This window comes from Rhinatrema bivittatum, chromosome 2 (genome assembly GCF_901001135.1).
Source record: "Rhinatrema bivittatum chromosome 2, aRhiBiv1.1, whole genome shotgun sequence".
In the NCBI taxonomy this organism is placed as follows: Eukaryota; Metazoa; Chordata; class Amphibia; order Gymnophiona; family Rhinatrematidae; genus Rhinatrema; species Rhinatrema bivittatum.
In genome coordinates this window covers 169,572,565-169,687,561 of record NC_042616.1, presented here as the reverse complement: position 1 = coordinate 169,687,561, position 114,997 = coordinate 169,572,565, and the positions used below count along the sequence as shown (strand labels likewise).

The following is a 114,997-nucleotide window of genomic DNA, read 5'->3' as shown; positions in this document are numbered from 1 at the left end:
GCTTTTGAACGACGTCGCCTGAGGCGCAAGGGTTATAAGGAGGAGGTCATCTCCACCCTGCTGCGAGCCCGGAAGCAGTCGACTTCTCTGGTCTATGTGCGCATCTGGAAAGTTTTTGAGTCTGCGTGTGCGGAGTCTGGTGTTCCGGAACGCTCCGCCTCGATTCCTCTGGTTCTTTCTTTTCTTCAGAAGGATCTCTCTAAGGGCCTCTTCTTCAGTTCTCTACGCGTTCAAGTCTCTGTGCTTAGCTCTCTCCTGGGTCGGGTGGACGGTGATTCCTTAGCTGCTCACCCGGACGTGATTCGTTTCCTGAGGGGTGCTAGGCACCTTCTTCCCCCCTCTCGTGCCACGTGTCCGTCGTGGAGTCTCAACCTAGTCCTTCGTGCTCTCTGTACGGCTCCCTTTGAGCCTCTTCGCCACGCTACACTCAAGGATCTAACACTCAAAACTGTCTTTCTGGTCTCTATCTCCTCTGCTCGCCGGATTTCCGAGCTCCAGGCGCTGTCCTGTCAGGAGCCCTTCTTGCGTTTTTCTGATTCCGGGGTTTCTCTCAGGACGGTTCCTTCCTTCTTGCCTAAGGTTGTCTCTGCTTTTCATGTCAACCAGTCAGTAGAACTGCCCGCGTTCTCTCCGGAGGAGATTGCGGGTACGGCTGGTGGCGACCTTCGTCGGCTAGATCTCAAACGAGTCTTGCTTCGCTATCTCCAGGTCACCAATGACTTCCGCGTATCGGACCATCTCTTCGTCCTTTGGAGTGGTCCCAACCAGGGTACACAGGCTTCTAAGACCACGATTGCGCGGTGGTTGAAAGAAGCCATTTCCTTGGCATATCTTTGTCAAGGTCGTCGCTTCCTGAGGGTCTCAAGACCCATTCTCTGCGTTCTCAGGCTACTTCGTGGGCGGAGAGTCAATCTGTTTCCCCGCAGGAGATTTGCAGGGCCGCCACTTGGACGTCTCTGCACACTTTTGCTCGGCACTATCGTCTGGATGTGCACGCTCCGGTTTTTGGTTCCTTTGGGCGGCAAGTGCTTCGAGCGGGACTGTCTCGTCCCACCCAGTTTAGGGAAGCTTTGGTACATCCCACTGTCTGGACTGATCCGGATACATACAGGAAAGGAAAATTTAGTTCTTACCTGTTAATTTTCGTTCCTGTAGTACCACGGATCAGTCCAGACGCCCTTCCCTGTCTGTCTTTCTGTCCTCTCGAAGCTTGTTTTCTTGCAGGTTTGCAGATTTTCATATTTCACTTTGTGCAAGATTACTGAGCAATTACACCGGAAGCCTTGGTCGTTTTTATACCAAGTTTATACAAGAGCGTATGGTTATACCATGTTTCTACTTTTTTCTATAGTTGCTCCTTTGAGCTTTATGGTTACTTGCTTGACCCTATTCTTGGGTTTGTTGTTTTTTTCTGCTTTGACATACATTATACTGAAGGGTTAGAGGATAGGCTCTGTCCTGATATAGGGCATCCTTCAAGTTTTAGTCTGTCTCCACCTGCTGGCAAGGAGGCTCAACCCACTGTCTGGACTGATCCGTGGTACTACAGGAATGAAAATTAACAGGTAAGTACTAATTTTCCTTAAGTACCCGGATAAGTCCAGACTGCTGGGTTTTGCCTCCCTTCCAGCAGATGGAGACAGAGAAAAACTTTGAGGGCAGCCCTCTTAAGCCAGAGAGCACATTTTTTGTTTTATACATTGCTACATCCCAATTAATAGGAAAAGATGGAAAATTTTACAAGACTCAATTAGAGATTTAGATAAAAGAAGAAAGTAACCCTTTCCTTTATAAATAAATGAACTACCATCCCCTTGCTGGTCAAAGTAACAAAATATACAAAATCTATATATTTTTTTCTTAAACTTTTTATTTAACCAACAGCATGTGTGTATATATATATATATATATATACATATATATACTTTTGGTTAAAATCCCATTTTGGGCATAACACCCAGAAAAGAGGTGTAGTTATTTCCAGCGTTAAATCGTGCGATACCTTGCGTTATGCTAATGCACGCAATGTTAAACACCCCTCATTTTCATAAACTCTGCCCAAACTCCTCCCTTTTGACTACATTTTTTAAACTTTCATACGCATCTCATGTTGGGTTATTTATCACATGCATTACGGCCTAATCACAGGCATTAGGGCACTAATGCCCGCGATAATGCCCTAACATGATTTGATGAATGACCCCCTGAGTACAGAGAATGTATATACTTAAAGGGTATAAATATGCTGCTTTTACCAAATGCTTGAAAACATTTTTTAAGAAACAAAGCTGAATTCAATATTCATATCAAATGGAGGAGAAGACCTCAGAACCCAAGCATGTCTAGTTAATGAAACTTAAGAACATGGAGGGGTAGATTTTTAAAAAATGCGCGTTCGCGTACTTTTGTTGGCGCACCAGTCGCAAACAAAAGTACGCTAGATTTTAGTAGATAACGCGCGTAGCAAGGCTGCCGATTTTGGGCAGCTGGCGCGCACCAAGCCGCGCAGCCTGCCTCCGTTCCCTCTGAGGCCGCTCCGAAATCGGAGCGGCCTTGGAGGGAACTCTCTTTTGCCCTCCCCTCACCTTCCCCCCCCCTCCTCTCCCTAACCCCCCCCCCCCCCCCGGCCCTATCTAAACCCCCCCCCCTACCTTTGTCCACGGATTTACGCCTCCCGGAGGGAGATGTAAATCCACGCGCGCCAGCGGGCTGCTGGCGCGCCGAGACGCGACCCGGGGGCGGTTCCAGAGGGTGCGGCCACGCTCCCAGACTGCCCCGGGCCGAAACCACGCCCCCGGGCCCGCCCCCGAAACGCTGCGTCCGCCCCCAAAACGCCGCGTCGATCAGCCCCGCCCCTGACACGCCCCCGACAAAAAACCCCGGGACTTACGCGAGTCCCGGGACTCTGCGCGCGCCGGCAGGCCTATGGAAAATAGGCGTGCCGGCGCGCAAGGCCCTGCTTGCGTAAATCCGGGCGGATTTACGCGAGCAGGGCTTTTAAAATCCGCCCCACTATGTATCATAGAATCTTCTATCATAAAAACCTCCAACCTTCCTTAGTTCATTGTCCATTGTGCTTCTCAAATTATAATTGCATGCCGCCACCGCCATTGGCCAAGCCTTTTGCCACAAGGCTGTTTCAGGGCGTCTGTCTAAAACACAAATTCTTTGTTAGAACACTTATGTCCTTAATTTTGAAGCACATTTAAATGTTAAAAGTCAACATTTTACTCATATTCCTTGTAAATTCAGCATCATTTACTCACAGAGCTAAATGCTGTCCCTTGGCTTGTTTGGCAAAAGACTCTGTGCATGTGCAATCCATTTAAATATATCAAACACTGAAGACGTGCATAAGACCATCTTATTGCAACTAATTGTTTTGCAAAAAGCACGTGGCCTTTTTTAATTAACCATTTCTTCAATCTCGACTAATTTTTCAATGTCCATCTTCCAAATCATTTTTGAGAAACTATATAATTGGTCTAGTGCATTAAGCTCTGTTGATCAATTGATGTTTATCATACACTCTTAGAGGCAGATTTTTAAAGGCCTCCATGCGGCAAAAAGGGGAGATTCGCCTGTGGATTTTAACAGACCTGCAGCCACGCGCAGGCCTTAGAAGAAAGGGGCAGGGCCTGGGCGGGATATGGGCAGGCCAGGACAGCGCCATTAAGGCACAGTCCCACTGAAGCGCGCACCAGGAATGACGGACTCGCTTAACCTGATGCTGCTATGGACCGTGGGTAAGTATTAAAAAAAAAATTCTAGGTTAGTGGGGTTTTAGGGGTCGGGGCGGATAGGGTAAAAGGGAGGCAGGTAAGGTAGGTGGTTTAGGAAGTCTGCTCCTTTACTTATTTCTTAAAGAGTTCATTGCTTCTGTTTTTGCAATTAAACCGGCAAATACACATTGAAAAACTTACCAGCCATCATTTATAAAATAACAAAAACAACCCACAACTGGCAAATCCATGTGGGGAAAATTCATCAGCCACCATTTATGAAAAAAGAACTCCATTCGATGGCAGCATTTAAACCATTGGGTTCCAACCATTGTAATCTAGGAATTCATCGCTGTTGCAACAGTACTATTAACTTTGCTCAATCCCCTCCCCTAATATGTTTCTTCTCTTGATCAATCGCAAAGCATCTCAGACTGTGAAAATCATGATTATGCTCCAAACAAGAGTTGTAATTGGTGCCTCCATTTTTAGCCTTTTCAAACAATTCTTGTGTTCTGCTAAATGAACCTTGAGAGTCCTTATGGTCTTCCCAATATATAAAAATGGGCACGGACAATGAATTGCATAAATCACGTATTCAGATGCGCACGTAGTGAAATGTTTTAAAACATTCGATCATATGGATTGCAGAATTCTTTAACTTGCAAAGTAATATCACACATGGAGCATTTAACACACTTATAATGCCAGTAGAGTACGGATCCAATGACAGTTTTTATTGCACAATTCTCTGGCATCTGCAATAGAGCTGGTCACAAATATTCTTTCAAATTTTTTGAGCGGGTATAAGAAGTTCTGATTTTGTATTCTCTTAAACACTGGTGTACATCCAAGACATTTTGATGTTTATAATTTTAACGATACAGGGCATTGCTGTAGAATATCGTTTAATGAATGTTAAGGTCCCTTCATTGGAATGTTCTGAATTGGTTCTTAATAATAAATCCCTATTGAAAAACAATGCTCATTTATATGCTCTTTTCACATTTTTAAATGGATATCCTCTCTTTAATAATTTCTCTTAAATGTCTTGAATGATCTTTAAATTCAACAATGTCTGTACAACTCCTGCAAATTCTCAAAAATTGTGAAAAAGGTAAACTGTCTTTAAATGATTTGGATGGAAGCTGGAATATTCTAAAAATCTATTGTGAGCTGTAGATTTAGAAAAAAAGAGTTGTAACAAGATTCCCTTCTTCATCTTTAACAAGCACATCCAAAAATGAGATACTCTGAGTCAAAATTGTAGAATGATTTCAATTCATCTGTTGAACCTGACCAAATTAGGGTCTAGATTCATCATTTTAATATAAAATTGTGAAAAATAGCACTTGCGATAAAAAAAAAAAAGAGGGGTGGTTAGAGTAATTTTACTGATACCAAATATCTATTTTACTACAGTGTGATTACATTTATCACACTTGTGATATTTTCACGTTGCAAGCTGAGAAGTACCCAGACAGGCTTTTATTGCATTTTGGGCTGCTGCTGGCTAGAGAGAGAGAGAGAGAGAGAGAGACTCTTTATAAGGCTCTCATAAAAGTAAACTATTTATACCACTGTAAGAGGAGCAACTAGTAACTTAGGGTAGGTTCTGGTGGTGGCCTTGGACTGGGGGAGCAGTTTTACATGCACAGAGGTACGAACAGCACAGTAGACATCAGTGAAGATTTGATGTGATTTGGAGTGATGAAAGGTACACAAAGATGAGATTTGTACATTGTACACTCGACCTAGCTTGATAACAGCTAGGTAGAGAGTGCATCAAGCTAGGTTGAGAGAACAGTGGACCCTTGAATTACGACCGGCTTGACTTACAAACAACATGGGTTACGACCAAGTTGTCTGGTTTTGAGTTACGACCAGATTTCGAGTTACGACCCGAATGCTGCTCGTTCCGCGCGCGTGTTGTTGTTGTTTGTTTTTTTTTGGGGGGGGGGGGTTCGCAGATTACTTGTAATTGGTCCTTTGTTACTGCCAATCGCAATTTTTTGGTCTTGGTGTGCGATAGCGTGCATTACGCTATCGCACACAATGTTAAGCACCCCTCATTTTCATAAGCTCCTCTCATTTGACTGAATTTTTAAAATTTGCCTACACAAGTCACGATACGTTATTTATCACATGTATTATGGCATTATCACAATAAGGCCCTAACGTGATTTTATGAATGACCCCTTTGTTTAGAATTTTCAAAAACTTTTTTGATTTTTTAGGGTATTTTTTATGAATAAATCTCTGGAACAGCAATGGGTGCCACAATGGTCCATCTCTGGCTAATCTGTATATGGAAAGATTTGAAAAAGAATGGGGGTTGAGAGCTCGCCATTTAGAAGTAAGGTAAAATTGTGGAGGGGATTCATAGACGATGTCTTTTTCATGATTTTCACAGTCTGCGATGCGTTGTGATTGATCACGTGAAGAAACATATTAGCGGAGAATATCAAGAGAAGTTATTAGAACAGTTAGAACAGCGATGGATACATAGATTGCAATGTTTGGAACTCAATGGTTTAAATACTGCCACTGAATGGAGTTCTTTTTTATAAATAGTGGCTGAGGAATTTCCCCCACGTGGATTTGCCGGTGGAATTTTTTTTTATAAATGGTAGCTGATAAGTTTTTCCATGTGTATTTGCCAGTTTTATTGCAAAAACCGTAGCAATTAATTCTTTAAGAAACAAAGTGTTTTTGATAATGGAGGTGTTGATATATGGTATTCAATAGAAGCCAAAACAAAAGAGCACTCAGCAATAAGAAAGAGACATTCAAATAATCACTTATGACCTGTAAGTCACAGTGTTGCCTGAATGCTGCCTGAGAAAGGGAAGTAACTTTCCAGTTTTTACTTGGAAAACTTAAAATTCTAAAAAAAGAGAATTAAGGGGTAGATTTTAAAAAAGAGCGCGATCGCGTACTTTTGTTCGCGCAGCAGGCGCACAAAAGTACGCTGGATTTTATAAGATACGCGCATAGCCGCGCATATCTTATAAAATCCTGGATCGGCGCGCGCAAGGCTGCCGATTTTGGGCAGCCTGCCTCCGTTCCCTCTGAGGCCGCTCCGAAATCAGAGCAGCCTCGGAGGGAACTTTCTTTCGCCCTCCCCTCACCTTCCCCTCCCCTCACCTTCCCCTCCGGACCAGCCCCTGGGTCGGATGATGGCGCGCCAGCAGTCCGCTGGTGCGCGTAGATTGACATCTGCTTCTAGCAGGCGTAAATCGAGGGACAAAGGTAAGGGGGGGGGGGTTTAGATAGGGCCGGGGGGGTGGGTTAGGTAGGGGAAGGGAGGGAACGGAGGGAACGGAGGCAGGCTGCGCGGCTCGGCGCGTGCAGGCTGCCAAAATCGGCAGCCTTGCGTGCGCCGATCCAGGATTTTATAAGATACGCACGGCTATGCGCGTATCTTATAAAATCCAGCGTACTTTTGTTTGCGCCTGCTGCGCGAAACAAAAGTACGCGATCGCGCTCTTTTTTAAAATCTACCCCTTTGCGTTCAAATTTGACTCCAGTTTTTTTGTGTGAGTTACATGGTATTCAATAACAGTGTTTGATAAACATCAATTGATCAACTGAGCTTAAGTGCACTAGCCCAATTATATATAACTTCTCAAAAATGATTTGGACGATGGACATTGAAAAATTAGTTGAGATTCAATAAATGGTTAATTAAAACAAGCAACGGGCTTTATGCAAAATAATTAATTGCAATATGATGGTCTTATGTGCCTTTCTTTAGTGTTTGACGTATTTAAATGGACTGCACTTGTGCCGGCATCTTTTGTCAAACAAGCCAAGGGAGAGCGTTTAGCTCCGTGAGTAAATGGTGCTGAACTTGCAAGGAATGTGAATAAAAAGTTGATTTTTAATATTTAAATGTGCCTCAAAATTAAGAAAATAAGTTATATAAAAAAGGAATTTGGGTTTTAGACAGACACCCTGCAGCAGCCTTGTCGGCAAAATATTTGGCCAATGGCAGTGGCATGCAATTATAATTTGAGAAGCACAATAGAAAATGAACTAAGTTTGAGTAGCTGTAAGGAGAGATGAAGGGGACAGTCCAAAGAAACATGTAGATTGAAGGTTGAATGGATTGTTACCGGAAGAATGTGTTTAAAAGCTTTACACTGCAAAGCAGAATAGCGTGAGATATCTTTGCTACAAACTACCAGAGTTCAGCTTTGTGGCTGCTGTCACAGCAGTGGTTAGAAGCAGTTGTTTTCATGAAAGACAAAACTGAAGATTGACGAGAGTGGATACAGAATCTGACCTTGCACTACAAGCAATTGGAACTCCATAGAAGATCATTGGTGGTTCTATTACAGTGTTCATGTAGCCGATGTGATGAAGAGATCATCTAAGGTTTAAACATCATATATTCCCCTGATGAAGCCACTTGGCGAAACAAGGGCCCAGTTGGGATTAATAAAATCATAAGGTTAAAGGAGCAGAACTACATGAAGACTGGGATGAGAAAAATATAGCATTTGATTGATTGATAAATGCACATTTAAATTTGTTAGCAATTGAAAGATGTTGTGTAGTGATTGTTTTTAGAAATATATGTATGCATTCTTTGCACAAACAATTTATTGGTAATAAATGAAAGGATAGATATGAATGGGTATGTTTGAGGATGAATGAATGAGTGTTGGTTTTGTATTACAAATAAATGAATAATGTAATTTGAAGAGATATAGAATATAACGGTCTTTATAAAAGACTAATATATAGAGAACTGTTTATTTTGTGAGAATTTTCTATGTATTCAATAAAAAATTAAATTTGAATGCAATAATTGTGCTTGTATATCGCTCCGAAGGGAGTGTTTTTCTGTTCATGGTAGTGTTGAAAAAGCACAAAGAGAGGTGGAATATTGCCTAAACATTGAATTGTCACATGGTAGGAACACAAGATGGCACCGGCCATCCAGTGCTCCTGCCATGTGACAGGATCCGGCCAATGGCACGGATACCCTGTCACATGGTAAGGGCAAAGGGCCATCGGCGCCATTTTGATTAGTGGCAGCCGACGGCCCGGGAGCGGGAGATCACTCCTGGTACCCCCACTGGACCACCAGGTACCTGTAAAAAGTTTTTTGGGGGGGTCGGGAGGGTGGGGGAAGCTAAGGGTGTTAGTTTTAAAGGGTCGGGGTAGGTTTAGGGGTTATTTTTGTGTGCCGTTTTTCCCGCCCTCCCCCAAAATGATAAGAGAACCCTCACGATCAATATCGTGGGGTTTTCCTATCGTTTTGGGGGAGCCCCCGATTTCTGACGATTTTGAAAATATCATCCGATATTTTCAACTGTCCGAAGCCCGATTCACATCCCTAATAACTGGATGTCTGGTGGGTGTGAGGATCACTTAGTAACTTGCCTGCCTGGTGCAAAGGTGGCAGACCTCACATGTCACCTAGATAGGATTTTACGTAGCACTGGAGAGGATCTGGCTGTTGTGGTATATGTGGGTAACTCCAACATAGGAAGGTACGGGAGAGAGGTTCTGGAAGCCAAATTTAGGCTTTTAGAGGGTTATTTTCCAACTTGCATTAAGGCATTTTCACATGTGAAAAATGCCTTAACGCATGCGAAAAGCACCATAACGCATGGTGCGATGCTAATTTTTAAATGGGAAGGAGTTGGGGCGGGATGTTTGTAAAAGTGGGCTGGCTTCGCGAAGCCATAACGCATGATATCGCACAGTTTTAACGCCGAAAATAACTACACCTTTTTCATTGGCGTTAAGCAGTGCAATATGCCCATAACGCAAATTGCAATTTTTTCGCAAATTGTGATCTGGGCATTTTTAAGCTGGGGAGGATTGGGGGAAGGACCTGAGATAGGGGGGAGGATTGGGAGAAGGGCCTGAGATGGGGGAGGGGAGGGGGAGGGAGAGAGAGAGCCTCTGGGGGTGTCACTATAGTAAGCAGCTATTTATGCTACTATAGGAGGCCCACCTAGTAACTCGAGGTGAGGTTTAGGTAATGTAGGGGTTAGGGGCCACTTTTACATGCAGAGTGAGATGTACAAACAGAACAGTGCTCTCTTGTGAAGATTTGCTGTCCTTTGGAGTAAGGAAACTCACACAATGATGAGATTTGTACAAAGTTCTCTCAACCTAGGTTGATGAGTCCATCATCGTTCTGTTCGTACGTCTCACTCTGCATGTTAAAGTGGCCCCTAACTCCTACACTACTACCTAAACCTCCAGTTACTAGGTGGGCCTCCTATAGAGATATAAATAGCTAACTACTACAAGGGCCTCTCTTTCTCTCTTCCCCTCAATGGTTGTAGGTAGGAAATGCAATAATTGTGGTATTATCGCAAAGTGTGAAAGGTTAACGCACTTTGCATAAAACTTATGTGAAATGCTAAGATAACACACATTGCGATAAATAGGCTATTACCATAAAACACGCCCCTCTTCCTATCGCATGCGATAGTTTGATGAAACTAGCCCTTACGTAGAAAGTTGAAATCTAGGACCTCAAGAGTAGCATTTTCAGAAATGCTCCCTGTTCACCATGCAGAGCCACAAAGCCAAACAGAGCTCCAGAGTCTCAAAGCATGGATAAGGTGATGGTGCAGGAAAGAGGACTTTAGATTTGTTAGGACCTGGGCAACATTTGGGGGAAGGGGAAGCCTGTTCTGAAAGGATGGGCTTCACCTTTAATCAGAGTGAAACTATGCTGCTGGCATTAACATTTAAAAAGGAGATAGAGCAGCTTTTAAATTAGATCATCGGGGAAAACCAACAGTCGCTCAGAAGCACATGATACTAGCATAATGGGAAAATTAGAATATCCCAATAAAGAAGTTATGATAAAGGAAGAAGTTGCCTAGGTACATTTAAATATGGTGTACAAAGTGAAATTATGCTAAACTGACCATTTTGAATGCTAGGCAAATTATGAATACAATTACATAAACATTCATTGAATTGTCTGAATAAATAACAGAAGTCCAAAAACTAAGGGCCTTATTTTCTAAACGGATCGCACGCGATACCAAAATGGGGGCGGAATTGGCCCCGGAAGAGGAGGAGTCAGGGCGTCAGCGGGGCCGATTCCGTGAAGACGCCGCAGACGACGAAAAGGTAAGGCCCTTTTCAGGTCCGAGTTCGCGCCCAATAGCGCCACCTTCTATGGTGGCGCTATTGGGTGCGAAACCGGCGGCGATCGCACCGCGTCGGTGCGATAGTTGGCATCACAGCAGTATATGTAAATATAATGTAACTGATATTTTTACCTAAGAATACTGTACTTTGATATTTTTCATGTAAAATATAAATGCATAACTCTTAACTCTGTGTATAGAATGAGGCAGGGGCATCGTGCAAGGCTATAAAGTTTGCTTAGGACACCTAATACCCTTGCACCAGCCATAGGTTCGGGGAGGGGGATGGTGTCAGTTTTTAAAACGTTTGTATCACCAAAGGGAACTGGGTGTTTTCTTTGGTGGGCCTGGGACAGAGAATGAATGAATGGCGAGGGGGGGGGGAGCACAGTAATTGTTTGTACAGGGCAGCAAAAAGCTAGCACTGGCCCTGGGCCCTTGAAAATGTTGATCTCCATCAAATAAGTGTGACGATATTCAGATTTTGCTCTTTGACTTGTAGTAATGTTCAATATTGAATTTTCTAACCAACCCAATACAAGCTTTTTAAATAAATAAAAGAAGTTCACATAATATATAATACGGGAAGCATATAGAATATTACAGATTACCAGGGCCAGTGCAAGGGTATTAGGCGCCCTAGGCGAAACGTCAGCTATGCCGCCCCCCCCGCCTCCACACACAATTAACTTACATTGTGCATTAATGAAAATAACGAAGTCTGTATTTATAACAGAACACTTATTTGACATTTTTATGCCATGTAAACCATTGAGATGATTTGTCTTATTGACGGTATAGAAACTCTTTTATAAATAAATAAATATAAATAAATAAAATAAACATAAACCAAAGCTATACTTGTTGCTCAAACAAAAAAAGCAGACACATCACATAATATTAAATAATTAAAATGACAGTCAATCAAGAAAAATAAACTTAAAAAGCCATCTTTACTTACCCCCTCCAGCAGCTCTCTTACTCCTCTTCCATGCAGGCTGTAGCACACACCAGAAGCAGCAGTAGTGGCTAAGCTCTATACTCATGGTCCTCTTCCTTAGGGCCCATGTCTCTCACACACACACCATATCAGTCATGCCCCCATGACCAGTTTCTGTCTCTCACACACCAATCACCTCCCAAACAGTCTTTGACAAACACACCAGTCACCTTCCTGAACATTTTCTCTCATGCCATACACACACACACACAGGCTTCCCACTCCCGTGTTCCACTTACATATATGGGCTTCTCACTCTCATAATCACTTTCTCTTTCTCACACACACTCACCAGTCTCTCACTCCCATGCTTGTTCTCTCCACATGCACAGGCTTCTCACTCTCATAATCACTTTCTCTTTCTCACACACATACCCAGAGTTCTCACTTCCATGCTTTTTTTCTCTTTCACACACACACACACATCAGTCACATCCCTGACTGTCTCACACATCAGTCATCTCCTTGAGCAGTCACTTTCATTGTCTCTCACATATACACATACATCAGCTCTCTGACCAGTTTCTCTCAATCACACACACATGCTCTCGATCAAATACATTCTCTCACTTACACACAGGCTCTCAATCACACACAGGCAGTCTAGCTGGCTGGCTGGCTGCTTCTCTCGCTTTCTCTCACTCACTCCCCCCCCCCAGCACAAACGGTAGCTGCTCCTCCTCCTCCTCCAGCCCCCGCAAGCCAAGAAGGAAGAATCCCATCGGCTGCAGGAGGCTCGTGCTGCTGACTCCTCTCCCGATTACCGGCTGCTTCAGTTGCTCGGGGGCCGATGCTGCTGTCGCCGCTATTTTTTTCATGCGGCACGGCTCTTTCTCCTTCCCGCGCATCACTTCCTGTTCCGGGTCACGGGGGGGGGGGGGCGGGAAGAAGAAAAGGCCAGCCGCGGATTCAACAGCTTTTTTTTTTTGCACAGCTGCCGTTCCCGCTGGGCTTGATCGTGCTGATAGCCCGGCAGGAACGGCAGCAGGGAAGAAAGAGCAGCGGGAGGGACCGGGAGCCACGCGAACCGCTGGGGGAGGTCAGATGGGTCTTTTGGGGCGGGCTGCCGGCAGCGGCTCTTTTATTTTTATCGGGGGGGCGGTGGCTTAATGCAGCACTTTTATTTTTACCGGGGCAGGCTACGGCTCTCTTAATTTTACCGGGGCAGTGCCGCCCCCGGGAAGCTGGCGCCCTAGGCGACCGCCTAGTTCGCCTAGTGCTTCTGCCGGCCCTGCAGATTACATTAAGAAAGCATAAATAAGAATTTTATGTACTGGCTGAGTTCCGAGCATTTTTTTTTGGGAGCGGGGAAACAAAGCTTACCTCCCATGCCCTCCACAAACTACACCTATATCCACGACGTCTGAACTTGTAGATTTTCTGCTCTTTTGCCTTCTCTGTGGGTTTAATTCTCGAGTCGCCTTTGCTGTATCCCAATAATAGCACTTATCCATTACATATTTACATTTTTGGACTAAACGACATGCACATTTTATTATGGTCACACCCTCTGTTAAAAAACTCTCTCTTCTCGAGTGGCTATAGTCATGATCTGGTGAAAAGCCTGCAGAGGGTCTGTAGAGCAGGGAGATCCTTTCACCCAGCAGTTCTTGCATAAGTCTGTCACTTCTGGTCCAGTTCAAATCTTTTTCTCTCAAGAGTTGCCTATGTGGAAGGGTTTTGCATGCAGTAAATGCTAAAATTAACGAATTCACACCTGTCGCTATATGGACGTCATCTTTTCCCTACACTATAAGACCGTTTCATACCGTATCAATGCATGTCCACTGACGTGGTGAAAAGTCATCTTTTTTGCTTTAAAAAAATAAATTCCCTAAATCACCCTTGTGTGGAGCCGGTTGGAAGATCTGCCTAATGGCCAAGCAATTCCAACTTTCCCAGGGTTAAAATCCCCTTCATGTGGGTGAAACACATCAGCAAACCAGGTCAGGCTCAAGCTCTCAACCTTTAGCCCATATTCCTCATAAAATGCTCACCTTGCAGCATCCTAGCCAGGTACAGCACTCATTGCATTGTAAAACTGCCAGCCTTTAATGGTTACGTGTGGCTCGGTTTTGATTGCGTGATCTGACTAATGGGGAGTTTTGATCAATCAATTGAAGGACACATCTATGCAGCATTAATCAGCACTTTCTTATCCACTCAGATGAGAATACAGGCACAGCAATGTCATAAGAGCTGTGCTTCTACAAAGGGCCTCAGTATTCCCAGCCCAGTGCCAGAAGGATTGCATGAACTTAGCTGCTCCCCAAAAGATTATCTAGATCTACATTCTAACCACAGCTGTATAATCTTACCCTCAGAAGAGGAAAATACCTTATCAAAATTTGTTTTCCCCATTTTTCCTTCTTTCATAGACTTTTCTGTCCCCTAACCAAGGCGGCATGTCTGGGTGACACATCTCTCCGATTTATCTTCAATGCTGTGCCCTTGGACAGCAGGGGTCAGCAGAACATAAATATGTTCTTCAAAATGTGGTGCTTGCTGCTTGGTACCATCTCTGGTGGCATTTAAAGCCCCTACAGAGCCTATCCGAGTTTCAGCCCTCTTGCTTTGGTTTCCTCACAGGTCCAGCAAAGGAAGAGGGGGCAGCACCCATGAAGCCAGACTCTGTATACAGTGCAATACTGGAAAAATACTAGACTCATACACATTTCCTCTACTACCGAACAAAATACGAAGACATCAGAGAGGAATATTCCAATCTCTAAACTGAAAATAAATGATTTTCCTACCTTATGTTTAAGCATTTTATTTTTCTAATCACCCCTCCTTCTCTCTCATTTCACCCTCCAGTCCTCAATGACCCTACCGGCTTTCCATCTCCTGCTCTTACTTCCTCAGACCCCATCTCCTGACTCTCTTGTCCCCTCTCCTCAGCCCTTCCATTCCATCCAAGAAATTGTCGGTATGTAATCCTATGAATAAGCACCAGAGATATTTGCATGTATATATGGAGACTATGCTTTGTTTGTGGCTGAGAGACTAATGGGATGCTTGTGTTTTTTAATAGAAATGTTTTAATGGAACACAGTAAATAAGTCTCAAAGGTCCCCCTGAAGAACAATTTTTAAATAATGTGTTTTGTTTATTGGTGTTATATTTTATGGGTTGGGAATTGCCCTGGTCAGTTTGCTGTATGTGCGGTATAGAAAAATTGAGAAATTAAATATAAATAAATAAATACATTTCTAATTCAAAACACGGTTCCATGTTGGGATTGAAGAGAGAAAACGCAAGGAAACGTATTATTTGGACACTTTTATTTGCAAGACAAAAGGTTCTAAAAAAAAGACTATAAAAGGCTAAAAAAATCTTTTTGGTAGATATAATAGGACCCATGATTATACGTAGGACTCACTCAGGTTTTAACAAAAAAAGACCTAGCAGAGCCAGTATGAAGGTCCGTTTTCTACACTATATTAACTTTGTGAAGCATTAACAGAGGATCTTATTGGTTTTGTTATTTAACAAGGACTCCCTGAGGTATGGACTTTTCTTGTGAGTAGTTTAAACAGGGAATGTCGTTCTATTGAGAGGGGAAATAGATTGATGCAGAATAAATGATGATTATTGTTTTTTCACTGATGCTGTGCTGTTTTCGCTGCTTCTGCTTTTCCTGTTTTCTCCTTGATATTGTTTGTATTTGTAATCTCCATTGGCTTAATAAAAATGAAGTTAAAAAAATAAATACAGTTTCGAGGGGTAGGTAACAAATCTCTCTATACCCAGCCAATGATCTCTGGAGGAAGGCATCTGCCATTGTTCGATGTATTTTAACTGGGCACAGTAAAATGACTTAGCTGAAGCCGGGACTGCCAAACCATATTGGGAGCACGTGAACTCTGCATGTAAACTCTGTCCAAGGGACAACACAGGAATCACAATGAACAGATTAATAAATCTGAGGAGATTATTCTTAATACGACCAGGAAGTGAGTTGGCAGGGCTTGTCATCTCTCCAGGCCTGATAAGATCTATTAATGACACGTTTCAGGGATTTGAACACCTTGTACCATTTGTTTATCAAGGCAATGCTATGGCAACAGAGCAAAGTACAGTTCCTCAAAGCTCATTGGTCTGTCATTATGGTTTCGCTTAGTAAAACATTAACTTCAAGATTGTACATCGATCAGAAGAGAATTATACAAGTGAAACTGGGGTGAGATTTTTAAACTAAATTAAACCATAAAACTCATTGAACTGCAAACTATTTGTATTTTCCTAAAAAAATAGCTAGATAAAATGGTGGCTGGATTTTGTTCAGGGCAGTATATAGGCTGGGATTTAAGTATGATTTCCTTGGTCAGGGTGAAAGGAGAATAGAAAATGGATGGGTTGCAGGCTGCTTTGTGCTGTTTTTCTGAACGGCTTCTAGGTGCAGTGTATCTGATCACAGGTGGCAGCTGCATGAGTGCTTACTCCGATGTATTGCTAAACAGGGGAGATAAGCCCAACAGAAGGGCAATTTAGAAGCCATGGTACTTGATATTCTAGAATCACGTTTTCAGGTGAATCCTGGCTTCTAGAACAGAGGCAAAGAAGGCTAATTATGGACTAGAAGCTGGTACATTACTTGTTTCTGCCAACAAGTGGCTGCATAAGAGCTGCACACAAGATTTACACCCTCAGTACTACTCCTGCGCAGTCACATTTACAAAACTAACCCCTGGCTTGTTGAGTCAGTTGTGCATTTTTTATTGTTCCTTTTCTGTGCTGTCTGAGATGCCTTCTGTTTTGTTGGTGTAAATGCTTTAGGACGAGAGATTGGGAAAACAACAAAAACAGTACTGATTCCTGGTGCCCTTATGACCTGGAGGGACTCCTTCCGCCCTCCCCTCTATGCTTCTGCTCCTAGGTTACAGACGATGGGCTTGAACTGATGACTTCTGCATCACAATGCATTGCATAACCCCGATGTGATACAAAGCAAGAATTATACAAAGATGCTGTTGTACGTGACCGTGTAGGCAGCTTTACCTAATGGGTAGTGGCCATCATTTTCCTCCCCTCCCCCCCCCCCCCCCCCTTCTTTGTACAGGATTCTGGCTCTCCAGAGTCAGGTTTCTCTCACCTAAGGCTGTTCAAGACCCTGCAGCCATCTGACCTCAGACCTCATATTGCAGTAGCAGCAGCAGCAGCACTGTCTTTATGAGCAAATACTTCTCACAACTCCATCCACAAGACAGGACGGACTGATTCTTGTTGCAGTCAGTGTTTAAAATGTTATAATCTAGTCTCATACTTTGTTTTTATAAAAAACTGAAAAAAGCAAGTTAATTCTCAGCTCTTCTAAATATATGCAGAACTTAGCAACACTTTCATATACATACAGCACTAAACCTTTTTGTTGGGACTCTGTGTCATCTCCATAGCTGAGCCTTCAGTGACACTGGAACCTGCTCCAGCTCCATTCACTAGTTTTTCTGACAGGGGTAAGAGGTGTCAAGAATTCAATGTCCAGGTGATCAGCTTTTCCTTCCCATGAGAGGTGTAATGCCAGGCATGACAATAATAAAGACGCTTTAATTTTGCATCAGGTTGGTTAATTGGTTGCTGGACCCACCACTGGATGGGAGATTAAATTGTTTAGTTACTGTTGTAACCAGACACTAGAAAGTATGTCTAATTCCTTGCCCAAAGTTGGTCGGACCATGACCCATATGGCCCACCCCATTCCATGGCCTATGTGAATAGTACAGCACACTATACATGGGTTTTCTCTGTGTTACATTAGCAGTTTTCCTCCCGTTCTAATTCAGTTGGAACCAAGCATGTTCTGGTGCCATGAATCCTCAGTCAGAACTACCTCGCAATTTTTCCCTTATTTTAAATCCCCTCCAAACTTACTATAGTCCAGCCATTTCAGTGACAATCCTCAGTGGAGGACTGTAGGGATAGACCAGTCACCCTAAAAGAAGTATGCAATCGAAACAAACTGAGTGCAGGCCTGAGCAAACACAAGATGGAAGTTCAGCCACATGATGGATTCTGCAGTTTTAATATGAATTCCTGTAAGAATTATACTGAGGAGAAGAAGCTGCTATTGTTCTCCATAATCGCATAATCTGTCTTCACCTTACAATTTAGCTGGTATCGGCAAACATAAACTTGCTGAGCTTGTGGCCTTGACAAAATTTGTATCCAGTTATGAGGCCCAGTATTGGTCACCAGATGCCTTCTAACTGACGTTATCTATGTGAGAATCCGATACACATACTAGCTAAGAAGTCACATCGGATACCCACCAAGCAATGGATCGTGCTAATCTCTGACCAATCAATATTGACTTTTGCATCATATGCATATGCATATTCATAAAGCCCTGATGAAGAAAAAGACTTTGGATTTACAGATTCTGGACCATCTTCTCATATATATACATGAGACTTTTCATGAGACTTTTAATGACACTCAAGCCTAAGCTTTGAGACTAAGATCTGCTCAGCACAGCCCTGCTCTATTAAGTTTGGAGTACTTGCTGATCTCATACTTGCACAAGGCTTTGCAAGCCAAGCCAATCTTCGCTTCTGCCTGCATAACTTACAGGGCCTTCTATAAGCACAGGGTCCGCTGCCCTAGGATTGTGGTGGTAACCTGTTGCCTGCCAGCTGACTGTCCTCCATGCCACAAGACAGGACTCTGACCAGACTCTTTGAGAAGGATGACCCGAGGGCAGTGAAGAGCAAGAGAACTTGAGACCTTCGCTGAGATGTCTTCATGAACTCCTAATCAATGTAAGATTGAGTAAATTATTACTTTAAGTGTGGTAGGTAATTGCCAATGTGTTTAGAGTTGTGCAACTTAACTTTGGGCTAGACATAAGATCTTTTCATAAGCTTTTCAACAAGAGTGATTTACCCTGTTAAACCAAGTATAAAAAAAATATTTATCATTTATATTATTTCAATAAATGTATATTCCACACATTCTGTTAAATCAAGGAGGATTACGATTAAAAAAATGTAAATATATAAAATAAAAAAATGACATATCACATAAAATCAAATATGATATCAAAGAAAAAATACTAAAACAAGTAAAAGATTGCTCACTTAAAATGACACCATAAAAAAATAAAATCTTCTGCCAAAAGAAAACACCATAGATCAGTAACCTGTCCAAAAAATTCATCCTTCTAAAAATGCAAAAATAATACTAAATTAAAACCCAAATATGCACATAAAACCATTGTACATTTTATGTTGCTATAATAAAAAAATATTATTCTTAACCTCAAAAAGGTGTAGAAATTCTGTTCTCTTTATATGAACTTGGACCTTATTTTATATGATTTAAATGTCAGATAAATCATGTAAGACTAATTATTCCTTACAGGGCTCCTTCATGACCCCTATAATCATGGGTGCTGAATCTGGCCACTGGGTGTCACTGCAATGAGTGGGACTCCTTCCCACCTCCAGGGACTGTGAACTCTATCTCTGTAGCACTGCTGACCAACCTGCAGAGCAGAAGACCTGACATGGGACCTGAACACATATTCTCCACATACGCAATGCTATCACTGAGCCTTCTGGCCAGCCCCATTTTTGAGGGTTTTGTTTAAAAAAAAACTTTAATAAGACACTTTTTAAATAAAAAAGGTTTAAACATACAAAAAAAACCCGACACTTTTTTAAAAGTTTGAATAGACCTTAAACTGTTAGGCTGTCATATTGATAAAGAAAGAGAATGGGGCCGATTTTAAATCCTATGCGCACGGGGTATATTTGTGCGAGCTACCCGGCGTGCACAAATGTATACCCAATTTTATAACATGCGTGCGCTGCCGCGAGCATGTTAGAAAATCCGGGGTCGGCGCACGCAAGGGGGTGCACGCCGAGCCCAAGGGGAGCCCCGATGGCTTTCCCCGTTCCCTCCAAGGCCGCTCCGAAATTGGAGCGGCCTTGGAGGGAACTTTCCTTCCGCTCCCCACCACCTTCTCCTCCCTTCCCCTATCTAACCCACCCCCCAGCCCTACCTAAATCCCCCCCCCCTACCTTATTTCACCGAGTTACACCTGCCTCTGGCTATATGGATGTCATCTTTTCCCTACACTATAAGACCGTTTCATACCGTATCAATGCATGTCCACTGACGTGGTGAAAAGTCATCTTTTTTGCTTTAAAAAAATAAATTCCCTAAATCACCCTTGTGTGGAGCCGGTTGGAAGATCTGCCTAATGGCCAAGCGATTCCAACTTTCCCAGGGCTAAAATCCCCTTCATGTGGGTGAAACACATCAGCAAACCAGGTCAGGCTCAAGCTCTCAACCTTTAGCCCATATTCCTCATAAAATGCTCACCTTGCAGCATCCTAGCCAGGTACAGCACTCATTGCATTGTAAAACTGCCAGCCTTTAATGGTTACGTGTGGCTCGGTTTTTATTGCGTGATCTGACTAATGGGGAGTTTTGATCAATCAATTGAAGGACACATCTATGCAGCATTAGTCAGCACTTTCTTATCCATTCAGATGAGAATACAGGCACAGCAATGTCATAAGAGCTGTGCTTCTACAAAGGGCCTCAGTATTCCCAGCCCAGTGCCAGAAGGATTGCATGAACTTAGCTGCTCCCCAAAAGATTATCTAGATCTACATTCTAACCTCAGCTGTATAATCACCCTCAGAAGAGGAAAATAACTTATCAAAATGTGTTTTCCCCATTTTTCCTTTTTTCATAGACTTAGGTATAGCATGCCAGGGTGACACATCTCTCCGATTTATCTTCAATGCTGTGCCCTTGGACAGCAGGGGTCACCAGAACATAAATATGTTCTTCAAAATGTGATGCTTGCCACCATTTCCGGTGACTATTTTTTAATTAAAATTTGTATTAAAATGTTTACATTAAATATTACAGGATTGCCAGATTAGCTCATATTTACAATTCAACAGTTACAATATCATAAATAACATAGCACAAGAACTCTTACCTTTCTTCCATCATATTATAATTCTCATATTACTCTTTTTAAAGTCTAACTCACTGTCAAGTACACATTGACACAGACTTAGCTGAAGGCACATATTTAATAATCACCATAAACAAATTAGATATGAGCCTGAGTCCTTACCCAGACCACATTAAATTCTGTTAGTTCAGATATTAATAAATGTATTCAATGCATTTCCTTAAGGAACAGGTCTACCTTAAGCAAAATGGGTTCCCAGATTTTTGGTACATTCAAATAGAAATCCCATAATTGGAAAGTAATAGATTCCATCTTGTATACCCTTCACAATAGACATATCCATTCTGCCAGAGGGGGAACCAAAGAAGATTTTCAGTGGCATGCTATATTCCTTCTCACTGCCACCAACACGTCTAATTAGGCTGATGTTGCGGAAGTGGACCCTTAGGTTGAGGAGGGGTTGGCGCAGTCTGCAGGGAGGAGCCCTGCAGGTCTCCACCATCGGCAGGCAGAGCTTGACGGAGCAACTGGAGCTTGCCAGAGTAACTGGAGCTTCACCAATACTAGCCCTCGTTACGCTCAGGTTGAGCCCTCTGGTGCCGGGGCCAGCTGGACTTAGGCGTGGGCATCTGTGGAGGTGAAGATCCGAAGTTTGGAGGATGAGGCAGGCCAGCACAGCAGGGAACGCAGATGGGTCAGGCCACAGTCTGGAAAGGTGACTGGCAGCGGAGTCTGGACAAGGCAGAGGTTGGAGGCAGGCAAAGTTCAATTGAAGATGAGGTACAGGCTGTGGTCAGTGGCAGGCAGAGGTCAAGCAGTGTCGGGATGCACTCCAAGATCAAAGCCAGAAAATCAATCCGAAGAGGATGAAAAAGAGGAGGAAGATGAGGGACCACAGGAACACAAGGAGACGCTGAAGACAGATGGGAGAAAGACTGACTACAGACGAAGAGATACAGAGACAAACCAGAAGCAGGAACCAAAGGCAGAAGACACGGACCTAGGAACACCACACTAGAGACAGGAAGCAGGATGCAGCATTAGGAACGCTAGCAAAGCACTTTTCCAGGGGGAGTCAATCTATTGCCGAGAAACTGGAGGATCATTTGGAACAGCCTTATATGGGGGCCAGCCTGTGATGTCATCACAGGGTGCCCCTGACCTTCCCGCCACTGGCCCTTTAAATGTTGGGGAATCGGTCGTGCGCATGCCTAGGGAAACAGAAGAGGAAACTCCCCGGAAGGCAGTTCAGGCCCTGATGTTCCCGTGTCATCCTCTGCACCGGAGAGAGGCCAGCTGGAGCAATGCAGTGTGTCTGCCTGCCAAGTTCAGAGGAGGGCGCCATCTAGGGGCTGCCATGAGCAGCAAGAGAGACGTGGCATCAGGAAGCCAGCAGCTGGGCCCGACCTGTAGGTAAGGGCGGCGGGCCACTGGATGGGGCCATGGACTACCATTTAAAAAGAAAGTCTTAAGCATATACTACAGCTATCAGGCAGACCGTGAGTAAACTTTGCGATCAGCGTACAGAGCTGACCATTTCTAAGCGTCATATGGGCTAGTTAAAACATACTTTTAACAGCATAAGACTATGCTTTCCTGAAGCTCCCTGAAGAAGGAGTTTTCACTCCGAAACCCTGCAGCGTTAGAGGATCACCTTCAGGACCAGCCATCCTCAGCACACTCGAAGCCATCGGCTTTACCCAAGTTATCACCTCCCCCATGCACAAAGCAGGGCACACTCTGGACCTCCTCTTTGTCAACTCCAGGATTAGCCTACCCTCTAAACCACACTGTACCCCTGTCCCATGGTCTGATCACGCTATTGTCAAATCCTCCATCTCTATAAAGATACCCAAACCATCCAAATCCCCCTCCACCACATCTTTTGCCTACAGAAAATCCTGCCCCAGTGAGGACCTTACTTCAGCCTTTGCCAGCTCTTCTCTGAAACTCAACTGCTCAACTCCAAACACAGCCCTAGACTCTTGAAGCCACATCACCTTAGATATTGCAAACAAACTGTGCCCTATCACCACACATAAAACTAAACTATCTGCAAAAAAACAAAACCCATGGTACTCCCCAGACCTCAAACTAATGAAACATGAGCTCAGGCAGAAAGAACGCACATGGCGTAAAGACCCATCCCCGCAAAAAGCATCCATATTCAAATCCTCACTACATCTCTACAGGCTAGCCACCCTTAAAGCCAAACGAGACTACTACATCCTAAGAATCCACGATTACAAATATAACCCCAAAGCCCTCTTCACCTATGTTTCTTCCCTTACCAAACACACATCCCCCCCATTCCTGACAGCGAAGCCAGCAGCAAATGTGAAGAACTGGGACGCTACTTTCATGACAAAATCGCAACCATCCTTCTCCGATTTCCCTCTACTCCCTCCTCGCTCCCAGCTGCTGCAGGCACTGACCCACCCTCGTCCTCCTTTAACGACCTTGAACTCGTTTCTTCCACTGAAATCACATCTATCCTCAAAAAGATGAAACCTGCGACTCATCCATCAGACACTATCCCCACCAAAGCCCTCCTCACCATACCTGACATCATTTCCAAACACATTGCAGATGTTATCAATTGCTCCCTCTCTTCAGGCATTGTCCCTGACCCACTCAAGCATGCTGTGGTCAAACCATTGCTCAAAAAACCTGCACTTGACCCCAAGGACCCCGCCAACTTTCGTCCTATCTCCAATCTCCCTTTCATCTCAAAAATCATGGAGAAGGTCGTCAACTCGCAACTTACAGAATTCCTTGAAACTCACAATCTTCTCCACCCCTCTCAATTTGGCTTCCGTAAACACCTCAACACTGAGACCCTCTTACTTTCCTTGACTGACTACTTACTCAGGGGAATGGATCAAGGTCACAGCTACCTTCTTGCTCTACTGGACATTTCAGCAGCTTTTGACACCATAAATCACACCCACCTCCTTGCCCGCCTAACCGACATTGGCCTTTCCGGCACAGCCCTTAAGTGGTTCTCATCCTACCTCGACAATAGGAAATTCACCGTGAAAATAGGCAATGCTGAGTCCTCCCACTACGCCCTCGCCCAAGGAGTCCCCCAAGGCTCCTCCCTCTCTTCTACCCTCTTTAACATTTACCTCACCCCCTTGTGCAAACTCTTATCAGAACTTGGCCTCAAATTCTTTCTCTATGCTGATGATGTGCAAATCATCATACCCATTCAAGGCTCCCTATCTGACACCCTTGAATCCTGGGGAAACCATCTCGTTGCCATCAACTCCTTACTTACCAACCTCCACCTTGCTCTAAACACTGCCAAAACTGAACTCCTCCTCATATCCCATCACCCCCCTACTAATCCCGCACTCTCAACTGACTCTGCTATCAAGATTCCTCATGCACAGCTCTGCACAAGGAACCTGGGGGTCCTAATCGACCAACAACTGAACTTCAAAAAACATATCAGTGCCATACTCAAAGAGGGTTTCTTCAAACTTAAAGTCTTAAAAAACCTGAAACCTCTCCTTCACGCTAGTGACTTCCGCACTGTCGTCCAGGCTACACTGGCATCCAAGATGGATTACTGTAACTCCCTCTTTCTTGGCCTACCCTACTCCTCCTTAAAGCCCCTCCAAATGCTACAGAACACTGTAGCCAGAACCCTCTCCAACGCTCACAAATACGACCATATTTCCCCTATACTGAAGGACCTACACTGGCTCCCTATTCCCTCCCGCATCCTCTTTAAATCCCTGACCATTATACATAAAGCCTTATATTCCCATCACTCCAACTGGCTGGCAGATCCCCTCCAATTTACCTGCTCGAATCGACCGACAAGGACCACCAACAAAGGGTCCCTCCATGTGCCATCCCTAAAGAAAGCACACCTCACAGCTACAAGGGATCGGGCGCTCTCCATTGCTGGACCTATGCACTGGAACTCACTCCCAACCCACCTCAGACTTGAACCTTGCATCACCAAATTCAGAGCCCAGCTCAAAACCTGGCTATTCAAACAAGCCTTTCCCCAACACCCTTGATGAATATTGAATTGTGATGGATCATGACCTGAATTTGACTATGACCTTGTTCTTATGACATTATAGTTCACTTGTTGTTTGTTCCTATGCTTCTCTGCTCTCCTTATGGTTTTTTGTACCCCTTACCCTTCCCCTGTTACTTGTAATTTCCATTGCTTTTGTTCCATGTAAACCGAGGTGATGTTTCGACTAACATCGGTATAGAAGACTTTTAAATAAATAAATAAATAAGTGCACGTAACATATACTACAATTGTGCACACTCTGTAATGAAAAACTGATTATCGTAGCCTACCGCAGCCATGACAGTGATACAATGACCAATGATTAAACAAACTGAAGTGCGTTTAGGCTATATTAATAAGCCATTTGCACTGAAATATATTAAGTTCTCTAACTTTTAAGACTTCAATAAAAAAGAGATACTATATGAGGTCACTGTATCCAAATTAAGGGATATGGTTAGAGCTATTATTTGAGCAGAATATATATTTCTGTGTTAAATTCTTGATTTCTGCCTGCCTTTGGGTATCATTATTCTTACAGTTTTGGAGGCAGCACAACAGTAGTAGGACCACAGTGATTGATACTCCTTGCTCTTTCTGTCTACACGAGCCCGAAAGACGAAGTTGTGATATGTTGGCCTGCACAAGTAGGAAAAAGGCAGTGAAACTGCAGCAGTCAGAAGGAGCAGGAGAAGCATTGGCTGACACTGCAGGAGGAAATAAAAAGAATTCCATCAGCCACATGGGCTGAATGTGGAGACTGCTCCTACTTGTGCATTCCAGAGTGAGGGAGGGGGAGTACGAATGTGTGAGTGTATCTGTGTAAGCATGTGTGTGAGAGAGAGAGAGAGTGTGTGTATGTGTGTGTGTGTGTGTATGAGAGAGAGTGTATGTTACAGTCCAATAATGGCACACGTATGTAATATTAACTATACAAATTAACTCATATTGTTATTTGTGCCTTTTTGTAAACCGTTATGATGGTTATCTAACTTAATGATGGTACAGAAAAGTTTTTAAATAAATAAATAAATGTGTATGTGAGAGAGTGTGTGCTTCATTTTCAGTTTAAACCAATTTTCACCCATAAATTCATTGAATTTTCCAAAGCTGACAATCAATTTAACCCGATTTTCATCATGATTTTAGGATAATTAAAGAAGCAGCTCCAGAGGTGCAGTTGCAGAGTTTCAAGGACTCCAGCTACTGAAGGCTAAAGCTCATACTGTTTCAAGTCCCAATCCCAACCAGTGTAAGCACTCAACCTCCAGAGTCACTGATGCAGTGTTTCAAGCCCTGCCTCCTCACCCATCAAGCAGCCAAAGGTCTTACTGTTCGGTGCCGCCAATGCAGCATTTGAAGTGGGCCCTGCCTACCAGAAGCACTTCCCAAGAGGATCCCTGGCCCCCGCACAAACGCTGCAGTGTGAGGGACCATCAGAGATGCTGCCAAAAGAGTTAGGAGAAGCCGGATATCTTGGGAACCGAACAAAGGGCAGATAGGAGCAGGGCTACTTATTCAATTATCTTAACTGGACACGTGCCAATATTCGGACTTATCTAGTTAAGTTAACGTATCCGGCTAAGTAATGATTTCTTACGAGATATTCAGTAGCATAGTTGTGCTGCTGAATTCCCATGTAAATTAGCTGGATAAGTCTTATCCGGCTAACTTACTTAGATGGCCAGCTTTGAATATCGAGGCCAGTATGACTTGTTATGGTTTCTACTTCAGTTTTTGTCTGCACATTTCTATTTATACATTATGTTACTTTATTCTGTATTTTTTGAGGGTCTTCTGATGACTGCATTTGTGACCAAGCTGAGATATTCTACTAGGATGCATTTTCTATGTAGAGATCCATAGCAGCTTGGGTTGTTCAGTTTTCCTAATAGGAGATGCATTGATATTTGAGGGCCTGGATTAATATTTACAGTGTTGATTTTTCATAGGTAAGGTTGTTGCTATTTGAGTGCTGGCAGTTAGTGCTGTTTTGGCATGGGAGGTTTACTATATTGTAATTGTTATTACATTTACTCATGGCTCTCTGAGGGTCAAACCCACACCCAGTGAAGTGTCTTTTTAACAGAGTTTTCTGGTTGGCACCATAGCATTGTATGTAAATATAATATACATGTAAATGTAAGAGATTTTTTATCTCAGGAGTCTATACTTTGAATGTTCTTTTTCATGTAAAATTACCATTTTGGGATCGGGGAAGCAGTTAATAAGAAATTTTAAAATAAACGCATAATTTTGAATTGTGTGTGGAGAAGGCCAAGGGCAGAGGGTAAATGCAAGGCTGAAAGATTCAATCAGAGCACTTAATACTTGTTAGCAATCGAGTGGGACACTGTTTACCTGCAGCAATGACAGTCGGCGGCGGCTGCCTCACAGACAGAGGGGGAGAAAAGCAAACATAAGTGAGCATGACTGAATGTATGAAGCAGTGAGGATGTGTATGTCAGCATGTGTGAGCGTTAGAGTGCAAGTCTGTTAGTGAGCATGTGAGCAAGGGAGAGAATGACAGCATGTGTGAGAGTGCATACGTCTGAGCATGTGTATGAGCGTGACTGGACGGATGAGTCAGAGTTTGTGTGCCAGTGACCAGGTTTGAGTGTGACAGTGCATGTGAGTCAGTGCAAGTGTGTGAGGGAGAGTGAATGAGTCAGCATGTGTGTGAAAGCATGCATAAGGCCGTGAGTGAGAGCATGTGTATCAGTAAGCATCTGTGTCAGAGCAAGCAAGCACATCAGTGAGAGAGGGAGACTGTGTATGCATGAGTGAGCATATGAGGGTGATGTGTGCTAGAGAACAACTAATTCATGAACATCTCAAAGTAACTGGAATTAAAAGTTCCCAGGTATGGAGAACAGGAAATTTTTTTCTATCCTTATTAGTTTTAATTATTGAATATTATTTGATGTCTGCTGTTTTTGAAATATTTTATTGGTGTTAGGGAAATTTTCAAAAATTTGTATACGAGTTAAATTACTGGAGGTTCTATTCATCAGCAATTTTGAAATATATATTTTTAGTATGATTTTCCTATTGTGATGTTTTATAGTTCTTGATTTTATTGTTTGATGTTTTATGAGGAATGATGGTATTTTCTGTTTTTCCATTGCTGCATTACATACAGTCTAACTTGTTGTGATTTTCAATTCAGTTTGTCTGTGCATTTCTGTGTATATTTTATGGTCCCTTTATTCTGTATTTGGTGACTCACCAAATTGTATGTGCAATTGGGTACCCATGGGCCAGTATGGAGAAAAATCCCTCTGGCCACTATTTTCCCACAATCCGCCCCTGTCTGGGAACCCTGACACCTGCCTTCCCCAACCCAGCATTTTAAATCACTGAAAGGAGCAGACTCCAAGTGGGAGCTCCCCACTTGGCCACCTCAGTGATTTGATCTGCGCCATGCTTTTGGAGGTAGGGGTGCGATCTCATCCCTTTCCTCAGGCAGCAGACTGCCTTGAGCTGCCCCTGACTGCCTATATTGTACATGCTCTAAACTTTTGGCCAAAAAGGGACTATCCTGAGCTCATGATGCAGTCCTTGCATTTGATCTTAGCCAAAAAAAGCTGAGAATCAATTAATTGTTTGCACATCCATAACCGCACTAGAACTATGAACCGTTTTACAATTGTGAGAAACCACAAGCTGTATTGTTGTACCTGAGATTTTAGCATCAAAGTGACTCTGAGCAATCATAAATACAATTTTGAGAATTTGAAATGAAACCGAAACCCTTGCAAAGCTTCCTCCTTTATATATTAAAAAAAAAAAAAAAAATTGCAGTTAGCTTCCTGATTTACCTTTGATGTGTGCACTATTGCGAAACACGGAAGCCCGTTATCATCTGCTCTTGTGTAAACTAAACTTTCCACCTCTGTGGGCTTGGGGAGGAAGGTAAAGACATCAGGCATAAGGAAACCTCCCCAGTCTCAGGGTGCCCTCGCCCAGGCAGGAGGAAACCTCAGCGAGGTGAAGTCAGACTGAGGTGCCCAGGGCCTCCCGCCCTCTCTTTACTGAGCAGCTGATCCTGTTGTCACGCCCAGCACCCAAGCACTGACCGCCTCAGATTCAGGTAGTGTCTTCTGAAAAGAGGGTTCAACTTGTGGTTTCTGCAGTCAGCGCAGCCTTATAGGGAGGCTGCTTCCCCCCCCCCCGAGGGCAGCTTCAGTGGCAGATCCTGTGTTACTATGCTGGTCACAGTGTCAGTGCTAGATGCAGGCAGTGATCCCCGAGTGCGGTGCTTGTTCCATGCAGACACTGTTTATTAATTCCTGAAAGTGGGTGAATGATGATTACTGCTAACGCTTCTCGTCTGACTTTTCTGTAGGTGAGGAGTAAGGTTGCCCAGAGCAGCGGCCACCAGAGATGGAGAGCGACAGTGGTGCACCTCCAAGTTATTACGCTGGGGCCCAGCCGTATCAGCCCCCTCCACTGGGGAGCCATGAACCAGCTTACCCAGACAAAACCTCTGCATTCAGCCCACCGCAGCAGGAAGCGGGGGCAGCGCCTGCCTACAGCGTCTACCCAGCCCCGGCCTGGTCACCACCATCCTTCAAGGAAGGAGGAGTCCCCACTGTGGAGCAGTCAGGCTTAGAGGATCCAGCACCCGAATACTGCAGCCCTATGGAAGACTCCAGTCAGTTCTCCGAGAAAGTCCTCCGCAGAGGTAAGACGTGGGAAGCAGGGAAGCTGCATACTCACCTGGCTCGGAGGATGGGGGCTCCCTCTCCTCCAGTGCTGTTTTTCTACAAAGTCATGCTAGGTCGCCAACCTGAAACCTTTCTCAGTTGGGGCAAATTGTTTCCTTTTTCCCCACTACAGCCAGACTGGAAGGTGGTGGATGCCACTGACCTCAGCTTGGTACTTGTTTTTAGAAAATCACCATTGGAGCCCCAGATTGCTCTGTCTGTGCAAGAAGTTGCTTAATATTTCTTCCAGGTCAGTTTCTTTACTGGCCAAAAGGGGCTGGCTTGGGCTCCATTCCTGGGCTTCACTTATGACTGAATACTAGTTTAAGGAAAAAAACATTTTGGATCAGCTTGGTGGCTCAATGGCAGTGCTGTGTGCCGCCATGCAGAGGTCTTGGCTTTGACTCACAGGTCGAGTCTTCTGCTCCTTAGGCTAGCTGTGGCTGGAGATGCTGCAGAGACAGCATTCACAGGCCCTGAGGGAGAGAGTCCCAACCATTGCCCAACAGCGACGCCTAGTCACCAGACTTCCAGCAGTGTCTGTGGGGCTCCAGAAAGGAGCTCTGGTGCTTGGCTCCAGCTGAGGACTGTTGCTGCAGTGAGGCTAAGTGAGTTGGGAAGAGATATACAATAAAGGCAAAATCCCCAGGAATTGCAAATAAAGGCTCATTGTGCTGGAGTCTAAAGGAGAAGGAGAAAAATCCCACTTTTCCTGTAACAACCGTGTTTTTCAGTAATGATGCTTCAATTCAAGAGTGGACATGAACTAGAGCAAATATACTATAATTTAGTACACTTGTTACTCATAACAGTAGAGGATAAATACACTTGGCCCTTGAACCCTCAAAAAAAAAAGGATGAGGGTGCAATATTTTTCCGCAAATAAATTTAACATTTTTATTATGTTTATAGTGTATGTTGTCAGTTCCTGTAAAATGTGTTTCTAGTTGTTCTGTGTAAGCAGCAAAGATATGAGAGTTGAACTGTAAGCGGAGGTGTACATGCCATGAAATAAGAGTGTAAATTATTCATGTATGCAGCAGCTTGTGTAATAGACATATGGAGATATATAGTAGTAGTGCAAGCTAGCACTGAGTGAAAATACAGTGCAACATTATTGAATACTGTATATATATTCCCAAAGTTTTTGGAGTGGTTGAAAACATGGATGATCCCCAGTAAATCTGTAGAATGGTACTGGTTTTCTGACGTGCGATATTACTCATGATCTCATTAATTATGGGTCTTTGTGCAACTGTATTAGTTGGCCTGTTGCTAATGCCTATTTTGGTTTTAATATGTTATGGATTAATTGCTGTGTGTATTACAATGTGTTCATGCTTTAATTTGTGTACTTGTAAGATGCTCTGAGCAGTATTTTTGGTGGGGCACCCGATAAATGTAAGTAGCTGGGTTTTAATGCCAAGAAGTGCAGAGTCATGCATCTGGGGTGCAGTAATCCAAAAGAGCTGAATGTGATGGGAGGTGAAAGATTATTGAGCACGGATCAAGAGACAGACCTTAGGATGATAGTGTCTGACGATCTGAAGATTGAGAAGCAATGTGACAAGGCAATAGCTAAAGCCAGAAGAATGCTGGGCTGCAGAGAGAGAGGAATAAGGAGTAAGAAAAAGGAGGTGATAGTCCTTTGCTGAGGCCTCACCTGGAGTACTGTGTTCAGTTCTGTAGATCATATCTCAAAAAAAATAATGACAGGATGGAGGCGGATGGGGGGTCTCCATCAAATGACTTATAAGGAGAGTCTGAAGGATTTAGATATGTGTATCCTGGAAGAGATGTGGTGCAGCAGGGAAGATATGATACAGACCTTCAGATACCTGAAAGGTTTTAATGGTGCACAAACTTCAAACCTTTTCCATTGGAAAGGAAACAGTAGAACTAGAGGTCGCAAAATGAAGCATCAGAGGGATGATTCAGAACTAATATCAGGAAATATTTCTTCACGGAGAGCCCTTCCAGAGGAGGTGGTGAAGACAAAAACAATCAAAGAATTCAAAGGGGCATGGGATAAACACTTGGGCCCCTAAAGGCTAGAGGATGGAAATGAGGAAAAGGGTGCATGGAGATAACCTGCTCGGTGTGACAGGGGATTACTGCCCTCAACCAATAAGCCTTGATATTTTGACGCAACATCACTCTCCGCTTTGAAGGTAGCGGGATGGGAATTGGATTCAGACAGCAACCAACCCAGACCCCGACTTTTACAGTCTAGGGTACTGATATGCAGATATAAGGGAAAAAACATAGGACTGCTTTTACGGCCAAGTCTAAAAGCAAAGCAAGTCAGCATTGCCTGAATTTTCAAGAAGGCTCCTCACCCAGTAAAAATGTTGCTAGAATTAATTTTTTATGGGTTTGACAATTGCATAGTTTTTGATAGTAAATATTACTACCCTTATCATAAGGCTTAGGGGTAACTGAATGGACTACCCGTAAGAAAAACTTATCAGTGACCTGCATAGCATGGCAGATATTACCATAAGAAGCTTGCTTGGCAGACTGGATGGACCATTTGGTTCTTTTCTTCCGTCATTACTATGTTACTATGTGTTATGGGAGTCTCAGTTTTAGTGGACCCTTGGGCCGACCTGCTGGAGACTGGGACAGATGGACAATGTCTCTAGTGTATAGCAGGCCGGGAGGCAGATGTTCAGGCTGGACGTAGATGCTCTTCACCCTGGAAGCTGGCACTCCCCCGGGAGGAGCCCGTAGGAGCCCAACCGCAGGGACTTAGATGGCTTCACCCTTGGAAGCCGAAGCCCCCCCGAGAGGAGCCAGTAGGGGCCCAGCCGCTGGGACTTAGGTGGGTTGTGGAACAGGACAGGTAACTGGAACCAGACTAGGACAGTAGAGTCACTGTAACTGGGTACGGGTTCTGGAGCCAGGCAGGAACTGTAGCAAGACTCAGGTACTGGAACCAGGCAGGAACTGTAGCAGGACTTGGGTACTGGAACCAGGCAGGAACTGTAGCAGGTAAACAGGGACCAAGCAGACTCTGAGGCAGGCAAGCAGGAACCAAGCAGGTACTGTAGCAGGAACGGAGCGACAAAGCAAGGCGAGTCACTCCGGGGCACAGCGCAAGCGGGAACCAGGAGGTAAACCCGTTGCAAGGCAAAGGCTGGGTGGCCGCAGCCGGCTTATCAAGGCCGCGGCGTCTGACGTCAGGAATTGGGCGGAGTCACCACTGGCGGGAAACGGCCTAGAAAAACGCCCAAGTGGCGTACACGCAGGCCTAGAAGCAGGGCGTCCATGGGAGACCTCGCAGCGGCGCAGCCCCACCGGGGACACCGCCGCACAGGCCGCAGATTAGGCCTTCGAAAGCGGGAGCAGGTCCAGGAGCCCGGAGGTAAGGGCCTGGCCAGAACCGCAACAACTATGTATGTTATTTTGGACAAATTCCATCTTCTACCCCTTTTGAATTTAAAGAAGATCTTAAGTGAAGTCCAACCAACTAATTCTCACCTGGACCCCTGTCCCTCTTATATTGTAAAACTTTACAGTAATGATGTATTACGTTGGTTGCAAGAGATGATAAATGCTTCTTCACCTCAGGGTCGTTTATTACTTCTCTGAAAAAGTAAATAATTTTACCATTCTTAAAGAAAGCTAATGTGGATCCAGATCTTTGCTGTAATTACTTTCCCTACCTTGCTAAAATTATTGAAAAGGTAGTTACTCTCTAGGTTACTACTTTTCTGTAAGAGCAAAGGAGAAGAGAAGGATAAGCAAGGGGGAAGATGGGTGAGATCAAGAAAGGGATAGCGAAGGGAAGGGATAGAAAAGGGAGAGCAGGGGGACATGTGTGAGCGAGCCTGCTGGGCGAGAGGTGTGAAAAAGGGGTGAGGAAAGAGCAAAGGAAGGATAAGAATATAAGATTTGCCATACTGGGTTAGACCTAAGGTCCATCAAGCCCAGCATCCTGTTTCCAACAGTGGCCAATTCAGGTCACAAGTACCTGGCAGGAATTTGTAAGTTCAATAGATTCTAGGCTGCTTATTCCAGGGACAAGCAGGGGATTTCCACAAGTCCAACTTAATAATGGTTTAGAGACTTTTCTTCCAGGAACTTGTCCAGACCATTTTAAACCCAGCCACACTAACAGCTTTTACCACATTCTCCAGCCACGAATTCCAGATTTAATTATGCATTGAATATAAAAGTATTTTCTCCTAATTTGCCTTAAATGTATCACCTAGTAACTTCATTGCATGTCCTCTAGTCTTTGTGTTTTTTGAAGGTGTAAACAACCAATTCGCACATACCCGTTCCACTCCACTCATTATTTTATAGACCTCTATGTCTCCCCTTAGCCATCTCTTTTCGAGGCTGAAGAGTCTTAACCTCTTCAGCTTTTCCTCATATGGGAATCATTCCATCCCCTTTATCATTTGGGTCGCCCTTCTCTATACCTTTTCTAATTCTGCTTTATCTTTTTTGAGATTCGGTGACCAGATCTGCACACAATATTCAAGGTGGAGTTGCACCATGGAGCGATACAGAGGCATTATGACATTCTCTGTTTTATTTTCTATTCCTTTCCTAATAATTCCTAGTATTCTATTTGCTTTCTTGGCCACCGCCACACATTGGGCAGTGGATTTCAATATATTATTCACGATGATACGTAGATCCTTGCATCGTGTAGCTTTAATTTGGATTCTTCTTCCTTATATACATCTTTTTGAACTTGTCCACATTAAATGCCATTTGCCCTTTGCATGCCCAGTCTCGCAGTCTTGCAAAGTCCTCTTACAATTTCTCGCAGTGCTCTTGTTATTTGACAACTTTAAATAATTTTGTATCACTAGCAAATTTGATCTCACTCAGTATTCCCATTTCTGGACATGTCAGCAGTTGTATGGCCTTCCTTCCATCTTTTTTAATGCACAGGGATAGTGCTATACCAGGGTACAAATTATATCAAAATGACAGAGAGGAGCATCTTGGTGACGGGGTGGCACTTTATGTCCTGGATGGCATAGAGTATAACAGGATAAAGATCCTGCAGGATCTTTATGGGTAGAAAAACCTTGTGTGTTGGGGAAGATTACAGTGATAGGATTATACTACCATCCACCTGGCCAAAATGGTGAGATGGCCAGTGAAATGCTAAGAGAAATTAGGGAAGCTAACCAAATTGGTAGTGCAGTAATAACAGGAGATTTCAATTACCCCAATATTGTCTGGGTAAATGTAACATCAGGACATGCTAGAGATATAAAGTTCCTGGATGGAATAAATGACAGTTTTATGGAGCAATTGGTTCAGGAACTGATGAGAGAAGGATCAATTTTAGATCTAATTCTCAGTGGAGCACAGGACTTGGTGAGAGAGGTAATGGTGGTGGGGCCGCTTTGCAATAGTGATCATAATATGATCAGATTTGACTGGAAGGGGGACAGTAAGTAAATCCACAGCTCTAACATTAAACTCTCAAAATGGAAACTTTGAGAAAATGAGAAAACATAGTTTAAAAAAAACCTGAACTTTTTACAAAGGCAAAAAATGTGCAATAGCCGTGGACATTGTTAAAAAATACCATCCTAGAAGCCCAGTCCAGATGTATTTGCAGCATTAAGAAACTGGAAGGAAGATCAAATGATTGCCAGCATGGCTAAAACGTGAAGTGAAAGAGGCTATTTTAGCCAAAAGATCTTCATTCAAAAATTGGAAGAAGGATCCATCAGAAGGAAATAGGATAAAGCATAAGCTTTGGCAAGTTAAATGTAAGACATTGATAAGACAGGCTAAGAGAGAATTTGAAAAGAAGTTGGCCGTAGAGGCAAAAACTCACAATAAAATTTTTAAAAATATATCTGAAGCAGAAAGCCTGTGAGGGAGTCGGTTGGACCATTAGATGATTGAGGGGATAAAGGGGCACTTAGGGAAGATAAGACCATTGCAGAAAGATTAAACAAATTCTTTGCTTCGATGTTTACTGAAGAGGATGTTGGGCAGATACCCATTCTAGAGATGGTTTTCAAGGGTAATGTTTCAGATGAATTGAAACAAATCACGGTGAACCTGGAAGATGTGGTAGCCCAGACTGACAAACTGAAGAGTAGTAAATCACCTGGACCGGATGGTATACACCCCAGGGTTCTTAAAGAACTAAAAAATGAAATTTCAGACCTATTTCAATTAATTTGTAACCTATCATTAAAATAATCTGTTATAACTGAAGACTGGAAGATGGCCAATGTAACCCCGATATTTAAAAAGGGCTCCATGGATGATCCTGGAAACTATAGACCGGTGAGCCTGACTTCAGTGCCGGGAAAAATCGTGGAAACTGTTATAAAGAATAAAATCACAAAACATTTAAATAGACATGGTTTAATAGGACACAGGCAGCATGGATTTACCCAAGGGAAGACTTGTCTTACAAATCTCCTACATTTTTTTGAAGGGATGAATAAACATTTGGACAAAGGTGAACCAGTAGATGTGGTATATTTGGATTTTCAGAAGGCTTGTGACAAAGTTCTGCATGAGAGGCTTCTATGAAAACTAAAACTTCATGGAATAGGAGGCGATGTCTTTTTGTGGATTGCAAGCTGGTTAAAAAACAGGAAACAGAGTAGGATTAAATGGTCAGTTTTCACAGTGGATAAAGGTAAACAGTAGAGTGCCTCAGGGATCTGTACTTGGATCGGTGCTTTTTAATATATTTATAAATGATCTGGAAAAGGATATGACGAGTGAGGTGATTAAATTTGTGGATGACATAAAATTATGCAGAGTAGTTAAATCTCAAGCAGATTGTGATAAATTGCAGGAGGACCTTGCAAGACTGGAAGATTGGGCTTCCAAATGGCAGATGAAATTTAACATTGACAATTGCAAAGTGATGCATATAGGGAAAAAATAACCCTTGCTGTAGTCACACAATGTTAGGTTCTATCTTAGGAGTTACCACCCAGGAAAGAGATCTAGGTGTCATAGTGGATAATACATTGAAATCGTCAGCTCAGTGTGTTAGGAATTATTAGGAAGGGAATGGCAAATAAAACAGTGGATGTCATAATGCCTCTGTATCACTCTATGGTGAGACCTCACTTTGAATTCTATTTGCAATTCTGGTAGCCACATCTCAAAAAAGATATAGTTGCACAGGAGAAAGTGCAGAGAAGGGCGACCAAAATGATAAGGGGCATGGAACGGCTGCCTTATGAGTAAAGGCTAAGGAAGTTAGGGCTGTTCAGTTTGGAGAAGATGACAGAGAGGGGATATGGTAGAGATCTACAAAATCATGAAAGGACTTGAAAAAGTTAATGTAAATTGGTTATTTACTCTCTCAGATAATAGGACTAGGGGGCACTCCATGAAGTTAGCAAGTAGCTCATATAAAACAAATTGAATAACATTCTTTTTCACTCAGCTCATAGCTAAACTCTGGAATTCATTGCCACAGGATGTGGTTACAGCAGTTAGTGTAACTGGGTTTAAAAATGTTTGGATAAGTTCCTAGAGGAAAAATCCATAAACTGCTATTAATTAAGAAGCAATAGTAGCTTGAGATTTATTAAATGTTTGGGTACTTGCCGGGTACTAGTGACTTGGATTGGCCACTGTTGGAAACAGGATCCTGGGCTTGATGGACCCTTGGTCTGACCCAGTGTGGCATGTTCTTATGTTCTTATGATCTTATAAATACATCTGTGCTGAGCTTCCAAGATGGTATTCTTGAACAGAATCCATAGAGAAATAAAGGTGTGTGGAGTCCAGTTTCCATTACTCTGCAGACAGGAATGCCTTAACCAAAACAATGTTTATTTTTAATTTGTTAAGTAGGCAATCAAAGGCTTTCAGAAGCAAAGCTTCAAAATGTATTTATTACTGCAGCATCGGTCCTCCAACATGGGCCGTGTTTCTCAAGAGGCTGCATTGGGAGGGACAACAATTAATGTAATCTTACAGGCAGTAACAGTCAAAACACTTATAGGCTGCCAAACGTTGGCTCCTGCAGGAAAAGTTGATATACCATTATTAGCCAGATAGGTTTGGGAAAGCATTCGCTTATCCCTGGGAGTGTTTTGACTGTTAATGCCTGTAAAATACAGAATGTGTGAGTCAACTGTTCAGTCTTTAAATGTTTCAGAGAAACAAATAAAGATATTCAAAAGCACTGGCTGTTTATTTAGAAATAATTCATACCAGTGCACTGTGGACTGTACTGACAGAGTTTCTCTGAAACATTTAAAGACTGAACAGTTTATAATATTGACTCACACATTCTGTTGCTTAGTGAATATTATCTGATCTGTGATCTCTTACTCCACCTATGCTCAATGCCTTTAAAATAACATTAAGGAAAAGATTTTAATACATGTACACGAGCGTCCATGTGCCAATTTTATAATATACACGCGGTGCACGCAAGGGGGGGGGAATTTTGCAAGTTTTGCGTGGCGACGCATCCCGGCCTTCCCCAGTTCCCTTCCAGTCCCCCCCATTAAGGAGCGGACTGGGAGGGAACTTCCCTACCCCCTACCCTAACCTCCCTTCTCCTTCCCCTCTCCTCCCCACCCCCTAAAACCTTTCCCTTACCTTTTGTTTTTCTTATTTTGTTGCTTACTGCTCCATCGCGCCAGGATTCCCTTCCCCAGTACAGCGGCAAATGGCCGCTGTATCAGACGCCTCCAGCCCTTCCCCTCCCCGCCCCTCAGACCGCCCCTTTGAAGAGACTTGGCTCTTGTGCGCGTAACGGGGGTTACACGCGCGGCCAGGTCCCTTCTAAAATGCGCGCGGCGCGTGCAACGCCCGGCGTATCGGTTTTCACGGAGCGCAACTTTTTTAAAATCAACCCGCACTTGTTTAAGACCTGAAGCAAGGTGGTTCCTGGAGGAAAAGTTCATATACCATTATATGCCATATAGACTTGGGAAAGCATTTGCTTATCCCTGGGAGTGAGTAACCAGGAATGGATCTAGTTTTTTTGGAATCTAGATTGGTTGCCACATGATGTTGGGCTTGATAGACCTTGGTCTGATTCAGCATGACACATCTTATATTCTTGTTATAAAATATTTATTTAGATTTATCTCACGTCTTTTCATTGGTAGCTTAATTGTATACATGTTAACCTTTAGTTGTGGTCCACTTTAATAAAATTCTCTGAATTCTGAACATATTATTCATTGCTGAAAAATATTTGGTATTTTATATTGAGCATATGGGTAGGTCAGTGTAACTTCAGTGCCAGGGCTGAATTTTAGTCTCAGACCATCTGTTGTGCCTGTCAGTCACAGACGGCTGCGACCTCTTTTTGCCCTGCAGCTCCGACTCTGGGAAAGATGGCCGCCTCTGCCTCTGCACGCTGACCTCCCTGGCGTTCCCGGGACGGCGTGGGCGATCCCTGTTGCCATCTTGCTGGTGTGACTTAGGGCACGCGCACACACCTGCCTCCCTCCGCATGACGTCACCTGCCTACGTGTATTTAAACTTACCGGACCTTCTGACCTACAAGTCAGTAAGGATTTCCATCTTGCTCAATTCCGCCTCACTGAGAGGTTCGCCTTGCTGTTCCTGCATTCCAGACTGAGTGACTCAGGTACCCGCTCCTCGGAGAGCCTTCTCTGCGAGTCTCACATTCTCCAGCCTAGTGAGTACCTCTCACTGCTACTATGGACGAACCCTCCATTGCTCCCGTGCCTCGGGTCTTCACTGTGACTACGACAGTAGCTTTGCTGCTATACTTTGGAGTGAGTACAAAATTTGCTCTACTCTCCTCCGCTCTTCATGCTGTATGGATTCTTGGGTTATCCCGCTCTGTGGACCACTACTGGATCCATGCTGTCTTGTGCCTACTTCTATCACCAGGTTCCGGCCTACCCCGCACTGCGGACCACTACCGGAGACACCTTGCACAAGAACTGCCAGGAGGAAGTATTCCCCGGATTATTCTGTGGGCCACTACTGGAGAATCCAGGTTGAGAACCTTCTACTCTGGACTGTGTCTATTAACCCGCTCCTCGGGTTACCTTGCTGTATAATAAAGACCTCTTGCCTTTCGTGTCCATCACTGCTGAGAACCCGCCTGTCTTGGTGAGTCCCCACAGGGCTCCTCCCTGTGGGTGGAGTCAGCTCTCACTATGACCCAAGGGCCCAGTACCAAGTTGAAACATAACAGATTGCTATCTCCATGGACCCGGCTCAGCTCTCAGCCTTACAGGCCATTCCTGGCCTGGCCCAACGGATCTCGGAGCAACAGAAGTCTCTAGATACTTTGGCTACCGCCTTTAATCAGCTGAACTCCAAACTGAGTACTTCTCCTATTCCTGATGAAAATGCATCACCCCTGGTGGTTACCGGGCGTACTGTTCCTTTACCAGCCCCCATTCATTTCTCAGGAGACTCCCTATTGTGTAGGGGCTTTCTAAATCAGTGCTGTATGCACTTCTCCTTACAACCGGCGTACTTTCCTACTGCCGTTACCAAGACGACATATATCCTGTTCTTGTTGGATGGAAAAGCCCTGGCCTGGGCTTCACCTCTTTGGGAACGCAATGACCCAGTCCTTAATGACTTGCCTGGGTTTCTGGCTATTGTGATGGCTCACCGTCCGTGAGGCCTCGGGCACCGCCCTTCCGTCGTCCGTCCTGTGCCGCCACCCGCGGCCAAGGTTCCTGGAGTTCGCCAGGCTCGAGTAAATCACGGGGTCCGGGCCTCCGCTGGCCCTGGTTTGACTGGGCTCCTAAGTTCACTTCAAGCAGGGTTGGGGGTAAGCAAGCCCCCGATCCCCCCCCCAAAGACAACACAGAGAGAGAGAGAGTGCTAGTTCCTTCAAAGCAGTTTATCAAGTACCACCTGGAAACATTACATGAGGGTTGTCCCATCCCCCTCCAGCCCTCCGGTTCTCTTACAAGCAGTGCTATTACAGAGTAACCCTCTTACTTCTTATGCTTAGCTCTATCACAGGAGCTAACCCACAGGCCCCTTTAGAGCCCTCCTCCCGGGCTTCCCCTTTAGGCTAAGGAGTATCCTTTACCCCGCACAGCTTACTCGGTATCCATATATGAACTGGAGGACTCCTCTCCCCCTCAACCTACCTCCATCTCTTCCTCCTCTGACTCCGAAGAGCTGGGTTTTTGTGGCCAGTTCCACCAAGGGGGCACGCCCTCTTTCTCCACCTCCATGGGCTCATCTGTGTCTGCCTCATTAAGGTCTATGCCTGCCACCTGTTCGCCTTCAGGCTTTCCTCCCTTGTCTGGTGGTGTTTCAGGGAAGCTGGGATTCGTAGTCCTTCTCTTCCCCTGCGCCCCCTGCTGTCTGGCTCTGGTATTCTTGCTGCTCTTATAGTAGCTTGTCAGCTCCTGCCTGCGGCTGGGCTGCGCTACATCACACTATCTTCAAGTCAGTATTTGATGACCCTGCTCGCCAGTCTATCGCTTGTTCTGCACTTCTAAACCTTCAACAAGGAACCAAGCCACTCCTGGACTACGTGATCGAATTCAAGACCCTGTCTTCTGAACTATGGGATTCAGGTTGCTTAAGAGCTATATTCCTAGAAGGCCTCAACTCGGGTATAAAAGTTGAACTTGCTGCACATGAGTTGCCTGACACTTTAAGCTCGCTTATTGACCTTGCTGGACATATTGATCGCCGTATACGAGAGCACTCTGTTGAGGTAAAACCTCTCAAGAAGCACTCTTCCAGAGGAACCCGCTCTTGCTCCCTGCCTTCAGCTCTGGTCCAGCCTTTACCTAATCCCGAAGAAGAAGATGAACCTATGCAATTAGGCCGAAGTCACTTAACTGCCAAGGACAGGCGCTATCGCAAAAAATGGGCCTCTGCATATATTGCGGGAAAACCGGCCATGCAGTCCAAACCTGTCCTGTCTGTCTGGGAAACATGCAGACCTAGGATCCGTAGGAGGACTCATCCTAGGTCTGACTGCTCCATCTCCTCCACTGTCTCTCCCTGTCTCCATCATCTCTGGGCCTCTTGAATTGGCTACACAAGCACTAGTCGACTCTGGTACAGGTGGGACTTTTATTCTGAAGAGATTGGTAGAGCACCTACGACTTCCCACTGAACCAGTACCCACATCGCTGCTTCTCTCTTCCATTCACGGCGAGCCACTGCCAGGAGAGGTCTCGCTCACCACACAACCTATTTGCCTACGCACTGGATCCCTGCATACCGAGACCATCACATTCCTGGTCCTCGAGAAAGCTATTCACCCCATAGTACTTGGCATACCATGGTTACAAGACCATTCTCCCCAGTTCAATTGGTCTTCAATGGAGTTATCACAATGGGGACCGAGCTGCCATGACAGATGCTTAAAAAAAATAACCCCATTGCCATGTATGGTTACCACTACCGCCCCTCCTGGTCTACCGCCACAGTACACATTTCAAGATGTATTTTCCAAACAAGCAGATGATGTGTTTCCATCACATAGATCATTTGACTGTGCAATCAATCTAAAACCTGACACAGAGCCACCCAGAGGAAGAGTTTATCCACTCTCCTTATCAGAGACTGAGGCCATGTCGGCCTACATTCAAGAAAATCTACAGAAAGGATTCATTAGACCCTCTAAGTCACCGGTGGGGGCTGGATTCTTTTTTGTCGGCAAGAAGGATGGATCCCTTCACCCTAACATTGACTACAGAGGTCTGAATGAAATTACCATCAAAGATCGGTATCCTTTACCATTAATTTCGGACTTTTATTTATTTTATTTTATTTATTTAAAAGTATTTCTATACTGCTTTTACAAATAAAATTTCGTTGTTTGATCAGCTCCAAGGTGCAAAGATCTTCACTAAGTTGGATCTAAAGGGCACTTACAATCTCGTCCACATCCGTCAAAGGGACAACTGGAAAATGGCTTTTAATACTTGCGATGGCCACTTTGAGTATTTAGTTATGCCTTTTGGCCTGTGCAACACCCCGACCGTATTTCAAAATATGATGAATGACATCTTGCGAGATTTGTTATACCAATGTGTGGTCGTATACCTAGACGATATCCTCATCTTTTCCAGCGATGTGCAAACCCACCAAGCAGATGTCATCAAAGTCTTGCAGAGACTGCGGGATAATCATCTATACGCTAAGCTCGAGAAGTGTGCTTTTCACCAAGAGTCTGTTCCCTTCTTAGGATACATTGTGTCCAGCAAAGGTTTCCAAATGGACCCACAGAAGACAAGAAGCATACAAGACTGGACTCAGCCTACCGGTATTAAAGTCCTCCGTCGCTTCCTTGGCTTTATGAATTATTATCGCACATTCATCAAAAATTACTCAACCTTGACAGCGCCACTTACTGCCATGACTAAGAAAGGAACTAACTCTTCACACTGGTCTCCAGAAGCCATTGCTGCTTTTCAAGTACTTAAGGAAGCCTTCCTCAAGAAACTTGTTTACACCATCCCGACCCTCATCGGCCATTCATTGTCGAGGTGGACGCCTCTGATGTCGGCATAGGGGCCGTGCTCAGTCAGCACAGTGATATACATATTCTTCACCCCTGCTCATTTTTCTCCAGACGTTTTTCTCCAGCCAAGAGAAATTATGGCATCGGCGACAAAGAGTTGCTCGCTATCAAGCTTGCATTCGAGAAGTAGCGTCCCTGGCTACTGTCAACCCTCCCGCCGCTCCCACTGCTGCTCCTCTCTCCTGTACTGTGCCACCTTAGGCAGGAACAACAGTACCTAATACTGACTCCTTAATTTAATAGTAGGCTATTTCTGAGTCCCTAGTTTTAGTCAAGCAGCTGTAAAGATAGTTTTTCATTGCTCATTCCCAACAGGAAGTAGCATATCAGTATGGCACGTTGATCAGAGATATAGTGGGTCAGTGAAGCACAGGAGAAAGAAAATACACAAAGAGAAGATTATAATAATGCCATATTTCAGGGCTTTTTTCCAAGGGGTATGTGCCAGTACCCTGTAGTCCCCTCGCCCCCCCCCCCAAAAAAAAATACATACATCCAGTGCTGCCTACGGTCCCCCTCTTGTCCTCTCTTCTGCATGGAGAAGGGACTTGGGAAAGAGAGACTGCTGCCTGGGCAGGGAAGAGAGGGATAGAAGAGGACTGATATTGTGTACCTGGGGAAAGAGACAGGGGATTCAGCCTGCCTCCTGGGAGATGGGAAGCAAGATACAGACATCATGCGGGGGGGGGGGGGGGGGGTAAGGGGGAAGAGGGAGAGGGAAAAGTAGCTTGAGGAAGTTGGGAAGTGTTATGATAGGGCTACCCAGCCTGTTCTGTATGTGTGTCTGTATGTGGGCGGAATGTCTTATACTGGGGCTACTCAGCCCCCATCATCATCCATTTGTGTTTCTGATGGGGGAGATCTTATGTTGGAGTTGCTGAGCATCTGTTTTTGTTGAGAGGGAAAAATAAAAGCCTTGAGAGGGAAAAATAAAAGCCTTTCCTTTTGGTTTAGCGATTTGAATATGTCAGCTTTGGGAAAATGAATGTGCAACAGCTTTGATTGTATTTTACACAGTACAGAAAAATGTATTTCTGTTTCTATTTCTCAGTGTTGTACTGCATGCAGTATCTAGCTTCTTGGGGTTTCCAATTCAGTTTTCGTCTGGATATTTCTATTTATAATTTATGCCCACTTATTCTGTATTTGGTGAAGGTTATCCATGTTCTGTCTGTGTGATCAAAGTGTGGTATTCTATTAATCTATTGTTTCTGTGTAGTGATCTGTAGCAGTCCAGCTTGTTCTGTTTTCCACATAGGAAGTGTATTGGTCTTCTAGGGTTGGGTGTAAGCTTTTCAATGCTATCATTTCATTGGCTCTGTGGCAAGGGGTAGCAGGGCCCTGGGTGGTGTCCCCTTTCTATTTCACCACAAGAAAGACCCTGCGTGTGAGTACCTGCACTTTTTTTTCCATTAAAAACAATGCACTGCAATGTTTCAATTCACACATTTGGTCCATAGCTCATCAATCTGGGAGGATCTAACCTCCCCTCCCCACACACACACACACACACACACACACACACACACACACGCACACACTTATCATTCTATCAATTTCACTGCTCATCGATCCACACAATTTTCTACTTTATAGGATCTTTATGTACTTTATGGGATCTGCCAGGTACTTGTAACCTGGATTGGCCATTATTGGAGACAGGGTGCTAGGTTTGATGAATCTTGGTCCCACCTTGCATAGCATTTCTTATGTTCTTATATATTCTTAAGGTAGTTTGCCAGCTCCTGATGTACAAATGGCTGAGATCCACTGTCCTGGAGATCCCATTAGTGGATGGTCCAAATGTTACCTTAGATACATAACATCTGAAAAGTATGTTGCTGCTCATAGAGTTAGATGGATATAAAAGCTGTTTTTTAACCCTTACACTTGAGTAATACAGCTCTACTCCTCTCTCTACTACATCCTGTAGTCAACTCCTATACATGACTGTCTCCGTCACTTTTTCTCTTTTGGCCTATCCCATGTGTTGATGTACCCCAGGAGTATAATGGACTGTACCATTCCTCTCTTGGGTTAAGGTAAGTGTTAAGTGAATATTAAGAATCTGTGAGGCTACGGGCCTTACAGAGGGAGCAGGAGAGAGGAGAAAGCAACAGAGGAGAAGAAAAGGGGAAGGAAAAGTAGCAGAGGAGAGGAAATGAGAGGGTACAGGAGAGAGGAAGGGAGAGTAGCAGCGAGGAGGATGTAGGAAAGGGAAGCACAGTGAAGTGGGAAGCAATAGTGGAATGGTGGAGAGAGCAAGAGAAGGGAAGAAGAATGGAGGAAGAATAGGAGTAAGAAAGAGCGGAGAACAAAGAGGAGGAATCACCCAGACAGGGAAGGCAATTGAAGTAAGAGATAGCAGCAGAATGTAGAAAAAAGAATGGAAGAGAGCAGAATGAGAAATAATAGAGGGAAGAGTGAAGAGCGCAGTAAGCCCATGCCCTGGGGCACTCCAGCATAGTCTGACTGTTGCATAGGCAGTTCCACTGAAAGCAAAAAATGAATTATGAATCTGTGTGCACTAACAGACCTTGAGATAGCCCTGCCCCTTTCTCCAGCATGGATCTCCTGACACCTAGGAAACCTGTGCAAGGAATGGGGAAAGTCCCCCAAAGCCCCAGAGGGTTTTAATTCAGTCCTGAAGAGGTGAGGGAATAGAGAGAAGAAGGAATCTGCCAAGGCCCTGCTCTCCCCCTCTCCCACACAATACCCATCCAGTCTCTGAATGCCCTCTCTCCGCACACATCCCTGAGTCTCCACGTTCTCCTCCACACCCAACTTCCATTCCTCTTCTCCCCTGCCTCCAATCTGGGAGTCGCTGCCCTGTCTTCCTCCCTTCCTCCTCTCCTACCAAATCGGGATGTCCTCTCTTCTCCTCCCAAATCCTGATTCTCTATGCTCCCCCTCCCCCAAGTCCCACTCTCTCCCCCTCCCTCTCCGACAGCCAAATCTGGGAGCTCCCCCTCTTTCCCTGAGGCAGTGCTCCCCGAGTCCCCATTTCCTCTTGTAACGCTAAGCTGGGTTTATTTTAGGACTGCCCCTGCCTTTTTTTTTTCTTCCCCTCACCTCCCTCCTTCATGCCCTCTCTGCCACTTGCATCTGAGCAGGAACTGCTGGTCCCCAGCGCCAGTGCCCTTCAGTGACAACTTGTGCCTGAACTATGCTGGCACCGAGAAGGAGAAGCAGCTCCTGCTCCGCTACAAGCAGCAGGCGGAGCAGGAAGGAGGGAGGTGAAAGGAAGAATAAAAGGCAGGGGCAGCCACACACACACAAAAAAGAAAAGGCAGCTTAGAGTTCTGGGGGTGAAGCGGGCACCCGGGGGGGCACTGATGGAGAGACTCAGAGCACGGGTCCTATGTGCCCATGGCTAACGGCGCCCCTGTCATTACTTTACAGTGTACAGGGATGATGCTGAGGGGAGACCATGAAACTGACAGCTCGTCCTGTGCTCCGAAATCCCTTGCTACGGCCCGGGGCAAAAATGCATGGCAATGCCACAGAAAGGAGCATGCAGAAAAGGCGGGGGGGGGGGGGGGGGGGGGGGGGGGGGGGGGGGGGGGGGGGGGGGGGGGATGCCATTGGGGGGGGGGGGGTGTAACGTGTGGAAATGTCATTTTAAGTTGCCCACCTCCCCCCTTTCTCGCTCCTAAATGTTTCTGTCGAGAGACTGGACGAGTCACTCGGTCTTTGTAGGCAGGTCTGGGAGGGAGCGGACAGTGTAAATGGAGCACGTGGATAGTGCCCCCTCCTATATGCCCAGAAACGGGTTTCTCATTAGTTAGGGGTTTTTTTGGGGTTTTTTTTACTGTGCCAAACTTTCTTTTGCCAAATGTATACTTTTACAGCAGTTACTATCTGCCATTTTTCTGATATTTGTCCTCTGGAAGCCACATTTAGTTTGGGTGAATCAGATCCTATATATTTTGTCACTGAGGGAGTGAACAGCGGTTCACACCTTGGAATTCCCCAGCAGGGTCAAAGTCTCACTGTGTAACGCCAGGCAAGCAGGATGTGTAACACTTATCAGCAAGAACTGAAACCGGTTAGTTTCTTTATGGGGCAAAGACAATGCAGTGTCTTGGAGCCAGGACAGGAGCGAATGCACCATGAAATTGTGTCTTGTGATCACTGAAATAGGGAACTTGACACCCAGTGGCCAGTAACTGCACCTTTGAGTTGTCACATCTTCCCAGAAGATCATTTCATAATCTGAACGTTACAAAAAACATTATCTTGCAAGCATGTAAATGACCGTAGCCTTGGCGAACCTCTCCTACAGTAACCAGGGTCTCTCAGTGGGCAGGGGCTGCAATTCCACACCCCATTCCCTCTGGGCATGTGGTGAGGAGGGGGAAAGCCTTGTTTTCAAGGCCCTACTATCTCTGTGGTGCATTCCTCTGACGCCTGCAAGCGTCCATCCACACACAGTCACGTTTAACACAATATCCAGTCTGTAACGACTGCACAAATAAAAATACTTTACTGAAGAAATCAGCTCACAGGTGTAGAAATATCCAAGCTGAATTCAGAATGCACTTCAAGGATAAACAACTGGAAAGGCTGTCGACACTGTGGCGAAATCCTGGGATCTTTTCAGCTCTTCCATCTCCACGCTCCAGTTCTCTGGTGCCCCAGCTCTCTGGCACTCCAGCCACATTTCTCTTCCTCTGGTGGCTCCTTCAGCCTTCCTCCAGGGATCTGTCGCTAGAACAGCTTCCCAAGTGTGCTACAGCTTCAAACCCCAGGCTCCCTGGAGTTCAGCAGCTCTCAAAGATGGGGAGAAAGGGGCAAAGATGCCTCCCATGCAAGGGTTTATACTAGCAGCTCACATCATAACTCCTTCCTGCCTATGGCCGAGAAATCTGCACACTCACACCCTCTGAAGCCACATGCGAATTAGGGCAATTTTTGTTATCCCGATACATGTGTGTTTTGTTCTTGCATGGCTCAGATTATCAAGTGAGGCAGACAGAGACCTGTAGAAAAGAGATTTTACCATTGTGAAAGGTCGTCTGAGGGCTTTGCAGTGGTCTTGAAGCTTCTCAATTAGGGGTAACAGACACAGTCCCAGGGACTGGACAGTCGTACTTTCCTATTGCATTTTCTTGCTGGTCTTTCATTCTACTGCAGCTAAGGAAGATTTTTCCTGTGCCTCTTCTGGGCCGAAGCACCAAATTTCTGTAAGCAAGAAGGGATGTGTCAAGATGATAGGATAAATGAGATGGATAGGCCAACCGTATAGCTGCTGCCTTAAGGGCAGGATGTCTGCCAGACTGCCAGCCCTTTGCTCCATATGGCATAGAATGGAAGAAACTCCTTAATTTGAAGGTTGCAAATATGATAGGTTGACCAACTTCTACCCGATATCATCAAAGACTAGACTGGCTTTGATCCTTCTTAGTATCATATCTTATACCTCTCCATGTACTGAGCCACTAACAAATAGCAACGGTTTCCTCTGTGCCTTTACCATATCAGGTTTCCCCAGTGGCTTACCAGGGTGTTCCTGGGTCCATCCACAAGGGGTAGGAGCAACCTTCACTCACTCCTCCCCCACCAGCACCGTGCTCCCAAATGGCTTCAGCTGACCTAGGGCTCTCCTTTTCTCTGCAAAGGGAAGCTGCAGATCAACCATTTTGAAACTCTGCGCTGGTGGACCCGGGAGCACTCTGGTAAGCTGGGGAGGGAGGGTAAAAGGGGATGAGGGGATTCCCAGGGGAATTTTTTTTTTTTTTAAAGATTGGGATGAGGCAGTTTAGGAGGCTTGGGGGAAGGGGGGGGGGAGGGGAGAGGCAGATTAATGGCCAGGGGTACAGCTGCTAATTATTCATATGTCAGCCAGACTGGGAGGAAGTGGCAGGGGGGGATGTGGCACCATAGACCACCAGGGTTTACAGATGGAGGGAGATTCAACAGGGGCTTGCGACCTATTTAAGATCATGGCCCAGGCTTGTGACTGGGCATTGCCCTGGGCCATGTTCACATGATCTTTGCTTGAGCTAGAAATTCACGATCATAGCCCAGGCCAAGGCATGATTTACTTGACTGCAGTACCCAGATAGCGTAGACTACTAAATCCAGCTGGAATTTCCTACCTGGTAAAACAACATGGAGACATGAATTTTACCATGCCTTAGTAAATTGGCCTCTTAATTATTTCAACCAGCCTAATTAACTATTTTACCCACTGAAAAGATTACAGCATTTACGGTATAAATGTAGAAAGTCTCTCTGGTTCCCCTTCTCTGTCACTCCTCTCTTCTTCAGCAGCAGATGATTTACCTCTCTGACTCTTTTCCCCTTTGGTGGCAAAGCGACAGATGACTCCTACCATTTCTGACTCCTTACTACTTTGTGGGTGAGAGAATGGAGACTGGGGGGGGGGGGGGGTAAGGGTAGAGACAAACAGCCCTGTTTATTCCTACCTCTTTTCTGTTCTGGTAGGGAGGAGTCAGACTGTCCCACAGGAAGAAGTCATTAAAATATTGTGGGTCAGACCCTGACATGTTGGTGCTATATTGTTTGTTGGTTGTTGGAACCTTATTTTGAACAGTATTTTTATGCACTTTTTTAAAAAATATTTTTATTATAATGGGTTTTTTTGCCAACTCATCCAAACCACAAGTACGAAAGGAAAACCTGACAAAACATACAATGCTAACACACCCCTTCACCTCTACAGCAATGAAGACGAGAATAATTTAAAAATAAATAAAGAGGATGAAATAAAATAAACAAAGTAGCAGAGGAGAATCAAATGATTCTACTTGCAAATCACTGAAGGGCTAAAAAGTGTGGCCCAACAGTGTGTATATTCCTCTACTCAGCCTTGTGAAATGTAAATCTTCTTTTTCTTACAGCCAGGTCTCAATACTGGGCTGCTAAACTCAGCCTCTTTTCTAATCCTGCACATGGAAGAGCTAACCATTTTTCTATGCTGTTTACCAAAATAACATATGTTTCAAAAGCCCTGAGATCTGCCTGTTATGCACTTTGCATACAGCTGGGTGAAACCTGCTGCTTCTCACGTCCAGACTGCGATATCCAGATGACACTGGTATTTCAAGTGGTAAAGCCCGGTCAAGTAAAGAAGTGGCTTTATGGTGTGCAAACTTCCTGGGAGATAATTAAGATCCAAGATGAAGGAGAACAACCAATATAAAAATACATGGAGCTACAGGACAAAGAAAGCAAATGCTTTCACAAGGCAATGTAGCTGTATTCTGCTTTCCCCTGCTGGAGCCCTATGGGAGACCAGTGGAGCCTTGCTGCCTCTGCCTCAGAGCTAGGGTGACCAACTGCCCGGTTTTGGACCAGACAGCCCGGTTTTGCAGTTTGTTGTTCAGTGTCAGGTTACAAACGGTAACCGGACACTGTAAAGCCCGGTCAAGCAAAGGGTGGTCTATCCCTGACTACCTTCCAATCAGCTGTGGCTGCGTAGCACCAATCAGCTGCCTGCTTACTTGTTTTTGGCGGCTTTGAAGACAAGGGAGGCCCCAGTGGGCCACGAACGGAGCCCATCCCATTCGCGGCTGAAAGACCCTGCTCTGTGCCAACCTTCACAGCCCAGACAGAAAGGAGAAAGTGCCACAGGATTAGCAGGCCGACAGTCCAAGCTCTGCAGGCCGAAAAAATCCTGGGAGCAGCAAACCGGCAGGGAGCCCAAATCCTGCATGTTGAAGAAGTCGGGTTCCCACCAGGAGCAGTGGCAGCAGGAAAGTAGTAGAGAGCCAGCAGGATATCCAAATGCATGAGCAGAGAAGGGGGTGGGGCATTCAGCATCTTCCTTTTCGCCCATGGCCGAGGAGCCCTAGAATTTGAGAGAGACTGTTGAATGGGGTGAGGGGAGAGCAGCCTCTGTGTGTGTATATATGTGAGGAGAGAGAGTCAGTGAGTGTGTGAGAGCTATGTATATGAGGGAGAGAGAGTCTGTGTGAGAGTCTGTGGGTATGTATATATGTGAGAGAGATCCAGTGAGTGTGTGGGTGGGAGTACTAGTGAGTGTGTCTGGAGGGGAGAGCCGGTGAGTGTGAAAAAGCCTGTGTTTGGAGGGGAAAGGAGAGCCTGTGAGTGTGAGAACTTATGTGTGGGTGGGGAGGGAGAAGAGAGCTTGTGAGTGGGAAGGGAGAAGAGAGCATGTGTGTGTGTGAGTAGGGAAGGGGAAGAGAACCTGTGCATGGGTGTGAGGGAATAGGGAAAGAGCCAGTATGTTTTTGTGTGTGAAAGAGGAGGAGTGTGCATGAGAATCAATGCGTGAGAGAGAATGAATACATATGTAAGGGAGTTTGTGTATATGAGAGAGGATTAAGTGTGCACTCTCCCTCTTCTCCACTAATCTATGACAATCTCAAGATGACTGGAAATCAAAAGCTCCCAGGCATGGGAAGGAGGCCACAGTGGGCTGCGAACGGAGCCCATCCCACTCACGGCTGAAGACGAAGGTGCCAGTGGGTCGCAGCCGAGGAGCAGTAAGCAGCTAATGACTTCCATGCGGCCTGTGAGTGTGTGTGTGCGTGCACCGAATGACAGGCACAGTGACAGGAGTGTGTGTGTGTGTGTGATTTAGAACCTTTGTGCCTGAGTGCGGTTGTGTGAGCGAGGGATTTTGTGAGGGTGTGTGTTTGTGTATGAGAAGGAACCCATGTGAAGGGGTGTGTATGAGTGAGAGAGAGAGCATATGTGCAGGGATGTATGAGTGTGCAAAAGAGAGAAGTAGCCTATCTGAAGGTGCATGTATGTGTGCGAGAGAGAGGGAGCATGTATGAAGGTGTGTGTTTGCGAGAAGGACAGAGGGAGCCTGTGAGGGGTAGGGTGACCAACTGTGATAGAGCAAGTCTGTGTGGCAGTGCATCCATTGAGAGAGAGGGAGTGTGTGTATGAAAGAATAAATGTTTATGCATTCCCCTCGCCTCCCTCCACTCCCCAGTAATCCATGACAATCTCAGAATGATTGAAAATTGAAAGTTTCCAGGTATAGAGAGTTGGAGGTTTTTAAATCCTTAAATATTGGGTGTTATTTGATTAGTTTGCTATTTTTAAATATTTTATTGGTGGTTGGGAAATTTTATAAAGTTTTTAATTTTAAATGAGTTTTTAAATATTAGAGGTTCTGTTCAACAGATGTTTTGAATTATTTACTCTGTTTATTTTACTATTACAATTGATATTTTATATTTCTTGATTTATTAGTTATTTTATGAGAAATTATGATGTTTCTGTTTTTCCATTATTGCACTGCATGTAGAGTTGCATTTCCAGTTCAGTTCTTGGCATATGTTTTTATTTATACTATGGTCTCTTTATTCTATTTTTGGCAAGTGTCTGACTCTGCATGTGTGGCTGAGGTGAGGTAGCTAGCATGTAGCTTCTGTGTAGGAATCTATTGCAACTTGGTTTGTTCTTTTTCCATAATAGGGAGCTTATTAGAGTTTTAGGGTCTGGTGTAATATTTACAGTGTTGCCCTTTTATGAGTAAGGCTGTTACTGTTTGAATGCTGGCAGTTCATCCTGTTTTTGTCTGGGAAGTTTACCCATTTTGTAATAGTAATTTAATGCATTCATGGCTTTCTGAGGGCCAAGCCCACAAACACTGCATGTTACAATAGGCCTGATACCATGAGAACAAGGTGGATGATCTGAAATGTGTGCAAATTAATGCAAATGAGGGGGGAACAAACGCACCTCCTTGTGATTCCTTCCCCCCCCCAACCCCCAGAATACTCAAGTGTCCAGCTGTGGTCTGTGGGAAAAGTTGGCAACCCTACTCAGAGCCTCCTTCTCCCTTTATAGGAACGGGCCCAGGTCTGCCAAAGGGAAAACAGGAAGAGCAAAAGCTCCAGCTCCTAAGATCCAGATGCCTCAGATCTTCCTTTTCACCTCCTTTCTCAAAATGGTTTAGGGTGGGAAAATTAAAAATCCTTTCAAGCAGCAGCAGCAGCTGAATGACCAGAACTGACTGCCCTGGTTCTTCCTTCAGCCTTTTTTTAAAGAGCACCCTGATGCTCCTTGGAAAGAAAGACCAACTTTAAAGATGTCCTTGTTAAGAACTGGACCAAAATGCAAAATGTTTTTAGCAATCACAAGCTGTGCCTAAACAGAACAATTTAAAACTAGCATGCTCCTGTGTTTGATGCTGCAAACAAGCCCACGTTAAGATCTGCTAAAAGATATTCACTTGCTTAGTGCTGCGCCTATAGTCCCTGTGTGATGTTTTGATGTGTTATTAATGCATTTTCTGTGGTGTGGATAAACCTGAAGGAAATGTTTCTGTCTCCAGCTTTTATCAGGAAGGTGTACCTCATCTTGGCAGTTCAGCTGGCTCTCACAGTTGGTATTATCTGCATGTTTATTTATTGGTAAGTTTTTGTATTATTATTATTTATCTACACACTGTATATCTAAGGTTTCTGATTCTGGAGGTTTATAACATTCTAATTTAAGGGGTTATTTTTCATACATTTAGGGGGTTTTCTGGGGTACCTAAAATAGGTGTTTATTGGTGTTTTCATAGCACAAATTGAAAATGTTGGTGCTTTTTTAGGTGGATTATATTTAATAAGGTATAAATCAATTTTACATGCTGTGGTGCTCAATGTATGTATGTGATTAGGTTGAAGGTGCTAGGGTGTGCATTTGTGATTAATGTGAGGGTGCTAGAGTGTATGTCTGTGGCTGAAGGGAAATGGAGGTAAGTGTGGGTGGTGGTAGTGGGTGGCAGGGTATGTTTGTGGCTTGAGGGGGGGGTGGCAAAGTGTGTGTGTCTGTGTCTGTGTGTGGTTGGAGAGGGTGACAGGATGTGTGTGTGTGTGTGTGTATATATATGTTTCTCCCCTCCCTACCCCCACTGCACTGTTTGTGGTGGGGATGTGTTTGGCTGGAAGAGGTGACAGGCTGTGTGTATGTTGCTGGAGGGCAGGCACTCCCCTTCCCCATTTACCCCTCTCTTCCCTGCTTCTACCTCCCACATTAGTCTTCTCAGGTAGGGCTTGGGTTCCCTGCTGATCCCAAAATCCTCTTCTTGGGTTGGCAGTACTTGGGCCGTCTGGCGGCTTGATGATCCAGGCATCCTCTTCTTAGGCTCCTTACTGACCCACTGCTTTCACAGCACCTCTTCTTGGGTTGGCAGGGTTTCGGCTCCCTGCTGGCCTGCTGCTCTCCCTGTCAGCCTGCTCCAATGATGTCATTTGGCCTCTGCTCGCAGCAGCTGGATGATGCAATCAGAGCACCATCAAATAAGTCTGTTTTCAGGGTTTTTTTGATTAAAACAAAAAGAAAAACAACCCCTAATTTCTCCATCTAGGGTGTTTTATTGGGGGTTTTTGGTTGTTTGAATAAGCAATTTTATTGCTGTCCACGCTGAAAACCATACAATAAATACTAAAGCCACCAAGAACAGGAACAACAAACATTTTACATTTAGTTTCCCATCCCCTCCCCTCCTGCTTACACATCCTTCTAACAATATGGACCAGGTATGCTATAATCAGAAGAGGAAAAAAAACTTGACCACCGAGATCTTCCCCGAAATATAATACCTACTCCTCAACACCAATCACCCAAGTAATCAAAGAATACCAATAAAATAGACACAAAACTGTGCAAGGCTTAATGCTAAAGTCCGAATTAAAAATAAGTCTTCCTCCATTGTAGATAAGGATCCCAAGCTGAGTAGAATTTCTGAAGAGAACGCCTCTTCTCTGCCATTAATTTACTCATCATACAAACATTGTCCACTCTAGAAAGTACCCTTTCCAGAGGCAATCCTTTTTCTTGCTTCCATACTCTGGCAATCTCGATCCGGGCGGCAATGCATACTTGTGAAATTAAAGGTTGTAGAGCTAAATTCTTGCACAGCACAGGATGATTCAATAGGGCAACTTCCATCTGCAATTGTACCGAATGTGCAAGCATCTCAGAAAGAAAAGCCGTGACTTGCTGCCAAAAAGAAGAGATACAACCACACTCCCACCACATGTGAATGAAGTTTCCTTTAACAGCACATCCTCTCCAATAGAGACCGTTAAGGGTAGGGTACATTTTCTGTAACTTATCAGGTGAATAGCACCACCTATATAATAACTTATAACTATTTTCTACCACTAGAGGGGGGATGGAGGTTTTACTAACCTGCTCAAAAATATCCAACCAGTCTTCCTCTGAAAGTTCAATAGTCGAGTCTCTTTCCCAGGCACGTATATGAACCGGCTTACCCTCTAATTTGGGATTCAATATCCTATAAATTTAGAGATACACCTTTTAAGGTTCCTAGGAGTAGAACAAAACCCTTCAAAGAGTGATTTGCCAGCACTTAAACATGTTCCCATCCCATTACTCCAACAGAAAAGGTGAAGCTATTGGTAAGACAGAAATTCAGAGAGAGGTAGCTGGCTAGTAAGTCTTAACGCTTCAAATTATATCAGATGACCTGCCTCCCATACATGTTCCAAATGTGTAATACCACCATTTCTTTCAAACTTTAAATGAATGAGGAGAGCTGTAGGGAGGAAAAGAAGGATTATGAAATAAATGTGTAGAGTGAAAATACATTCTAGATCCTACAAACTTAGTTTTCCACACCTTCCAGACACTTAGAGTGTGGCGTGTGGTAGGTGTCCTATTAGAGCATTCTCGCCAAGTAACTCTTGGTTGCCAGAGAATGGCTGATAGGGGCATATCTGGCATCCATGACTGCTCTGTTATGTTCCAATGTTTGATATCAAAAGTATCATGCCAAGCAACCACTGAGCATAATTGGGTGGCAGCAAAGTACCACAAAAGGTTAGGTACTCTCAAATCCCCTTCAGCTTTAGATTTAAAAAGAACACATCTAATTATCCGGAGAGGATGCCGCTTCCAGATAAAACTAAACAGCTTCCTCTGTCACATTCTTAGCATATTATTAGAAATAGGGATAGGCAAAGTTTGGAAAAAATAGAGCAGTCATGGCAGAACATTCATCTTTACAGTCGCTACTCGCCCCAATTAGGAGAAAGACAGACGATTCTAATTCTCCAAATCCTGCCAGCATTGTTCTAGCAATGGGGGTGTAATTCAGACCAAACAAATCCTTCAGGTGTTTGCTCAGATATACCCCAAGGTACTTAATCTTGCCAGATGTCCACCTAAATGGGTGTGCCTTACATAGAAACATAGAAATGACGGCAGAAGAAGACCAATAGGCCCATCCAGTCTGCCTAGCAGCTTTCACACTTATTTTCTCTGTTACTCCGACCACTGAGTTCAGGGCCCTTATTGGTAGCTTTTTGATTCTAATTTCCTTCCACCTCTGCCATTGATGCAGAGAGCAGTGTTAGAGCTGTATCAAAGTGAAGTATAAGGCTTAATGTTTGAGGGTAGTAACCATCGTATCGAGCAAGTTATCCCAATGTTTGTATGCTCATACTGCTCAGATCAGTGCCTTGTTAGATGTTGGCTGGATGTAAATCCTATTTCTTCATTCCTCCTGCCTTTGAAGCAGTGAACTGCGCTAGATATGCATTCAAAGTGAAGTATCAGGCTTAATTTGTTAGGGGTAGTAAATGCCGCAATAAGCAAGCTACTCCCACGCTTATTTGTTTACCCAGACTGTGCAATTCAGTCCTTGTTGGTTGTTGTCTGAATATAAATCCTCTTTTCTTCATTCCCCCTGCCGTTGAAGTAGTGAGCTGTGCTGGATATGCTTTCCAAGTGAAGTAACAGGCTTAATTGGTTTGGAGTAGTAACCGCCGCAACAAGCAAGCTACTCCCACACTTGTTTACCCAGACTGTTCAATTCAGTCCTTGTTGGTTGCTGTTTGAATGTAAATCCTCTTATCTTCATTCCCCCCTGCCATTGAAGCAGAGATTTACGCTGGATATGCATTGAAAGTGAAGTATCAGGCTTAATTGGTTTGGGGTAGTAACTGCCGCAACAAGCAAGCTACTCCCATGCTTATTTGTTTACTCAGACTGTGCTACCTTGTTGGTTGCTGCCTGAATGCAAATCCTCTTTTCCACATTTCCTCTTGCCGTTGAAGCATAGAGCAATGTAGGAGTCTCATTAACCGGGTGAACATTTATTGAATAAGGGGCGGATTTTCAGAGCCCTGCTCGCGTAAATCCGCCCAAAACCGGGCGGATTTACGCGAGCAGGGCCCTGCGCACTGGGAAGCCTATTTTACATAGGCCTACCGGCGCGCGCAGAGCCCCGGGACTCGCGTAAGTCCCGGGGTTTTCGGAGGGGGCGTGTCGGGGGCGTGTCGGGGGCGGGCCCGAACCGCGCGGCGTTTTCGGGGCGTGTCGGGAGCGTTCCGGGGGCGTGGCTACGGCCCGGGGCAGCCCGGGGGCGTGGCCGCACCCTCCGGACCCGCCCCCAGGTCGCGTCCCGGCACGCAGGAGGCCCACTGATGCGCGGGGATTTACGCCTCCCTCCGGGAGGCGTAAATCCCCCGACAAAGGTAAGGGGGGGGTTTAGACAGGGCCGGACGGGTGGGTTAGGTAGGGGAAGGGAGGGGAAGGTGAGGGGAGGGCAAAGAAAAGTTCCCTCCGAGGCTGCTCCGATTTCGGAGCGGCCTTGGAGGGAATGGGGGTAGGCTGCGCGGCTCGGCGCGCGCCGGCTATACGAAATCGATAGCCTTGCGCGCGCCGATCCAGGATTTTAGCGGATACGCTCGGCTCCGCGCGTATCTACTAAAATCCAGCGTACTTTTGTTTGCGCCTGGAGCGCAAACAAAAGTAGGCTATTCGCGCTCGTTTTAAAATCCGCCCCTAAGGGTATTAATCACTAGATAGTAGCCATCATTCCCGCAAGCCACCCCCATACCTCTTTTCTTCATTCCCATTCTCCAGGCTTTATGGATTCACAGTGTTTATCCCACGCCCCTTTGAAATCCTTCACAGTTTTTGTCTTCACCACTTCCTCCAGAAGGGCGTTCCAGGCATCCACCACCCTCTCCATGAAGAAATAATTCCTGACATTGGTTCTGAGTCTTCCTCCCTGGAGCTTTAAATCGTGACCCCTGGTTCTGCTGATTTTTATCCAACGCAAAAGGTTTCTCGTTGACTTAGGATCATTAAAACCTTTCAAGTATCTGAACGTCTGGATCATATCACCCCTGCTCCTCCTTTCCTCCAGGGTATACATATTTAGATTCTTCAATCTCTCCTCATAAGTCATTCGATGAAGACCATCCACCTTTTTGGTCGCCCTTCTCTGGACCGCTTCCATCCTGTCTCTGTCCCTTCGAGATATGGTCTCCAGAACTGAGCACAGTACTCCAGGTGAGGCCTCACCAAGGACCTGTACAAGGGGATAATCACTTCCCTTTTCTTACTCAATATTCCTCTCTCTATGCAGCCCAGCATTCTTCTGGCTTTAGCTATCGCCTTGTCACATTGTTTCGCCGACTTCAGATCGTTAGACACTATCATCCCAAGGTCTCTCTCCTGCTCCATGCACTTCAGCTCTTCACCCCCCATCAAATATCAGGGATGTGAATCGTTTTTTGACGATTTAAAATATCGTCCGATATATTTTAAATCGTCAAAAATCGTTAGAGCCGCAATACAATAACAATTCCCCCGATTTATCGTCAAAAAATCGTAAATCGGGGGAAGGGGGAGGGGAAGGGGGAGGGCGGGAAAACCGGCACACTAAAACACCCTAAAACCCACCCCGACCCTTTAAAATAAATCCCCCACCCTCCCGAACCCCCCCCCAAATGCCTTAAATTACCTGGGGTCCAGCGGGGGTCCGGAACGACCTCCTGCAGTTGAATCGTGTTGTCTTCAGCCGGCGCCATTTTCAAAATGGCGGCGCAAAATGGCGGTGCAAAATGGCGCCGGCCGTAGACAACATGATTCGACTGCAGGAGGTCGTTCCGGACCCCCGCTGGACTTTTGGCAAGTCTTGTGGGGGTCAGGAGGCCCCCCCAAGCTGGCCAAAAGTCCCTGGGGGTCCAGCGGGGGTCCGGGAGCGATCTCCTGCCGCAAATCATTTTTCCGTATGGAAAATGGCGCCGGCAGGAGATCGACTGCAGGAGGTCATTCCGGACCCCCGCTGGACCCCAGGTAATTTAAGGTATTTGGGGGGGGGTTCGGGAGGGTGGGGGATTTATTTTAAAGGGTCGGGGTGGGTTTTAGGGTGTTTTAGTGTGCCGGTTCACGATTTTCACGATTTTAACGATATTTTAAAAACCCAAACGGCGACGATACGATTCCCTCCCCCTCCCAGCCGAAATCGATCGTTAAGACGATCGATGACACGATTCACATCTCTATCAAATATATTTCTTTCAGATTTCCACACCCCAAATGCATGACTCTGCACTTCTTGGCATTGAATCTCAGCTGCCATAACTTTGACCAGTCTTCCAGCTTCCTTAAATCCCATCTCATTCTCTCCACTCCTGTGGATATTGAACAGGACCGGTCCCAACACTGGTCCCAACACCGGTCCCAACACTGACCCTTGCGGCACTCCGCTCATCACTGCTCTCTCTTTAGAGTAAGTTCCATTTACCATCACACATTGTCTTCTGTCCTTCAACCAGTTTGCTATCCAGGCCACCACCTCGGCCCTCACACCCAAGCTTCTCGTTTTATTCACAAGCCTCCTTTCAATTTGTACTAGGACTAGGGTGATACTCAATGAAATTAACTGATAGCTGATTTAAAACAAATTTAAGAAAGTATATTTTCAGTCAGCACATGATTAAACTGTGGAATTTGTTTTCACAAGATGGGTTCAAGATTCATAGCATAGCTGAGTTTAAAAAGCTTGGACAAGTTTCTAGAGGACAGGTCCTTTAGCAATTATTAGCCAGGCAGAAATGGGGTTCATTATCTCTTACTTCTGGGAATGAGTAAAAGGGACGGGATCTCTCCATTAGGATCTGCCGGCTGCTATCTAGTCACCCAGACTGGCCACTGACAGAGACAAGATGGTGGACTCAATGGACCATTGGTCTGATTCAGGATAGCTCTTCTTATGTTCTCTAATTGCACCCCTAAACAATCTGTCACTAGGGTTGCCAACTGTCTGGGTTTTCTCCAGACTGTAGGGAAGTTAGGGGGAGTGTCTGGAAGTCAGGAATGAGACTAAAATGTCTGGAAAGTGTCTGGAATTTAGCTCTCCAAGTGCAGCTGAAAGGGGGTTCTACCCGGCATCTCTGTTTCTTTCAGAAAGCTGCACCTCCTCCTGCCCAGTGTCGGCTCCTCTTCTATTGTTCCTGCAGAGCTGTTTGCACCGCAGGGTGCTCCATAAATACGGAGCCCTAGGCGGTTTAAATAGCTGACATTTGTTCTTCCTGGTGAAAGAGACACAAGAGGCACCAGCTGCAGGAGCATCAGGTTCTTAGCTAAAGGCACCTAACCTGGAAGGTGGAGCAACCCAAAGAAGAGCAGGCAGACCCCCCTCACTCGAACTCCGTCCCGCAAAGCCCTCTATACCATCAAGCAGAGCAGAAGGTACAAATCAGATTCCCTGCCCAAATCCACCTACCCCACGTGCCCAAGGAACAGCACCCACGTCTCCTGGGTGCTGGCAGGTGAAGACTAAAGGGCGTCTCCTTCATCCTGCTGGTGAGGGCCTGGAAGAAGTGGTGTTGTGGGCCCATGCCAATGGGATGAAGGCGATGCCATCGCCGCGGTAGGCGCAGGCTGCAGCACCTTCGGAGAAGCATCGAGCCGCGGATCTGAAGAAAAGCAAAGTGCGGGAAGTCTCACTGTCAGGCCTGAAGAATAGCGAAGATGCAAGAAGCCAGGTGGTGGCGGATCCACAAGGTCAAAGAAAAGCGGAGGAGCAGGAGATTTATCAGTGTTGAAAGCGTGAGACCCAAGAAACGAGGTAGCAGTATTTGGTCCGAAGAGAAAACAGCAGCAGCAGCCACCTCAGCCTGCACAGTGGAGGAGTCCCATCGGCTGTACTGACTGAAAGAGGGAGGCTGCTACTGCTTGTGCTTCCAGAGAGGGAGAGGGAGCATGTGTGGGGGGAAGGGGTGGATAATGAATGTCTGTGTGTGGGAGGGGGAGAGTGAGTGTGTGTGGGGGGGAAGGGGTGGATAATGAATGTCTGTGTGTGGGAGGGGGAGAGTGAGTGTGTGTGGGGGGGAAGGGGTGGATAATGAATGTCTGTGTGTGGGAGGGGGAGAGTGAGTGTGTGTGAGGGGAAAGGGGTGGATAATGAATGTCTGTGTGTGGGAGGGGGAGAGTGAGTGTGTGTGAGGGGAAAGGGGTGGATAATGAATGACTGTGTGTGGGAGGGGGAGAGTGAGTGTGTGTGTGGGGGAAGGGATGGATAATGAATGTCTGTGTGTGGGAGGGGGAGAGTGAGTGTGTGTGTGGGAAAGGGGTGGATAATGAATGTCTGTGTGTGGGAGAGGAAGAGTGAGTGTGTGCGGGAGGGAAGGGGTGGATAATGAATGTCTGTGTGTGGAAGGGGGAGAGTGAGTGTGTGTGAGTGTGTGTGGGGGAAAGGGGTGGATAATGAATGACTGTGTGTGGGAGGGGGAGAGTGAGTGTGTGTGGGAGGAAAGGGGTGGATAATGAATGTCTGTGTGTGGGAGGGGGAGAGTGAGTGTGTGTGTGGGGGGAAGGGGCGGATAATGAATGTCCGTATGTGGGAGGGGGAGAATGAGTGTGTGTGGGGGAAGGGGTGGATAATGAATGTCTGTGTGTGGGAGGGGAGAGTGAGGGTGTGTGAGGGGAAAGGGGTGGATAATGAATGTCTGTGTGTGGGAGTGGGAGGGGGAGAGTGAGTGTGTGTGGGGGGAAGGGGTGGATAATGAATGTCTGTGTGTGGGAGGGGGAGAGTGAGTGTGTGTGGGAGGAAAGGGGTGGATAATGAATGTCTGTGTGTGGGAGGGGGAGAGTGAGTGTGTGTGTGGGGGGAAGGGGCGGATAATGAATATCTGTGTGTGGGAGGGGGAGAATGAGTGTGTGTGAGGGGAAAGGGGTGGATAATGAATGTCTATGTGTGGGAGGGGGAGAGTGAGTGTGTGTGTGGGGGAAGGGATGGATAATTAATGTCTGTGTGTGGGAGGGGGAGAGTGAGAATGTGTGGGGGGGAAAGGGATGGATAATGAATGACTGTGTGAGGAGGGGGAGAGTGAATGTGTGTGCGGGGGGGGGAAGGGGTGGATAATGAATGACTGTGTGTGGGAGGGGGAGAGTGAGTGTGTGTGGAGGGAAAGGGGTGGATAATGAATGACTGTGTGAGGAGGGGGAGAGTGAGTGTGTGGGGGGGGAAAGAGGTGGATAATGAATGACTGTGTGTGGGAGGGGGAGAGTGAGTGTGTATGAGGGAGGTGGGGAGTGGATAGTAAATGACTGTGTATGGGAGGGGGCAGAGTGTGTATGAAGGGGGAGTGTAGGGGAAGTGCATGTAGGGGGGAGGTGAATGTATGTGTGTTTGTGGGGGGAGTGGGGGGGTGAAATCTTGCATATACAACAACCAGCACTACCATGCTTCCCCCCACCCCCACTAATCCACATCTTCAGGGCATCTGGAAATCAAATGTTCCCATGTATAGAGAAGGAAGGTATCCTTATTTTAATTATTGGGTGTTATTTGTTGTGTTTGCTGTTTTAAAATATTTTATTGGTTTTTGGAAAAGTTTTAAAAGTTGTATCTGAGTTTTTAACTATGGGATGTTATTCTGTTCATCAGCTGTTTGAAATATGTATTCTTATTAGTATGATTTTGCTGTTATTCATGTTTTATATTTCTGGTGTTACACTTCTGCTCGGGTCTTACCATGAGCAGGTGCTCACCTTTGTGGCACGAAGCCCCCAATGTTCTTCGTGGCAGGAGCCGCAGTCAGCGCTGCTCTTCACTGCAGCAGGGAGCCATAGACTTCGGGGCCTTAATGCGACCAGAGCTGCCGCCAGCTTTGCTTCGCAGCCCAGAGGCCGCAGTCCCCGGCCTCGCCTACATGGCGAGGGCCGCCCCCAGCTGACTCTCAGCAGCCTGGACACTGCCGCTATCATCAGGGCCTGCACGGAGGCCCACCTTCTTCCTGCACTGCTCAGCGGCAGGACGCCACTGGCCATGGTCCTGCACTGCTTCCTGTTCCTGCTCCTAAGGCGCGGGCCGTGCCTCCTTCAGAGATTTAAAGGGCCCGCGGCAGGATATGCTCCAGGCCCCACCTGAACTCCTCCCTGAGTGTTTCTTGATCTTCAGACCTATATAAGGGCCCAGCTTCCAGTCCTTGGTTGTCTTCACAAGGAGTTAGTTTCCTTGGGGTTATTTCTCCCAAGGACTTCTCGTCTTTGCTCCTGCTGGCATTTTCCTGTTCTTTGTGGGATCCCTTGTTGTTGCTCTATGTTCCTGGTCTCTTCTGGATGTCCTTCGTCTTGTTCCTGACGTTCCATGATCCGTTCCTGATGTTCTGTGATGTTCCTACTTTTTTGTCCTGAACCCTTGGTTCCTCGTAGTCACTTCTCCTGGTTTGCCATGTCCTGGCACAACCCTGCCTCCCTGTCTGCAGCTCAAGTCTCCGGAGGGTCACTTTTGCCCGAAGCCAAGTCTCATCTTGGTCCTGTTTCTCATGTTTGAAGCCAAGTAGCGTCTCGGCCCTCCGTCCCGACTCTCGTCTCGGCCCTCCGTCTCAACTCTCGTCTCTCTATGTTCTTGAGGCTGTTCCATCCGTGCCTAAAACTCTGACTGAACCTGTTCCATTTCCGTGACCAGCCATGGACGGCTGTGTAGGGCATGCCTTGGTACAGGCTTCTACTGAATCTTTGCCATGTTCTGGCTTCATCTCCCACGTATTCATCTGGAGTCTGCCTCGCACTCAAGCATTATCTGCGACCAGTCCAGTGGGTCCGCCCTGTAGTGGGCTGTGTAGGGCGCGCTGCATCGCAGTCTCAACCCAGTAATTGACTTTGTTCCTGAACCTTGATCCTGAGTCTTCACATCCCAAGCTTCTCGTCTGTGTCTTCACGTCTCCAAGTTCTTTGTCTGAGTCTTCATGTTCCAGAGCCTTTGTCTGCCCTCGCCTCCTGTCCAGCCAGCCGCCTTTGCCGTTCCCAGCGGCAGGTCCGAAAGGGCTTGGAGTAGTCGGAGGACCACTCAGAGACCAACCTTGCATGGTTGGTCTCACTCAGGCTCTGGAGGTCGGTAGGGTTCTATGGCCTGGTGCAATATTTGCAGTTTTATCTTTTCATACTGTAAGTGCTGGCAGTTAATGCTGTTTTGGTGTAGCAGGTTTACTATATTGTAATTCAATTTATTCATGGCTTTTTGAGGGCCCAGCCCACACCAAATGCATGTTTCAATAGGCCTAATAACCTAAAAAATACTCCTTGTTGTTATATCCTAATTGACATAGCCAAAATAAGGCATTTGGTATGCAAACACAGGCTTAATGTTTCAGTCGTCAGTACGGTCATTATAAAGTCCCACAAATAAAATCCAAGTTTTTAGAATTTTGTTATGCAAATAAAAATACTTATCAAGCACTTCAAAGACCTGTAATATTGGCCATGTTTGGGAAAATCTGTTTTAGGGGAAGAATTATCAGCAGAATTAATCGAAGGCAGCCATCTTGCCTTGCCATTTCATATGAACTTTACTTATGGGACTTCTTAATGACTGTCTATGTCAATTAGGATATAAAATCAAGGAGTGTTTTAGCGCATGTTATAAAATTGGGGGTTGGCGTGTGCCAGGAGGTGCACTGAGCCTGCGCCAAGCCAGCTGCCTTCCCCCATTCCCTATCCCTCCACCCCACCTTCCCTTCCCCTACCTCCCCCGCCCTTTCCCCCCTACCTTTTCTTTTTCTTTCTTTTTATTTCCAAACTTACTTCAGCACCCCAGCAGAGCATGTAAATATAACACACATGTTCTTGTCAGTGATACTTTTACTTTGGATTGTACTTTGAATGTCTTTTTTTCCAAGTAAAATCTGTTATTATAACCGCATCATTTTTAATTGTGTGTGGAGAGGGCTGAGGAAGGAGCCTAATACACCTTGCACCAGCCATGAGAGAGTCATGAACTCACCGGGCTTCCTCTGCTTGGCTTGGAGTGGCAGCAGTTTGATGTGGCTGTGACGTGATCACTGGGGCTTTTACTGATCACGCGACTCTAGTTCCTGCCTCCCCTGAATCCTGAGTGTGGTACTTCCAGATTTGCTGTTTTTGGAGGGGGGAGGGTGATATTTGTAGAGATTTTCTTCTGTGCTTGTGCCCAAATGAAGGTTGGTGTAGCTCTAGTGAATGCTGCAAATGTTTTTCTGAGGCCAGTGTGTGCTAATTTCTTTGGCCAGCTGTGGTTGCTGAAATGGATGATGCCTGGAAGAGGTCGGTACTCCAGGTTATGGACAAAGTGAGGAGGCAACAAAATTCAAAACTTTTAAATTTAAAGAGACCAAGATTGTGGTCCAGAGAGCCACTAGAGTGTGTGCTCAGTGGTACTGGCAAGACCATTGCAAACAGAGTCAGATCTGCTTTGAAAGAGGGAACTTTGTGGTACTTATACTGGAATCAAAGAGGCACTTGCTTGTAAAACCTGAAAGTGATAGATGGTACCACCTTAACTGACAGACAGGAAAAACTTAACCAGTGAAATGTGCACTACCAAGATCTTTACTTAAAGGCTGCCATTACTTGTGATACTGCAGTAACTATGGCAATACAACATGTACTGGATCAAAAAATGTGTGTGATGAGCTGCTATCATAAAGTGGTGTGAAGCCTATGTATTTGAAGGCAGTATCACAAAAGATTCAATCATATACCAGGCTGTATCTCACTATCTTTGTGATTTTCTTTTTTAGTGCAATTAAAATGCTGGTGTAATTACTCCTAAACCAGTGAATGTCCATAACAAGCTCTCTTAACAAGCCATAGTGCCTGTTTATGAAATTATCAACTCCACTGCATTGTACATTTGAAATATCCTTGAAAATAAGCTTAATATGAATAAACTTAACTTCAAGATCTTTAGGACTCCAACTGAGTCCGAGCCACTTGCGTTGTTGTACAAGCAGGGAATAAAACAGCTGACACTGCAGTGTTTCGACCATGTACAATTGTCTGCTTCAGGGATCATTCATAGTTTATCTAAATAAAGAAAAGAATTGTTAGATGGCAAAAATCAATAAAAAAATTTCCCAGTTCAAACAGAGTACAACAACTTACATCTGAACTGCAGTTTCAAAGCTTCTCAGAACATGGCTGCAGTAATGGGACACCCAAGCATCAAACTCATTATATACGCCATCTCAGCCAATGAGATCTCAGAAGTCTGATGATGTCATATAACAAATCTAATAGAAGACTGACCACTCAATCTCTTTATTGAGTCCTGCGGGATACACTGTATTCCAATTGTAGATGTAACATTGTTCCATTCGTAGTAAAGTTCTATTAAAATCCCCTCCTCTATGATTAGGTAAAGACTGGAATAGAACTGAAAACTGAAAATCTTCTAGCATATGCTGAATAGACAACCAGTGATAAAAAGAATGCCAGGAGGCTCTTCCAAATGTTTTTCCTATGTAGAGTAATGCACAGGGACACCAAACAATGTAGATCACTCTCTTCGATTTACGTGTTGAATGTTGTCTAAACAAAAAGGCTTGCAAATCTGAAAAGATAAAGTGTCACCCTGAAAAGAAAATGGGCAAACCCTGCAGGTATGGCAGGGAAAATGGCTCACAACATCTTGAGGCAATTCTTTCTCATGTGTATAAAAGACAGCGTGAACCAAATGATCTTGTAGATTATGTGCTATCTTGAATGCAAAAATTGGGGGATCTTTAAACTCTGAATGTAGACGCAATATCGGCCAATGTTTCTTGAATGTTTCTTGATAATCCATTGAACTAAATCAGCCTGGGGAGTATAAGGCAAAATGCAAATGATTTTAGATTTCTCAGTCTTGGTGGATGGTGTCAACAGCCATCTCCATTCAGCCCAATGTGCTCTTTTATGGGCCTTATGAGTCACTTTCAGTCAAAACCTTGGTTCTAAAAATCTGGTCCTCATGTCTAAGGCTTGTGTATTAAAAGTCATCTCCATTAGAACACTGCTTTAGGAGTAATTACACCAGCATTTTCATTGCACTACCTAGCTTGTACTTTCTGCCTGTTGGGTAGGGAGTATAAGCTAGGTAGAGAGTACAGTCAACAAATTTACTTTTCTTTCAACTTTCAGCACTCCTAATGACACCAGGTCTTCACAGATGCATACTATGTTGTACGTACCTGTAACAGTGTATCTTTAACTACTCCCCAAGCCTTCAATACCCCCAACCCCTCATCCTGAGTTTAAAGTCCCCCCTGTTACACTGCGATAAAAACCAGACCAGGAAGTAATGCAGGTTTCGCTGTGCGATACATTTAACTAACGTTGCAATAAAACAGCTGTGCGATGCGGTAACAGGAAAATTTGCCTAACCACATCCCTTTTCCTTATCACATACATTACACCTGTGAAATTTATAGCAAATTGATGAATCTAGGGGCTAGATTGGTAAAGCAAGGTGTAAATAAACATGTAGTTAAAAGTGAGACAGTTGATATAGTGTATTTGGATTTTCAAAAGGCATTTGACAAACTCTGCAGGAAGTTAAAAAGTATATGAGGCAGTCTCTTATCACTGGTGAAAATACAGGAAACAGAGGGTGGGACTAAATGATCAATAATCTGGAAACGAGAGCAACAAAGAAGGTGATCACATTTGCAAATGATACTAAATTATTTCAAAGTTGTTAAAACAGCAGCAGATTGTGAGGAATTACAGAAGGATCTTGTGAGACAAGGAGACTGGGTAACTATATGGCAGATGAAATTTAATGTGGAAAAGTGCAAAGTGATGCACATATGGAAAAATAAGCCCAACTACAGGCTCTATATCAGAAATCCACACCTAGGGAAAGGATCTTGGGGTCCTTTTGGAGAAAACGTTAAAATTCTCAGCTCAATGCATTGTAGCAGTCAAAAAAGCAAACAGAATGTTAGAAATTATTTGGAGAGAAATGTAGAATAAAAAAAATATCATATTGCTTCTGTATCAATCCATAGTACAACGTACCTTGAATATTGTGTGCAGTTCTGGTTAACCCATCTCAAAAAAAGACATAGCTGACCTAGAAAAGGTACAGAGAAAGGCAACAAAAATGATAAAGGGGATGGAACAGTTCCCCTATGGAGAAAGGCTAAACAGGTTAGGACTCTTCCACTTGAAGAAGAGATGACTGAGAGGGGATATGATAGAGGTTTATAAAATTATGAGTGGGGTGGAACAAATAAACAGATAATGGTTATTTACCCTTTCAAATAATGCTAAAATATTTTATGAAACTAACAACCAGCAGATTTAAAACAAATTGTAGAAAAATGTAGATGCCTTTGCAATGAAATACTTGTATTTGTTGCATGGAAATTTTTAAACATTTGCTTCCATTCTTATTTTTCTAGGCCTACCCTACAAACATGGGTGAGACGTAATTCATGGTTTACCTATGCGCTCCTGTAAGTATCCTTTCACTTGATCTAAAACAACTGTATTTCATTTAGTTCACACTAGCTTTAAATGAATAATCTGCTCTCTATGTTAGAAAGTAGACCTTCCCATATACCCTTATTTCATTTGTGTTTATTTTTGGACTAGCAGCCGCCTCCTGCTCCCATTGGACTTCCAGTTCTATTGAAGCCTGCCCCAGCGAGGGATATGGTGCTAATATTCTTTATTCACAATTACTTAGGGTTCTTCTGCATTTTCATTCCCTCCCTTCCTCCTTTCCTGATAACCCAGTCATTAAAGTGATAGTCCTTGGTGAAGGACTGGAGAGAGGGATTACTACTGATAACAGCTGCCTTTAGAGACCAGAACATGCACCCTGGTAATCCCCCTGTAGATATTGCTGTTATATGAAGACCAGGATTCCCTTCCTCCAGGACTTGTGTGATTCCTCATTGTATTCTGAAGGTGAAATGTTTTAAGGTGAGTTTCTCTTCTCCCTTCTCCATAGAACTCAGAGACATCTAGAATTAGTCCCTTAATCCCCGTCATTGAGTAACCTTCAGAGGGGAAGATGTTAAAGCTACTGGTTCAGATTTAACCATTTGGATTGAGTTACTACATGGAATCGTTATTATTTTGATCCAGATTTAGTCGCAGTAGTGTTCAACCACAATTGTTTTGTTTCCCTTGTAGCGGTGCAGTTTTTGTTCTGGTTATTGTGCTTGCCTGTTGCAATGATGCACGCAGGAAATTCCCAGTCAACTTCATTTTGCTAGGATTGTTTGTAAGTATTTTTTTTTCTATTTTGTCCTGACAGTTTCTTTCAAAGATAAATGCAGTTCTTATTTATTTGCCCTCCCACCCTCTCCTTTCATCTTCAGTGGCCTTTGCCCATCATCCATGACATACCTGGGTTGCTCAGGACACCCTCGCCAGCCCAAGGGTGGGAGAGGCGAAATCTCGCTGCTGCCACGGCAACCACATCTATCTCCCTTTGGACCCTGGGCCTGAGCACATCGCCCTGCAACTAGATCCCCTGTGCCACAGCCTGATCCACGGGGCTAGCCCATTACCCACTGGTAATGTCCTAAGCCCTTGCATGACAAATAACTTTAAATTTAAAGAGCAAATGGATGGAGGCAGGAGGATATCATCTTGATTTTCCAGAGCCTCTGACTTCTATGATACAGTTCAGTAAATGCTGTCACACTGTAAGGAGCTAGAGGAGCCAAGTATATCCAGAATATCCAGTATAAGACAGACCCTTTATTTATTTATTTTTTTGGTAACCATTTTATATAAAACAAAAGATGATACAGCACATATAGACAGAAACAAGTCAATATTTATAGTGATCCTGCATCCTTGCCTAACAACAAAGCATGTTTTATAGTCTATACTATAGTTTGTTTCTGTTGTACCATGTCCAGTATCTTTTCCAAATTAGGATATGTTTCCAAGTTTCCTTTGAGGGCGTAGATAAGTTGTTCCAGAGAAGCTACTGTAGTTTTGACATGTTAATCTTATAGAAGTCAAGCGGTGGTGAAGATTAGCAGAAGAAAGGAATGGTTAAACACACAGTATGAACTGCCTGCATCACTAACAAGGGGTTAAAGGGGCACTTAGAGAAGATAAGGCCATCACTGAAAGATTAAATGATTTCTTTGCTTCGGTGTTTACTAAACAGTATGTTGGGGAGATTCCAGTTCCGGAGAAGGTTTTCATGGGTAATGATTCAGATGGACTGAACCAAATCACGGTGAACCTAGAAGATGTGGTAGACCTGACTGATAAACTGAAAAGCAGTAAATCACCTGGACCAAATGGTATACACCCCAGGGTTCTGAAGGAACTCGAAACTGAAATTTCAGACCTATTAGTAAAAATTTGTAACCTTTCATTAAAATCATCCATTTTACCTGAAGATTGGAGGATAGCTAATGTAACCCCAATATTTAAAAAGGGCTCCAGGGGCGATCCGGGAAACTACAGACCGGTTAGCCTGACTTCGGTGCCAGGAAAAATAGTGGAAAGTGTTCTAAGCATCAAAATCACAGAACATATAGAAAGACATGGTTTAATGGAACAAAGTCAGCATGGCTTTACCCAGGGCAAGTCTTGCCTCACAAATCTGCTTCATTTTTTTGAAGGAGTTAATAAACAGGTGGATAAAGGTGAACCGGTAGATGTAGTGTACTTGGATTTTCAGAAGGCGTTTGATAAAGTTCCTCATGAGAGGCTTCTAGGAAAAGTAAAAAGTCATGGGATAGGTGGCGATGTCCTTTCGTGGATTACAAATTGGCTAAAGGACAGGAAACAGAGAGTAGGATTAAATGGACAATTTTCTCAGTGGAAGGGAGTGGGCAGTGGAGTGCCTCAGGGATCTGTATTGGGACCCTTACTTTTCAATATATTTATAAATAATCTGGAAAGAAATACGAGTGAGGTAATCAAATTTGCAGATGATACAAAATTGTTCAGAGTAGTTAAATCACAAGCAGATTGTGATAAATTGCAGGAAGAGCTTGTGAGACTGGAAAATTGGGCATCAAAATGGCAGATGAAATTTAATGTGGATAAGTGCAAGGTGATGCATATAGGGAAAAATAACCCATGTTATAGTTATACAATGTTAGGTTCCATATTAGACGGTACCACTCAAGAAAGAGATCTAGGCGTCATAGTGGATAACACATTGAAATCGTCGGTTCAGTGTGCTGTGGCAGTCAAAAAAGCAAACAGAATGTTAGGAATTATTAAGAAAGGAATGGTGAATAAAATGGAAAATGTCATAATGCCTCTGTATCGCTCCATGGTGAGACCCCACCTTGAATACTGTGTACAATTCTGGTCGCCGCATCTCAAAAAAGATATAATTGCGATGGAGAAGGTACAGAGAAAATGACAAGGGGAATGGAATAGCTCCCCTATGAGGAAAGACTAAAGAGGTTAGGACTTTTCAGCTTGGAGAAGAGACGGCTAAGGGGGGATATGATAGAGGTGTTTAAAATCATGAGAGGTCTAGAATGGATAGATGTGAATCGGTTATTTACTCTTTCAGATAATAGAAAGACTAGGGGGCACTCCATGAAGTTAGCATGTGGCACATTTAAAACTAATCGGAGAAAGTTCTTTTTCACTCAACGCACAATTAAACTCTGGAATGTGTTGCCAGAGGATGTGGTTAGTGCAGTTAGTGTAGCTGTGTTTAAAAAAGGATTGGATAAGTTCTTGGAGGAGAAGTCCATTACCTGCTATTAATTAAGTTGACTTAGAAAATAGCCACTGCTATTACTAGCAACAGTAACATGAAATAGACTTAGTTTTTGGGTACTTGGCAGATTCTTATGGCCTGGATTGGCCACTGTTGGAAACAGGATGCTGGGCTTGATGGACTCCTTGGTCTGACCCAGTATGGCATGTTCTTATGTTCTTATGTACTAACTTTTTAATATAGCAGGAGAGAGAGATGTCATCCCCCCAGGTCCCAAAAAGCATAGAAAAGAATTTACTGGATTGTCAGGTCAGCAGAACAGCCAGAGGACATGCAGCAGAGACCAGAAATGATCCTCAGGGGGTGAGCAAGATGGCCGCTGCGTGAGGTAGATCGGAGGAACGCTCTCGCTCTGGGGAAAAATGTTTTCCTCGAAGATGCCTGCAAAAAGAAAGGGTAAAGTGCACTTGTACCCTTCCGAAGCCACTATGCCCTCAAACCAGAGATTAATTACGGCTTACCGATCTCTCCCGAACCAAGAAGTGGAGGGTGAAATCCCCGCTGCGACTGTCCTCGAGGGAGCAAGGGAATCGCCTGGGGAGGTAACCTTGAGCCCTCCGTGCCTTCAACCACCTCAGGCCCCGGGATTGTCTGGTTCCTCTCCCTCGCCCGGGGCGCCGAAAGATGACGTTGGTCGAGCGACCCCGGATGGTGGGGGCCAGAGAGAGGATTTGCCTGGTTCAGGCGGCGTACCGCCGCGTTTGGAGGAGCTGAATGGAGCTGGAGCAGGGGCTGGTTTCCTGACCTCGACACCGGACGATGAACCTGAAACGCTGGCTGGGACTGCGGGAACCCATGGGACAGCAACGGAGAGAGAGAGGACTTTGCCCATATGGAAATGGGTGAGTCTTTTCATATTCCTGCTAGACCTGAAGTGGTAACGCTTGAAGCGTTGTGGGACTTAATGGCTGGCCTAGGCCAATGCCATAAGAAGCAAGGGGGCAGAGGTAAAACATCTGAAAGAAAAAGTGAATTTACTGGAGGAAAAGGTGAAGAAACAACCTATCGAATTGAAGCAACAGCTTGGGAAAGTGGAATCTTCATTGGTCAAAAACTCTGACTGTGTTTCAAAAATTATAAAGGACTATAATTACATGAATAGGAGAATAGAACAACTTGAGAATTATAACAGGAAATTAAACTTACGAATGTTCAATTTCCCCAAAGTCTTAGGACAGGATTTTCTTATGACTTTGAAAAAATATATGTTGGAAATTTTAAAGTTTGAAGAACAAAATATTCCTGTGGTAAATAAGCTGAACTTTTTACCTATATTGATAAATTCAAGGAATAACCAAATTCAGTCAGAGGCTTTAGAAAATCTAACGCAATTCTTAGAAAATTCCACTGAAGACGTTCTCGAGTGTGGAACCCTGTTAGTAACCTTCTTTAATGAGGCTGATGTAAGCCTAATAATGCAGAGATACTTTAAAAATATCTCAGCTAGTTTCTTTTCCCAGCAAGTCAGGATTTATCCTGACTTTACTCGAGTTACTCAGGAGAGACGTCGTGAATTTCTAAAGTTAAAATCACAAGTAATATCTTTAGGTTATATTTTCCTGTTGAGATATCCATGCAAGTGTATGGTTAGATCGAAGGATGAATCGTTCATCTTTTTCATTCCAGAGCAATTAAAATCCTTTATAAATGCTGGGAATATAACCACCCCTTCTGTAATTACTATCTAGTCTTGAAGGTACATTGTTAGTAAGGATCGGACACGCAGCTTATATTATATAGTTATTGTTTAAGTACTCCCATTGTATTTCCTTTGTCTCACCCTTTATTTTTTTTTATTACCTTTATTGTGGGGGCACATAGATATAATTACCACAAGAAAGATTGAAAATCTATATATTATTTCTTGATATTGTTTTTCCTATATATTTGTTAAAAGATATATTCTATGTGAATCTCATTTTTTTTTCTGGAAGTAAGAATGATTACTTAAATGTAGTTGAAACTGAATAAAAAAAAAAAAGAAAAGAATTTACTGAAAGAGGAAGATGAATAATTGAAGTGATTTTGCCTCCTAGCTCCATCCATAAATCCTGCACATGTCTACATTAGCAGGATTTTCCCAAATATCTCTTGTCATAATAGGGATGTGTGACTGCTATCCGGGCTATTTGCAAACTCTTCAAAATATCCCCTAGATTTATCAAAATGCGTTATTAATGCATTGATGATGCCAGCATTAAGAAAAAAAAAGAGTATAAGCTCTCTGAGAGCAAGAGAGCACCTATATATAATGTTTCCCTATTAGTCAGGTATTTATATCTCAATAGGAGGGCCATCTAATAGCTCAAGGTGAGGTGTTGGTGCTGCTTTAGGGTTTAGGGGCCAATTTCTCATGTAGTGTGAGACTTATGAACAGCACACCTCAGTGAAGATTTGATGTCATTTGGAGTGAGGAAAGTATCACAAACATGCCATTTCTACTATGTTCTCTCATCCTAGTTGATGGACTCTATAAATAGGGTACCATCAAGCTAGGGTGAGATAACAGTACAAAATTTCATCTTTCTGAGACTTTCCTCACTCCAAATGACGTCAAATCTTCACCGAGGTGTACTGTGCTGTTTGTACATCTCACTCTACATGAGAAACTGGTCCCTAAACCCTAAAGCACCACCAACACATCAACTCCAGCTATTAGATGGCCCTCCTATTGAGATATAAATAGTTGCACACTGGGAGGCCCTGTCTAGAGGCTCTCTCTATCTCCCTCCCCTCCCTTCAAAAAATTTGCATTCATGCCATGAATTACTGTTCTTATCACTGGTGTTAATGTGTTATCGCCATAATGCATTTTAATGAATGACCCTATATATTTGCAAAAGCCGAATAAAGAGATTTGGAGCCACCAGAGCTGGAACCTCCTCTGCTTTCTACTGTCAGGCCCCTCCCCATCTCCATTTCCACCCACAACAGTTATTTAGCCAGGCCTCTACCCCAAATATAGTTACTTCAGTTTAGAGTAGCTGTGAGTCTGGTCAGTCTCCCATTTGGCTGCGTAGCTCCCGTTATTTCCTATGGGAAGAAAAATTAAATGTTAATTTTCTTGTTCTACAATGGAAAATACTGGGAGCCAGCCCTTGCCAATGTTTCCATTTAACCTAATCAGTTCTATTGGAATGGAAGCCAAAAATAGTCTCAGGAAAAAAGTTTGGAAAAAAACCCTGTTTCCAGTTATTTCCAGTTGCTTTTAAAGAGACAGTAGCAGGATGGCTGCAGCACAGGTGGCATTTGTCTGTTGAAAAGCAGTCCCGGCCTGCACAAGCATCTCCACACATTTTCTACACAAGTTCCCCCTGCCCCTCCCTATTCACACCTCTTTCTCACAATCACTCTCATACTATTGGGACCTACTCTGCACAATCCCGCACGCAGACCTCATCAGTCATAAACAAACCATTGAGCCAAGAAAAACAAATTGAAAAATACATCAAATGTAAAAAAATAATATTTTTTAATGTTTTAGAAATAAATTAAAACATATCACATTTTTTACCTTCCTGGTGTGGCAGGCAGGAAGGAAACCTTAGGGCATTCTAGCCTCGGAAGATATTATGCTAGCAAATGCATATAATGTCTATCGTCAAAATGGGTGAATCAGCCCCATTGTGAAAAGGATGCTAAGGTAGCATCAGAACTGTGGTTAGAGAGGAGGCAGCTTCCCAACTGCCCAAAGTCCATGGCTACTTTTCACCTGTACACTTTGCCCAACATTTCAAAGGGAAAGCATGCACGTACTGTTTCGTTGAAAATACATTTAGGAAGAATTTGAAGACTTGGCTATTCAAACAAGCCTTCCCTTAATCTGTAGCGGCACAAATATGCTGTAATTTTGCTGCCACTACGATTTAATCTCGCTATAATGAGGCTGCAATCACCTCCGCCATCCCTATTCTTACCTCCCCCCCCCCCCCCCCCCTCTTAGTTTTCCTATCTCCCCTCCCTACCCCGCATAGATCCTACCCAGTCAACCCTGTCCTTCCTTAAGAACTAAGTTAAGTTTGGAGTTTAGTTGTATTCTATTCTGTCTAAATTATCCTGAATTTGACTACTCCCTTGATATATTGGACGCCGGTTAAATAGGCGCTAATCCACCCCTAATGCAATTAGGGGATTGGTGCCTATTTAACGCGTGTCCAACGCGGAGTGAATGGGATAGTGCTCATCACATGCAAATGCATGTGAATGAGGCTATTACTCATTCACACCAAATGCAAAAAAATAAATGTCCGTCTCAGACACACATTTAGCATTGAAAAGAAGTACAGAAAAGCAGAAAAAACTGCTTTTTTGTACTTCTTTTAAAAATTTAAAGAAAAAAAAAAAAACTCAGCCAGCCGCATTAAGAAGACCGACACCGATATGCTCAGAGTCGGTTTTCTTAACCGGCCAGCTGCATTATGAAAACCGATGCCGATAAACTCGGCATCGGTTTTCATAACTGGTGGACTGCAGTTATGAAAACCGACGCCAAGTTTATCGGCGTCAGTGTTCATAACCGACAGACCGCCGGTAACCGCGGGATTGCATTAGCAAGGAGGTGCTAGGGTCGCGCCTCCTTGCTAACGCGACCCCCTAATTATAATATAGCATGGCGCCTCCTTTGCGGGTGCCATGCGCATGTTAAGAAAGCAGGCGCTGACTTTTCAGCACCCGCTTTCCGCACTTTTTTTTTTTTGCATCGGCCCTATTGTGATTTGTTTCAGTTCAATTCCTCTCATTCATCATCATCAAAGAACACCTCCAGTACTTTAAAATGCAACCCACACCCCACCCTCAAAATAGCAAATTAGCTTTTTACAAATTATTATTAGGCTACATCAAACATCTGGCACCTCCTCCCATCCTTGATCCATCCCGTGCATTTCCTCCTCCCTCCCAAGTTGAGAACCATTGCAGAGCAAAAGAGAGAAGTGTCTGTCCAAAAATATTTTGAAAGCAAAGGTTTCACATTCTACAAACTAATCCTAACTATTCTCTTGATTCATTTTATTTTTAGACAATTTTCGAAGGTCTAATGCTGGGAGCCATTTCAGTGTAAGTCTACAACAAAAATTATGCCGCTGTTCATTTTGTCACAATGTAGTGTTCCATGGTGTTTAATCTGTTATCATCTGTTTGGGGATTTTAGTTTCTTTGAAGCTGATGCAGTGATGTGGGCTGTCGGAGCAACAGCATTTGTGACCTTAGGTTTGTCCGTATTTGCCCTACAGACAAAAGTAAGTTTTAACTTAAGTCGATTTTAATTTAATAATTTATAGACCACCCTGCTTGACTCTTGTGTAACCACAATAAGGTGCTGAACAAAACAGAACATAAACCAAAACACACATGGCCACATAAAACATAACACATATGTATCAGCAAAAAACATCAGACCAAGACTGGAATAAACAAGCAATTATATAAGATAATTTAATTTAATAATCATCAAATCAACAATAAAATATCTGACCAGTCGTATTCAATAAGAAAATAATTTATTATTTTACCAAAAAATTATAATCTTTAATTCTTCTGCTAGTGAAGTAGTAGTACCGTTTTAGATTCTTCAGAATACCAACCTGCCTGTTTCTTGACTCTTTCAGTTCCATTTTAAGTTTTATTCCTATATATGAATTTGAGGGTTTTTTCATATAATTTTCTTCTTAGATTTTTGTACTTTTATTTTAAATAAAATTGTGTTCCCCTTTTATTATGACCACACCCTTGGTGTTGAAAAAGCTTTCTATTTTATTGAATCCCTCTTCACCTGTTTATGCTATAGATGTCTCAGTGTGCTGGCTGCATGGGACTCTATTGATTCACTCAGATTTGTAATGCTTAGCGTGATGAATGGCCTTATTCAGTAAAGAATTTTTCCAATAAGCACAGAAAAGGGAAAAAAATCATTTTTTAAGAAGGCTCTAAGTCAGATGAGCTATTAAAACTTTAAGTACTTTGACTCCTGGAGGTGCCAGGTACATTTTTAGAATCAAGGCCCTGTCCATGGATCCTTCCTGAATCCCTTTCCTTCTGTCTGCCCTCCAACTCCCACCCCAATGGCCCTTTCTATACCTCTCCTGCCTGCGCTTCCACCCATGATCTTATCCTAGTTCCTTTCCCTCCTTTCCTTTCACCCCTGGTCCCATCCTGAATCCTCGCCCTCCTGTCCCCCATGGCATCCTAAGCCCCCATAGCTCATTTCCAGGTTTATAGTCACCTATCATGGCCCCTTTCTGGGTCCTTCTCTCCCCTGTTGTCAGCTCCCACCTCTTGACTTGTGGAAGCTTCATCTCTTGACTTGTGAAAGCTTCATTTTTTAAGCTTCAATTAGTCAAAAAAACTGCACCCACTGCTTGACTTTTGCATGGTCCTTCAATCTCTTGTGCTCTGTAGCCTAGACTACTGTAACTTATTATACGTGGGGCTTCCCTGTCCTTCTAGATGTCCACTCCAGTTGGTCCAGAATGCTGAAGCACTCATTTTTGTCCGGCTCCAAAACACGTGACCATATCACACCAGTTCTGGTAGACCTACATTGACTCCCCATTAAATGGCAGATTCCATACAAGCTTGCAGTGATCATATTCGGTTTGCTAAATTTGGATCATCTTAGCTAAGTGAGTTCAATCTTGAAAGTCTACAGCCCTCCTAGAACCTTAAGATCAGCCCAGAGGAATCTACTGGAAGTCCCAACAAGTAAAGGTAGCTCACCTTAACATTACGAGGGACCAGGGCTTCTCTGCAGCAAAACCCATTTTGTGTAACTCTTTTCTTAATGAAATCAGAATACAGCCGTGTGTGAAAACTTTCAAGAGGGCTCTAAAGATACATTTTTTCAAGAAAGCCTTCATTGAACAATGAGCAAGGAATGTGTGATTCCTCTATCCCAGTTTTGTTTAATGTGCTGATTGTTTTGATGTTTATTTTTATTATGAATGTTCTCGACTGTTAACTGCTATGAAATCTATGATCTATGTGGGATACAAATTTTAATAAACTAAACTAAACTTGACAGATTTGGGACCTGGGATTAGCAGTATTAGGTGGAAGAGTCAATGCAGGGCCTATAGGAGGCACAAACTCACAGGCTGTGCAGCAGCTCTGCCCCTTCCATGGGTTTCCCTGGCAACAGGAATCACATGCAGTGGGAATGGGTGGGGCTGCTGCAGAGCTTGTGAGTGCATCCTTCTGACAGGCCCTGCACTGATTTTTCCCTCATATTGCTGCCCTGGGCACTTAGGGTGCTGGGGCAGCTCTTGCACCATTCTTCTTCTTGGACCCCTGTACTGTCAACTTGAGCAGAATTTAGGCCACTGTTGGCATGCACTTACAGGCTAATTTTAAAACGAGCGTGCGTGCACCCATACACCCATATATTGGCATGCGAGTGGAGATATACAGAAACTTAAATCAGGCATGCACTTGAGCATGCATGATTTAAATTACATCTACCACGTGTAAGTATGCTCCTAATTTTAAGAGGTTACTTGCGCAAACCTACTTTGTAGAGATGTTTCGGGTTAGAATTTCGTGTTGGACTTTGTTTGGGGGCGCCCCCCACGGGAATTTCATTTTTCCTGTGGTTAGAGGGGGGGTTCAGGGGCCCCGATTTTCGGGTTAGTGCGCACTAACTCCCGATCATGCGCACTAACGTGGCAGAGTTAGTGCGCACGATCGGGGAGTTAGCGCGCACTAACCCGAAAATGAATTTTTTCAGAAATTTCAGAAAAAATTCAATCGTTTTTCGGTTCTCCTGAACCATTCCGAATTAGGCAATTTTGTTGAAATTGCCTAATTCGGGAAAAATGATTGCACATCCCTACTACTTCGTGTATCTCCCATAGGTCTTTGCCGGCTTTAAAAGTGTATGGAAGCAGATTTTAAAACATACTCGTTTGAGGGACATTCCCATTTTTTTTCCAAATAGTCCACCAGTTTGCCCAATCTCGAGGTCATCCAGACCCCTCTGGTAGTTCATCCTGCAGGCTCCTCAGTTGACCCAGAACCCTCACCCTGTCCTGTAAACCCTAAAACCCAGGATCTGAAGACTTGCTCCTCATCAGGACCAGCAGTAATGTTCTGCAGTTTTAAAGTACAGAGTTACGTGTGTAAGTGTTGGCCCCGCCCCTTTTCTGCACCCTTATTTTTGGCCGCTCATATACGCGGCTCTTAAAAACTGCATTGCTCATATGCCCCTCACATATGCACATACATGGGCATTTTTGTGCTAGCAAAGCTTTTAAAATCGACCTCATAGTTTTCATTTCTGGACCACATTTGGCCTGAGCCCCTGGGAAGCTGCCTGGTTCACTCATTCCAGTGGCAGATACTGCCAGTATATCTCTCTTCAGTAGTGAAATAAATTAGAATGAAAAAGGAGAGTTGAATCATTTTGTCTTAACTGCTAATTATTGAAAAATATGTTGTTAGTATTGCTGCTTTAAAAGAAAACTGCTCTCTCTATCCTGTGCAGCATTTCAAAAGAGTACAGACACCTAGTAATGCACGTCATCCTTAAACGTAATTTTTCACCTACGTTAGCTGTCCTGCAGGTCTTTTAAATCCCTGGCCATAAGCAAGTAATATCACCAAGAGATTACTTCATAGTCACTGGAGCAGTCTCATGATGCCAGTAAGTGACATGACAAACTGCACCAACTGAGGTTTTAATATTAAAAAAAGAAAGAATAATATATGTAGGATCTTCATTTTCAGTTATTTTATTTTACTTTCTCCAACAATGTATCAATGTTTATTGTAATCAACAAAAACAGGAGAAAATCAATAGGGAAAAAAAAAAATGAAGTAATTTATTCCCACTGATTTCTGTCATTTGGTTGGTAATAATAAACACTGATAAATTTCCAGGGAAAATAAAATAAAAGCTGAAAACGAAGGTCCCTAAATATACGGCACATTACTTATATGAGCTGAGTGACCTTTTACGGCTTGGGGACAGGGAAATACCTACTGTATCTGAACGTAACTTGTTCTGAGCTGCCAAGGCATAGGTGTGAGCTAAATTTTAAAAAAAGGAATTTCAAGGCATGGCTGAAGAGCTGGTATGAGGAAAAGGGGTTTGGATTTCTTGTGGACTGGGACTCTACCTGGAGGGATACAAGACTTTGGGGTACATATCTGAAGAATATCCGAATAACTTAGCCGGATATAACTTATCCGGCTAAGTTCCGTGGATAGTCAGCGGCACGGCTATGCCACTGAATAATAATCCTGTAGAAGTCGCTATTAGCCATTTACGTTTAGACCTGTTATTGAGCAGGTCTAACTTAGACAGACAACTTATCCTGCTAAGTCTCAATATCGCTACTTAGCCAGATAAGTTATCCGGTTATGTAGCGCTACCCCGATCCACCCACTGCCCACCCGCAACGTTCTCCGGCTAATAAGTGACTTATCTGACTATCCAGCAATCACTACATATAAGCTGATATTCAGCGGCTGCTAGATAGACGGATAAGTCCTACTTATTCAGCTATCTGCTGTTTGAATATTCGGCCCCATATGTTAGTGATGGGCTTGTATTTGTCCGAGAAGGGAATCATAGACCTAGGTGAACAGTTCAGATCATACATTGCCAAGAGTTTAACTAGATGAGGATGGTGGTGGATGGAAGCTGACTGAATAAGACCACCAATCCTGACAAACTAGAGAGATAAGTGAAGAAACACACAAAAGTGGAAATCCCAGATTGTCATCGGGGGAACAGGGAAGTTAAGGAGGGTAGGTATGAAGAAACATCATCTAAAAGGCTATGTGTACAAATGCTCATTGTCTGGGGTAATAAACTTCCAGACCTGCAGATCCAGAGGCAGATCTGGATTTTGTAGCTATCTCATAGTTGTGGCTTAATGAGTTCCATAGCTGGAATATGGCTACAATCTGTTCAGGTAGAGCAGAGCAAGCAGAAAAGGGGGAAGAGTGGCACTTAATTAAAAAAAATAATAACATTAACGCAACTGAAATGCAGCGGGTTACAGGAAAAGAGGAAGCACTGTGAGCTCTCTTGGAAAGGGGAAATGATCTTGAGAAATGACCATTTCCACATCCATAATCCACAGACCTCCAGCACGGGCAGAAGGGTTGAAATAACACACGTACTTTTAGGCAACGTTAGAAGAGGTGTTCCCAGGGGCGTATTTTCAGTAGGACTGGAATATAACTTGCATAGATTTTCTTCTCAAGTCTACATGTGTTATTTTACAGAGAAAATCTACCCACACAAACATACAAGAGCAATTGTCTGTGAGCATTTTGTATCTGTGGTAAGATGCACCTGTTTTCCCTTTTACAAACTTCGCGCAAAGTTCGCAGTTAAAAAGTACCTGAAGGCTTTTCCCCAGTGCAGACAGTTTGAAAATTGCCCCCATGGTGATTTGCCCGAAGTCATAAGCATCAGTGGGAGAAGCCAAATTTGAATCCAGGGCTTTTGGTTCTCAATCCATTATTTTAGTCCATCAGCTGCAGGAAAATTAGGACTGAGATTCAGGGCTCTAGTCCAGAGTCGCTTCTCAAGCAACTGGTAACAGAGCCCACAAAGGAGGGAGGTAACACTGGACCTGGTACTTCCAAATGGGAAAGCGTTTCTAAATATCATCGATTGTGGCCATCTGAGAGCCTAGTGATCCCCAAATCGGTCACACATGGGTCCTGGACTTCTGCAGTGCCAACTTTGTTAAGATAGAGAGTCGCTGGCAGGGTGGGAACATTCTTGTGAAGTCAAAAGACAGTGGGCAAAACTAAAAGCAGCCATTGTAAGGGCAACAATTCTTTATGTTAGGAAGATAAATAAAAGAAAAAGGGAAAAATAGTACATCTAGTTTTTAAAAGAACTAAATTAGTGTAAAAATATTACCATTCAGGAGGTACTTAGGATCTCAGAAAGATGAGTTCTGGGGATAAATATCTGGAGAAGCTGAGGAAGCAGGGAAGGCAGTCAGAATAGGAAAGGGACAAGCTAATGCCATAAAGCAGGTTGATGATTTTACTTTCAGATATATTACCGAAAGGAAGAAATGCAGTGATGGGATTGTAAGACTGAAGTGAAAAGAAGTAATGTCGGTGGTGACGAGTTAAAAGTAGAAACATTGAACATACCCTTTTGTTCAGTTTTCAGTGAAGAAAGGGTGGAGAAGGAGAACTGATCATTTGCCAATGCAACGTATAGTACAGTAGTACCGTATGTTGTTTACCAAAAAAAAGAGGGTTTGCATGGACCTGGTAACACTGAACATGAACAAAGCAATGGGGTGAGATGGGATACATCCTAGGATATTGATGGAACTCAGAGATTTTGACAGCTCCACTGACAGTTCTGCTTAGTTGATCTTTGAAAAGTGGTTCCAGAGAACCTGAGATGGGCAGATGTCATCCCACGTCATACAAAAGATGGGTGCAGGGATGGAGCTGGTAACAATGAACCAATTCTCTTTGCGTATACTTGATTTCTGTGGTTGACGCAGGGTGTTTTGTGTAGGTTGAAGACTGGTTCTTCTATAAGAAAACCACCGGAGCCTAATTCAGAAGCTTTGCCTTCGGCAGTGTGGCTTTAATAATGCTCAGTGCCTTCATAAAGCAATTATGCTGCAATCAAACTGTAACAAGGTGAAATAGCCTTTACAATCTTTCCTGTGTCTAACTGGAGCCAGCTTCCAAGTTGCTGCATACCTGGAATTGGGGGAAGCTGCAGGAGTACTGCTGCCAGCTTCAGCTGAGCTCTTGTAGAGGAGTTTTTCTCTTATTCCTGGTAATACCATATTGGCACCCCATCCCCTCTATTTCTACTTACCTGAATGCCTATGTTGCACTTCCAGTATGCAAAAGAGGGTTATCACATATCGCCCCAGAGGTAGTGTTAACACCCTTTTAGGGTAACCCCATGGTCACTTGGCACCCGACAGCCACTGCACAGCTTCACCTGCGTACATGCCCCCTACAGTGGCAAATCTCCTGATTGCAAACTCAGGTCCTGCTTACTTCTGGACATGTGCCCTGCCCTGCAAGTTATCCCCTTAGTGGGTTCTAGGGACATACCGGCGCCGCAAAACCCAGGGGTCACACAGTTCCCTAAAATGACGCCTACAGCCCAAGCACAAAAAATAGCGGGATCACTCTGCAACTCACTTCTCTGGGTCACGGAGCAGCCACAAACAGGCTAAGAACTTTATTAATACAGAGGAGACAACAAAGAAAACGGATTATACAAATAACATAATCTAGTGCAAGTTCATTATCACTAGCCAGTGGTCAAGGAATCTCTGGTAAAGGTAATGAGGGCACCGGGCAGCCTTGACTGAGCAGGACCGCAGTGATAAGGCTGCATTGTGCTTCCTGGATGGCGTGGGGAAACCTGCATGGGTCTGAGGTTGCAACCCTAAAGAGGACACAATGGATTCGGGGTTGGGTTCCAAGGGTGAATTTTATCTTCTTGGGGTAAATCTGCACACAATCACTACTGGGCAGACTAGATGGGCCTCTTTGGTCTTTACCTGCTGTTATTTATTATGTTACTATGTATATCAATTTCAGTTTTGGTTAAATTAATGGAGTCACTACTATTGCAACAGTAGTGGTTCAGCTCCAGCAAACCGAACTTAAGACAACTTATCTGTTGTATTTTATCCATTAGGGTAAAATAAATGCAGATATCTAGTGAATAAGGCATGCAGAAATCCAAGAATATCTCACCCCCAGTACATGAAGAGGAACGGGCTGAGATCTGATGAGCACTAAACAGGAGATAAATCTCAGAATGATCATATCTGTTAATTTCAAGATATCATAATACTGCCACAGGCCATAGGGATATTAGGGAGCATAGGGAGAAGTATAACCAGTAGAAAAAAAAAAAAGAAATGATCATGACTTTGTACAAATCATTGGTGAGATCTCATCTGGAGTATTGTGTCCAATTCTGTATGCCACATCTCCAAAATAATGTAGAGTAGAGGTAGTCCAGAGAAAGGCTACCAAAATGGTGCAGAGTCTGCACCAAAAGCCCTGTGAAGTGAGATTCAAGGACCTAAATAAGTAAAGGACAGAGGAGATGAGTGAGCAGGGACATATGACAGAGATATTCAGATACCTCAAAGGTATAAATACTGCACAAGAAGCAAATATGTTCATTGGAAAGAATGTTGTAGAACTAGGGATCATAATATGAGGCTCAAAGAGGGTAGACTCAGGAATAACATAACAAAGTACTTCACAGAGAGAGTGGTGCATACATGAAACAGCCTCCTAGTAAAACCTAAACAACATCAGAAGTCAAGAAAGCACGTGACAAGCACAGAGGATCCTTGGTTGCAATGAAATGAAGGTAATATCAGAGATCAAGTAGACAGGGCAAGAATGGCAAACACCCTGGATGCCAAGCCAAGGGAAGGGAGGAGGCACCACATCATCCTTTTGAGGGAAGGGGAAGTGCTAAGCAGGGCTTTATGTGTGGGGGAATGGCGTGAAACGCAGCTCCACCACTTCCTTTCAGACTTAAGAGGAAGAGCAGCAGGAAGTGTTCTGCACGAACCCCTCTAGGCAGCCTGCAGAGAAGAGGGGCAGAGCGGAGTGCTGTTCTTCAGGGAACAGGAGGAGAGCGTGAGATCCTGAAGCAGTCACTGCAGACACAAAAAGGGGTTGAGTTAGCACAAGTCTGAAACTCGTGAGCAGTAATGCCCATCATGAACGCTTCAATGCTGGCTACTATGCTACTGCTCACAAGTTTCAAACCTGTGCTAATTCAACTCCATTTTGTGTCCATAACCTGTGCCTTAATTTGTGGTGGAATGACCTAGAACAGTGTTCTGCCACCTTTTTTTCTGAGACCTGAGGGAGTGGAGAAGGACCCATGGTGTAAACCAGTTCTGGTGGGTGAAGGATGACTGGAGGTTGAACACTGGTGGGGGCTGGGGATGGAGATCACTGGGGTAAGGATGAGGAAGTGTTTGGGAAAAAAAGTGCCTGGCTCCACCACCTCTGACCGGTCACATCTGCCCAAGGCACCACTCTTCACATTCCTCCCCCTCCCCTGGTTCCATTTCCTTTTTGTCTACAAATTAAACCCTGGCACTAAAAGCAACCCTTACCCGGGCCACCATTTTGTTCAGAGTCTGCTTTGCAAGTAGAAACTGTGGTATTACCACAGGAAAACAAAATAGGTAGATTGGATAGGCCTTGTGGTCTTTATCTGCTTTCCTCTTCTACGTGTCTATGAAAGGTGGAGGGAATGCTAAAAAGAACAGTTAAATTCTGAAGGATTTGTACTGAGGGCCTTCTCCCATTTGGTGACTCTGGGATGCATGCTTAGTATATCTGGCCCATTGTTCATCATTTTATTGGACACATGGTAGGTGGGGCCCCTGAGCATTATTGTACAACATGAATGTAACTGTTGTTTTATTCTGTTTGCCACAATTATATTTGAGTATCATTCTTCTTTCTAACGATGCTTGATGCCTGCTGTAATTGTTGTCTGCAGTGGGACTTCACCATGGCCTCCGGGATTATGGTCGTCGTTCTTCTGGCGCTATTAGCTTTTGGACTTCTTTGTGCCATCATAAGATCATTTGTGAGTATTTCACTTTATATGGTTCAAATAACATTATTCTAGCTGAGCTGAACCAGTCTAATTTTAAATGACCGAGAAAAGGATTTTAGGAGATTTTATGTTACATTGCATTATTATCTTACTTTGGACTAGAACACTGATTTAGAGCTAGTTACATGGTTGTCAACCGCAACCCAGAATGGGTGCTGAGTCTGTATAGATTTCGACTGGCCCTGGTTCTGCCACCGTCCTGATGGTGATGGCTAATCCTAAGAGACACCAGAGGGGTTCCAGCAGTGAGGCTGGCAATGCTGAGCTCCTGGGGAGACTCCTGCACTGCTCTAGCTGTGAGATTTTGGCTAGAAGCACCAGATAAGCGAGAGAAAAAAATATAAACCAGACCACATGCTTGTTTATTTAAGGAGATTCCTTTAGTTCTGAATTTCTTGTTAAATGAAATAAACAGCTAGTCTGAAGGCCTAGTAGTTAGTGCACCACGTTACCAAACAGGTGCAATTCTTGGCTGAGCATCCTTTTGCTCCTGGCATGCAGTGCCTTCTCAGCTACTGAAGAGAAGGCAGGGCTAAATACTGCTTTTAAGGCAATACCAGGAGAAGAGCAAGCTCCATTTCATTAAAAATAGGCTAATCCAGTCCTGCTTTTGCCCCATGGTGTCCCAATGTTTTGTAGTTTTGCTTTTCTTAAGAAAGCATTTTTTTTTAAATTTGGTTTCGGTTTTCATTATTTAAACATTTCTTTTTCATTTTAAATAAATGAAATAAAAGAAACAAACAATAAATAAAAGAAATTAAACATTAAAGCAGATAAGTCCACAGAAAGTTTTTGTATTTTTTCACGCTTTTTTGTCTTTGTTGATTTTGACTTGGTTGTGTATTTATTGCTATATTTGTTTTTTATGTACATCGCCCAGGATATGGGCAATTAATAAATTCAAATAAAAGATAAAGATAAAAACACTTCCTGTGCAAACTCCTAAGAATATTTTTTTCTGTAAGTGATAACGATGCAGGTCAAAAGTGCTTGCATTTCATTAATTTGAGGGAGCGTGCTACGATTTCCAAGGCATTACCCCAAAGGTGTTTCTGGTTTTTATTTTGAAGGATCATTTAATCTGAACACATTGCAGGTGTCTGACTTGATGTTTTGCATTCAATCCCTTCATCCCTGACACTTTTTCCCTTCTCTCTTGTCCCTCCCAGTGGTTACAGATAGTTTATGCTTCCCTGGGGGTGCTCATCTTTGCTGTGGTAAGTCTCTCCTCTTCATGTTAATGATCTTAAAAAGAGATGCCCTTTCTCCAGGAGAAGAGAGAGGAACTGATGGCTGTGCATACAGTACCAAAGCTGCTGAACATCTTTAAAAGAAGTTTGCAAACAATTTTGAGGAACCTCGAAAAAATTCCAAACGTTCACCAAAATGATTTGATGAATCTCTCTGCAGGATGAATCTCTCTTCCCTCCTTCCAACCAGTGTTTTAGTTATCTCCCCCAACTGATGAGGTATATCTGTCTCTCCCCTAATGCCTCTGCTCATTGCTCAGCCCCCTCCTAGCCATGTGATACTTAGAGTTACCAACTGGCTCCAGATTTTCAGGACAGACTGAGATCCAGTCCTGGTTTTACCCCATAGCATGCTGGGACTTATTCTGATTTCCCTATTACATTCCCTTAGAAAATCAAGACTTTAAGTACCTGCATGTAGGGAAGTAAAGCCAGGACTGAATCTCAATCTGTCCTGAAAATCTGGAGCCAGTTGGCAACCCTAGTGATACCAAATCTTGCCATCTTCCTGCTCTTACGACCCATGATACTGTTGAGCCTACCCTCACCATCTCCTTGATGATGATCCCCCCACAATGGGGTGAAAGTGAGAGAGGGTTCACAGCTGTCAGCTTGAAGAAGGAGGGGTGCGAGGCAGAAGAAAAGCTTAAGTCAGGCTCAGCATAGGGTGGAATGACAGAGCTCATTAGTGGGGGTGAGAGAGAGGGAGGTAGGACTTGGTGGCATCAGCAGGGAAAAGGAAAAGGGAAAAGAGATCAGAGATCTTTATTAGGTTTTCCACAGATCTGCTGAGAAAAATATGATGAATTTACTCAAAAGATGTGGGGACAATCCTGAAAATTCAATTAACCAAGCATGAATTCCCTGGTTTAAATTTGGCCTTGACATACTCACACAGCTCCTACAGCTATTGAAGGATGCAGTAAATAACAGCTGGGGATATATTAAGCTGGGTAGGCAAATTATGGTTTTATAGAGGGGGAGCAGAGCGCTATTCCCCCTCTGTAGTTTTCCTTCCCCGGCAGGTATCCTCATTCCCACCCACCACTGCTCTTTTGCTCTCAGTCTCAGATGGATGCTGGCAAGCAGCCCTTACCTTTGTTTCCAGTTGAACCAGCCTATAGCGAGGGAGCCTCAATGCAGGACCAGAGTCCAGGTCTTAAGATCTTCTTTTCCAGGAGTCAGTCTCCAGGTAGTCTCCAGGAAGTTTGTGCATGTGTAAATCTGCTGCAGACTCTAGGGATATGCAGACAATTTTTAGCTTGTTATGCTTCTGTTTGGTTTGTTTTGTTCAGGGCTTTTTTTTTTTTTTTTTTCCATTTTGTTTGTTCTTTTTTGTTTTTGGTATATAGTGCGTGTTGATTTGCAAAGAAAGCACACTAGCCACCAGCCCCCTAGCATCCCCCTGAAAACTGTTAGGCCAGATGCCCCATCTCCCTCCCTCCCACCAGAAGCCACAAGCGCATGCAGCACTGACTTATCCTTCCCACCTGCCCAAAGTGAAAATCAGTGCTGATCCCCTCCCCCCCCCCCCCCTAAACCCAAGAAGTCCCCACCTGTAAAGGATGCAAAGCCTAGCTGAGAGGACACAGGCTTTGGTCCTGCCACCTAGGCATGATCTAGCATTGTTCTGACAGCAACGCCCGACAGCATTCACTGTCACTGTCAGAGCAACACTGGACACTTAACTGGCAGGACCAAAACTTGGGTCCTCATGGCTAGGAGGTGGGACTTCTTAGGAGTAAGGGAGCAGTGTCTGGCTCTGATGTGCATGATTGTGGCATCTGGTGGGAGGAGGATGTCTGGCCCCAGCATTTTTAAAGGGGCGAGCTGCAAGGGGGCTTCTGGAGGGCTAGCAGCTCCCCCCCCCAGCATAACAATTTTATATTGCCGGAACAAGAAGGGATGCCAGGGGCTGGCTGCTCCCCAGCAAAGTGGCGGCATAATCCAAACATAAAACTATTTGAAAATAAAAAAAAAATATTTTTTTTTTAGAAAAGTTCAGTTGAATTGTTGGTTTGTTTGTAATGAACCAAACTGAACATCAACTCATTCGTCATGTTTTTCCCATTCAGGAAATGCATATCCCTAGCAGATTCTACATGAGCACTGCCCAAACTTGTATCCAATATGACACCATTTTAACACTTGAAAATGCACAACCTCAGATTATGATGAAAACAAATTAGAAGACCTCCCTTCCTTATCCATCTTTCCTGAAGAGAGAAGGCCATGGTGGCCAGAACAGTTACAGTGATAGCAGAAGCAATGGGAAACAGCACTTGCCCACAGGCTCTGGCCCTCCACAAGGATTTTCCTGTCTAACAGGAAACCTTTCACGCAGAAGGGACCAGGAGCCGCGCGCGCACCCTGGTGAAGGCTGACGCAGAGATCTGGAGGGAGGGGGCAGGGCATCGCAGACCTGTTTCTTGTGTCCTGATGCTCTGCACATTTGTACAATGCAGTGGACTCTAGCCACTGATTTTAAGAGCCCATATTAGGTTGCAACCAACCAGTTTGGGAACCACTGCTCTTGTCTACCCTGGTTGTTTCAATCGCTGACTTGCTGCAGCCTGACCGTGACAGGGAGCAGAAGCATCAGGGAGCCGAAATTCAGTTGAAACTGAAAACTAGTTATCTCAGTGGAGAACAGCTAAGTATCAGGCTTTTAAAGATACAGTTCATACCAAAGTTTCTTGGCGGCAGAAACAACTGAAAGTTACATGACACGAGAACTGAGCAGTGAGCGACAGGATGGGCTGGGCTATGCCTAGGCCCCCACGGGTTCCAAAACGTACATTAAATACAATAATCTGTCTGACTCCAAGCAATGGTTGATTGGACCATGAGACATCAATTCCCTGTCTGGTTTTAGAAATGTCATGCTATGCAATGTTCATGTCTCCAGCTGCTTATAAAGTAATCATGCACAAAACTGTGCATCTTCCAAACTTCCCCCCAAACAAATGTTTCCTGATCATAGCAATATTCCCCTCTGCACCGTGCATTGTTTTGTCAGCCAGTACGTGCTTTAGACTAGTGTTTCACAACCTTTTGAAGCCCAAAGCACACCTACATTAATATGATGTTTGGCACGCCAGACTCCATGCAGAAAGCAGTGCGGACTCATAGGGCCAAAAGAAGGGCTGGAGAAGCATCGGAAGCCTACCAGTCTCTCTTCCAAATTTCTAATCAAAGGCAGAGAGAGGAGGCAGAGACACAGATGAACCCGTCACAATGGATCAGCTCTCTCTGTATACACATTGCAGGTCACAGGAGTAGCTGGGGTTGTATGGGCGACCAGGTTAGTTACCTCGGCTGCAGCATGTGACTGCCAGAGCTCCTTCACTGCTGCTGCATCCAACACTCACGAGTAAATCACATCCGGAGCTCAGTGCATGCTCTCCCCTCCCCATCGCACACAGCCTGGGGATAGGACAGAGGCTCAGGCTAGGGAAGATGAGGCGATGCTGTGTGAGTTGCCTGCTGCATAAAGTTTAGTCCGGCTAACCGTGCTGCCCATTAATTACCATGCTCTGGGGCTCATGCTTTAGCTAGGAAGAGGCACGCATGCTTACATGTGTCCTCAGACAGGAGCTCCTGTACACTGGTATCTCTTCTTGCTGTGAGGTGCTTGGAGCAGAGCCCAGATTCTGGCCTGGGGCTGAGCATCAGGCAGTGGTGCTTTTTCCTGATCAGGTCTGAAGGCACACCAGTAAGGCCATGGCACACTGGATGGGAAACACTGGTTTAGATTTCTGTCAGGGTTTGTTTAAAGAATGACATTGCCTGAACAAAGGATTTCAGTGGTCTTGAGACCTTGCATATTAAAACATTTGTTAATCTAGTTAAGGGATCATCTCTATCCTGTGACTTTGCTGCTTTTAACAATTGTTATATTTGATGAAGTAACACTCTACTCCCTTTCTATTGACTGAAATATGGAGGTCAGGGTGTGAAGTTTTATGTACTTTTAAAAAAATGCTATTTTTTTTTAATTTTCTTTTTTCTTTTTTTTTTAATAGGAGGTTTATTCCTCCTGCTTTGGGAATGGTTGTAGCATTGTCATTGTGTCGCCCCCCTGGGGGTCAGGTGGCAGGATAGCAACCATCCTATATTGTACAGGTTCTCAATATCAGGCAAAAGGCCAAAACAAGAAGGGACTGTCTGCAGCTCATGGCTCAGACCCCACACTTGGGATCTTAGGCAGAAAGAGCCCACCTAGAAGTCCAGTGCTAACAAAGGCCTTTTGCTTCTTCCCTTTCTCCTCTTCTGCCAGTACTTGGTGGTGGACACCCAGCTCATGATGGGAGGGAAGCACCGCTACAGCATAGACCCGGAAGAATACGTCTTTGCAGCGCTGAACCTCTACCTGGATATTATAAACCTTTTCCTCTTCATCCTGCAAATAATAGGACTGTCGCGCTAGAGGGCACGAGTGCAAGATGATCTGGATGGCAGCTGTTGAAAGCTAAATGCACTGATGGGCAAGGCAAAATGCCCGGACTGAGGGGCAGGGTCCTGTTCCACGCGTCTGTGGGACGCACCGTAGCACTGCATGTAGGGAAAATAAACATAAGTCTTCAGAAGGAAATGCTATGACTCAGCTGTCTTTTTTCGTTAAGCCACGGGAAGAGAGAAATCAAGAGTGCTCACAACCTTTTATAGATAATTTCACATTAGTGTGCCCAGTGAGTGGTGTTCACCCTAAACGCAGGCACCTGGGTTCTTTTTCCTAAAAGGTAAATAAAAAAAGCTGTTGAATTGGAGCCCAGGAGGGGAGGGACCCTTGACTATCTACCTTTACCACACAACTGGCACTTCACACAGAGCCTGGGTGTGCCCAAGGACTCGCCCTTTAGTTCAGAGGCAAAGCTAAGGGAGAGATTTAATGCACACGACAGTCCATTCGCCTCCTGCTCTTCTGTGAGAGAAGTGCAGGCTTCCAAATAGGTTTAGTTCAGGTTTTGGATGTCTGGCACCAGGACACAAGGGACATCTTTTTGTTTGGATCGGCCCAAGAGATTAAAGCCAGCAGCATGTTACTCTCTGGCCACCTTCCTAAAATACAGGTGGTGGTGGTGGTGGGGGGGGGGGGGGGGGGGGGAGTGTTTCTTTCCCCTCCCACAGCAGCAAGATCACTGTTTGATCAGGGAGGCCATTTCCCAAGTGGAGTCTACTCACAGCTGCCATGGAAATGCTCAGGTCCAGATTCCTAGGCAACTGCCTGGGAGGTGCCACAGTGGAAGGGGCGTCTCCTCCTCCATCCTGGTGGCACTTTCGTCTAAGCACCACTCAGCACGAGCGCAGCAGGGTTCTGTCGGGCCTGCCTCCTTAAAGGCACACAGGTGGGCCAGCAGCCTTTGGAGACCTGTAAACTTGCCCTGCACCTTTTAAGGAGGAGAGTCCAACACCAGCTGGGCGTTATTTGAGGCAGAGGGCTGCCACATGGAGGAAGAGGCATCCCTTTGTGTTTTGGTGCTTCCTCAGGGTGGGGGACTACTTTAACCACAATATCCTGGGTCAGGGTCCCCTCACCCCCCCCCCCCCCCCTTCCTCGGGGCAATGAAGAGGAAACGCCATCCCTGAAAATACAGGTAAACTTGATCCACCTGTAGTTTAAGATTACAGACTGTGAAAAGCCGTGACCAGAATCGTGGGGGTACAGAGACATGCTGAATCCTCACAGAGCCTCTATATTTTTCTGGCGTCCTTTCACACAGGAAAGCACAACAATGTTTTGGAGCAGTATCTAGACTTCTCTCAGGGTCTGGGTCGTGGTCTACCCTCAGCTGGCACAGGGTGTACCAGGTGAATCCAGATGGTGGACTGGACTATTCCATTTCCAATGAGAAGGTATAGATTTACTTAAGTTAGACAAAGGGATTTTACATTAAGATCACCTTTTTTGCTACTTTTTAAAATGTGGTTTCTTCAAGATTTCTGTTTTAATATATTTAAGAAACTTCACTTCATAGATAAAAAAAAATTTGTGGACAGAGCTAAATAACATCAGGCTGGAGCTGCACTGCTCCTCCCCAGGATGCCACGTTCAGATGGGATATTGTATGGACTTTGAGAAGATGAGTTTTAAGAGCCCAGGTGTTGTCACAAAGGAGTGAAAATATTAGTGTAGCTCCTATCTCAATCTGCTCCCGAGAAGGAGAAGATCAGGATAGGTGTTCATGGGGAAGTTCATGGCCCAGCGCAGGCCCCATGATGACCCAGGGCTCTTGCACAGGAAGGGAAAAGATTTAATGCTTCAAGGCCCTGAGGGGTTTTTCCTCACTGGAGCTCTTCTGATCATTAGCCCAGCCCAAGGTACCAAAACATGCCATGCAGACACCAGGCCTGTTCAAAGATAAAAGTTATTTACTGGCATTGATTTCAGCTATAACGAGGTCCCAAAATAGTCACACAGGACTGGCTAGTGCACAAATCATGACAAAAGTCCAAAAAATACATCTGTCACTTTTAGCAGCAATACACTGCACTCCGAATACAGGCCAGGAACCCTCCTCCCAACTACCTGCTTTGAAGGCAGCTCTCATTTTATCCTCTCAGAAACTTCACAAACTCTGGGCAGCTTCTAGCTGACCACTCTGCAACCATGAACTCCTTAGGATTCTTCCCTCAAATGGGCAGCCTCCTTTTTCCAAAACTCCCACAGGGGGCGTGGAGGAAGACACAAAAATCCCTTCTCAGTAAGCACAATTTTAAACTCTTCCGATTCCTTACCTCTTCTTCTTTACTTCAGTTCACTCGGGGCTCTCTCTGTTGAACCCCAGCTCCTCCCTGATTACTGGATGCCCCTCCCTGGGTCTCCACCCATATCACTGACCAGGAATTCTTTCTTCAGACTCTCCTCAGTTGTGGGAAGGGTCCACGCCTGGTACTTTCCCTGTGAAACCACACCAGAACCATGGGGAAGTGCAGGCCTGGATTTGCCAAAAGGCACACTAGACCTGTGCCTAGGGCAGCAAAATTTTAGGTGGGGGGAGGGGGGCACAGCAGGCCAGCCGAAGATTTTCTGCCTCTCAGTTCTGCTCTCTCACTCAGCAGAGAACAGCAGCCTTCTGGTCGTTACCAGAAGATGTGGTAAAGGCAGTTAGCATAGCTGGGTTTAAAAAAAGATTTGGACAAGTTCCTGGAGGAGAAGTCTATAAACTGTTGTTAATTAAGTTGACATGGGGAATAGCCACTGCTTATTACCAGCATTAGCAGCATGGGATCTATTTAATGTCTGGGTACTTGCCAGGTATTTGTACCCTGAATTGGCCACTGTTGGAAGCAGGATGTTGGGCTTGATAGACCCTGTCTGACCAACTATAGCAACTTATGGGGCCGATGCAATAAAATTTGCAGAAAGCGGGCACTGACTTTTCAGCGCCCGCTTTCTTAGCGCGCGCATGGCGCCCGCAAGGGGGGGCGCCATGCAATAAACAAATTAGGGGGGTCGCGCTAGCAAGGAGGCGCTAGGGTCGCACCTTAGCGCCACCTTGCTAACACGACCCTGCAGTTACCGGCAGTCTGCCGGTTATGAAAACCGATGCCGATAAACTTGGCGTTGGTTTTCATTACTGCAGCCAGCCGGTTCTGAAAACCGACTCCGAGCATATCCGCGTCAGTCTTCAAAGCGGCCGGCGGATTTTTTTTTCTTTTCTTTTTTTTTTAACTTAAAAAAAAAAGTACAGAAAAGCATTTTTTTCTGCTTTTCTGTACTTTTTTCAGTGCGCTCAGCTATTAATGCCTGCTCCAGGCAGGCATTAATAGCTGAGCGATAAATGTGCGTCTGAGACGCACATTTATTGTTTTTGCATTTGGAGTGAATGAGTAATAGCCTCATTCACATGCATTTGCATCTGATGAGCGCTATCTCATTCACTCCGCGTCAGACACTTGTTAAATAGGCACAAATCCCCCTATTGCATTAGGGGGTGGATTAGTGCCTATTTAACCTGCGTCCGACAGTGGTTTAGGCTGGAAGGGACAGAGCAAAGAAAAACTACTCTATTGCTTATCCCAGCCCCTCCCATTCCTCCCTGTGTAGGAAACAGGAGGAGGGAGGCAAGGCCAGAGCAAGCAACAGGGAGCAAAGAAAAGTCACTCTACCCCTAATCCAGCCCCTCCACTCCTGTCATTCAAGCACATAAGGGGAAGAAAGGAGCCTGGAGCAGAATAAAGAAGGCGGTGCCTTAGATGTTCTGCTCTGTTGTCTCTTGTCTGGGGAGAGGGGGGAAAGGGGGGCAACAGCAGCAGCAGCAGTACCTAGGGATGGCAAATTCCTACATCCGTCACTGGGGAAGTGGCACCCTCAGACTGCAGTGGGTAGACTGGCCTCACCATACTCCAACTCCAAAATCCTATCGCATGCTCCCTCCTGCAATATGTTTTTTTGCAGTGTGGGTGGTATGTGGCAATGTTGGGGGGGGGGGGTGTGTGTGTGTGGAGTGAGAGGCTAGGGATGAGTAGGTGAGCAGGGGGGGTGAGTGTTGCCATTGGATTTGTAGGGATGTGCAGGTGGAAGTGTGTGGGGATATGTATGGGAGATATATGGTGGTGGTGGTGGTGAGTGGTTTGAGGAATTGAATAGGTGGTGTGAAAAGGTGAGTGTGTGTGTGTGTGTGGGGTCAGGGGTGAGTGTGTGGGACAGGGATCCAGCAGTGTGCATGGTGTAAGTGACTCTGGTTGGGGGGGTGTGGGTATCTGTGAAGTTATGTGTCTGTGGTGTGAGGGGCACAGTCACTGGCATGGGGGAAGTAGGCTTGCAGGGGAGGAGCAGAGTGATGCGACTGGGTTTGCAGTGGTGCGGGTGGTTATGTGCAGTGACCAATTTAGGATTTTTGCCATCCCTAGGCACTGCTAGAAATGTTGCCCCCCTTTTCCCCCCATCTCTCCACCCCCTCCTCAGATAAGAGAGAACTGAGTAGACCTTCTAAGGCACAGCCTTCTTTGCTCTGCTCAATCTGCTCCAGGCTCACCTCTTCCCCTTATGTCCCTGAATGACAGGAGGGGAGGGGCTGGTTGCCCCATTTCAAGATAGACATAGCAGAATTATAAAAGGTTAGGAGGAAGGCAACAAAAATGATAATGGGGCTAGAACGTCTCTGCTATGATGAGAGGCTATGCAGGCTAGGGCTGTCCAGCCTGAAAGAGAGACAGCTGAGAGGGGCATGATACAAGTTTATAAAATCATGAGTGAAGTGGAATGGGTAACTAAAGGATGGTTATTTACCCTTTCAAATAATACTAAAACTGCATGAAACTAACAAACAGCAGATTCAAAACAGATCAGAGAAAGTACTTTTTCACTCAGTGCACTGTCAAGCTGTGGAATCTGTTCCCAGAAGATGTGATCAAGGCTGCTTGCATAATGGGGTTTAATAGAGGTTGGGACAAGTTCCTGGAGAAAAAGTCCATAACACATTATTAAGAACATAAGACGTGACATGCTGGGTCAGACCAAAGGTCCATCGAGCCCAGCACACTGTCTTCAACAGTGGTCAGTCTGGATCACAAGTACCCATCATATCCCAATAGTTGATCTGTTTCTTACATTTCACTCCCAGGAATAAGCACCGGCTTTCCACGTCTACCTGGCTAATAACTTGTCCAATGCTCTTTTGAACTCTAGTGTGTTAGTTGACTTGACCACAGTCTTTGGCAACAGATTCCATAGCTTGATTGTGCACTGAGTAGAAAAATCCTGTTAGGGTTGGTGGCTCACGGGATGCTCACTCACCTCTGATGCCAACCTGGGGCCTCAGCCACATGGATGCGCCGCCACCTCCTCCTGCTACCACAACTCAGCATGGCAGAGACACCACTCCCTCCTGTCACAGCCACTCTCACCTCAGCATGGATATCATCCACTCCTGCTCCTGCCAGCTCTCCGTTACTGCTGTCCGTTGCCCAACTTGACTCCTGGCTTGTCTTCCGTCTCGGCTACCTGCCGCCTGGCCAGACCTACCCCCTCGCCTCAAGATTCCCCTGGGGAGCCACCTAAGACCTGCCAGCACCAGAACCCAAGGATCCAGCTTGCAGGGAAGGCAGTTGGTATAGGCAAGCTCCAGCCAGTCCCGCATTTGGCTTCTCTGCCAACCATACTAGGCACTAGGTTCCACAGCCCCATCAAGTCTTACAAATACTTCCTAGATTTGTTTTAAATTTGCTTGTTGCTAGTTTCTTGGAATGTCCTCTAGTCCTGCTGTTTGAAAGGGTAAATAACTATTCCTTACTTACTCATTCCACCTCACTCAGGATTTTATAAATTTCAATCGTATCCTCTCTCAGTCGTCTCTTTTCCAAGCTAAAGAGCCTTAATCTGTTCAGTCTCTCTCTATAAGGGAGCCTTCTCGGGACCTTTTCCATGCCAGCTGTTTTTTGGTTTTTATTTTTAGATAGGGTGACCAGAACTGCACACAATAGTCCAAGTGCAGTCACGGTATGGATCAATACAAGGGCCTGTATTTAATTTAATTTAATTTAAAAAAATGTATATTCCACATATATCCTTCGTTCATAGCAGGTTACAAAAATAACATACATAACCAATAAAAACAATACAAAAATGCTCCCAGTTGTATTTCCCTGTTTATTGTAACTACAATTCCTGCACCAGTTATTGTTGCTTGAGTTCTCTGTACAATGCACGCCCTGTTAAATGTAAACCGGTTTGATGTGACCCTTGGTCGTGAAAGCCGGTATAGAAAATAGTAAAATAAATAAAATAAATAAATAAAAATAAACAATATTCTCAGTTTTGCTCTCCCTTCCTTTCCAAATAATTCCTAACATTCTGTTTGCCTTTTTAACTTGCCACACAGTGAACCGAAATGTTCAAAGTATTATCCAGAAGGACTCCGAGGTCCTTTTCCTGGGTGGCGACTCCTGACATGGAACCCAGAACTGTGTACCTGTGCTTGGGATTATTTTCCCTACATACATTACTTTGCCCCCCCCCCCCCCCTTAAATTGCAAATGCCATTTAGAAGCCCAGTCTTCTATGATCACAAGGTCCTTCTGAAGTTCCCTAGGCACTGCTAGAACTGTTGCCCTCCTTTTTCCCCCTCTCTCCACCCCCTCCTCAGATAAGAGAGAACTGAGTAGACCTTCTAAGGCACGGCCTTCTTTGCTCTGCTCGATCTGCTCCAGGCTCACCTCGTCCCCTTATGTCCCTGAATGACAGGAGGGGAGGGACTGCTTGCCCCCGGGGCACTTCACTAACAACTTTTCTCCACTGAGAAAACGGACCATTTAGTCCTACCCTGCTTCCTCTCTTTTATCCACAACAGACACTGCTTCCAATGCCTTGAGCTGCCAAATTGCTAAGGAGTCTCTCATGAAGGACTTTGTCAAATGTCTTCTGAAAATCCAAATATAGTGTATCAACCAGCTCACCTTTGCAAATTTATTTACATCCTCAAAAAATCTAATAAATTGGTAAGACAAGACTTCCCTTTGCAAAACCATGTTGACTCTCCCCCACTGAATTATGTCTATTTATATGGTCAGTGATTTTGTTTGTTTTCAGGAATAGTTTATGATCATTTTAGCTGGCACTAAAGTCAAGCTCACTGGTTTACAGTTTACTAGATCACCCTGGAACCCCACTTTTAAAAACTGATGTCACATTGACCACCCTCCAGTTTTCTGGTACTGTGGCTGTTTTAACTGATAGGTTGTAAATCACCAGAAAGAGGTCTGCAATTTCATTTTTGTGTTCCTTCAGAACTCTTGAGGTGAATACCAACCTGTCCTGGTGGTTTATCATTCTTTAGTCTGTCAAACTGAGTGATGTCCTCCAGTTTCACAGTGACTCCATCTAGTTTCTCACAGTTATCACCATCAAAAAATGTTTCTGGTGTGGGCAGGACCCCAACATCCTTCTTAATAAAGACAGTGGCTAGTTTCTTGTCTTCCTAGGCCACCCCTTTTACCCCTTGGTCGTCTACCTACCAAAATGACTCCCTTACAGGTCTTTTGTTTACTTCAAATGTACTTGAAACAGTTTTTAGTACTTGTTCCCTTTATGGCAAGCTTTATTTTTTTTTTTAATTCTCTCTTAGCCTACTTAATTACATCTAATTTGCCACTGCTTATGCTCTTCCTTATTTTCCTCATATGGGTCTGCTATCCATTTTTTGAATGATACCCCTTCGGCTTTAATTTATCATGATCTCCCTTTCTAGTTACAGTTAAATGCTACTGCTATCGTTTTCCTTAGTATTCGCCTTTCAACAAATATGTCAAATTGTGATTGCCAAGTGGATCCACCACCTTTAGCTCTTGCACCAGGGTCTGCGTGCCACTGAGAATTAGATCTAACATAGTTCTCCCTCTTGTCAGTTGCATGACCTACTGCTGCATGAAGCAGAGATTGATGGCATCCAGGAATTGTACCTCCCGTGCATGCCCTGATGCAAGATTTACCCAATCAATACTCAGGTGATTGAAGTCTCCTATTGTTGTTTTGTCCATTTTACTAGCTAGTCTATTAGCCTTTTGTAGTCTGTTTCCTCATCCTAACCAGGCAGGCAGTAATATATTCCCACTACTATACTCTTCCCTTTTACCCTTGGAATTTCTATCCATAAGGATTCCAGAGTGCAGTTTGTTTCCTGCAAAACTTTTATTCTGCTTGACTCTAGCCCATCCTTAACATATAGTGCCACCCCTCCACCAATTTTATCTGCCTTGTCACGTCAATATAATTTGTACCCGGGTATCACAACATCCACTGGTTATCCTTCTACCAGGTATCCGAGCTGCCTATTATGTATAGGGCTTCCTTTAGTGCCATGAATTCTAACTCTCCAGTTTTATTTTTCATACTTCTGGCATTTGCATACAGATATTTTAAAGTAGTTTTTTATATTTCTACTTTTATATATACCCACAACCTGCTTATTATCAGATGACAGGCTGTTGGAGTTATATTTAAATACAGAGCTTGCAGATAAAAATATCTGTTCTTTTTTTCAGCTTCTACCACCACTTCTCTAGCAGGACATTCTAACTTACGTGGGGTCAGATTCATTAAGACTTTTCTCTCATTTTGTGTCTATGGGAAAAACCCTTAGGGGCAGATTTTCAAAGGGGTACGTGCGTACCCCCCCGAAAACCTGCCCCAAGCTTCCCCTGCGTGCACCGAGCCCATGTTGAATAGGCTCGGTGGCGCATGCAAGCCCTGGGACACACGTAAGTCCCCGGGGCTTTCCTGGGGGCCGCGGCCTCAGAAACTGCTCCTGGGCCGGGGAATCGCATGCCAGTGGCCAGCCCGGCAGGCGTAACTTTGCCAACAAAGGTAGGGAGGGTGGGTTAGGGAGGGGAAGGGGTGGGGGTGGGGGTGGTGGAAGCGGCCTCGGAGGGAAAGGAGGCAGGCTGCGTGGCTCGGCGCGTGCAGGCTGCCGATTTTGTGCAGCCTTGCGCGCGCCGACCCCGGATTTTAAAAGATACGCATGACTACGCGCGTATCTATTAAAATCCAGCGTACTTTTGTTTGTGCCGGTCGCGCGAACAAAAGTACGCGCAGGTGCAATTTTTTAAAATCTACCCCTTAGTGAATCAGGTCCTTGGTTTGCCAGTATCCTTAGAAGATACCTCCTTCTGGACCATGAACTGCTGAGTGACTGTTGGCTTTCCCCCTTGTTCTAGTTTAAAAGCTGCTCTATCTCCTTTTGAAAAGTTAGTGCCAGCAGCCTGGTTCCATGCTGGATAAAGTGGAGCCCAGCCCATTGAAAGGGGCAACCCCTTCCCCAGTTCCTAACAAATCTGAAACCCCTCTTCCCTGCAACATTATCTTATCCACACATTGAGACTCTGGAGCTCTGCGTGTGGAACAGGAAGCATTTTTGAGAGAATGTAGCCTCAGAGGTTCTGGATTTCAATTTCCTTCCTAAGAGCCTAGATTTAGCCTCAGAACCACCCCCCTACAAATTATTGTATTTGTATTCCTATGTCATTGGTACCCACCCATACCATGACAACTTTCTCCTCCCCAGCACTCTCTACAATCTCATCTCGATAGCATATGAAGTCTGCTATCTTCATACTAGGCAAATTACCAAGTGACCCTCATGTCCACTAGTTACCCATTTCCTAATGTTTAAATCACCTACTAAAACAGACATCCTAACCCTTCCCTCTTGGGCACTGATCCCTGGAGAAACATCCTCACTGTAAGAGGGAAAAACATCATCTGAAGGGCAAGCTATAGGATACTTTCCTGCCACACCAAGCTGATGGTCTCATGCCAGGTGACCCTGCTTCTCCAAAGCATCAGAAGCACTACTAGACTGCAGTTGAGATTGCTCTACAGTGTCTCTGACGATTTCCTCTATATACTCTGTCTGCCTCAGCTATTCCAGGTCTACCACTCTGGCCTGCGAGATTGGACTAGTTCTCTGAGAGCCAGGAGCTCTTTGTACCACATACAACTTCTTATCTACACGTAGAAAATCATATTAGCCAGGTAGCCTAAAAAAAGCTATTGCTATCTCTGGGAGTGAGTAACAGGAATTAGATCTACTTGCCAGGAAATTATGACTTGGATTAGCCAGTGTCAGACAGGATGCTGAACTTGAAGCTCCTTGGTCTGGCCCAGCATAGCAACTATGTTCTTATTTAAGAGGCGAAAGGTGGGAGACTAAAGACTAGAGGGAAAAGAGTGCAGAGAAGGAGGGGTGAGGTCAGCTTTGAAATCTGACTCCGTCTCCCTTCTGCTAGCAGAAGAGCACATAACCCACTGGTCCTGAATGCATCTGGCTACACGCTAGGAAATGCATTTTTGTTTCCTTTTTCTCCAGTGTTGCACTGCTCAGTTGGGCTTCTCATTTTAGTTTTTGTCTACATGTTTCCGTTTCTAATTTGTGGGCCCTTATTTAGTATCAGGTAAGGGGGTCTGAGTGTGTTCATGTGTGATCTAGGTGAGGGATTCTGCTAGCAGCTAGTATCTATTAAAGCAGTTTGGCTGGTATATTGGCCCGGTGTAATATTTGCAGTGCTGTCCTTCTACAGGTAAAGTTCTTGCCATTTCAGTCCTGGAAGTTAGTGCTATCATAGTGTGGCAGGATTGCTGCATAGATTTTTAATGTAATTTTTGCATGTTTTTCCCTCCTCTCCTTCACTACTTTGTGTCTTGACCCATCACTTCTAACCCAGTCCCAGTCACTCATCTTTATGCAACATCAGGTTTTCTCCTCCTCTTGCTGTGGCCTGCATGGTTCATTGATCAGCTGTTTAAACCATGTGATGTTCCATAAAGGACAGCAGGCAGTTCAAACAGCTGGGAGATCAGTAAACCGTGCAGGCCACAGAAGGAAGAGGAGAGGTGCTGGCACCGTCTAAAAAGAGCAGGCAGGTTAGAAGTGACACGATGGGGCTGGTGGTGAGAGAGAGGGGGCACTGCAGAAAACATCAGGACATGAGTGCTATGTATTCAGGACCCATGGCTTCACAGCTGCTACATCATTTGATCTGTAATTCAAACCTTTTGTAGAGCAGCAATTATAGACACATCGAAACATAGAAATGATGGCAGAAGACCAAACTGCCTATCCAGTCTGCCCAGCAAGCTACGCACTTTATCCATTTCCCCCCCTTTTTTTTTTTATATAATTATAAAAAAAAATTATATATAATTTTTTATATAAAAAAATTATAAAAAAAATTATAGAATTATAAATTTTTTTTTATATAATTATAATTTTTTTTTTTTATATATTATAGTATGCAAATTGAAACTGTACTTTTCATTGGTAAATCACAATGAGATCCCTTTCCATGCTGAATCAGCATACAAATACAATAGCCAGGGCACAGCAGCACATCAACTTTCCAACTTTATTTACTGGAAGTTATAAATGTACCACACTTCAAATTATATACAGGTTGAGTTAAGCCCTGCCCTGAAGGGCTCACAGTCTATGGCAACAGGAGAGAACGTATGATGACCGGGTGTCTTGATTTATACAGGACAGGCCTATGTTCTGCTTAAGCAAGGACAGGACACACAATTGTCCTGTTTTCAATTTGGCCATACATGAAAAAGGAAATTCAACAGAATTGTACACGACAAATCTAAGATTGAAAAAAAGGGTATGCAAATGGTGTGGTGTATCATTCCCTTCCCCCCCCCCTCTCACTTTTCCTCCCCATAGATTCCATTTTAACTATTCCCCCCCCCCCCATTTCCCCAGTTTTCTCTTCTTCTCTCCTTTCCCCTTCAGATTTCTATCACAGCACAACCAGTGTACGCCCCATCTCCCTTTACTCTCCTTCAGGTTCCTCACGACTGTGGGCAAAGCCGTGGCAGGCCAGCACGGGGGGGGAGTAGGTAAGCATGTGCCCCATCCCCTCAGCTGTTCTTCAGTAATCAGGAAATAGCAGAAGTGGAGGAGAAGCAGATAGATTAGGAGCATACGCTTACTGTGGCCCCAAGCTGCCAAGGAGGAAGGGAGGTTGGCCATTAAAACGGGGTAAACCTTTCACCAAATGGATGCTCTACATTCTGGAGACGAACCAGTGGCCACCTTAAGATGAAGCGATTTGTCCAAGAAACCACCCAGCATCAGTGGTAGAAAGAGAACTTGAACTCCGATCTCCCAGCTCCTTATTTTAAGCATTAGGCCACTTCCTTACCCTTAGGTCTCTTATTTTATGGGCCCAGCCATTTCATCCTGTGCGTTTGGGCTTTCAGCTCAATCAGAACCTGTTGCCTTTGGGCTCTGGCACCATAAGCCCTCATTTGCAAATACCCAAAGCTTTTTTTTATTTTATATTCCATCCCAATTCACTTAACCCAGCCACTGCAACAATGGTTTTCAACTAGGGATCACAAACAATGCTGCACTCTGGAATGCAGTAATATGGACCCTAAATCTGGCAACTAGGTATCATTGAGCAATGGTTGGGAAGCTATGAATGCTGCTCTGCAGCATCCCCAGCCAGAACAGGAGTCCTGGCGTAGGAATTGAAACCAGGTCCTCACTTAGCACTGAGACTTGTCTTCATCCCATGCTACAGAACAGCAAGATTAATTAGCTCCCTGCAAAATATTACACAATAGCAAGAGATGAACTTGGGTTATGAGTACAGAGATCATATGGCACTTTCCTTGATCAAAAATTTAATTTATTGGTTGAGAAAGATCCAGGCCCTTCACGAGGGAAGTAACACTTTACTGCAGAGAACAGAAAGATTATCTGCATATTAAGATAGGGCATTGGAGTGCAGGCCATGAGAAGAGGTGGATGCACAGATAAAAGAGCAGTAGCCTTTGAATATAAAGGCAAGCTGATTGCAAGACAAGTCAGGAATGAAAGAAAAGAGGGAAGAGAAACTCAGAAAACTACCTGTCCTTCCTTCTCAGCCAAGGCAGTATAGTATACCTATTCATGCTCATTTCTCTGAAACAATCCTTTATTGTATGAACACTTGCCCTTGCATATTTTATTCTACTAATTTCCACCACCTCTTGGAACTGGACCTGGGGACGACTGAAGTCTTCCGAGAGCCCCTGCTTCACACAGGAGCATGAAGGATGCATGAAAGTCTCCAGGGATCCAACAAGGACAAGAGAACCGGACAATGATTTGGGTGCTTGTCCTGACCCCACCGAGCTGGCCCTACCTGCGTTTGTTCAAAAAGCAAATACCAAAAAATATTAACCATCCTTTTAAGTCTGTAACATAGCACAGACTACTGAAAAGTCAGAGTTCTCTGGAAGGCTGTGTGCAACTCCACGGGGAGCAATGGAGCTTTCTCTGGATCCCTGAGGAAATCTGCACTTTCGAGGCTGGTATTTTTGTGATTGGGCCAACAAAAATGTTTGCATGCAGATCCCATTAGACATTAGCCTTTGAGATATCAATGTGTAAGAACATTCATGTACAAAACCATTTTGTTGGTCCAACAGCAGATATCAGATGCTCCAAGGAATCCAATTTTTCCTAGTAACATAGTACTGATGGCAGAAAAAGAAAATGGTCCATCCAGTCTGCCCAGCAAGTTTCTTATGGTTGTTAACCGTCACGCCATGCAAGTTTTAACTTCATGTTTCTGTTAAGGGTCGTAACTGCTGCACCATGTAGGTTACCCCCAAGCCTTATATATTAACATAGCAACATTTTTACTGTGTCAGGAGCATTCTTGAAAATTCAGTCAATGCTGCTTGATGTGCTTTGCTTTTGAATTTGGCCGTGGAAGCAAGCCTGTTCTTGGAGAAGTCCATTAGCTGCTATTAATTAAGTTGCCTTAGAAAATAGCCACTGCTATTACTAGCATCAGCAGTATGGGATAGACTTAGTTTTTGGGTACTTGCCAGGTTCTTATGGCCTGGATTGGCCACTGTTGGAAACAGGATGCTGGGCTTGATGGACCCTTGGTCTGACCCAGTATGGCATGTTCTTATGTTCACGCATCAGTACCCCAGACCGTAAAAGCCAGGTCCCAAGATGGTTGTTGTCTGAATCCAATTCCCCTCCCCCTATAAGCATATCTATCTCATAAAAAGTCCTGTAATATCTGGTTAAGAAGTCTATTACCCATTCTCTCCCTGTGAAAAGTATCCTATTTAAATATAGCATATCTAGTCTGGTGAGCCTGTAAAACTATTATATTTTTGGTCAGGCCATATTTGCTTTCTCTCTATCTACAACCTAACATAAGGTGTGGTGTAGAATCATAAGGAGAAGAGAGGCCATGAATTGAATGATTCCTGCCCCCAAGCAGCACATGTACTAAAATTACTAGGATGACCTTTGTGCTTTCTGCCTGGCAGAGAATGCCCTTGGTCTCAGGCTTGACAACAGGCCCTTCCCATACTGAAAAACCTTCAGAAAGGGGCATGATCATTAAGGAAGATACAGCAGCTTCCTCCTAATTTGTAGGATGTGTAAAAAAAAAAAAAAAAAAAAGTATCTGATTAGGTCCAGCCTGGAAGGTTGGTTGTATTTGGGCTGGGAGAAAGGAGGTATATTATAGAAAAAAGAGAATACTGCTGAGGATCCACCCAAAATGACTCTGATTAGGTACAGGCACATCTGCTTACCTGGGAACGGTTGAGAACTGCTCGTACGATCAAGACTCATCATGGGAAAGATTTTACTTGAAGTTTCACCAGTTTGATTATTTTAATAAATGTTATGTAATAAACCCTCGAAGGTAAGTTGGAATCAGTTCTTGCACACATCATGTAAATCCAAAATCACAGAATGCAATGGCTTAGATAAAGTTATAGTCCAAAGAAGGCATTTGATGACAGAGGGGGAAAAAAAAAAAAAGCTATCAATGTCTTAGAAATTCTTGCTGGTGAAACATAACATATGCTTATCATAGCTTTGCATTTCCCAGTACATCAGCGGTATACACACCAGTAAAAAACAGTATGGATAATTATTTAGCCGTTTGAAATCAGGAAACATAAAAAAAAAAAGGCTATAAGCTGTTGGCAACCGTTTCTTTGATAGTTATCGCAGGTGTAGGCCCAATGTGAGTCCAGATATAGCCTTTCTCTGGTCGAGTAGGAATCGTAGGAAAGGGAGAAGACCGAGATTTAAAGTATTCAGAAGGTGCGTGGCAAACAAATTCTATGTATTCCATTTTCCTGGGAAGATCTTCATCTGGCCCTAAGGACAGAACCAAAGTGTTAAACTCCGAGCAAGTTTCAGGGGAAATCACGGGCAAGGCCCAGTAAAAATTGCAAAAGCTGTGAGAAAGCATAATATAGAATGTGGTGACTTCACAACTTTGTTATTATCTCAGCAAAGGTAATGTTTCAGCATATATTTGTTGTACTCTAAAAATATTTAAGGGGGGGGGGGGGCACTAGAATTTGAAAAGAACAGTTGCTTGAAAAAGAAAAAAAAAAGTGTTTCCTATCAGTAGGAAAATCTCCTATAAACTAAGAGCTGGGTGTTTTGGCTACTCAAACCTGTCTCCAGTTCACAACTAGAATAAAAGCAGAAGTCATGGAAAATCTAGAGAGGGACTATACCATAAAGCCATAAAGAATTTAATACAATCCTGATTTTTACATCAGCTGCATAGCCACAGCCAGAATCATGTCTGCATCTGCAGAAATCCAGCAAGAAGCTCCTGTTCACACTGGGACATTCTCCTTCTTTGAAGTAGTACAGGGTCACACACGGCTCCCACCAAATACGGACACAAACAGCAGTGCAACGCATGCATTTTAATGAAGGACAGGCTTATTCAAGAGCAGATCACTTATACCCATTTTGCAACATGAAAACTTTGGACCCTGAATGAAATATGTTTATAAGAAAGAGAAATAAGGGTGAGCATCTTTTTTTAATTGTATTTTTAGCTCAGCGGTTTCCTGCTGCTCTTTTGGACTTCGAGATCAATCAGACCTAGCCTCTACCAGGCAACGGTGTCATAAGCTTTTGTTTGCATCTATCCAGAATGCTTTCCCCTCTTTGTATAACCTTTCCTAGCCCAGCCATTACAGGGACAGTCCTCAGCCGAGAGCCATAGACCAAGATTCCCCCTGGAACACCGTGCATGTGCACCTTTGACCCAGCCAGTAGGTGTCACTATTGAGCAATGGTTGAGACGTCCCCTGTTCTTTAGGGGCCGAAAGTCATTTGAATTAAAAGGCATCACAAAATATAAAGAGGTACAAAGGATGATTATTAAATTATATCCAGGGATAATCATAAATAAGGAAGTCATCAGGACTATGGAGACCTACAATACTGAAGAGGTCCAGCATCAGAAACAGCAGCGCCAGCTTCTCCACCTCCACCTGTGTTGGGGGTGGCAGTTCAGTCTCCATTCTCATTCAACACATTAAGGTGGAAATGATCATGCGAGCTTTTAATTACATGGCCACCTGTCTACTATGAATTAGATCAAGACCATGATTAACTTCCTACAGACCACAGAAAAAGGACTTTCAGAAATTAGAGAATAAACTCCATCTTAGGTTATACCATAACAATTCAGGAGCAGTTTAATATTTTATAATTTCTGAGGCAAAGAGAAGCTTCATTTTTTTTTGGTTTTTATTATTTAAAAAATGTGTAGGTCGCATTTGCCAATGTCCTAAGCGGCTTCCAACAAAACATTACTATGAAAGTCTACATTCAATAGGCTGCAAAGTGTTGGAACTCACCTATGATATATGACGCAGGGTCAAATTCGTCCTTGGGGCTGTGTGACGTAGGGATGAGCCAAGTTAAGGCTGCACTCTTCTCACAATACTGATCCTGAATAAAGCCCCTGATCTGAGCGTAATATGTTTTTCCATCCTGCTCATCAATAACTGAAACAACATCTCCAATTTGATAATACACTCCCTGAAACAAAATACAGTTTACATATGGCATGCCTGACAAAGGGAATATGGTTATTTCTCACTGCCCAAACATGGGCTCGGTCCCTCTCATTCTAAGCAAGCATTCTCTGCAGACTGCCCTGATGATGGTGCAGACTCCACCTTTCCTGAACTCAACGCTAAAGTAAAGCTTCCCAAATGTGTTGCAAAGGTGCCATTAAAGGGGTGCAGAGCCTTTATTTAAAATCAGTTCTAGCCCGCACCCTCCAAATAGTTTGGGGCGGAGTATAAATCTACATACATAAAAATGCAACAGACAAAATGAAAAACATACAGTACTCAGATAAATAAAATCAGACTACTTTGTGCTGCAAGCAAATAGTTCTTAACTAAGGTCACTTGATGGTCAGGAATCTTAAAGGCCTGTTTGAACAAAAAGGTTTTCAGAGCTTGCTTGAATATTTTAGCATCAAAAATGCTGCATTCTGCCACACAAAAGACTGATGGCACCAATTCCATCATGTCCTGAGTGTTTGGAGATGAATCACTCAATTCAACTAATTGCCTGATCTCAAGCTTTCACAATGCATCTGTGACTCCAACGCAATAACCATTATCACAGAAAAGAACAGCAATGTTAGAAAGCAAAAAAAAGGACTTTGCATACATGTGTTTCTTCCACTTTAATCCCCCCAAAACTCCAGCATGACTTTTTCCATATCCTATTTGATTTTCAGAAACAATGAACCAAGATGCATATTCAAACAAAACATAGTAAGCAATCTGCTCAAGTGTATAGCACAGGAAAACTGCAGAAAAACAGAGCATTTTAACTTCAAACAGCTCCCTGTTATTAACCATAAGCTCATTGTCTCAATTTAACTCCCTCCCGCCTTTGAGGTTTCTCTAGCATCCTCTTATTCAATTCTTTGACATCTTAAAATAGAAAAACATGAATATGCAATCTAAATCTTTATCGTGGGTAATTTGAGTCCAAATAAGTTATAAAAGACATATTACTAAGTACAGTGTTCTTTACAATCAAAGGTAGTACATCTATATAGGCCTGCCAAACCTGTAACACCATTTCTAAATGTTTTCCCGGTATCACTTTCACAGTTAAATATTCTAACATGAAACGTTTTGTCATATTGGATTTCCATTGCGTTAAAGTAGGATAAATTTCCCAAACACAGTTATGTAAGATAGTTTTCTTGGCTATTAATGTAGCCTTGTCGAAAAATAGCTTACTCTTGGGGTCTAGTTTAGGTGAAAAACTATTGTAATCCCCAAAAAGCCAACACGAGAGGTCCATGGGCATCTTTGCTTTAAGCAAAGAACCCACGAAAGTTTGAATCCTGTTCCAGAAGTTCTGAATCTTAAGACATTGCCAAAAATTATGTGTATAATCCCCATTAGCACTAGTATATTTCTAACACGTACGTGTCCCACATAATGTGGCTCGGTACGCTTTTTCCTGAGAAACAAAAGCTGGCATAAAAATTTGAACTGTGTTTCCCTTAATACTTTCTGTAATTTTGTCTATAATTTTAAAACAAATGTTGGAACTCTTGCATCAGAGTAAAATCCAACCAGTTATTCCATATGTTCAAAAGAACCTCTCTTGGCTGAATAGTTAATCTGTTAAATTTAGCACACGAAGATTTTTTTTCACTTGTTGCTTGTTAGAACTTCCTCTGATGCCCCATATTTACCAAATTATGGGTTTCTTTTGATCAAATCCAGCATATGATTCTTTAAAGCTTTCACATGAATCTTAAGACCGCTTTCTCAAAACCCCACCCTTGCTTTCAGAAAGTTTATAGAACAAATGCATGGACCACGCTTTAAAGCAGAATACGAATACCAGTCTTCCCCAACGACTGGGCACAATGCCTGTATTACTAGATTTGGTCAACAAATGAAAAATTGAAGCTGTTAACTGTATCCAAGCTGTTGAAGTTGGGGGGCCTAGATGAGTTTTGGGCTACCACGGGGTTACTACCACACCTCTTGTTTTATGTAACTGCTTTTCTGCACTTTTGTTAAATGGTAAAGTTTCACCCCTGTTTCTTGTGAACCAGCATGATGGGACCACCGTCTTGAATGTTGGTATATAAAAAACTTAAATAAATAAATAAAATAAATAAACCTCTTATTTCTGCTTTCAATGTAACCTGGTAATGATAAATTAGAGTATATGGTTAAGATATGAACTAGAAGTATTGAAGGCATCTAAATATGTTGCAAGATTAGTTTAGCTGCAAGATGGAAACTATTTGTCACCTCCAGATAGCACTTTCTTCCCCCAGACTGGAAGCCAGGTGCGCACTCAGTCACCAAATACTAAGGCTGGCCAGTCTCTTCAGGCTGTATCACCACCAAGAAGGGTTGCAGAGCCAGGAAAATTTCTCTTTCCTTTTCAACAGCCATCGGCATCAACAACACTGTTGCCAGCCTCTTTCTTCAGGGCATTCTCCCACCCTCTAACCAACTTTAATCTCCCGTAGGGAAGCAAACAGTACTAAGTTCTAGGCCAACACACCAGCTCATTCATAACTATCAAAGGGGGCCTTTTCAAATTACCAGGAAAGGGAGAGTTCAGTTAGAAAACTAATTCAACCTTAGGATCTTTTTATACCACAAACCTTTTAAGGCATCTTTCCCTCTCATTTTCAATGAAAAAAAGAAACAGGTGGGCCCAGGAGCAAGTTTCATAAACTGTTTCCTGCCAGCTGTTCTCTTTAGTGTGGTGCAGAGGCACTGCGGGGACATTTTCAGTAAGAACGCCTGCTTTAAAAGAAATCTTAGGCACATTATGGTGCTCTTGGACAGCTGGACTTGAATGCAGTCTCGGTGTTAGGTTTTCCCAGCCATATCAGTGAGGGAATACAAATCAGGGGAGGAAACAGGGTCAAACTGGAGGCATTCATTGGAGAACTAGCCCTTCTCATAGCAGAATATTGCTTTTTTATGTAATAACTTTATCCAAAGCAGTTTAGAGTCAGAGCACAGAACTCTGTTTCAGAGCATTCATGTGGACATCATCTGGTGAAAACTGATGGCCAAATTAGCTGAATGCTGGACTTCCAGTTATGCTCTGAGGAGATCAGACGTGTTTTGCTGAGCTCCTACAGGGTCTATTCATTAACATTTCTGATTTAATACAGATTTATTGGCCACCTTTATCGATTCCTTTGGAAAGAAGTTCACCGTCAGTGGTCCAATCTGTTGCTAGACCGTTTTTTGCCTTACTGTGGCTTTATTTGGCTCCCAGATTGTTGACTCAAAGGTTTTGGCATGCCTACCAGAAGTCTCAGTGTGCAGCGTGGGGAATCATAGGGTGTTGCACTCAATATGAACTGAGACTATCTTTGAATGTCTTGCTGGATCCATTTCTGCTTAGGAAAGCATTGCTGCTTTTATTTATTTATTTATTTTTACCAGGTCACTTGGGATTTCTGATAGCTGAGCAACAGCTTGTACAAGTGGCTGCAGAGAGAATGCTGTCCTCACTTTTTTCAGTATATTTGTTCTTCGTACTCAAAGACTGTCAAAGAGGACATGCCGAAGTTTTCCCCTGGACGGTGTTATACAGCTCGTTGAACCTTTTTGCATTATTAATAGATGTTGCGGATACTGATGACTAGGTTTGGATACAGGGTTGGTGTGCAATGGCTGGTCTGGAAGTGGCTTATGCAAGGGGAGGGGGTTGGGATAGAGGAGGGGGTTACAAGGTAGTATTTACAGGGCTGTGCCCCTGGTCTCGATTTATTTCCCACTGGGGGTAACCTCAATGAGTAGGCTGGTTTGGGTTAGTTTAGATAGGGGGCTTGGTAGATTGGGGATGTGCTTTCTGGGTGGAGGGGGGTTAATAATAATAATATTAAGGGATAGTTTAAGGTTCTCAGGTGGTTTTCCTTAACCCAGGCAGTTTGCTTCTTATGTGAGGATAAGAGGGTTAAATGGCATGTTTACATTGTACTCAATGTCTACTAACTATGACCAAATTCCTATTTTATACCACTTATAAGACGCTACTGTGTAATTTTGACCATCATAATAGGTATCATTGTGTGGCGTTATACAGCCATTATCACTCTGCCTTATAGATAATCATAGGTCAGTCCATTGTGTTGGAACTCTATTTTTTCAATTTTTTATGTGCTTCTCTCACCCGTGAAATTAAAATCTGTAATCATATAAATTCTTAATGATTCAAGACATTTATCTTAATTGCTGATTCCACACGCTGTTTTTCTGCTTTTTGTTTCCACTGCTGTAAACCAACCAAGATTGTTCTGCCCAAACTTTGCAGCAATGTGAAGGTATCCACACTGCTATCTTCATTCCCGACACTGTACGGTGTTTCAGACTCTAATATCCTTCATCAAAGGCTTGTATGTGCATTTTTCAGCGGCATGGCGTTTCTCGGCGTTGTTCCTTACTCTTCTCCTGGTCTTTCCTGTTTTTAGACCTGAGGAATGTGGGCCTGCCAGAGCAGTTTTTCTAATGGGTGGAAGCCATGTATGCCACCCCTAAAGCCAGTCTCTTGATAAATGGGGTGCTTTCGCCCTTCTTTCCCATAGCAAGAGGTATAAAACAAGGGTATCCCCTATCCCTGCTACTTTTTGACTTAGCTACTGAACCCCTAGTGGCCCCGATTAGACAGAAACTGGATATAATGGGTTTTCGGTTTGGAACTAGTACGCATACCATATCCCTTTATGCGGACAATATTCTGATTTTCCTATCAAATCCATGGGTATCTGGCCTGGCTTGCTTCAGGTGTATACAAATTATGCTGCTTATTCAGGTATAAAGTGAATTATGATAAATCACAAATTTTTCCTATTGGTCTTCATGTGGTTATCCCTGTCTGGCAAATTTTCAGGTAGTGGTGAATGATTTTTTTGTATCTGGGGATTTATATACCAAGAGAATTAAAAAACCTTTTTTCTAAAAACTATGATGGATTGTTGGCTAAAGTTAAAACTGATTTTCAGAAATGGGTAGACCTACCCATCTCCTTGGCAGGACATATCAACCTTATTAAGATGACTATCTTGCCAAATGTGCTGGCGAAGAGTTTTGATAATTTGCATGGCATGCTATTAAAATTCATATGGAAGTATCGCCGAGCACATATTAAATTCAGCCAGTTATGGCTTCCCCAAAACAGGGTGGGATGGCGCTTCCTAATTTTAGAATTTATTACCGGGCTGCCAGGCTACAGCCCTTAAGGTCTGATTGCGGCATAAAATGGTGGCCTGGCGATCCTTGAAGCAACTGCAGTTTGATGATGCATTTGGAATACAGAGCAACTTTTCTAAAGAGAAAAGAGACCAGAGATAGTCCTCTCCTGACACACACACTTAAGATCTGGAAGCAGATTCAGAGGCTCCTGGGGATAGGAGATGACACTTTGAAATTGATTGCTCCCATATATGACGACAATACAATAGTGTCAGGGCTCACTTTCTCTTCTGCTTTTAAAAAGAGTGGAGACTGTGGTTTATACAGTTTAGCACAATTGTGGAATGACTGACAATTTCAAACTTTGAGTCCCTACGTATGGATGACGACCTCCCTGTGCATACACGTCAATTATTTGTAGTTGTGAACTGCAATCTTTACTTTTTTTGGACCTGGCCACTACCATTCCAGAAATGAATGGGATGCAGAAGTATTTGTCGGACCCAGAGGCATCTATAAAAGGCACCACGTAGGCTTATTGGGGAATATTGCATTGGAAGTTTGATGCTGAGACGCCTTTGGGACTGATACACCAGTGGAATGAGGCCTTGAGAGTTTTGCTTAATGCACAAGTGTGGAAAACTATATGGTTCAACGCACACCGCAGTTCCATGTGCCAATGTTGTGTTGAGTTGTCTACATATAGCCCGATATGTTGGAGAGTGTGTGGGGAAAGGGGCTCCAATATATACATATGCAAGCAGTTCTGGAACAAATTGACAGAAGAAATTGCTGATATAATTTGCCTACCAATATTTCTTGCACCTATTATTGGCCTCTTAGGGCAATGGGAGGGCTCTTTAGCACCTCGAAAGTTCAGGCATTTGGTTGGCTGCTT

At 44.2% G+C, this 114,997-nt stretch overlaps 2 protein-coding genes across 6 annotated transcripts in view; one reads left to right on the top strand and one right to left on the bottom strand.

Moving 5' to 3' along the window:
* The first annotated feature begins 15,986 nt into the window (after positions 1 to 15,986).
* On the top strand, positions 15,987 to 92,196 carry LOC115084251 (protein lifeguard 1-like). 3 transcript variants are annotated; one of them, XM_029588865.1, is made up of 10 exons: positions 15,987 to 16,038; positions 29,178 to 29,516; positions 53,292 to 53,370; positions 68,419 to 68,472; positions 69,158 to 69,248; positions 76,756 to 76,793; positions 76,888 to 76,975; positions 86,233 to 86,322; positions 87,522 to 87,569; positions 91,882 to 92,031. In XM_029588865.1, the coding sequence occupies exons 2-10, from the start codon at positions 29,216 to 29,218 to the stop codon at positions 92,029 to 92,031; spliced, it is 939 nt and encodes a 312-aa protein (XP_029444725.1). In that variant the 5' UTR covers positions 15,987 to 16,038; positions 29,178 to 29,215. The 3 variants fall into 3 exon arrangements, with proteins under 3 accessions (XP_029444725.1, XP_029444726.1, XP_029444727.1); XM_029588866.1 differs by lacking the exon at positions 15,987 to 16,038 and adding an exon at positions 26,007 to 26,081; XM_029588867.1 differs by lacking the exon at positions 15,987 to 16,038 and adding an exon at positions 28,717 to 28,922 and having other exon boundaries at positions 91,882 to 92,196.
* Positions 92,197 to 106,721: 14,525 nt separating this feature from the next.
* GATAD1 (GATA zinc finger domain containing 1) overlaps positions 106,722 to 114,997 on the bottom strand; it is a 47,604-nt gene continuing 39,328 nt past the window's right edge. For all 3 annotated transcript variants that reach the window (XM_029588862.1, XM_029588861.1, XM_029588860.1), the window contains exons 5-6: positions 108,742 to 108,925; positions 106,722 to 107,230 (exon numbers count right to left, since the gene is read on the bottom strand). In XM_029588862.1, the coding sequence (XP_029444722.1) occupies positions 107,040 to 107,230; positions 108,742 to 108,925 (375 nt within the window). In that variant the 3' untranslated portion in view covers positions 106,722 to 107,039. The remainder of the gene's footprint in view (positions 107,231 to 108,741; positions 108,926 to 114,997) is intronic.

Bases quoted from the DNA above. Each gene is read 5' to 3' on its own strand.
- LOC115084251 (XM_029588867.1), top strand. From the start codon at position 29,216: ATGGAGAGCGACAGTGGTGCACCTCCAAGTTATTACGCTGGGGCCCAG. The intron at 53,371-68,418 runs GTAAGTTTTTGT...TTATTTTTCTAG, and splicing joins ATCTGCATGTTTATTTATTG to GCCTACCCTACAAACATGGG. The intron at 69,249-76,755 runs GTAAGTATTTTT...TTTTATTTTTAG, and splicing joins TCATTTTGCTAGGATTGTTT to ACAATTTTCGAAGGTCTAAT.